General features: G+C 38.9%; 7 protein-coding genes and 2 pseudogenes across 7 annotated transcripts in view; 3 read left to right on the top strand and 6 right to left on the bottom strand.

The window, feature by feature from the left end:
• The window catches only part of LOC128541780 (E3 ubiquitin-protein ligase TRIM16-like), a 4,397-nt gene extending 3,536 nt beyond the window's left edge, over nt 1-861 (bottom strand). The window contains exon 1 of the mRNA XM_053512355.1: nt 230-861. Coding sequence (XP_053368330.1) covers nt 230-823 — 594 coding nt within the window. The 5' untranslated portion in view covers nt 824-861. The remainder of the gene's footprint in view (nt 1-229) is intronic.
• Nucleotides 862-13,065: 12,204 nt separating this feature from the next.
• Nucleotides 13,066-21,596, top strand: LOC128541795 (E3 ubiquitin/ISG15 ligase TRIM25-like). The gene is made up of 6 exons (XM_053512356.1): nt 13,066-13,687; nt 19,699-19,794; nt 20,000-20,233; nt 20,350-20,521; nt 20,742-20,795; nt 20,909-21,596. Exons 1-6 carry the CDS (start codon nt 13,091-13,093, stop codon nt 21,433-21,435), a joined length of 1,680 nt encoding a protein of 559 aa, XP_053368331.1. The 5' UTR covers nt 13,066-13,090; the 3' UTR covers nt 21,436-21,596.
• A 17,623-nt stretch (nt 21,597-39,219) lies between these two features.
• On the top strand, nt 39,220-40,079 carry LOC128541232 (uncharacterized; annotated as a pseudogene).
• A 9,920-nt stretch (nt 40,080-49,999) lies between these two features.
• Nucleotides 50,000-54,080, top strand: LOC128541772 (E3 ubiquitin/ISG15 ligase TRIM25-like). The gene is made up of 6 exons (XM_053512347.1): nt 50,000-50,635; nt 51,722-51,817; nt 51,987-52,220; nt 52,350-52,521; nt 52,735-52,791; nt 53,319-54,080. The coding sequence occupies exons 1-6, from the start codon at nt 50,033-50,035 to the stop codon at nt 53,849-53,851; spliced, it is 1,695 nt and encodes a 564-aa protein (XP_053368322.1). The 5' UTR covers nt 50,000-50,032; the 3' UTR covers nt 53,852-54,080.
• A 19,656-nt stretch (nt 54,081-73,736) lies between these two features.
• Nucleotides 73,737-74,930, bottom strand: LOC128541227 (tripartite motif-containing protein 16-like). Its single transcript, XM_053511561.1, has 3 exons — nt 74,912-74,930; nt 74,548-74,607; nt 73,737-74,278 (listed from the first exon to the last, which is right to left on the bottom strand). The coding sequence occupies exons 1-3, from the start codon at nt 74,928-74,930 to the stop codon at nt 73,737-73,739; spliced, it is 621 nt and encodes a 206-aa protein (XP_053367536.1).
• Nucleotides 74,931-79,930: 5,000 nt separating this feature from the next.
• LOC128541220 (uncharacterized) lies at nt 79,931-82,784 on the bottom strand. Its single transcript, XM_053511547.1, has 3 exons — nt 82,725-82,784; nt 80,921-81,046; nt 79,931-80,725 (listed from the first exon to the last, which is right to left on the bottom strand). The coding sequence occupies exons 1-3, from the start codon at nt 82,782-82,784 to the stop codon at nt 79,937-79,939; spliced, it is 975 nt and encodes a 324-aa protein (XP_053367522.1). The 3' UTR covers nt 79,931-79,936.
• Nucleotides 82,785-103,894: 21,110 nt separating this feature from the next.
• LOC128541740 (E3 ubiquitin-protein ligase TRIM16-like) lies at nt 103,895-110,717 on the bottom strand (annotated as a pseudogene).
• A 7,906-nt stretch (nt 110,718-118,623) lies between these two features.
• Nucleotides 118,624-125,043, bottom strand: LOC128541213 (tripartite motif-containing protein 16-like). Its single transcript, XM_053511535.1, has 6 exons — nt 124,450-125,043; nt 122,008-122,070; nt 121,611-121,838; nt 121,315-121,486; nt 121,035-121,094; nt 118,624-119,523 (listed from the first exon to the last, which is right to left on the bottom strand). Exons 1-6 carry the CDS (start codon nt 125,041-125,043, stop codon nt 118,955-118,957), a joined length of 1,686 nt encoding a protein of 561 aa, XP_053367510.1. The 3' UTR covers nt 118,624-118,954.
• Nucleotides 125,044-140,248: 15,205 nt separating this feature from the next.
• LOC128541748 (tripartite motif-containing protein 16-like) overlaps nt 140,249-144,179 on the bottom strand; it is a 12,069-nt gene continuing 8,138 nt past the window's right edge. The window contains exons 2-6 of the mRNA XM_053512314.1: nt 142,628-142,723; nt 142,255-142,488; nt 141,954-142,125; nt 141,674-141,733; nt 140,249-141,135 (exon numbers count right to left, since the gene is read on the bottom strand). Of these exons, the coding sequence (XP_053368289.1) occupies nt 140,603-141,135; nt 141,674-141,733; nt 141,954-142,125; nt 142,255-142,488; nt 142,628-142,723 (1,095 nt within the window). The 3' untranslated portion in view covers nt 140,249-140,602. The remainder of the gene's footprint in view (nt 141,136-141,673; nt 141,734-141,953; nt 142,126-142,254; nt 142,489-142,627; nt 142,724-144,179) is intronic.

Raw genomic sequence — 144,179 nt, 5'->3', positions numbered from 1 at the left:
GAATGAATCGTTCATGCACAACCCATCACTACTTTGCAACATCATTCCCATAGTCCTGTAGTGGTAAGATTTACCATTTATAAAATTAATGATAACTTTTCTTCTACCTGACATATCCAGAAACTCAAATGCACAGTTTGAAGTCTGAAGCCACCCTATTAACACACACTGGCAACGCTTCCATATAGTCTCATATATACTGTATATATTAACAATTTCTAGTTCTCACCTGTTTCTCAGCTCTTTCTGCTGAAACTGTTACAGCGTCATGGCCTTTATGTTTATCCAACATACACAAGGAGCAAATACAGGTTTGATCAGTACGGCAGTAGATCTTCAGCACTTCATCATGTTCAGAGCAGATCTTCTCTCGTAGTTTTAATGAAGCTTCTGTTAATTTATGTGTCTTAAATGCAGGAGACTCATAGTGAGGAGTAATATGAGTTTCACAGTAAGAAGCCAGACACATCAGACAGGACTTGACAGCTTTGTGTTTTCTCCCAGTGCAGAAATCACACTCCACATCTCCAGGTCCAGTGTAACAGTGAGCAGGAGAAGCAGCTTGGACTTCAGTCTTCCTCTTCAGTTTCTCCACCACTTCAGCCAGCATGTTGTTTCTGCGTAGAACAGGCCTTGGAGTGAAAGTGTCTCTGCACTGAGGACAGCTGTAGACACCCTTCTGATCCTCCTGATCCCAGCAGCCATTAATACACACCTTACAGAAACTGTGACCACAGGGGATAGCCACCGGATCCTTTAGGAGATCCAGACACACTGGACAGATGAACTGATCCTGATCTACTGAAATACTGGCCTCAGCCATTTTCCTGAAGTCACAGAGAGAGAGAGAGAGAGAAACCGTCTGAGTTTCGTTTTCCTAGACAATAACTTCCTTGTTCTGTGTGTTTAAGAGAGAGGGTGTGTGAGAGGAGGAGCTAAAATTGAGAGTGGTTATGAATGCCCCTGTTAACTGTTTCATCACACTTTAGTCCATGAATATGTGGAGATGTATTTTTTTCCTTTCTCTAAGCAGATGAAGTAATTATTTGGCCTTTTTAGGATTACATTTTAAACAGTTTATTTATTTATTTATTTATTTACTTTACTTTTATAGTTTTCTATTTTTTACTACTTTTGCTCGCTCAAAGTGGATGCTTCACTGTGGTGTGTATGTAAAACCCATAAAATAATCTAGAGAGCAAAAATTTCTGAAAAAATTTTAAGTGTGTCTATGCGACTGCCGTTCGTTTATAGAATCAATAAATGCTTTGGTCAAATGTATTTAATTTAAAAAAAGGGAGAAAAAAATACTTACAGTATAGTTTTTGAAACATTTTCAAATGCTTGATTCACATTCACATAATATTAACATTATTAAAAGCATCTAAAATATTATTCATTCAGTTAAGAATGTAAATAGTAATTAATAACTGTATTGGTATTATGACTATATTTATTGTCTGTCACTGTTTAACTGTAGTGAAGCACTTTGAGCTCCATATTCTGTCTGAATAGAGTTATTCTAATGATTGTAGGTAAATAGACAGAGACAGATTGAGTCAGTACTTTATCAGTACTGTGTTTAATGTGACGTATCACTCCAGAGTTCTCCAAAGTTTACTGTACTTCACTTTACTTAAGAATTTAAGATCTTTACATTAAATGTAATAACATTAATAACTTTAATACACATTACAGCACATACGTACACTTACAGTCACGGTACATGGAGCTTAGCTTCACCGTCCTCATTTAAAGCTCCACCCACTCACTCTGTTACACTACATATAAATACAGAAACTAAAAGTTCATCCAGAGTAAAGAAATCTGATCTCTCTCTCTCTCTCTCTCTCTCTCTCTCTCTCTCTCAGGAAAATGGTGGAGGTGAGTATTTCAGTAGATCAGGACCAGTTCATCTGTCCAGTCTGTCTGGATCTCCTGTGGTCCAGCACAGTTACAGTTACACTATCCTATCACAATACAGTGGAGGTGAGTGAACCCGGAGTGAAACAATTCTTCCTGAATGTCCTGTATGACTGTAGTGTTTATCAGCATTAAACCTCACAAGGCTTTTACCCTCACAGCATTAACAGCAAACACAAACATGTCTGTAACTTTTTATTTATAATAAATACCTTATGTTTCTACTAATCGATGGACTATTTAATAACTGGTACATATTCTCCAAAACTGAACAAGGTTACAGGATTTTCTCCAGGTTACTGACACTACATTTCTGAACTGACAAAATTTGTAAAATATTCAAGTGGAACAAATGAAACTGAAGTTCACTTTACAGTGTAACTGTATTAGACTAACAATTCTCTCTGACATTCTGATTCTTAAACATCATTTAATTACATACACTTTATGGAAAGGAAATTAATAGGTAAAGAGTAAAGGAACCTGCACGGACCCTGATCCCCACGATGACGTAGTGAACGAAGCCCCGCCCCATAAACACACCTTTGTGCTGTTCTAATAACCTGGTTGCAATGCTGTATAGTCCCAGCAGGTGGAGCAGTGACTGCTTTAGTCAGCTGCAGTTCTTGCCTTGTCAACATATTTTCCTGATTAAATCCAGCTGGTCATCTTGGAGATATATACAGTGTCAGTGTCTGAGTACCGTCACTAACTATGCTTTAATAGACCCACACCGGGCCACTGGAATTTACTGCATTGTCTACATACTTTTCATCATTTCATCAAGGATGTCATCTCGCTCTGTCACTCTCATACACTTTCAACATAATAATAATATAAGAAATTTAATAATGTCAGCAGAAAATGTATTTTTATGTAGTAGTTAATAATGCTGCACCAGCATGTTTTACATAAATACATAATTCAGCTAAGTATGGCTAATGAGTCATGAGTAATTAAGAGTGTTTTTTTTCTTTAACATAGTGTGTTACTGTGTATAGAGACGTATATTAACACTATGTAAAGTCACACCTGTGGACAAGGAGACGCACATTCACACTCGTGGCTGTCTTTTGTCTTGTAAATGTTGTATTCTTCATGTACATTGATGGGGTGAAAAGAAGGTTTTAGCCAATAGTTCCCTCATCTTTCCATGTGGTGAAATGGTTAAAGCATCTACACTGAAGGCAGGTGATCCCCGGGTCGTGTCTTGAGGATGACAGTTTATTTTTATTTATATATCACATTTATGTCATGTAGTACACCGCATGGTACAGAAACTATTCAATTATATTATATCACATAACACACAGTTTTTTGTGAGCTATTTGTGTCATAGAGGAGATCTCTCTCTCTCTCTCTCTCTCTCTCTCTCACACACACACACACACACAAACACACACACACACACACACATGGAAGGAAAGAGCAAGAGGCTGTAGATTTCTCGTTTAAACTATTACAGCTTCCCAGATTTGTTTAGTAATAAACCACTATTTCCTAATAAAAGCAGAAAGTCAGAGTAGTGAATTAATGCACTTTTCCCCAAACGTTTCTCATTTTTATGGTAAAACATGATAAAGATTTATAAACACTTGTCGTTAATTTTTAAAGAAACATTCACAAAATAATTCTGTATCCCTTTTAACGCAGTATATCGCTGCTTACTTTATGTATACAGACATTAAGTATCATAAAATAGTTTGTCTTCCTCTTTCATTTAATTTCCTGTTGGTTTCACCTTTCCTGAGTTATTCTAAAGGGGAATTATGCCATATCATTTGGACATGGGCAGCACCCAGATAGCAAGGTGACATGATTCAATGTTGAAAATTCATCAGAATCATCATTTTGGTTAAGGCTGATTATTCAATGCAAAATATTGTTGAATCAATGTTGATAATTCATTGCTTTTCTGTGTTGAAAAGAAAAACATTTAATCATTGTTGATTTTTGGTTTTGGAACCCATCCTCATTCAACAATGTAAAGCAAATTAAATTAACCAAGTGCATTTCTATAAAATGTGTATCCATGTGTGTATGTGTTTAAAACAGCTTCTGTGTTAAAACAATTGACTGCAAGAGCTTTGCCATGCTTCAAAAAAAAAAAAAAAAAAAATATATATATATATATATATAATATATATTATATTGTTATATGTTATATATATATATATATATATATATATATATATTATTGTTATTGAGGAAAAAAAATTGGTAAGTTTTGTGTTTCTTCCTACTACATCACCTACTAGCCATTTTTTCTTGCCACTATCGCTCTCGGCTTGCTCACCAGAGACTATTCGACCATTTTGATTCATGAACATTCAAATTCCATACAAACTTAAATAATTCTTTTGATTGTGTAAAGCTGCTTTGGGACAATGCCAATTGTTAAAAGCGCTATACAAATAAAATTTTATTGCATTATTTGCCATTCAAAAGTACTCAATTTTTGGCTCGCATTTAACATCTGAGGGTGTTGGAGGGTGTTTTTACACTGTCATCACGTCAGAATAATACACTCTACAGGCATGAGAATTATATTATTACATTATATATATTATATATTATAGTATAAGGTACACCTGTGCACTACTCATGATGTCAGATCAGCATCTTGATGTGGCACACCTGTGAGGTGGGATGGATTATCTCAACAAAGCAGAAGTGCTCACTATCACACATTATACAATAATGTTTGAGAGAAATGGTAATATTGTGTATCTGGAATGAATTTTAGATCTTTAAGTCCATCTTATGAAAAAATCGGAGCAGAAACAAAGGTGTTGCGTTTATATTTTTGTTGAGTGTATTTTATTTTTGATGTTGGTTTTCCCAAAGGTACATTGTGTTCAGGTGCTGAATATGTTTTTATTTAAATGAGTCTCCAATACAGATTTTGCCTCCAAACACAAGGTTTTGACAGACAAAACAAACAAGAAAAACAGGAACTGAGAGGATTGGAATAAGGTCAGAGACAGAGGGGTTTTAGAGAAAAAACGTGTCAGATTTTAGTGGTCATGGCTGTAATGGGTATATTACATGGCATTTTAGTGGTCATGTGTAATGGGTATATTATAAATGTTGAATGCAATCATTAGCAAAGCCACCAACTTTATGTGCCCTTTACTGTATGTTAGACTGTAGAACAGGTGCAAAAATTTTACGTTTAATTGGCATTCTGATTTATAATGCACATAATTGCTCGTTTGCACTTATTTATTCTTTTATTTATGCAGTTAATTCATATTTTACAAAATTATATGAGTGTTGTTTAAAAGAGCTTTAAAAAAGTTGTGTTTAGGTGATGAATATGTTTTTATTTGAACAATTTTCCTTTTTTTCTTCCACAGGGTCCTGGAGCTCCAAAACGGAATTCGCCTCCAAACACAAAAAACAAACACGGAGAACAGAAACTGAGAGGATTGGCATAAGGTCAGAGACAGAGGGGTTTTAGAGGGAAAAAAATAGTTTGACGGTAAGTTTTGTGTATTTTTCTTGCTGTCTAGATTAATAACATGCTTAGCTCATCATCACTGTTAATCGTAGTTTTACATTGCCAAATCAATAATTGGTATTAAACAACGACTTTATATTATGCAGTCCTATTACTTATGAATGGGACAAAGTGCCATGCCCAACATGGCGAATAAACCCCGCCTTCTAATTCAAAGAGACATTTGTTGATTAATAAAGCCATCGTGTCACTGCAGCAGCTGTTAGAGGCTCCGGTTCCTATAGAAACAAGCAGCGTTCGCTCATTCGCGGTCATGAATGCGAATGCACATTGGCTGCTCTAGCATCAAAAAGAGTATTTTTTTTGATGGTATGTGAACATAAGAAACAAGCTTTATGAAACTGTTGTTGTCAGATTGCATTGGTCTTTTCAAATATGAAATTTAATTGTAAGCTTACTGAACACTTTTACAGAATTTGATGTTTTCCCATTCAAAGAGATAGGAGCTGCACTTGCATGCTTATGAGGCATTTCAAAGATGGTGATCGAGTGAACTGACTTGTTTTAAGGGGACTTTGTATTAAAGGTGATCTAGGGCTGGGCAGTATGACGGTATACTGTATATCGTTACTGTGGAATATAATTTTATTTTGTCTATTCCATGAAATGTAAATAAGCAGTGCAGAACACAGAAAGTTTAGAGGAGCACACAGGCTCACTACAGAGGAAGCATTATGAATCATGCTTACTTGACTACAAAGGTTTAAATATCAATGTCGTAACAAATAGAAATACCTTATTGTGGATACACATACGGTTAAAAAACCTAACCTTTAAAGCTATACTGTAGTACTGTTAAAAGTTTTGGCCTGTTGTAAAAAAAAATCATGTAAAGTGAGGATCCTGACAAAAATAATGTCATAAATAGATTTTCTTTATCAATTAACTTCTATTAAGTGAATTAAATTTTTAATTAAAAATTTTAAAGTTTAATGGAATGGCTGTGTGAAAGATGCTGAAGCTGACGTGCCACTGGTCTTTTATGTTAATGTGCAATGATGTAGTTTCGACATCTATCGACTGAACAGCGTTTTGTTCGACTTGTTTTCATGTTATTGTTGTTCAGCAATGGCATGGACGTGATGTTTTGGGAAAAGAAGGATGGGATGGTGGTTGGTGCTCGAGGTGGTGACTAAAAGCGGTGACTGAGTAGATTGGACGTCACAGCAGCTCGTGAAAAGGCACAGCTACTTTATGCAGGCTGTGTGCATTTTACTGTGAATTGACTGTTTTGAAACTTATATGGTCGTTACTGTACATAGCCTCTAGCCCTCAGTTACCATGAAAAAAGTCATGAAATTTCAGTTTTGACCATATGGTACCTTAAACAAGGAAGTCATCTTTTTTAATTATTGTTTGTTCGGGGAGGAATTAAAGACCACAATGTCAGCATGATCTTGTGTTGTTTCCTTATCACTTCTTGTGTGCGTTTGGCAGTAGCTTGCACACCAGACAGAGTTGCTGGCGATTCTTCCTATTGTAAAGTCATGCAGTGTGTAACCTCCTGTCGCCAATTCATTGTGCAGTGTAAACTCAGCAGCAACTAAATGCTACCACAGATAGTGCAGTGTGAACACAATGGTGATCCGATGACTTTGAAAATCATGCAGTGTGAGTTTGGAGAGGAGAAGGTAAAAAGCAATACAAAACAAATAATGTACAGTTTATGTTGTCATTCCTTTGCTCTCAAACTAAATGCAATCTAATAATAGGCATTATTTAATAATTACATTAACAGTGCAGCATGCATCTAACTCTGGGTAAAAAGCTTATAATAAAATAACCAAAATAATGTTAAAATGTTAAGTATTGTTAAACTAAGGGAACAATTTAAGTATCTGTAAGTGCAGTTTATAAACTAAGGGGACAAATTGCAAAATCGTCGCCAAAAATTGATTTTTTAATTTAAATTTTTTTGTCCCACAGGGTTTTTTTTTTTTTTTTGCACATAATATAACAAACTACATTGTTACATTAAGTATATTTGTTTTCATAGCATTGAATATGTACATTGTAGGACAACATTGCAGATTGTAAAAATAAAAAAAATATATAAAAAAAGATCTATGTTGATTGTAGGAAATTTCAAAACATATGTTGTATATCTGTACATTGGTAAAAGTCACATTTCCAAAAATTTAGGACCCACCTTCTGTCATTCATAAACAACTACTACTCCAGGTTTTTAGAGCATTGTGGAGTTCTAACCTTTGGTTTGTTTTTCATTCTTTAGATGCCCTACAAAAACAACACGAGAAAGCTAAAAAAAGGAGGCCTCAGAGTTTGTCTTTGCTTTAACAGCTCAGAAATGGCTTCGTTATGCCCCAGAACGGCTGGGGGGAATTGCTCATAGTGGAAAACCATAAGTTCAGACTTATGTCTTATTATCTGTTTTGCTGAGTAAATACATTTCAACTGTACTAATAATGTTTCAGTTGAGGTGATTTAAATGTTTTCTATTTAAATGTGTTTTTGTCTTGGTTGTTTCTATTTGCATTTGACTGAATTTTGCTGAGGCAGGTTGCAATTTTTATATGCTGTTATGGTTTTCCAGTCTCTTCTCTTGGCAGTTAGATTCTGTTTTATAAATTCAGAATTAACAATCTCTTCTAATAGTCATTTTTTCATCCAGTTTAAATAATTTGTATGTAAGTTGTAGTGTATTTTATTATATAGTTGTTTTATTCTAATTGTGATGTTCTTTCCTACAGTATTTAAATGGTTATGGAGCATAAATAAATAAAAACGTTTACATGTAAACTGAAGGATGTTGAGTCAGACTCGAGTCATGAATTTGATGACTTTAGACTCGACTTGACAAAATATAAAAAGAGTTGCAACTCGACTTGGACTTTAACATAAATAACTTGGACTTTCACTTGGACTTGCGCCTATTGACTTGTAAAGACTTGCTACTTCCCATAAAAAGCCCAAAGATAAAAAAGTATGTTAACACGGACCGCTCTATCTCTGTTTATGTGTCTGTGCACGTGTGTGTGACAGAGCGCATGCGCACATTCAACACGACATCCAATCAAAGTACCGTAGATTCTTTTGATTCGACAGCGTCCAACACGTGACAACAACAACAAAAATTGTCTATATGCGCGGACCACTGAGCTTCTACAGAACGCAGTAAAGGCCAAAAAGGAAATTGTTAGCGTTTTTTAATCCTCTGACGAACTCTAGCCATCAGGATGTGTTTCCCTTGTTATCTTGGACATATTTAGAATGATGAACCTCGGCTGAGTCACTTGTAGGCTGTAAACATGTCAGTACATGCGTTGTATTGTTTATATTTAATCACTGGTAGACACTACCCATGATTTGCTGATTTCTTTCATATGCAGTTTGGGTTTATTCAAATAATGTGACCTAGTGAATTGACATCACACGGATAAAATGCTAATTATCTCGCATAATAATAATAATAATAATTATTATTATTATTATTATATTTATTATTATTATTATTATTATATATTTAATTATAATAATACTTATTATTATTAATATTATAAAATATAATATTTAATTATAATATAATAATAATAGTTATTATTATTAATTTATATATAATAATAATTATTATTACTATTATTATTAATGTCTTGAGACTGTATCTGACGGGTCTCTATTTTGGCATTATGGTTTTGCTGAAAAGGCATATTTGATATGAAATATCAGACAAAATACTGACATGTTTACAGCCTACGTTGTATTGTTTATATTTGTTTATATTTAATCACTGGTAGACACTACCCATGATTTGCTGATTTCTTTTATATGCAGTTTGGGTTTATTCAAATAATGTGACCTAGTGAATTGACATCACACGGATAAAATGCTAATTATCTCGCATAATAATAATAGTAATAATAATAATAATAATAATAATAATAATTATTATTATTATTATTATATTTATTATTATTATTATTATATATTTAATTATAATAATACTTATTATTATTATTATTATTATTATATAATATTTAATTATAATATAATAATAATAGTTATTATTATTATTATTATTAATTTATATATAATAATAATTATTATTACTATTATTATTAATGTCTTGAGACTGTATCTGACGGGTCTCTATTTTGGCATTATGGTTTTGCTGAAAAGGCATATTTGATATGAAATATCAGACAAAATACTGACATGTTTACAGCCTACAAGTGACTTAGTCAAGGTTCATCATTCTAAATATGTCCAAGATAACAAGGGAAACACATCCTGTTGGCTAGAGTTCGTCAGGGATTAAAAAACACTAACTGTCCTTTTTATTCTTTACCGCGCTCCATAGAATCTCAGTGGTCCGCGCATACCCTTTGCGGGCGAGCCTTTTCCTAAATGCGCGTTCCCTGTGGCCTTTTCACGGGGGTGGGGCTAAAAAAACGCATCCTGATGGGGGAACAAACTTCGACACAGCATGAGGTAGCCTACGTGAGTGTATCACACAAGGTAGGGAGCAAAGTTCTTTAATGTTATGTGAAGAAAACAACATTATTGTTTGTATGAAGTAGCCTACTTCATTGAGAATATGTGCTACCATTTTACATTGCTACTAGCATTTACTAACATTTGTATTTTTATGTATCTGAGCAATGTTCTTTCATAAAAAAAAGGTTTGTTTAATAAATACAGATCTTACAACCATACATAATCTGTATACATTTAATTTTTCTGCTAAAAAGACTTAAAAAGACTCGAAAGTCAAACCGTAGGACTTTGGACTTGACTCGAGACTTGTTGGCTTTGACTTGGGACTTGACTCGGGACTTGACTCGGGACTTGAGGGCAATGAATTGAGATTTACTTGTGACTTGCCAAACAATGACTTTGTCCCACCTCTGTGTTGAGTTACTGACTTTTTTAAAAAAAAAAAAAGCTTTTTAACCCTACATGGTCTCTAATTTAAAGAAATAAATCAAAACAGACATGATTTATTGTCACAGAAGCTTGCTGTACATAAAGCAAGACTAAACTAAAATTGCTTCAATGTTGATTCAATGTTAAATAAGTGATTTATTTTAAGTTGAAATAATATTGATTTTATGCCCATCTATTTTTCATCATTGAAATAACATTATTTCAAGGTGCCAACCTGATGAAAAATCAATGCTAAATTTCAACATTGATTCAATGACAAGTTGGTTGATGCTTTAATGTTGATTCAATGATGATTCACTGTTGTTCTGCTATCTGGGAACTTAGTGCACGACCAGCCTCTGTCAGTGCACTGATTAAAATTCTAACAGACCAACTTCAGCTGGACCTTGAGTTTAGTTTACAATATGAAGACCCTGATTTTGGTAATCAGTTTAACTTCCTTGATTGACATTTCTGAGTTGCCTCTTAAGGCAGTTGTTCACATCGTGCTTGTGGAATCAGATAGCCATGATCCCCCATGACTCCGTTCCACTGCTTTCGTTTTTCCCGCCTCATTCACCGGCTCGAGCTCACCTGTTCCTCATCTCATTCATCACTCCGCTCCATCCCAAACTACCGCTCCTCTCCACATTATTGTGGGTCTCGTGCCCAATTTTAAAGCCTTCTTTTCTGCCTTGACTTTTGGATCTCGCTCACGTTTCGGATTATTACTTTCTCGGATTTCTGGATATCGACCCTCGCTCTCGTTTCACGACCACGATTCAGGGTCACGGACTTTATTTGATCCGCGCGCGCTCACCACCACGATTATCCCCCGCGGACCAGATTTGCGTGCAGCGCGCGCCGGCTCTTTCACTTCCGCATTCCCTCCTCAAGTCTCGCGCCTCCGCATCTCCACACGGCACGCGCTTTCATTTACAGAACTTCATCCGCTGAGCTCCTCGAGCGCTGATGGAGGGCTGTGATTGGTTGAATGGTGAGGTCGCATCTGATTGGTTAAAGAGCACGAGCGACGTATTTTTGTGACTTTGGCACGTTGGAGACAACAACACACACACACACACAAGTCCGGGGACATTCACACACGTAAGTGGATTTTCACATGTACAGTCCATGATACACTCGTACATTTTACACAGTTGTACATCTGTGAATTGTGTTTTGTATTTGTGTAATGTATATTATGAATATATGCACATTGTGTATGTGAGTCACGTTTTTTGTGAATATAATATATATATATATATATATATATATATATATATAATTTTTTTTTTTTACGCATGTGAATTGGGATACGCATGTGTGCATCTTTTGTGTGAATTCTTTACGAGACTGATTTGCTTCCATACATTTGTGGTGTGTGTGTGTGTGTGTGTGTGTGTGTGTGTGTGTTATGCGTATGTGAGACGTGACTTGTTAGTGTGTGTTTGTGTGTGTGTCTGCATGCGTGCATATTTGTGATGTGTATGTGTGTGATATGAGTGTGAGAGTGTTAACATTTGTAGTGTGTGTAACATTTTAGTGTGTGTGTCCATGTCTGTGTGTCTGTGTGAGTGTTAACATTTGTAATGTGTGTGCATGCGTGTGTCTGTGTGTGTGTGTGTGTGTGAGAGATGTGTGTTAACATTTGGGATGTGTGTATAATAGGCCGCAGATGCTGGAAAATAGGCCTCACATTATGATGTCACTGAACGTGATGTCACTGAACGTGATGTCACTGAACGTGATGTCACTGAACGTGATGTCACTGAACGTGTCACAATATAAGGCCACACAGAAAGTTATTAATGAGTTTTTCGGCGTAAGTTTAAGGCATCGTCACGGCTGACCCGTTTGAGATATCAAAAATCCTGCTAGAATTTTTCATCCTCAATGTCTTTAGATCACAGCGCTGCCAGTTTCTCTGAACAAACTGTGAATCTGTGAAGAAAACAACATTTAGAAGACAAAAGATGGTCACGGGTGTGAATTCTGCTTGTATTGGGAAAGTGATGGTTTATTACTAAACAAATCTGGAAAATTGTAACAATTTAATCGAGAATGCCACATACTCTTACTCTTTTCTTCCGTGTGAGTTTTTGTGTCTTTGAGAGAGAGAGAGAGAGAGAGAGATGAACTTTACTCTGGATGAACTTACGGTTGCTGTATTTATACGTAGTGTAACAGAGTGAGTGGGTGGAGCTTTAAATGAGGACGGTGAAGCTAAGCTCCATGTACCGTGACTGTAAGTGTAAGTATGTGCTGTAATGTGTATTAAAGTTAATGTTATTAAATTCAATGTGAAGATCATTAAATCATCATTAGAATAACTCTATTCAGACAGAATATGGAGCTCAAAGTGCTTCACTACAGTTAAACAGTGACAGACAATAAATATAATTATAATACTAATACAGTTATTAATTACTATTTACATTCTTAACTGAATGATTAATATTGTAGCTGCTTTTACTAATGTTAATATTATGTGAATGTAAAATAAGAGTTTTAAAATTTTATAAAAACCATTACTTATATGGGATTTTTTGTTTAATTATGAAATATATTTGACCAAAGCATGTTGTGTACTATACAGTATTTTATGGGTTTCACTACACACACCATGGAAGCATCCACACTGAGTGAGGAAAAATAGTAAAAAATAGAAAAATGTATGAGTAAATAAATAAATATATAAAAATATCGAAACTCAGACTCTCTCTCTCTCTCTCTCTCTCTCTCTGTGACTTCAGGAAAATGGCTGAGGCCAGTATTTCAGTAGATCAGTTTTCAGTGGATCAGTTCATCTGTCCAGTGTGTCTGGATCTCCTTAAGGATCCGGTGACTCTTCCCTGTGGTCACAGTTTCTGTAAAGTGTGTATTAATGGTCACTGGGATCAGGAGGATCAGAAGGGCGTCTACAGCTGTCCTCAGTGCAGAGACACTTTCACTCCAAGGCCTGTTCTACGCAGAAACAACATGCTGGCTGAAGTGGTGGAGAAACTGAAGAAGAAGACTGAAGTCCAAGCTGCTTCTCCTGCTCACTGTTACACTGGACCTGGAGATGTGGAGTGTGATTCCTGCACCGAGAGAAAACACAAAGCTGTCAAGTCCTGTCTGATGTGTCTGGCTTCATTTTGTGAAACTCATTTGAAATCTCACCTGGAAGTTCCTGGTTTAAAAAAACACACAATAATTGAAGCAAAACTCCAGGAGAAGATCTGCTCTGAACATAACAAGCTGATTGAGATCTACTGCCGTACTGATCAAACCTGCATCTGTTATTTGTGTACGATGGATAATCACAAAGGATACGACACCGTCACAGCCACAGCAGAAAGAGCTGAGAAACAGGTGAGAATGAGAAAGATTTTCAGGATGAGGTTCTTAATTATAGTTTCTATTTATTAAAATAAATGTGATTTAATTCAGTAATTCAGTTTTAAAAGTGAAACTCATATTATATACATTGATTAAACACAGACTGATATATTTCAAGTTTTTATTCCTTTTCATTTTGATAATTATGGCTTACAGCTGATGAAAACCCAAAATTCTGTACCTTAGTAAATTAGAATATCACTTCAGATTAATTTAAAAAAAGAAAAGATTTTGAACACAGAAATGTTGGAGTACTGAAAAGTATGAACATGTACAGTACTCAGTACTTTGTCAGGGCTCCCTTTGCATGAATTCCTGCAGCAATGTGGCGTGGCATGAAGGTGATCAGTCTGTGGCACTGCTGAGGTGTTACTGTAACTGTATGGAAGCCCAGGTTGCTTTGAAAGCGGTGTTGGGTATCTGGTGTCTCACATTTTCTTTTTTACAGTATTCCATAGATTCTCTATGGGGTTTAGGTTGGGTGAGTTTGTGGCCCAATCAAACACAGGTATACCAACTGGGCATCTGATATGGATTTTACATTTTCTTATCTTTTCATTTTTTTTTTTTCTATCTGGCTAATCTCAGGACAAACTATTTCATCATAGAAGTGTGTAGACTGGTTTTATATTATTTTTAATAGTTTTACACAAACTATAAGAATCCACCATGTCTGTGATGTTCTATAGTGTATGTAGACAGTATTATGAATGAACTGTGGTTTACTCAGTGACTGAGTGATCCTGCACTTCCCTGTACTCAGACTTCCAGTGGTGAGACCTGAGGTAGTGTCCACCTCTCCTCCCCTCCCGTCTCGTACACTCAGTGAGAGATCTTCTTGGGCAGTAACCTGCCTCACAAATTAGACTCAGGGCACCAACCATACGGTGGCATGAAAAATGTAACCTGCATTGAAGGAACAGTAAACTGATCACACAAATGTCACCACCATTACAATTTATTTATTATTGTTTCACGTCTGCATTGTGCTGCTTCACCAACATGCTGTTCTGTGTGGCTGCCCATGGCACCGATATCTAAATCTGACTGTCAGCTTCTTATGGTTCCACATTTTGACCGAACTAACCACAAGCTTCACCTGTCACTCACATTTGAATATGTCACATGATATAAACATTCCTCTACATTCTGATAAGCGTATGTGTCACGGTCACCATCACTGCATGTGCTCTAGTGAATTATATGATTTAAACATGTCACACACACCCGTTCCGCGACTGGCACTAGGACCCGGAAGTAGTACGGTCGCGAAACAGGAAGCATAAAAGGAGACAAGATGGCGCTTCACACTCGCTCAGTCATTGAGTTTCGCCCATGTTGGTCCAGATTGTCCGTCTGCCAAATCGTGAGTACTCATTTTCTTGGGTTTGCTTTCTGATCCGAGTGTGTGTTTATAGGACGCGGGTTAAATTTGTGTTTTTCCCTTGCTCCCCTTGTGTGAGAGTCCTTAGATCAAATCGCATGGTTATCCAGCCTACTCGCTTACTTCCGCGTTTGGGTTTACCATCCACGCTACAAAGGGCTAACCGCTAGTGCTAAAATCTTCCGATCATCAGGTTAGTTCGTGACAGAATGACTGAGCCACAAGCGGCCTCCCGTCGTGGCGGCCGCAGCTTCCCCCTCCCCCCCTCCCCCCCACCCCTTCTCCAACCTCTGATGTTTTCCTTGCTTTACCGGTCAAATGGGATGGCACAGATGGGAGATGCAGTGTGTTTCTAACTGCCCTCGATTTTGTGTTTGAGTTTAATGCCACCAAATACTCCACTGATCGATTGTGCATTGCTCTCCTCATCTCACTGCTATCAGGGCAGGCAGCTGAGTGGGCCACGACAGTTCTTCGTTCCGATTCGGATACCACCCATTCATACAATGAGTTTACTCACCAGTTAAAGCTTACTTTTGAGCATCCTGCGGGCGAGGTGGAGACCGACACGAAGCTATACCATCTGCGGCAGGGTGGATTGTCCGTGAGTCGCTACATCGCGGATTTCCGTACTCTGGCAGTGCAAACCTCCTGGGGAGACACCACGTTCCGGACATCATAATACGAGGGACTGGCTCCTAGGATTATAGACGACCTAGCCGGACGAGAGCTCCCCGCCACACTGGAGGGATTGATTCAGCTCGCCCTCCGGATCGACCAGCGCCTATTCTCTCGCCCGAAGCCAGCCCCCAGAACCCTGCCGCCCACTGCACGACCACCGACCACCTTCACTTACACCACCCACGGAGATGTCGGATCTCCACCTCCTGCCGTGGTTGACACCGGAGCCGGGGAACCCATGCAAGTAGGACACGCCTCCCTAACCGTGGCTGAGCGTGAACGCCGTTTCCGGGAGGGGCTGTGCGCCTATTGTGGGTCGGCGGCGCACCACCGAGCAATCTGTCCCCTTCGTCCGGGAAACGCGCAGGCCCGGTGAGGAGGGACAAAGACTCACCGGACCCCCTCCAACTCTCCTCCACGACCACCGACACCATCCCTTGTCTCAAGGTTCAGGTAACCCTCCAATTTGGGCACAAACGGGTCAGGAGTACTGCGTTCATCGATTCTGGTGCCGCAGGTAACTTCATTGACTCTACCTATGCTAAAGAAATGGGGGTAAAGACCGAGGCATTATCCCAGCCCGTTCGGATTACCTCTGTAGACGGTCGCCCCCTCTCGTCCAGTCCCATCACCACTCAAACTCAACCTATCACCCTAATCATCGACCAGCACCAAGAGCAAGTCCAGTTTCACCTCACCTCCATCTCATCACCTCCTCTCATTCTCGGGCACCCTTGGCTACTACAACACGACCCCCTCATCTCCTGGACACAGAACCGGATCTTACAATGGGGGCCAACCTGCACCGAACTCTGCCTACTGGCACCAGCTGGGACATGTTCTAGGGAGTCCGAGGCCCCTGACGTCGACACCAACGCCATCCCCACCGCCTACCGGGACCTGGCTGAAGTGTTCTGTAAGAAGCGCGCCACACACCTACCTCCTCACTGCTCCTACGACCTCGCCATAGACCTTCAGCCGGGCGCCGTTCCCCTCCACGGCCATCTTTACTCCCTATCTTCCACAGAGACACAGGCGATGGAGGAGTATGTAGCCAATGCACTGCGCCAGGGTACCATCCGACCCTCCTCCTCGCCTGCTGCCGCGGGGTTCTTCTTTGTGAAGAAAAAAGGCGGGGAACATCGCCCCTGTGTCGACTATCGGGGGCTCAACAACATCACCATAAAGAATCGTTATCCATTGCCTCTTACCAACTCAGCCCTGGACGCCCTCTCTGGTGCCACCATTTTCACTAAGTTGGACCTTCGGAGCGCCTACAACTTGGTGTGCATCAGAGAGGGTGATGAGTGGAAGACGGCCTTTATCACCCCCAACGGACACTACGAGAGCCTGGTGATCCCTTTCGGCCTCTGCAACGCCCCCGCCGCCTTCCAACATTTTATCAACGATGTCCTCCGGGACATGCTGGGGCGGTGGGTGTTCGTCTACCTGGATGACATACTAATCTACTCACGCACAGTCGACGAGCACATCCAACACGTCAGGGCAGTTCTTAAGAGATTGCTCGCTCACTAGCTGTACTGTAAGTTGGAGAAGTGCGCTTTTCACAAGCGCTCCACCACGTTCCTGGGTTTCGTCATCTCGCCCCAGGGTGTGGCCATGGACCCGCAGAAACTTGAGGCTGTGCGTCATTGGCCCCTACCCAAGACCCTTAAGCAGCTTTAACGGTTTCTCGGGTTTGCGAACTTCTACCGTCGCTTTATCCGGGACTACAGTACAGTTGCAGCACCCCTAACTGCCCTGACCAGTCCATCTTCTCATCACTTCACATCACTACTCATCACTTGTTTTTTTGAACAATTTAATTTCCACCTTTCCTACCGCCCTGGGTCCAAGAACACCCAGGGCGGTAGGACAGTCGGCAGACGCCCTCTCCCGACAACATGAGGAAGACGTCCCCTGGGTGGATCCCGCGCCTGTCCTTCCAGCATCCAAAATCATCGCTCCGCTCCACTGGGATTTGGAAACGAGGAGTCCGCCAGGCACAGGCTGAAGAGACCACACCGGCAGGTGTGCCGCCTGGACGACTGTACGTGCCACACTCTAGTTCATTCAGCGCGCGTTCTGGTGGCCATCCATAAGAAAGGATGTCGGCGAATTCGTCCAGGCGTGCCGTGTGTGTGCCAGGGCAAAGGATGACAACCAGCCGACGCCGGGGGAACTCCAACCACTACCTGTCCCACGTCGCCCCTGGACACACATAGCCGTCAATTTCATCACGGGCCTGCCGGTCTCCGAGGGGAAGAACACCGTCATGACAATCGTGGATCGATTCTCCAAGGCCCTGCACCTGGTGGCTCTCGCCGGACTCCCATCAGCCAAAACAACAGCCGAGCTGATACTAAAACATGTAGTCCGTCTGCATGGGTTCCCGAAGGACATCGTCTCGGACAGGAGGCCCCAGTTCACTGCCCGGTTCTGGAAGGCTTTCTGCCGTCTGATCGATTCAACCTGCAGTCTATCTTCTGCATACCATCCTCAGACCAACGGTCAGACAGAGCGGACCAACCAACAACTGGAGCCGATCGCCAGTGCTCCTGGGCCCGCTACCTCATTTGGGCAGAGCTGTCTCACAACCTACATGTCTCGTCAGCTACCAACCTAAGTCCATTTGAGGTATGCCACGGTTTCCAACCTTCCATGTTCGAACACCAGGAACCGGAGGTTGATGTACCGTCGGCCCAACAGTTGGTCCGCCGGTGTTGACGGCTGTGGTGCCAAGCCAACCACGCCATCCAACAGGCCAACGCTTGCTACACCATTCAACATCGCCGTCGACACCCTCCGGGACGATTGTACAATGTAGGTGACAAGGTATGGTTATCAACAAAAAATCTTCATCTCCATACAGAGGCACGGAAACTTTCACCCCGATTCATCGGCCCATATCGCATCACCCTCCGGATTAATCCTATCACCTACCGGCTCCAGGTGCCTGCGGCGCTCCGAATCCATCCGGTCTTCCACACCTCACAACTGAAACCCTTCACCACTTCACCTATGATTCCACCCTCCCCCCCTGCTCCTCCTCCCCGAATCATTGACGGTGGCCCTGCCTACACCGTGCGCCAGATCCTCGATTCGCGACCGAGGGGCCAGGGCACCCAGTACCTGGTCGACTGGGAGGGCTACGGTCCGGAGGAGCGATCGTGGGTTCCGGCCCAGTTCATCCTTGACCCCAAGCTTATCAGGGATTACCATCGTCGGGTATCCTCCACCTCAGGACCGTCGGGAGTCGGTCCTGGACAGGGGGGTATTGTCACACACACACGTTCCGCGACTGGCACTAGGACCCGGAAGTAGTACGGTTGCAAAACAAGCATAAAAGGAGACAAGATGGTGCTTCACACTCGCTTAGTCATTGAGTTTCGCCCATGTTGGTCCAGATTGTCCGTCTGCCAAATCGTGAGTACTCATTTTCTTGGGTTTGCTTTCTGATCCGAGTGTGTGTTTATAGGACGCGGGTTAAATTTGTGTTTTTCCCTTGCTCCCCTTGTGTGAGAGTCCTTAGATCAAATTGCGTTGTTATTCTGCCTACTCGCTTATTTCCGCGTTTGGGTTTACCATCCACGCTACAAAGGGCTAACCGCTAGTGCTAAAATCTTCCGATCATCAGGTTAGTTCGTGACAAAACATCAATTTCAAATTTAAACAGAGAGAGAGAGAGAGAGAGAGAGAGAGAATGAACATAAACAAAGCAGATATAATGTGCTCCAGTCCACTCTTGTCATCATGCTGGATAAGGGTTTATGTCTTTTAGATCCAGTGAAGGGAAACTGTAACACTACAGCACACACATATATATATACACACACACACACACAAAACATGTATGTAATGAATTATCTTACTATGTAAGTACTTTATAAAAAGCTGAATGTAACTGTTCTGTCCTCAGAGTGAGTTAAAGGAGGAGCAGATGAAATCCCAGCAGAGAATCCAGGAGAAGCAGAAGAAGGTGCAGGAGCTGGAACAGGCTGTCAACACTATAAAGGTGAGCAGTGAGCAGAGACAGAGCTGCTCCTAGAAACATATACAACATGGACAACATGGAGTCATTTAGAGTCGCAGTAAGAGAGGGAATGATAGATGAGCTTTAAATCCTGTGTGTGTGTGTGTGTGTGTGTGTGTGTGTGTGTGTGTGTGTGTGCATGCATGTGCGTGTGTGTGTGTGTGTGTGTGTGTGTGTGTCCTAACAGCTGAGTGCACAGACAGCAGTGGAGGACAGTGAGACGATCTTTACTGAGCTGATCAGCCCTATGGAGAAAAAGCGCTCGGAGGTGACGGAGCTGATCAGAGCTCAGGAGAAGACTGAACTGAGTCGAGCTGAACGACTCCTGGAGCAACTGGAGCAGGAGATTGCTGATCTTCAGAGGAGACCCACTGAGCTGGATCAGCTTTCCCGCACACACGATCACATCCAGTTCCTCCAGGTAACACTCACTGTCTGATCTACACACACAGCTGTTCCTCACACACTCTCTAAAACACCTCAGTGAAAGTCCTCTGATGTCACAAGTGTGTTTTACATTTATTCTGCTTTCTGTAGGCTTTAGCTTCTGGACGTCAGTCTCCTGAAATTGGCAGACCAGATTTTCAGACATCCAGCATCAGTGTCCATCAACATCTCTCATTTGATGGAGTGAGGAATTCTCTCTCAGATCTGAAGAAGAGACTCGAGGAATTCTGTGAGGAGGAATTCAACAAAATCCCTCCACATGGTAAGAGGAGCTGTTCCTGCTGGAGAAACACAATGATGGACGTCTTTACTCGCTCTGTCAAGTCTTATTTCTTAGCAATGCTCCTGCTGACCTTCCTGCAGACAGTTTGAACTAAAATACTGATTTAAAATGAATAAACTGACAGTATCACTTTAAACTGTTTCCATGTTTTACAACCTGATGATGCTTTTTGTCTTCATTTCCATTTTCCTTTCCGCAGTAGTTCAGATCTTTTTACCACCAGAACCACAGAGGAGAGAAGATTTTCTAAAATGTAGGTCTCCTTCTCTTTCTTTCTTTCTCACTCACTCTTCACATGAATATACAGTATTCTGTGAATAAAACCCAGCATGTTCACATTATTTACATTATTCTCTTTTATTTTAGATTTCTGTTATCTGACTCTGGATCCCAAAACGACACATCGTAACCTCATTCTGTCTGAGAAGAACAGAGCGGTGAGATACAGTGAGAGAGAGCAGCAGTACTCTGATCATCCAGAGAGATTTGACTTCTGCTCTCAGGTGTTGTGTAAGGAGAGTGTGTGTGGACGCTGTTACTGGGAGGTGGAGTGGAGCAGTGAGAGTGTGTCCATATCAGTCTCATATAAAGACATCAGCAGGAAAGGACGGGGTGATGAGTCTGAGTTTGGAAGCAACAATCAGTCCTGGAATCTGTGGTCTTCTTCTACTCTCTCTTTTTATCACAACAACATTGAGACTGATCTCACAGCTCTATCATCCTCCAGAATAGGAGTGTATGTGGATCACAGTGCAGGAACTCTGTCCTTCTACAGCGTCTCTGACACGATGAAGCTCCTCCACAGAGTCCACACCACATTCACTCAGCCTCTGTACGCTGGGTTTGGGCTCGACCGGTCTGTCTCTACTGTGAGATTGTGTAATCCAGAATAAAGTGTGTAGTGTTTTGTGTAAAATTCCTGCACATTGTCACATTGTTGCTCAGTCATCTGTCTCACTAACACACAATCCAGCTGCACAAACAGCTCAGTAATTTAACACAGCAACAATTAAAGAGTAAATATTAACACTGAATATAGTTTAATAAAAATAAACAGATGTATTATTAAATGTATTAAATGTATTATTATATAGTTGTATCTGTGTGAAGAGCCGTGGTGAGATTCGGCACATCAGACGTCACTTTAGAATAACTTTATATTTACATTATTGAAAGTAGATGTTTAAAACTGACCACACACACACACACACAGTTGAAAAATATAATGGCAAAGACTTTTTTTTGGTAAATCTGTTAAAAAATCTAAAATAATATCAGATATACATTTTTGTAATGCAGTAAATTTTTAAATCTTCTAAATAAATATCTTCATACTGTATGTACAGTATGTAACACCTGTGTAACATTCCCGGCTGAACATAAGCCCTTTACTCTCTAACTGATGTATTTAAAAGGGTTTTAATATCCAAAACACTGTAAGAGCTGAATAAAAACAAATCAAACAACAAATTTGCCTGTTAATGGTATAAATCATAACTAATGTTAATTATAAACATATACAATAATTTATACATATTTACACAAAAAAATGAACAAGGCAGGTTGTGCACATTACATAATATAATTATTTCCAGTTTACTTATAATAATTGCATTTGTTGACCTTTTTTTGACAAAGTTTCTTTTTTATGATTAAGGTTCACATAATTTTGTCTTAACTTGACCGTACAAATTCCTAATCCGTTGTCTAATCACAAACCATTCATGTTAAGTCAACATTTCATACATACAGCAGGGGGCAGTAGCGAGACTCCAGCTGTCATGAACCGCTAAAGGAACAGAAGAGCGAGACGAATCAAACTACACCTGCGCAAAATTAACTGACTCTCCGTCCGCGTGCGTTACCGCCTGCAGTTCTGTCCGTTTAGACAGTTGGAGGTCAACACACGAAAAAGGGCAGATTTTTACTCAGATATTAGTTGTTTTCATACCAGTACATATTTTTATATGTGATATATATAATATTTAACTTTGTCTTGTTTCTGTAGTTTTAGAGAGTTCCAGTGATTTAGACATTATTTGGTGGAAAGTAGATAAGTATATATAGTAATAGTTATTATGTTATCTTAACTTATATCTGTGGTTCGAACAAAACAACATTGTAATAAGATGTTTGATAAAAGGGCTGGTGGTACATCAGTAATTATACAGATATCTTTATTTAAAAGCAGTGTTTGAGTCTCCATTGTTACAATATTCACTCTCTCACACACACACACACACACACCTAAATCCCGCTAAAATAAACTGAATTTCTGCAGTATTCACTTTAAATTGATCTGAAACTTGTGTATAATTACCAAGTTTTGAGGAACCATCAATTAAACATTAGACTGTTTTTACAGGGGTATCGTACACAAATAAGTGATAAAATAATGGAGTACAATATTAAAATGGTTTTGGAAATAAAATATATTTTTTGTATATAATGGGTGAATTTATATACTTGATGTGAACCTAGTTAAAATGTTAACATCTTTTTTTTTTTTTTTTTATCCTTTGCAGTTTTTTCTGGTCCTTAATAAAAGGTGTGCTTTACTCACAACAGGTACAATCTGCTACATCTACTAATGGAAATACTGTTTCTTACACGACCATTTCATTTGTTAGTTCTGAGTAGCTTGTTACTTTTTTTATTTTCTTTAGTTTCAATTGGCTGTAGCAATTGATAATGATTTTTTTTCCCCCAGATCCCATTAAAGTCTTAAATTTAAGAGTCTGAATGTGATGGACAAACATTCGTTTTTGTATGCTGTTCTGCAGAGCTGTCATATGTTATGTGTAAACCTCTTCAGTTTTTTTTGAGAACACTGTTTTTCTTGTGGTGTGTGTGTGTGCTTGTGTTACAGATATTAAATGCGGCAGTGTAAAGGTTGCGGTTTAAAGACATTAACTAGATGTCAGTTACTTAAAAATTATAGGTTAAAGCAAAAAGTACATTTAAGTCATGGAATGCACTTAGATCACATCGTTGTAGAGTCTATAACAGAGACTCGTCTCATCAAATGGAATCATTGGTTACATACAAATGTCAAGTTTGTGTTTCTCTGAACTTGGCAATGACGAGGAATATTTCAGTCACATAAATCTGCATCCTAAATCCCATGAAACCATCTCATGTATGTTCAAAAGTTGTACATTTAAGACCATAATTTATGGGACATTTAAATCGCATAAAAAATAAAAACCGCCCTGCTTCTTCTTGCAATGACTTTAAACTTGGAATAGTTGCAGTAAGAGACAGTCCTGAAATATCGAGGGTTCCAGATGAACATGAAGAAAGTCTAGAACTGGAAGAAATGTTTTCTATTTGTCACACAGAAGAAAGAGAAGGGAAGGCAATGAAGGAGAAATTAGCAGCAAATTTGGGCTGCCCAGAGATGAGCATTAAATAACTCAAGCACAAACCTGTAGATAAGTGGCAGCCGGCCTACAATGTTAAAAAACCCAGAAGGGCATACACTGTAAAAAATTTTTTTTTTTTTTTTTTTTTTTTTTACAGTTTTTGGGAATAAATTTTACAGTGTTTTCTCTGTTTTTTTAAATGACAGAAATTATGATTAAAACAACAACTATAAACTGTTAATTGAAATGTGAGACATGATTTTACAAAGAAATTCTGTATAAATGAAATACACTAAATATCTGTTTTTTAACCGATTTTAAATGACAATTTTTAAAAAAATACTGTAAAAATAATCTTTTTTTTTTTTTTTTTACTTGCTGGCCTCTTCTTTGAAACATGGAATTTCTGAAACCACTTAGCTTTTCACAGATGTTCAGAGTTAAGAACAGAGTGTTTTTTGTAGTCATCTTTTGTCTATGATGTGAACTTCTTCACGGAACTTGTAATTCCGTGGCCTCGCTCCTTCGCACACGGGGAGGCCGCCTAGCTAGTAAAACTATAACACTTATGCAAATAAATATCATACTATTCTGTGTTTAAAAAAACGATTTGCAGAGCAAACATTTTTCAGGCATCAGGACACCACTGCAAGTTGCACACAGGAAGATATCGCCATACACTCAAAAAAATAACTTGTTGAATGAACGTAATTAAATTATGGAAAGAATTTCCACCTGATTTAATGGCTTTCTTTTAGCATTAAGCAATTTTGTTGGCCCAACTTAATGTTCTTAGGTTCAGTCAAATTAATTTTATTAGGTTCATTTAACTTATTTACTACAGCTGCGTCCAACATAATTTAATACTGTTAACATAAATGAATAGCGTTGGTACAACACATTTTTCAGTTGTAAATTAAGTTGATCCAACTCAAGTAAATTTAAATTTCAAGCCCTGATCAACAGAATTCTGTAAAGGAAGGAAACATAAGACAAACGGGATAAAACGGAGATTTTTATTTTACACCAGCAGCAACTTACAAATGAAGTCTCAATTTGAAAAGATGTACAAAAAACATAAAACACCACAAATAAGTATTAATCATATAATTTTTTTTTTACCACCAACAGAAAGTTTTGTACATTATAACTGTTCGTTATGACTTTTAAATATGACCGTTAGAGACGGTTGGAAAAGAAACTCCTGAAGTCAGATGCAGACAGGACACTTTCACTCACAAATTGCTGTGAAAAAATACAGAAATAGATTCAATAAAAATTCATGATACTTAATTTATCAAATGAACAATATTTATACTTTCTTCCTCTCGCTTCACAACTCATGAGAACAGACCGAAACCAGAACCGAACCGCAGATTAAGCACGCGCATATAACCGTCGGTATTTTAAGTGTGATTAAAAATACAAGAAATAGCTTAAACCAAAATAACGTGACTAAACAGCAGGTGACATTTATGTTCAGTATTTGGTTTCTATTTAGAAAGATGGGAATTAATTCCTGCTTACCTTTTCCACACGCCCGCCAAACGTTTGTCTTCTCAACACGCTGTGTTCTCTTCTCGCGATATTTCCGGTTTTGCTATTTCCGGTTTCCATAGTGACAAGATCTCTTTGGTTTATCTCAACATGATTAAATCTAATTCATGTTAAGTTGTTGAATTTCATGTAAATACAACATAATTTATTCATGTTTATCTTGGAAACATGAAATTATTATGTACAAAACACATATTACATTTTAGTACATGTAACAGGTAGCCAGGTTCATTTTTTTGAGTGTATATGGAGAAGGCGGCAAGGTGCTGTGAGGATGCTCTAGCTGTGTTCCAGAAACGAGAGTTACAAGAAACACGTTTGCGAGGTAATTTCAAAAGTTTTGACTTAAATTATTTGACTTATTTATCCACACATTCTAAAATAGAACTCATTAACTGTACATTTTGATAAACTACCGAAGACAAGGTAGGTAATATCGATGAGGCGTTAAATTGGCTAGGTTGCAGCAGAGTTTTAGCGCCAATTTTTAACGTTACCTAAACGCTAACTGTTAATTTTTGAGTTGCTAACAATGTTAGCCTTGTGTTGTATTTTTGCGGCTATATTTGTGTGACCCTGGCTAACTTATGACCACCTGCTAGCAGCACCAACAAAATATACCTTGCAATCTTTCATTAAATACATTAACTTGGCCCAATACATACTGTAGTGTTAAAAGTGTTAAGTGAAAGATAATTGTTTCGTTTAAAATAAACGTTGACTCGGATTTTTCGGTAATAATAATAATAATAAAAAAAAGCACTCTCTAGCTTGAAAAGAAAAACATTTTTTGTTGTCAAATAGTAAGTCAGTAAATTAAGTGTAATTGATTTACAAAGCTGTTATAACATAAAATAAACTTGTCACTAAATAGTCACATTGTAGTACAGGTTAAATAAACTAACACCATTTTATTTCATAAGGATATTAACTATACAGCATATAATCAGGGAATTTTCTCAAAGATTACAGGGATGTAATTTTTCCTGATTAATCAGGAATTAGTGACTTTTTTGTTATAATTTCATGGCAAAGTAATTGGTGTATACAATGTTACTTACTTAATTTTTACCCAAGCATTCGCAAATTTCTGTCTCTTTCTCTCCCTCACTTGTTTGCAGGCATTGGAAGATTTCTGGAGCAAGGTGACAATACGATATTTTGAAGTGAGTCTGCAATATGTCAAGTGTTCTAAAAACTTTTACATGTCCTATATGTGGCATTGCTTTTAAAACAGTAAAAGGGTATGTAAATCACCAACAATTACACAAAAATGAAGCACACAGTGAATATGCATGCTGTATAGTTGGGTGCAAATCAAGATTCACAAAATACAATTCCTTTAAAAGTCATACTTTTCGCCACCATAGACGGTTAACTGTGTTGCAGTGTGAAGCAGTACAGGGTCCACTCAAATGTCAAAATCCACATTGCCAGAAAGAGTGCAATGATTTGAAAGAACTTTTAGATCACTTGAAATTGCATGTATCAAAGAAAGAAGAGGTTAAGTGCCCATTTAAAGGTTGTGTCAGCGTCTTCTCATTGAGGTCCTCCTTTACTTCTCACCTCTCTAGATATCATAAAAATGCTACATCTGTGCAGGTCTCATCTGTGCATTTGGTTCATTCTGTGCCCAGTCAGTTGCTGTTGCTAATAGTCCATCAGATGTAAGCACTGATGAGCATGAGGATATCCTGGGCCCATCTGATATGAAACGACTATACTGTATATGAAGAATTTAGCAATGTTTTATATGAAGTTACAGGCCAAATACCTTCCTCAACCATTCCAATGATTGTGGAACAAGTAGACAGTCTTACTGATGTGTGTCACCAGTACACAGTAAATGTACTTAAAGGTGCCCTGCAAGCAAATACCCAATTGAGTGAGTCAGAAATCAGTGAGGTTCTGACAGTTTTAAATGACAATAGCTTGCATGCATCATGTAGTCGTGTACTCTCTACTGACTATTTAAGAAGGCATTATTTTCAGAAAAACTTCTCTTATGTGCATCCTCAAACAATTAGTTTAGGCACTGATGAAAACCGAAAGGAACAGTTTGTTCAGTATATCCCAATAAGAGAAACTTTGCAGGCTTTGCTAAAAGATCCAATTGTGTGGCAAGAATGTACAAAGCCTGTAGTTGACACTTCACATGTATTTAATGATGTGAATAATGGTTCAGTGTACAAAAGTAATGCACTGTTTGCGGAGTCAGGTGTAAGTATAAAGCTCATACTATATCAAGATGCTTTCGAGATTGTTAACCCACTTGGTTCTGCGAAAAAAAAAATACAAGATACTTGGGGTTTACTTTACACTGGCCAACCTTGACCCATTTTATCGATCCTGCATTGAAAACCTACAGCTTGTGCTCCTGTGTAGAGAGGAACACTTTAAATATTTTGGACATGACAAAGTGTTCTCCACAATGCTGTCAGATATAAAGGAACTAGAGACAAATGGACTTGTTATCTCTGGGCATGTTGTTAAGGCAACAATTTTTTGCATTGCTGGCGATAATTTGGGATCCCACAATATTGGAGGTTTCACAGAGAATTTCAGTACTTCTGCTTACTTCTGTAGATATTGTCTGGTAACTAGAAGTGAGTTCCATGATTCTCAAGGAGCCCCACTCAGAACAGTGCAAAACTACAATGAGGCTGTACAAGAAATACAAAGTGGTGCCCTGACAGAAAGCAGAGGTGTAAAATTTGATTCAGTTTTTAACTCCCTCATCTACTTTCATGTCTGTCAGCCTGGCCTCCCACCTTGTATTGGTCATGATGTGTTTGAAGGAGTTGTGGCATATGACTTGTCCATATACATCAAATACTTTGTGAAGGTGAAGAAATTTTTCACCTACAGTCAGCTAAACCGAAGAATCAAGCAGTTTAGCTATCGTGGATCTGATGCAACTTCTACTCCTTCAGAGGTTGCAAAAAAAGGAGATAAAGTAGGTGGCAATGCAACAGAAAACTGGTCTCTCTTGAGGCTTCTTCCTATTATAATAGGTGAAAAGATAACAGACACTGATGACCCAATATGGCAACTAACTGTCCACTTGAAAGAAGTTGTGGAATTAATATGTGCCCCTAAAATCTCTGACTCTCAGATTGCTTTGCTCCGTGTTCTACTTGAGGAGTATTTAGAGACAAGAAGGGAGGTGTTTCCTGATCTAAAACTAAAACCGAAACACCATTACATTTTGCATTATCCTGCTTTGATACTGAAGTTTGGCCCTCTGATAAGACTGTGGACAATGCGATTTGAAAGCAAGCATTCTTACTTTAAAAGATGTGTGAGAAGAACACAAAACTTCAAAAATGTCTGCCAAACAATTGCGAATAACCACCAACTTCTCCAAACATATCTATACTCCAGTTCTGTCTTTGCTCCCACTTTGCAAGTGAAACAGTCCACGCCTTTCCACGCTGACTTGTATAATGAGGCAGTACGCAGTGCAGTAGAAGCAAGCTTTCCTGATCAGTGTGCTCTCATAGCATCTACTGAGGTACTGTGGAGAGGCACTCTTTACAAAAAGAGCTTTTTCCTTTGCACAAGTCCTTGCATGCCAACAGAGTTTGGACAAATTGAACTCATACTAATGATGGATAAAAATGTGTTCTTCCTTGTTACTCCTCATAGTTCATCTTACTTGGAGGTGTTGGGACTGTATGAAATTCACACAGCATGTGGGGACATGAAGTGCCTAAATGGAGAGCGGTTGGTGGATTATTATCCATTGCCTGTTTATCATTTGTGCGGAACTAGAGTCATTTCTCTTAAGCACAGCATAGTAGATGCTGAGTAGGAAAAAGTGACCGTGATTGTGACTGAGCACCAGTTAATATAATGATGATTGTACTTGACTGTGGACTTTAAAGTCATGTTTGAGGATATCTTATTATATCCTCAAACATGAAGGCTTATAAATTAGGTTTTGGTTAACTGTACGACATTGTGCCCCAAATATTTTACTGGTTTTGAGTTGTCAAAACAGAAACTCTCATCCACTAAGAAAGATGCAGACACATATACTAAAATATAATTCAGGCTAAAGGTTTGAAGATTTATTTGGCCATTTGAGAATGCTTAGCCTAACACTAAAGTATTGTATGTCTTGCCTCTTTTTTTTTTAGTAATGCGTGATGTAGACAGTGAGCTTGCTGACTTCATTGGATCTGTGCTGCCAAATTCAAGTTCAAAAGACCTGATGTTGGAGACTCTCCAGTCCTTAGGTGTGGAAACCCTGGAAGATCTAAAATATGTCCAGGAGACAGATCTTGTTAATGTCCTAAGGCCAATTGAAGCTAGAAAATTTATTGGACGTATTAATGCTTTATGTAAGTATATTTTATTGCAAGTATATTACAGTATATCCTCACAACATAAGAGATTAATTCTATTATTCTAGCTTTGCAAGCGATTGATAGCAAGGCTAATTCCTATTTTGTCTCTCCAGGTGAGAAGGATGCAGATAAGATTCCTGATCGACTTACCAGAGCTCAGCCGAATCTAACACTATGCAGAGAGCCTTCACCTACAAGTGTGTTTGATTTAAAACTTTTGGCTGATTTAAAAAAAATCTATCTTCTAATGATTAATTAAACAGATATACATTAAGTATATCTAAAGCATACATAAAGTATTATACTTTGATCATGTTTCAGGGCTTGAAGTTATTGCTTCAATTTAATGAACTCTTTTTTTAAATACATATTTTCTCTCTTTAGGTGAATACAGTGCAGATAATTCCAACTCTCCGCCATATACAAGTTCAAGTGAAATCTTAAACCCTCAAAGACCCTTTCCAGTGGACAACAACTGGCACTTCAATTTTGAGATACCCTGGAGTAAAATGCCATCAGAAATTACCAGAAAGCTAAAAAACAAGGAGCGACCAACAGGACGTGAAAGACGTGAATTGAGTCGGTTGATGGTAGCTGAGATCCTGACCATCTGCCCTTCACCAGGGAAGAAACATCTTAGTGAAATTGCCAGGAAGATTGTTTCAACATATCCTCAGTCATTCCGAGATATAATTGAAGATCAAGTTGTAGGTAGTGGTTATGACTCCCTCACCAAGCAGCTGCAGAGTAGAGTTGACAACATGAGAAGGGGAAAAAACTCTCTTTTCCTGAAAAGACAGGCATCCAGCACAAGTGAGGGAGAAGACCCACCTTCCAAGATAAGAGTGGATACGTATGGCTGTATAAACTGGCAACCAAAACGCCTGCCACTTAATGAAACGGAAGAGACTCAGAAATGTACACAAGAGGAATTAAAGAACATGCACAAAAACAAAAGCAAGAACACTAAAAGTATTGAAAAAAAAATGGTGGCAACTTTCTACACTCAGAGAAGCAACATCATAAGTGGAATGGAGACCCCTGTTCTGGTGAAAGACTGGCCATATCTGTTCGAGATGTGTGGCATAATGGTTCACTTCAAAGAGTTAACAGGTATGGATGTTGATAAAGAAGTCATTTCAAGTAAATGTAAACGAGTCATTTCATATCTCATCTCCCACGAGAAGAAGAGCAAAATTGAGGACATCTTATCAGGCATGGAAATTGCTAAAGCAAAGGATTTACATGCTGATATTGCTGGATGTGTGTTGCTACTTCTGAAATACTTTAATGAAGTACAGGCCAAGATGTTCCTCTTGGTTAATAAGACAAGTCTTCCATCTGAAGTTGATCAACTACCCAGAACACCTTGCATTGTTGTTTGTGGTATGATTTTTATTTTCTCTCACTTAACCAAAAGGCATTTTAATTTATATCAAGTATATTATTTCTGGAGCTTGCTGGGGATACTAGTAAACCCTTAAATATATTAAGCTAAAGGGTTAATAATAATAATAATAATAATAATAATAATTATTATTATTATTATTATTATTATTATATTTGACCCTGGTGGTAGTAATAGTAATTTAGTTCCACTCTACATCTTTGAAAAGTTAATTTAGAGGGTAGTCAAGCAGTAAGAAACAATTGCCATGTAATTACAATTATGTCATTCAAAACATGTATGTTTTGACATTTTTACAGCACAAATTTGTTTAAAGATGACTGATTTTTATTTTGATACTTTAAAGCTGTGAATGGTTACCAATAAGTTGATGCTTTATCATCAGTGTAATCAATGTCATTCATTAATTCAAGGCTTCTGAACAAATTTGGGCACTTTATATTATAAGTAGGTTGTTTATTAATGGGTATAGTATCAAATCACAACTTATTAGTGTCCATACATACCACATTAAAGTGTCACAAAGGTTTAGCACATATCTTTTATTGTATACATAAGTTTATTAAATGTAACAACTTCATTTTAATAGTAATTGTATTGTTTTATAAAACTTTGGTTAAGCCACACAAGTCACTTGGATTACACTTGTGCCATACTGAATGACATGCAAGCCCAATACTGTAATTATCACAATGTTGGTGTTCTTTTAACTAAATTGTTTTCTCTTATTATTTCTTGTGTGTACTGTAGGGGGTTCTCCTCTGACAGCCGAACGCTTTATGATTGCTGTGGACCAGATTGTTGTGAAAGATGATATCACAAATTGTGATGAGGCCCTTCAAATGATGTTTGTGATGTACTACTGCCTCAACATCAGCTATCCAGCGGAACTTGGTGCAACTCTGGAGTTCATGCATAGGTAAGACTTGAAAGTGTCACTAGAAAATTTAATATATGTTGTTGTTTTTTCTTTTAGCAAAAAAAGGTGTATACAGATGCAACCTATAGATTTATAAATCAGATAAATTAGTGTAGTACACTGTCTAGTGTAGTACACTGTCTAGATTACTGGAACTCTGTATTATTATTCAATGGATTACACTATTTAAAATAGTTTTTTAAATATAATTAAAAAAAAAGGCTTTATTATAAAAAAAATTATATAGCTTATCCACAGAATTGCTGATCATATTGTTTGTGGCATTATATTCAGTTTTTTTCTGTCTTTGTAGGTGCCTTTTCAAGATAAATCCAGATAAGGGGACCAAGGTGGAAAAGAAAGAGTCTAAAAAACAGCAGTCTGTTAATCCCAAGGTTCTTTCGTTGATTACCAACATTGCTAACTTTGAATGGAGAGAGTAGAAAGCTTTTTGTATTGCCAGCTTCTTCACTTGTGTTTCACACTTGTGTTCTTTTATTATATTCTTCATTGTTAAACTGTTCATTCTGAAGTTATTTCTTTGGTGGGTGAGTGAGGGGTGGAAAAATGATTGAACAGTGGACCCTGGATGGTATTTTAATATTTCAGTTAAATAATGTTTAGTTTAGTTAGTAATGTAGGCTTTGTGATGCATGTGTAGGAATAAAAAAACTAATTATTACTGTAATTAATACAGTAAAAACTAATTAATGGTTAAAATGATATGGTGTCATGATATTTGCAAAAACAAACAATAAAACCCAAACAAAAATTACGGTTTCGTGTTTTTATCTTTAATCTTTTTGCACTTTATCCTACATATCCCATAAGTAAGAATAATAAAAAATATATAATCTACATATTTACATATATAATAAAACATTTTTTGCACTTAGTTTTACAGTTATTTTCCTATAGAACAACAATAATTATCTGTTCCTAAGCATTTTAAAATGCTTTTTTTAAAGATAATTATTCTATTTTAACATTGTATTATTGTTTTCTGACAGTTATTTTATGTTAAAAGTAAAACATTTCATAGAATTATTAAAGAGATTAAATGTAGAATTACAGTAATTAACCATAATTGTAAAATAATAAATTAATGTATATTTACACTTTATCTAAATTTTTTTAATTACAGTTTTTTTTCTGTTTTTTAACAGACATTTTCTGGCGCCCCTGCTGCCAGAAAATTACCCTTTTTTTACAGTTGTTTTTTTTTTACAGTGTACAGTAAGTAAATGCCACTACACCTTCAGTTGATGTTGGAAATGTTATTGAGGGTGTTGAAGTGCTTCCCGACTTAGGAGACTTCGCTACTGCATGTGCGCTCTTAATGGGTGTAATATACGCAATGAACCTCAGTTACACTGTAAAAAATCTGACCTAGAGTTTACTTATTTAATAACTTACATATTTAAGTAAATTTTACTACTATAATAATGAGTAAGAAACATAGGATAAATTGTTTAAATGTAAGACAAAATATATATTTCATTGTAAATAAAATGAAATACTTTACTTTTACAGATAAATCTTCATCTGCACCTAAATACAGTTAAATTAAAAATCAAATCTACTCAATAATATTGGATTTCACTTCATTGAAACAATTTTAATATTTCTAAGTTACTTAAATGCTTGTGCTGGGTTACCATAAACACAACAGGAATAGCATTTAACATTTGTAACACTGACATTTATTTGCAGACATGATAAACATTCTCCAACATTTTTTTAAGTGCAGCATCAGAAGCTGGTAAAATGGACAGTAACTGTATACTTTGTGTATCAAAAAAGAATATACTGCCAAATATGTTACAATTACTGTTTCATCTGAAACATCAAGAGTTTTTATTTTGATATTAAAACTAGCAAACAGCATTATGAGATTATTACAAAGGTGGGCCATATTCATCATAAAGGAACATACAATATTCTGTTTCTAAACGTGTCCCCTTTAATTTAATAGTTAAAACTGAGCTCAATTTAAAACACAAAAGGTAAATCTTTAAGTTAATTACTCACCTCTAGAGCAACAGTTAACTGCTGCAGTTGGACAGTCAGTGTCAAGGTCAGCCAATCACTTGTTAAAGTGGGGGAGGGGAAGCTCACACTGAAACTCTGAAACATTGACTCGCCCGGCTGCCTTTTTTAAGAATATTATATACTATATAATGCACATTGTAATGAAATTCACACACCAAACTACCTACCATGCTAAGCCTGACTTTTAGCCAAATAAAAGGAGAGCAGACTGAGAGGACATTTTTGCTTTAGAACAGACTAAGAGGAAATAGCTTAATTGAATTTTAGTTGAGTTTAATGAGTAAAATTTACTCAATTTCTTTAGTTGTGACATGGTCAGAAAAAAATTATTAAAATTTCCCAATTTTTCCTCACTGATTTTAAACTGAAAAAAAAAAAAAAAAAGAACTTGAAATGGAATTAATAAATAATGAGCATTTGTTTAAATCAGCTTAATTTGACTCCAGAATGCAGTTAGTAAATTTTATTATGCAATGGTCACTAATATTAATTTAACAATTGTTAATTAGGCCCAGTCACACTGTTTACAGTGTACCCTCGGGAACTGTTAACATTATTTGAGGTACTGCAGAAGATCTTTGCCAGCTGGATTCTATCAGATTTTCAGCAGAGGTACACTGTAACAAATTGCTGTAGTTTTTACAGCTAAATTATACAGAAACTTACTGTTTTGCCATTTTACAATTTATTGCTGTAATTTGAAATGCATTATGGGTTATACTGGGTTTTACTAGTGTTAACTGTATATTTCACTGTTAGCTGTAATTAATTTACAGGTAGGAGGTGCTTTCACTGTATCTTAAATATTTTTACAAGAATTTACTGTGCTGTTGCATTATGGTATTGCGCGCGCTAATATGGTTTGAAATCTGGTGGACCGAGGAGAGAGTGAAGCATAGCGACAACAGCTGAAGATAAACGGCAATCGATTTTTTTTTTTGGCAAGTTCAATTAAATTTACTTCCATAAGTAGTAATTATTTCTTTTATTATAAAGTAATTCATATATATATAAGTTTTACCAGGATATTCCCTCAAAATGTTATGTTTAGCTATTTTGTAAAGGGATGTGTAGTTAACTTTATTTATCTGTTGCTTCAGGCGAGGAGGAGAAACGCAGTGCGCGCCATTTCAGAAAGCAGCCTAAATGAAAAGGTAAATCGTTATCGTCATGTTAATGTTTATATATGCTGCAGTTTGTTAGCTTTATTTGGCTTACTTTCTAGAGAATATTTATAGTTTGGCGAGCACGTTAATCGACATAATCGAAATTTTGCTACCGAAGTGAGTCTGAGACAAAATTAACGTTATATGAAGTGCTCAGTTGTCTTTGCTGAAAAAAAAAAAAAAACAACATTAATATTACCATCGCTGTAAGAGTTCTCTCAAAAAGTTTTTTTTTTTTTTGTCAGGCAAGCCGAAATATCATGGAGCTAAAAGGTAAAAACGTAATGTCATGCCGGTGTTGATGAATGCTGCTTTTGGTTACCAATTTATATTAGAATATTTTTGAAACAATTGCATATAAACAGACACAACTTATAGATTGAAATACTGGTTTATTGAGAACATGTAATGCCAGTATTTTTAAAAGGCGTGAGTCAAAACCAAACAAAATGTAAACAATTTTGCTTCAAACGATATAAGCAATGAATCCGTCGAAATGACAAGACAAAAAAAGGTCTTACATAAACTACTTGTATATAAAGCTTGAACCTAAATCTAAATGAGAAATGTATCACTGTAAATTCTGTCAATATGAGAGCAATACCATTGTAGGTTTTACTAGACACGTAAAAGTACACAGTAATGTTCCAAACCGCTCTTTTACCTGTGGAGTACCTGACTGTTCTCATGCTTTTACAAAATTTTCAGCGTTCAAGTCTCATCTATATAGAGACCATAAGGCTTATCAGAAGTCACGTAGAGGTTTCAGATTTGAGCAAACAGACACAACACTGATTTGTCAGATTGAGAATTGTAATTTCACATGTACAGTTCTGAGTGATCTAATTAGACATTTAAAAGGCCACATAGATGAGGGCAGAGAAATAAAATGCCCTTTTAAGGGTTGTGAAAGGACATTTACTGTAAAATCCACATTTGCATCTCATATCTCAAGAACACACAAAAACAGTCCACCTGAGCTTCTACATGAAGCAGTTTTTTCAAACCCATTACAACATGTGTGTCAACCTAGTACATCTCAAGATGAGACTGAGGGGCCTGAGCCAAGTGAGGTCTTTGAAAGTGTAGATGAAGATGTTTTTTTGAAGAATTTGTCACTCTTCTATTTGAAACTGCAGGCAAAGCTTCTTTTACCTTCATCTGTAACTCAGACCATCATAGAGGAAGTCCAAGGAATTCATGATCTGATACAGGCACACATCTCATCAAATCTAAAGGACAGATTGTCAGAACTTGGGCTGTCTAGTGATGCAATAATTGACATTATTGAAGACCTTAAAAAGAATGACATACTTAAAGCAGAAAATTCTATATTGCGTACAGATCAATGTCGCAAAACAGTCTTTAAAAACTCCTTCAACTATGTTGAACCAGTGCCTGTGTATTTAGGTACTAATGACTCAGGGAAAGAATGCTTTGCCCAGTATGTACCAATAAAGAAAACTCTTAATGCCCTTTTTGAATCAGAAGCATTCAGAAAGCAGTATGAACAATCTCATTGTCGACAACCAAACAAGGATGTGTTTGAGGACATTTGGGATGGATGTAATATTACCAATAATGCTTTATTTCAAAAAGACAAATCATCTGTGGCCTTGGTTCTCTATCAAGATGCTTTCGAGGTTGTAAATCCTTTAGGATCCGCCCGAAAAAAGCACAAGATTTTGGCAGTGTATTTGACACTTGGGGACATTTTACCCTATAACAGGTCCAGTATTGATCAGGTGCAGCTTGTTCTCCTCTGCAGGGAACAGGATTTGAAATATTTTGGTCAAGAAGTTGTTTTTAATCATTTGATTAAAGACCTAAAAGAGCTTGAAGAATGTGGCATTGCACTGAAGGATGGGAAAGTTATTAAAGGAACTCTATGTGCAATTGTAGGAGACAATCTCGGGTCACATAGTATTGGTGGCTTCCTGGAGAACTTCAGCAGGAGTACCTTTTTTTGTAGATTTTGTGACATAGACCGACAAACATTTGAATGTAGTCCATTGTCAACTGGTTCAAAAAGAACAAAGCTGTCATATCAGCAGCACATTGAAGACCTAAGAGAAAACAGCAGAGAATCTGTTGGTGCCTATTAAGAGTTCTCCCTTTGTTGGTTGGAAACAGGATAAAAAACCCAAGCGAAAGTGGTGTATGGAAGCTGATTTTGCTCCTAAGAGAAATAGTTGTGCATGTGTGTTCACCAGCTTATACTCCTGATCAGGTTGCTTATTTGGGTGTCCTCATTGAAGAATACATCCAGTTCAGAGTTGAATTATTTCCAGAGGTTCCCCTTAAACCAAAACACCACTATCTGTCTCACTATCCAGAGCTAATAGTCCAGTTTGGACCTCTGATCCGTCTTTGGTCTCTCAGATTTGAAAGTAAGCACACTTACTTTAAACAGTGTGCAAGAAAATTGCACAATTTCAAAAACCTGTGTGCTACTTTATCAGAGCGACATTAGCTCCTTCAAGCATACTTAAGTGCAGGAAGTCTTTTTCCACCTGTAGTTCAGGTGAGTAGAGGAGATGGATTTTATGCTGGTGACTACAATGACAGCATTCAGGCATCAACTGCAGCATTTAATTTTACTCATGACTCCACTTTAGCTGCAAATGAGGTCATTTACAAAGGCACAAAGTACAAAAAAAAACATGTATGTTGCAATAAAACAAGATGATGACGGTCTACACATGGGTGAAATTAAGCTGATTTTAATACACTGTAATGATTCTGTCTTCTTTGTTGTGAGGAGGCAGAAGGCCGTGGAGCTTGTTGATATGGGTGTCCACTTACTGACAGAGACAGATAAAGAGTCAAACTACATTTGTGTAAAGCAAGAGGATCTCCTTGATTATTATCCATTAGTGCAGTATAAGATGAATGACTTACCAGTGGTTATTTTTCATCACTCTTTTTCAGATTTGTAGAAACATGTCCATGTTAGGGGAGGATGTCCGAGGTGCTGTGTTGGCAGTTCTACCTGGGCTGCCAGAGGAGAAACTCCTGTCTCTCCTGAACAAGTTGGCAAGCATAGGAGTTGAGTCCAAGTCTGACCTTCAGTTCGTTAAAGAGAAAGATCTCCCTGATCACATTACACCAATACAGTGCCGTCGGCTCCTCAATGCGTGGAATGTAGACGGTATGTCATCATCTACCTGATTGCCTGAGAGTTTTTAGACAGTAATCATTTACTCACCCCCATGATGTTCCAAACATGTATGAGCTTCTTTCTTCTTTTTTGCTGTTAAAGGCAAAAGAAAATATTTTTAACAATGTTGGTAAAGAGACACTTGAGGGTAGTCATTGACTTCAATTGTAGAAAAAAAAACAATCGAAAGCAATGGCTACTTTCCACTGTCTAGTTACCATCATTCTTCAAAAGATATTTTTTGTTCAGCAGAAGAAAAAAGCTCATACATGTTTGGAATAACATGAGGGTGACTAAATGATGACAGCATTTTTATTTTTGTGTGAAGTGTCCTTTAAAGCAAATATACTAATGACATGCATTGTATGGTTATACAGTAGACATCACAATTATGAAAAAAAAAATCTTTGTGTTCGGCTGGAGTTGTATTTAAGACAACATAAAGGTTAATTAGAGAATAATTAAAACTTCAACTACTTCAACATTAATTGTGATTTGTACTGAGCTGTATCATGTTTCTTTCCTTTTCAGACCCAACAGGTTATGACAAAGTAAATCCACAAGAAGCCACAAGAATGCCCCATCCTACCACAACAGAGGACTCTCCATTATCAGATTCGAGTTCCTCATGCACACCAAGTGTCGCCAGCACAAACAGTTCCAGTAAAACTGTGGACTTAAGTGTATGGCCAGAAAACTTTGAAGTTCCCTGGAACAGGATGCCTACAGGTATTAAAACAGCCATTTCAGTTGAAAGACGCCCCACAGCTAAAGATCGCAGAGAAATGGTAAGAATTGTCATTGATGAGATGAGACTGACAGAGTTAAATCCATCAAAATCACAGTGCTTGACTGTTGCAAAAAAGATTGTTAGACAGCATCCACAAAGCTTTTGCTGATGTCCTGCAAGATGGCACAAAAATTGGTACTGGCTATGGATCACTTTTGACTCAACTAAAAACAAGAGTGGAGCATGTTAATCGTGGCTGCACATTATCAAGACGAAGAAAACTGAAAAAGACCTTAAATCCGTCATCTGAGGACATTGCCCCAGAACCTGCAGACCAATATGGTTGTGTGAGATGGCAGCCTGAGTGTCTTGTAAAAGAGACTGAGGAGAGTCTCAAAGAAAAACAACAAGAAATGAAAGACCTCTACAGTACTGAGGGACCAGCTGGGATTGAGAGAGGACATCTCAGTCAGCTAATGAAGGCAACATATTATCTTCAAAGGAAGTCCATCAATTCCTACCCACCTCCATCGATTGCTGACTTGAAAAGTGAATGGCCGTATCTTTTCATGCCCAAAGAGATGTACATGCATTTTAAGTCTCTTACAAATATAACCATTCTGGAGAAACTTGAGAAGTCTATGGAAGAAAGGGGAAAGATGATACTTCAGTGTTTCCGTCAAAAGCCAGGAGGGACAAATGAGATGCAGCGCATACTTATGAAGTATGATGACAGTGGAGCATCCTCTTTTATCCCATGTGTCATCCTTCTAATTCTGTCACACTTTAGGGAAAAACCTGAAGCACTCATTTTTCAGACAGATGTAAGTCATGCTCTGTGCTTTTTTTATTATAAAATTTGGTTATGGGGTTATAGTTTGTATGTAATTACTTTTTTCTCCAATTTTTTTGTTTTGTTTCTTAGGTGTCAGCAACAGTGGCGGACGTGGAAAAGAATTTTACACTTCCAGACTCTCCGAGACTGATCGTCTTAGGTAATGTACAATGAACCGAAATCTGTAAATTATTAAATAAACTTGGTCTGTTGTATTTTCAGTTTGTATTTTCTATACCATGTTGTCTGTATTTATTCATTTAGGTGAAATTCTCACTGCAACTCAGTGGATGCTGAGTATTGAGGGCCAAGTGGTCGTGAATCCACACCCCAACTTTGTGGCAGGATTTGCTGCTTTGTTTGCATCATACTACATCTTCAATCTGGTGTATCAGCATGAGGCATCCTGCACACTTGAGTTTATTCAGAGGTAAAAAAAATTATTACTTAACTATGCATGTGCATATTTTTATTACTTAAATATACATTTTTGAAGTTTCATTCGCCCAAAAATGAAATTTCAGTCATTAATCGCTCTCCCTCATGTCATTCATAAGCCAAAGAGATCTTTGTTTATCTTTGGAACACAAATAAATATTTTTTAAAGAAGTCCAAGATGATTAAGTCCCAGAAAGGTAGGGAAGACATCAGTGGTTCAATCATAATGTCATGAAGCGATGAGAATACTTTTTGCATGAAAATAAAACAAAAACAACAACTTTATTCAACATTTCGGCATTGAGTATCCCTTTAAAGAATACTTTTGTGCACCAAAAACACACACCAAAGACTAAAAGAAATTGTTGAATAAAGAAATTTGTATTTATTTTACTGTGCACAAATGTATTTTCATCACTTCATAAAATTAAGGGTAAACCACTGGTTTTGCATGTTTAACGATTTAGACCTGCCAACCTGTACGCATTTTGCGTTGCGGCTATGCATTTTGACTTCAAAGTACGCAGGTACGATTTGTCACTCCAAACAATGCAAAAACCTGGTGACGCATTTGTGCTTTTTTTTATTTAATATTGACAATTGGTGTAAATATATAATAGTTGCTCTATATTGAGGGGGGGGGGGGAAACTGTCTCGGATTAATAAAAAATATCTTGACTTGTGTTCCAAAGATGAACAAAAGTCTTACAGGTTTTGAACGACATGAGGGTGAGTTATTAATGACAATGAAATTAGATTTTTTTGGTGAATTAAACCTTTGACACTACTTCAAGAAATAGGCCATCCAAAAATTCAAATTCTGTCATGTACTCATCTTTAAGGTATTCTTAACCTGTAAAAAAAAAAATAATAATAAATTAAACAAAATACTGTATTGCTCCATTTTTTTTCCTTATTAATTCTTATTAATTTTTTTTTAAACATTCTTATTATATTCTTTTATTATAGTAAAAGAAATACATTCATTCAGGTTTTTTAAAAATTGACATTTTTCTCTTTTGGTGAATTATTCCTTTGTAATGCATTACTATAGTTCAGCAAATGCTTTTGAACTACTGAACTAGTTTTATTAAATTCTGCACATTCTTATGTTTGTCTGACTGATGTTTGTGCAGATGTTTTGTTGGAATTAACCCACACACCGGCAACAAGACAGGCACATCAAAGGTTGGAGCAAAAAAAAGTGAGAAGGTCTCCGAGAAGAGGAACAACACAGTCAATCCTCATGTGTGTTCTCTTCTCAGAAGGCTAATGGACTTTGAGTGGTTAAGCATGTAAGTTTACGAATGTATCAAAACTACACCTACAGGAGAAGCCATTTATAAAATGACACTTTATTTCAGACTTGTTCTTTGGTCATGTGAAAAAAAAAAAAAAAAAAACTGGTCAACTTACAAAAAATGTTAAAGGATGTTAAATGTTTCAAAAATGTCTAAATGTTTGTTAGGATATTCTAGGTTTAATGAATCAGCACGCACAGTCGGTAGCATTTGTGACAGATTTAAACATTATAATAATACTGTTAATAGAAATACTGTATGACTTGAGTTTTAACTGAAGTCAGATCTGTTGTTTGAGCTTAAAGGGATTGCCATCATTTACTCACCTTCAGTTGTTCCAAAATTCTGCACTATAAAGAACATACTGTAGAATTTACAAAAATTTACTGGCAAAAAAGTTGGCTATGTTACTTGTCTGGTTATAAACTTCATTAAAATATAATCTTTTGTATTTAACACAAGAAAGAAAATCAGATTTGGAACAACTTAAGGGAGAGTAAATAATGTCTTTTTTTATTTTTAGGCAAACTTTTATTTAACTATTGTTTTATGCTTTAATATTGAGTTAATTGTAGTTGTTTTGTAACAGCTGATTTTTTAAAATAGTTTTTTTGTAGTTAAAAAAGTAAAATGACTGTATGTTACAGTGCTGAAGTGTTGTCAGGTGACAGCTTTAATAAACAGTTTTCATAAAACAGCTTTGAATTTGAGTGATTATTTTTCAAAATCTTTGTTGTAATGCATTTACATCAGTATAATCGTAAAGTACAGTTACAGGTTACAGCACAGTACAGTTCACAGTTAAAATTGTTATTTACAGGAATTTCATAGTAAAAATGTTACAACTACATCTTGGCTTTTGTTGAATTCACAGGACTTTATTGGCAATTTTGTTGCCAGGTACTGTAATTTAGCATAATTACAAAAAAACCCTGTAATGTCTTTTTACAAGTTTAATTTTATAATCCTATAAAAAAAATACAAAAAAATACTGTTTTCTGGAAACATTAATTTATTGTAAATTGCTAAACAGTATTGTACTGTAATCCATTTTACAGCAATTAACGGGTATTTTACAGGATTTTATTGGCAACTTTTTTGCCAGTAAATTATTGTAAATTCTACAGTATGTTTTTTACAGTGTACAGATGCTTGAATACAAACTTTATGAGCAAACCAACATCGAGCACTTGAGTTTGTTGAGTTCCACATGAAGGTTTTTTTTTTTTTTTTTTGCACTTGTTTGGAAAATGTTTGGATGTTTTGTTTTGGATGCAATTTATTTAGGCTTTGCAAAAGCTTAAAAAACATGTTTGTATTTGATAGCCAAAATAGGGGTACATTATGTTAATTTTATGTTAATATAGTAAATTAAGGTTCTCATTAACAGTGAGAATCTTTTTTTTTTATATTTCTGTGGGTGACATGTTTTTTTTTTCTTATGTAAAACATGTCCAGAATACTGTTGAAAGAAGAGTTTAGGATAACCAACTTTAATGTTATATATATATATTTTTTGTTAACCACATATTTCCTCCCTCTTTAAATGTGTCAAAGTTGACAGTAAAGTTGAAATAAAGTTGTATATTGTGTACAGTATGTCTTTTGTATTGTTGGACCATAATATTCTCAATTTTTGTGCTGCATCTCAAACAGTTCCAACTGTTATTAAAATGCTTGTGACAGTAATGTTGTGAATAAAGGCCCTTACAAATGTTAGTTAAGTTTACTAAAGTCATTTGTGTGGAACTTATTAATGACAAATGAAATTTAATTTAACCTAAAAATTTAATTTAGTGAAAGCACATTATGGCATGTTACCAAAGTCATATTAATGATGGAATATACTGTAGGCCTGTTTAAGAATTTGATTTTATTTGATATCAGAACTAAAATTAGCCTATTTTATAATGTGACTAAATTCATTACTGCATTAAAATTGGCAATCACTTTTAATATTGAACAGGTGGCAAACAATTTGGCAGCGATACAGCGTGTTGTTGTGCTAAACTGAAGACAGCGCCATCCGCAGAGCCAGGTGGTTCATGTAAATTTTTTCTTTAGGCAAAACTTCAGCCCTTTTCATAATTTGCCTGAGGTAGCTATTTTTTTGCCTTCCAAGGCAGTAGATTATGGAGCTTCTTGACCTGCACTTGCCAGGCCAATGCGTCGCATTTACGCTCTACATTCCAATGTCCAGCTGCTTTTTTTTTTTTTTGTTTAAAATATGTTTCATTGATCATTAGCCATCATCCATGACTAGACAGACTTTTCTTTTCACATGTTTTATTTTATGCTGAAATTTTATTTAGTTAAATAAGAAAATAAACTTGGGAATTTCAAACAGGGCATCCATTAATTTTTCTAAATGATTGTAATGTTTTATACCCCTATCTCACCTATGCGGTTTGACTCACGGTGAGATTTGTTGGGCACTGTGAGCTGCCGCGATTGCCCGCCGACATTTGGCGAAGTTCTGCAAGGTCATTCCATAAGTGCTCTATACAACCTCAACAACTGACATGCTTCACATTGTTTTTGAAGCTGGTGAAGAGTGTTGTCAGCTGTTTGTCAATCAACTACGATTGTACACCCAGTTCGTTTCACCGCCACTACAGGTTACATGAAAATATTAGAGACAGTTTGGTAATTTAATTTATGTCTATTATGGCATGCTATTGATATAACTTAATCTATGTCGAAATAAATGTTATTGGAAGAATTTTGTGCAATGTTTAATTTGCATAAAAAACTGCTGTCTTTCTTAATGTGGTCATGCACAATAAGTGATGGACGACTTGCAAAAAAAAATAATAATAATAAACGAGAACTGTTACATGCACAACCTCTGAAAGGTAAGCCTTTCTCTGAAAAACTTTTTATTTGGGGTAAAGTTGCTGATGTGCCTAACTTTTTTCAGCAGAGCATCTGTTTCACTGAAAAATCCTTAACTTTTCATGAATATGTACGTAAGATCTATTGACACCTTTCAGATGTCAACCCCCACCCCACAAGCCCCACACAAACACACCAAAAAACATAGACAGCAGACCAAACATCTTCAGCATGTCCCTTCCCCAAACAGAGCAGCAATGAGCATTTACTTACATCTGAACAGTGTTGTTTACATAAATCAATGATCATGATAAATTATTTGTTTAAACAATTTATTCATTTAAATTTATTCATACACATGTACCTGTTTTACATGGAAATTTACAGGCTTGTCACTAAAGGATTTACCCTGACAAAGAGCCGTATAAGAACAGTGTCAGCTGGCACACCTAAAATAGATGCAGGATTATTTTTATAGTCTAAATAAAAATGCTTTTCTAAACATGGGCTATTGTTGTTTACTTAGTATATTTCTTCTATATTTGGGCTCGGGATGTTGACCATCGTGATCCTCCTCTTTAATTTTAACTGTACGTATAAAGTTTTTCAGAACGCACCGGCAGAATTAGGCTAATGTGTTGGGGAAAAACAGCCAGAAGACTGAGACCATTTTAATAATTTATTGATAAATTAGCGATGCCTTTGGTTTCGGCTGTGATGAAGGTAATCATGTCATTTTATCATCTCCACAGCAGTGGCCGCGCCTGTAATTCACGTTTCATACGACTTTCATAATCTGAAATTTCTTTTCCATTAGTTTATATAAAAGCAGGCATTTCACTTTCTATAAGTATATATTTTTCATGTCTGTGAGGTGAGTATACACAGAATTTCGGGGTCCTTTTTCTGATGCGCTCAAATTCACTTTAACCAGAATAGGGCACCCTGTTTACTTTCATTATTTAACAAAATCTTAAGGTTTTGTCGTCATTGTGAGTGCATTTAAATAAAAGTAGAGTCTTATAAAGGCTATGTAGCTTATATAGTCTTATTGTAGAATTTTTGCACATTCTTGTATGGATATTGCAGTATAACTTGCTACAATCCGGACATTGAATGTTCCAGTTCCAATCTTTGTTTCAAAATTCTGAACTCCTCACCAAGATTACTAAGAAAAATTGGGGGTTAGTCAGAGGTTGGGTGTTATAGATCTCACACTGATGGAATTTACTACCATCAAAATGAGTTACTGTCTGCTGAAGAGTTAAGATTATTAGTGCAGCTATATATTGATGATTTGGGACTTGCCAGACGTCTAGGGACATCTCGCAAAATTCAAGGCAAGTCATTATTGTCACTTCAACCATATACAGTTCAGTACACAGGACCTCCAGGACCAGGTGCTACATGGGGTTAGGGTACAACAGAAATTAACAAGATTAATTAACTGAACTAACTATCTAACTAAGAAACTAATTAACTGGCTAGCCAAGACATGACAGGTTGACATGGCAACATAAATTAATAACATAAATTAACAAATAACTAACTAGCTAACTTAGAGACCTAATTAGCTGACAAAATAGATTAACATTGACATTTTAACTGAAGACAGAACTATCTATGTTTTTCATACAAATGAGACAACAAAAAGTGCACGTGCAAATGTGCAAACAAGAGTGACAAAGTGACAATGCAACAAAATGACATTTCAATACATTTCATGAGCTGTGTATTGGACCCTAGCTATTCTACACCTTAAATATCGATCTGCATTACATTTAATTCAGTTAGCTGTGCTTTGTAAAGTAACAGACATCAAGTGTAATTAAACAACAAAACAAATTAAACAAATATTAAAGTTTCATATAAAACAACTCAATTGGCTTTCCTTTTTTAAATTAGTTTAATGTCCAAATAAATGAGCAAAATAACTAGAAACAAAAACGTTGCAGGCCTGATTCGGTGCTCGGGGTCGGTGAGACCAAACACTCAACGGTCGTTTCAGTCCAAATAGCAACAAACCAAAAGTAACGGGACGGGACCTTGTTCCCTGTTAGAGATTATTCACCGAATCCTGCTTGTCCTGTGGTTTTTGTACACACGCCGAGTAGCAGCTGTTGATCACATCCACGAATATACCCTGTATCTCCAGATTATCAACACTCTACCGAAACACGTGTATCTGGGTTAAACTAACTCACTCAGTCTGTTCACGGTACTAAACTCCCCTCACTGTGTTAACGAGCCGGTATCCAGAAAATACCAAACTCAAGGAAACTCTATCCGAACTTCTCAGTCTCTCACAAAAGTCTGCATTTTATTAGATTATCTTGCCGACAGTCTAACACTTGCATGTAAACTCTTGTAGTCACAACATAAACGTGTTCAACTTGTAACTCCGTCATTAACACGCTTCTCCTCTCAGTTTCTTCTCTCTGTCTTTTTTCAGCTATTCTTCTGCTCCGAGCTTCAGGATTGAACAACAAATAAATAAATAATAAAATCCTGCTTAATATTATACAATTTCTAGAAAATGACTTCTCAAAATGTAACAACTCTATAAAAGAAACAAAGGTACAAATATACACCTTGTAGATTTTTAAACATGTAACAGTTGAATGAACTTGGCATTTTTAAAAGTACAATAGACAATAACAGTTTTTTTTTACCACGTACTTGTAAATCACTATGTAACAATGTAAATCACTTATTTATTAATAACAACTTATTAATGTTTTACATATTTATACAGATCCAAATATTTATACCTGGGCTACAAATAGACATTTCATGCACTTTAGTACCATGTATATCTGTTTAGAATAAACATTTCAGAATTATTTTGAAGCTGTGAATTGATGAGTTAATATCTGTAATGTTGTCTCCACTTCACACAGCACATCAATAAGCACAATGTCTTGTGGAATGATGGTACAGTACGTGTTGTTGAAGCTGACCATGTAAGGAAAGTGAAACTTAGTGCACGACCAGCCTCTGTCAGTGCACTGATTAAAATTCTAACAGACCAACTTCAGCTGGACCTTGAGTTTAGTTTACAATATGAAGACCCTGATTTTGGTAATCAGTTTAACTTCCTTGATTGACATTTCTGAGTTGCCTCTTAAGGCAGTTGTTCACATCGTGCTTGTGGAATCAGATAGCCATGATCCCCCGTGACTCCGTTCCACTGCTTCCGTTTTTCCCGCCTCATTCACCGGCTCGAGCTCACCTGTTCCTCATCTCATTCATCACTCCGCTCCATCCCAAACTACCGCTCCTCTCCACATTATTGTGGGTCTCGTGCCCAATTTTACAGCCTCCTTTTCCGCCTTGATTTATTAAGTCTCGGTCACGTTTCGGATTATTACTTTCTCGGATTTCTGGATATCGACCCTCGCTCTCGTTTCACGACCACGATTCAGGGTCACGGACTTTATTTGATCCGCGCGCGCACACCACCACGATTATCCCCCGCGGACCAGATTTGCGTGCAGCGCGCGCCGGCTCTTTCACTTCCGCATTCCCTCCTCAAGTCTCGCGCCTCCGCATCTCCACACGGCACGCGCTTTCATTTACAGAACTTCATCCGCTGAGCTCCTCGAGCGCTGATGGAGGGCTGTGATTGGTTGAATGGTGAGGTCGCATCTGATTGGTTAAAGAGCACGAGCGACGTATTTTTGTGACTTTGGCACGTTGGAGACAACAACACACACACACACACACACAAGTCCGGGGACATTCACACACGTAAGTGGATTTTCACATGTACAGTCCATGATACACTCGTACATTTTACACAGTTGTACATCTGTGAATTGTGTTTTGTATTTGTGTAATGTATATTATGAATATATGCACATTGTGTATGTGAGTCACGTTTTTTGTGAATATAATATAATATATATATATATATATATATATATATATAATTTTTTTTTTTTACGCATGTGAATTGGGATACGCATGTGTGCATCTTTTGTGTGAATTCTTTACGAGACTGATTTGCTTCCATACATTTGTGGTGTGTGTGTGTGTGTGTGTGTGTGTGTGTGTGTGTGTTATGCGTATGTGAGACGTGACTTGTTAGTGTGTGTTTGTGTGTGTGTCTGCATGCGTGCATATTTGTGATGTGTATGTGTGTGATATGAGTGTGAGAGTGTTAACATTTGTAGTGTGTGTAACATTTTAGTGTGTGTGTGTGTGTCCATGTCTGTGTGTCTGTGTGAGTGTTAACATTTGTAATGTGTGTGCATGCGTGTGTCTGTGTGTGTGTGTGTGTGAGAGATGTGTGTTAACATTTGGGATGTGTGTATAATAGGCCGCAGATGCTGGAAAATAGGCCTCACATTATGATGTCACTGAACGTGATGTCACTGAACATGATGTCACTGAACGTGATGTCACTGAACGTGATGTCACTGAACGTGTCACAATATAAGGCCACACAGAAAGTTATTAATGAGTTTTTCGGCGTAAGTTTAAGGCATCGTCACGGCTGACCCGTTTGAGATATCAAAAATCCTGCTAGAATTTTTCATCCTCAATGTCTTTAGATCACAGCGCTGCCAGTTTCTCTGAACAAACTGTGAATCTGTGAAGAAAACAACATTTAGAAGACAAAAGATGGTCACGGGTGTGAATTCTGCTTGTATTGGGAAAGTGATGGTTTATTACTAAACAAATCTGGAAAATTGTAACAGTTTAATCGAGAATGCCACATACTCTTACTCTTTTCTTCCGTGTGAGTTTTTGTGTCTTTGAGAGAGAGAGAGAGAGAAAGAATGAACTTTACTCTGGATGAACTTACGGTTGCTGTATTTATACGTAGTGTAACAGAGTGAGTGGGTGGAGCTTTAAATGAGGACGGTGAAGCTAAGCTCCATGTACCGTGACTGTAAGTGTAAGTATGTGCTGTAATGTGTATTAAAGTTAATGTTATTAAATTCAATGTGAAGATTGTTAAATCATCATTAGAATAACTCTATTTAGACAGAATATGGAGCTCAAAGTGCTTCACTAAAGTTAAACAGTGACAGACAATAAATATAATTATAATACCAGTACAGTTATTAATTACTATTTACATTCTTAACTGAATGAATAATATTGTAGCTGCTTTTACTAATGTTAATATTATGTGAATGTAAAATAAGAGTTTTAAAATTTTATAAAAACCATTACTTATATGGGATTTTTTGTTTAATTATGAAATATATTTGACCAAAGCATGTTGTGTACTATACAGTATTTTATGAGTTTCACTACACACACCATGGAAGCATCCACACTGAGTGAGGAAAAATAATAAAATGTATGAGTAAAACTCAGACTCTCTCTCTCTCTCTCTCTCTCTCTGTGACTTCAGGAAAATGGCTGAGGCCAGTATTTCAGTAGATCAGTTTTCAGTGGATCAGTTCATCTGTCCAGTGTGTCTGGATCTCCTGAAGGATCCGGTGACTCTCCCCTGTGGTCACAGTTTCTGTAAGGTGTGTATTAATGGTCACTGGGATCAGGAGGATCAGAAGGGCGTCTACAGCTGTCCTCAGTGCAGAGACACTTTCACTCCAAGGCCTGTTCTACGCAGAAACAACATGCTGGCTGAAGTGTTGGAGAAACTGAAGAAGAAGACTGAAGTCCAAGCTGCTTCTCCTGCTCACTGTTACACTGGACCTGGAGATGTGGAGTGTGATTTCTGCACCGAGAGAAAACACAAAGCCGTCAAGTCCTGTCTGATGTGTCGGGCTTCATTTTGTGAAACTCATTTGAAATCTCACCTGGAAGTTTCTGGTTTAAAAAAACACACAGTAATTGAAGCTTCAGCAAAACTCCAGGAGAAAATCTGCTCTGAACATAACAAGCTGATTGAGATCTACTGCCGTACTGATCAAACCTGCATCTGTTATTTGTGTACGATGGATAATCACAAAGGACACGACACCGTCACAGCCACAGCAGAAAGAGCTGAGAAACAGGTGAGAATGAGAAAGATTTCCAGGATGAGGTTCTTAATTATAGTTTCTATCTATTAAAATAAATGTGATTTAATTCAGTAATTCAGTTTTAAAAGTGAAACTCATATTATATACATTGATTAAACACAGACTGATATATTTCAAGTTTTTGTTCCTTTTCATTTTGATAATTATGGCTTACAGCTGATGAAAACCCAAAATTCTGTACCTTAGTAAATTAGAATATCACTTCAGATGTATTTAAAAAAAGAAAAGATTTTGAACACAGAAATGTTGGAGTACTGAAAAGTATGAACATGTACAGTACTTAGTACTTGGTCAGGGCTCCCTTTGCATGAATTCCTGCAGCAATGTGGTGTGGCATGAAGGTGATCAGTCTGTGGCACTGCTGAGGTGTTACTGTAACTGTATGGAAGCCCAGGTTGCTTTGAAAGCGGTGTTGGGTATCTGGTGTCTCACATTTTCTTTTTTACAGTATTCCATAGATTCTCTATGGGGTTTAGGTTGGGTAAGTTTGTGGCCCAATCAAACACAGGTATACCAACTGGGCATCTGATATGGATTTTACATTTTCTTATCTTTTCATTTTTTAAACTGGCTCATCTCAGGACAAACCATTTCATCATAGGAGTGTGTAGACTGGTTTTATATTATTTTTACTAATTTTACACAAACTATAAGAATCCACCATGTCTGTGATGTTCTATAGTGTATGTAGACAGTATTATGAATGAACTGTGGTTTACTCAGTGACTGAGTGATCCTGCACTTCCCTGTACTCAGACTTCCAGTGGTGAGACCTGAGGTAGTGTCCACTGAGAGAGAGAGAGAATAAACATAAACATAAACAAAGCAGATATAATGTGCTCCAGTCCACTCTTGTCATCATGCTGGATAAGGGTTTGTGTCTCTTAGATCCAGTGAATGGAAACTGTAACACTAAAACTAAAACGCGCGCGCGCGCGCACACACACACACACACGCAAAACTTTCATGGCTATGAGAAATATGAAAGTTTGTATGTAATGAATTATCTTACTATGTAAGTACTTATTAAAAAGCTGAATGTAACTGTTCTGTCCTCAGAGTGATTTAAAGGAGGAGCAGATGAAATCCCAGCAGAGAATCCAGGAGAAGCAGAAGATGGTGCAGGAGCTGAAACAGGCTGTGAACACTATAAAGGTGAGCAGTGAGCAGAGACAGAGCTGCTCCTAGAAACACACACAACATGGACAACATGGAGTAATTTAGAGTCACAGTAAGAGAGGGAATGATAGATGAGCTTTAAATCCTGTGTGTGTGTGTGTGTGTGTGTGTGTGTGTGTGTGTGTGTGTGTGTGCGTCCTAACAGCTGAGTGCACAGACAGCAGTGGAGGACAGTGAGAGGATCTTTACTGAGCTGATCAGCTCCATGGAGAAAAAGCGCTCGGAGGTGACGGAGCTGATCAGAGCTCAGGAGAAGACTGAACTGAGTCGAGCTGAACGACTCCTGGAGCAACTGGAGCAGGAGATTGCTGATCTTCAGAGGAGACTCACTGAGCTGGAGCAGCGTTCACACACACACGATCACATCCAGTTCCTCCAGGTAACACTCACTGTCTGATCTACACACACAGCTGTTCCTCACACACTCTCTAAAACACCTCCTGTTAATGGAACAGTGAATGTCCTCTGATGTCACAAGTGTGTTTTACATTTAATCTGCTTTCTGTAGGCTTTAGCTTCTGGATGTCAGTCTCCACTATTGGACAGACCAGACTTTCAGACATCCAGTATCATCTTTTATCAACATCCCTCATTTGATGGAGTGAGGAATTCTCTCTCAGGTCTGAAGAAGAGACTCGAGGAATTCTGTGAGGAGGAATTCAACAAAATCCCTCCACATGGTAAGAGGAGCTGTTCCTGCTGGAGAAACACAATGATGGACGTCTTTACTCGCTCTGTGAAGTCTTATTTCTTAGCAATGATCCTGCTGACCTTCCTGCAGACAGTTTGAACTAAAATACTGATGAATAAACTGACTGTATCACTTTAAACTGTTTCCATCTTTTACAACCTGATGATGCTTTTTGTCTTCATTTCCATTTTTCTCTCCACAGCTGCAGCAGTTCAGATCTTTTCACCACCAGAACCACAGAGAGAAGAGTTTCTGAAATGTACACACACACACACACACACACACACACAGGTTTATTAGGTCTATAGAGTACAATTTTCTTTAAAAGCAGCTTAGAAAATATTAAATACAGACAAGTGATTTGCAGGAATGTTGTGTGATTTAAAATGTAAATTAAAGTTTATTTGTGTGTGTGTGTGTGTGTGTGTGTGTGTGTGTGTGTGTGTGTGTGTGTGTGTGTGTGTGTGTGAGAGAGAGAGAGAGAGAAAGACAGTGAGAAAGAGTAACAGTATAAATAAAAATAAATAAAATATATAATGAATAATAACAATAATAATAATAATAATAATAATAAAGTACTATATCTTCCATTAACAGAATAGAAAACACTAAATACTCAATATTTTTATTTCTTTAGATTAAAATCTGAATAAACATTGAGACATTTCCCCCTCAGATATCAGCGCACACAGACAGCTGTCTCACTCTTCACATGAATATACAGTATTCTGTGAATTAAACCCAACATGTTCACATTGTTCAGTTTGTTTTTCTCTTTTATTTTAGATTTCTGTTATCTGACTCTGGATCCCAACACGACACATCGTAACCTCATTCTGTCTGAGAAGAACAGAGCGGTGAGATACAGTGAGAGAGAGCAGCAGTACTCTGATCATCCAGAGAGATTTAATTACTACAGGCAGGTGTTGTGTAAGGAGAGTGTGTGTGGACGCTGTTACTGGGAGGTGGAGTGGAGCGGTGTTGGTGTGTCCATATCAGTCTCATATAAAGACATCAGCAGGAAAGGACGGGGTGATGAGTCTATGTTCGGGTGCAACGATCGGTCCTGGAGTCTGCGGTGTTTATCTTCTTCTTCTCTCTATTTCTATCACAACAACATTAAGACTGATCTCAGAGCTCCATCATCCTCCAGAATAGGAGTGTATGTGGATCACAGTGCAGGAACTCTGTCCTTCTACAGCGTCTCTGACACGATGAAGCTCCTCCACAGAGTCCACACCACATTCACTCAGCCTCTGTACGCTGGGTTTAGGGTCTTCTGGTCTGGCTCTACTATGAGATTGTGTGATCCAGAATAAAGTGTGTAGTGTTTTGTGTAAAATTCCTGCACATTGTCACATTGTTGCTCAGTCATCTGTCTCACTAACACACAATCCAGCTGCACAAACAGCTCAGTAATTTAACACAGTGACAATTAAAGAGTAAATATTAACACTGAATATAGTTTAATAAAAATAAACAGATGTATTATTAAATGTATTAAATGTATTATTATAAAGTTGTATCTGTGTGAAGAGCCGTGGTGAGATTCGGCACATCGGACGTCACTTTAGAATAACTTTATATTTACATTATTGAAAGTAGATGTTTAGAACTGACCACACACACACACACACACACACACACACACACACACACACACACACAGCTAAAAAATATTATGGCAAAGACTTTTTTTTTGTAAATCTGTTAAAAAATCTGTAAAAAAAATATACAGTGGTGTGAAAAACTATTTGCCCCCTTCCTGACTTCTTATTCTTTTGCATGTTTGTCACACTTAAATGTTTCTTCTCATCAAAAACCGTTAACTATTAGTCAAAGATAACATAATTGAACACAAAATGCAGTTTTTAAATGAAGGTTTACGTTATTAAGGGAGAAAAACAAAAACAAATCTACATGGCCCTGTGTGAAAAAGTGATTGCCCCCCTCGTTAAAAAATAACTTAACTGTGGTTTATCACACCTGAGTTCAATTTCTGTAGTCACCCCCAGGCCTGATTACTGCCACACCTGTTTCAATCAAGAAATCACTTAAATAGGAGCTACCTGACACAGAGAAGTAGACCAAAAGCACCTCAAAAGCTAGACATCATGCCAAGATCCAAAGAAATTCAGAAAAAAAATGAGAACAAAAGTAATTGAGATCTATCAGTCTGGTAAAGGTTATAAAGCCATTTCTAAAGCTTTGGGACTCCAGCGAACCACAGTGAGAGCCATTATCCACAAATGGCAAAAACATGGAACAGTGGTAAACCTTCCCAGGAGTGGCCGGCCGACCAAAATTACCCCAAGAGCGCAGAGACAACTCATCCGAGAGGCCACAAAAGACCCCAGGACAACATCTAAAGAACTGCAGGCCTCACTTGCCTCAATTAAGGTCAGTGTTCACGACTCCACCATAAGAAAGAGACTGGGCAAAAACGGCCTGCATGGCAGATTTCCAAGGCGTAAACCACTTTTAAGCAAAAAGAACATTAAGGCTCGACTCAATTATGCTTAAAAACATCTCAATGATTGCCAAGACTTTTGGGAAAATACCTTGTGGACCGACGAGACAAAAGTTGAACTTCTTGGAAGGTGCGTGTCCCGTTACATCTGGTGTAAAAGTAACACAGCATTTCAGAAAAAGAACATCATACCAACAGTAAAATATGCTGGTGGTAGTGTGATGGTCTGGGGTTGTTTTGCTGCTTCAGGACCTGGAAGGCTTGCTGTGATAGATGGAACCATGAATTCTACTGTCTACCAAAAAATCCTGAAGGAGAATGTCCGGCCATCTGTTCGTCAACTCAAGCTGAAGCGATCTTGGGTGCTGCAGCAGGACAATGACCCAAAACACACCAGCAAATCCACCTCTGAATGGCTGAAGAAAAACAAAATGAAGACTTTGGAGTGGCCTAGTCAAAGTCCTGACCTGAATCCTATTGAGATGTTGTGGCATGACCTTAAAAAGGCGGTTCATGCTAGAAAACCCTCAAATAAAGCTGAATTACAACAATTCTGCAAAGATGAGTGGGCCAAAATTCCTCCAGAGCGCTGTAAAAAACTCGTTGCAAGTTATCGCAAACGCTTGATTGCAAGTATTGCTGCTAAGGGTGGCCCAACCAGTTATTAGGTTCAGGGGCAATTACTTTTTCACACAGGGCCATGTAGGTTTAGCTTTTTTTTCTCCCTAAATAATAAAAACCATCATTTAAAAACTGCATTTTGTTTTTACTTGTGTTATCTTTGACTAGTTAAATGTGTTTGATGGTCAGAAACATTTTGTGTGACGAACATGCAAAAGAATAAGAAATCAGGAAGGGGGCAAATAGTTTTTCACACCACTGAATATATCAGAAGTAAACTTTTGTAATGCAGTGAAAAAAAAAATATCTTCATACTGTATGTATGTAACATCTGTGTAACATTCCCGGTTAAACATAAGGACTTTACTCTCTAACTGACGTTTTTTTAAAAAACCCTTTTTTAAACTGATGTTTAAAAAAGGGTTTTTATATCCAAAACACTGTAAGACTGAATAAAAACAAAACAAAACAAACAAGACATTTGTGTGTTAATGGTATGAATCATAACCAATGTTAATAATAAACATAAACAACTAGTCATAAACATAAACTAAAAATGTTTCCCAATGTGTCCCTGAATGAAGGGAGGCTCAAAATCTAAAGTACCAGTCAGTATCTGGTGGCCACCAGCTGCTTGAAGTACTGCAGTGCATCTCCTCCTCATGGACTGCCTATTGCGGACAGTCTGAGCACTGATGGAGGGATTGTGTGTTCCTGGTGTGACTCGGGCAGTTGTTGTGGCCATCCTGTACCTGTCACGCAGGTGTGATATTCGGATGTACCGAGCAGGTGTTGTTACACGTGGTCTTCCAGCCGTCCGAGAATGATCAGCCGTCCTTCCTGTCTCCCTGTAGCGCCGTCTTAGGCGTCTCACAGTGCGGACATGGTGATTTATCCCCCTAGCCACATCAGCAATCCTCATGCCTCCCTGCAGCATGCCTAATGCACGTTCACGCAGATGAGCAGGGACCCTGGGCGTCTTTCTTTGGGTGTTTTTCACAGTCGGTAGACAAGTCTCTTTAGTGTCCTGCGTTTTTAGAACTGTGACCTTAAATGCCTACTTTCTGTAAGCTGTTAAGGTCTTAACGACCATTCCACAGGTGCATGTTAATTAACTGATTATGGTTAATTGAACATGCATGGAAAACATTGTTTAAAACCTTTACAATGAAGATCTGTAAAGTTATTTGGATTTTTATAACATTATTGTTGAAATACACAGTCCCAAAAAAGGGACGTTTCTTTTTTTTGCTAAGTATATAAAACTTTAAGGGGTTGAATAGAGAACCTACTGTTTTACTTATGTAGCTAAAACACTAAATTAAACCAGGTAACATGATGATCGAAGTTTTAATATTTATATTTAACTGTAGACGAGGTTGCGCTTTCAGAGAACTGAACTGTAGAACTGAACAGAGAACTGTAGATGGAAGGGTTTTCAAGTCACATGGACGTAGGTCTCCAAATAAGCAGCAGGTAAAAATAGACCTTTTTTTTTTTTCATGTGACCGATTTCGTGAAATCGCGTAAAACCAAATAAAACTATGGCAAAAATATATAAGCAGTGAAAAATCCAGTAGTATCCTGTAGGTGATCCCTGTCCTGATAACAGGCAGTAACCCTCTGGAACTGTTTAGTTCTGTTAGTATTGTTTTTAAGTGTGAATGTTTATGGGGATTTAATCTGTCTCTGCTGCCACATCTATTCACCGTAGTGATAAGTGATTAATGTCCGATCAGATCTTTGATGGGGGAACGTTATGCTGATTAAATGACTAAAGAAATTTATCGATTTGTTATGCCAATTTTTGACTATCAGCGAAAAAAAAACATCAGTGAAAACATCAAAAATATAACAAAAACAAACCCAAGCAGAAGGTGAATTTTAAGCTTTACTTTGCAGCAAAATATTATCTACCAGTGTATTAAATGGAAATAGATAAATACACTGTAATGTAAAATACTGTACATAGCCCGCACTTGTATTCCGTACCTAAAACGACCGGTATAGATAAATTACAAATGTTACCGTGTCTTTAAGGATTTTTAAGGATGTCATGAAAAATATTGCAAAAAGTTGTTTTATTAATTTATTAAAAATAGCATAAGCATCATGGGTTGTGTATTGAGTGATTTATTAATCGTTTTTTCCCCTCTTTTTTACCACATCATCTATTTATGAAACTATGTTGACGTAAGTTATGTTATATATATTAAATATAGTAACCGGCTGCTTGGACACTGCAGTTAACTGAAGCAGTCAATGCTCCATCTGGCGGGATTATACAGCATTGTGACCATCTTTTTAAAAAGCGCATGGGGGCGTTCATGGGGCACACATTATACATTATATTATATTGCCTAAAGTAATAATTATGTATAATTATTGTGTAAAGGTTGTGCTGCAGCTAATAATGCCAATGACCTCATACTGTATTTGTCTGAAAGTGGGACAGTGCTCTGCCCATTAATCCATGCTACTACTACAGTACCAAGCAAATTGGAAGTTTGTTTAATAATATATTAGTAAATATTGTAATGGGTTCGACCCTAAGTGCACGGGCGACACCATGAAACATGGACACAAGGCGAGGTCTTATGGGTAAAAGGGTCATCTATTTAGAAAAATAGGGAAGGAAAGGGTTAAAGGCAGGAGGATGGAAAGAATGGGAAGGGAAGGTGATGATGCACTTGCTGGTCTGGTTGGCAGTGCCCCGCTGGCATGCGGGCACAGGCTGGTGAGCGCTGGTGGCAGGCAGAGTGGCGGCTTTCGAGCACGCAGAGGAAGCGCTCCTGCACGCTCCCCGTGACGGCGACCTCTGCCGCTGAACGCGAGCCTAGACCGGCCCCTCCCAGCTCTCTCTGGGTTCAGCCACAGGTGGGAGTCTCTCCTGGACGTCTGTCGGCTTTTTTTGTAGTAACATTAAATCAACATATCAAATTGTTGCCAGTGTTGGGGATTATATACTAACATTAAAAACGTGTCATTAAGTGTTACCAGTATGTCAGGAAAATGTGCTAATGGCCCGTTTCATACGAGGGAATATAGTTTTAGCGATATTACATACTTGCACATTAACAAGTACAGAAAGTTTTAAGTGTAACAATAAATACACTACAAACAGCACTTACTCCAAACTGGCTTGTTATATGTTTAGGTTACTTTCCTATAATTTTTTCCATCATTAACCAACGGTACTTAAATATAATTAATTTCATGTTATTCGGCACAGCCGACTTAGCGTAGAAACTCCGGCTTTTTTGAAAATAACCATGTTAGTTAGCTAATGCTACTGTAGGTAATGTAGGTGTTTTTAGCTAGCAAACACGAATGCAAAACTCAATCTTGTTCCTGACATAAATCATAAATATGCTCATGGAAGAGATACATTTAACATAGAAATTACATGTGTTTTCTTTCTTACCTGGTTTAAAAGAATTGGCCACCAGCAGAACGTGATTCAGTCCGCAGTAATGCTACATCATGAGGTCATGTGACACAGAAAACTTTTGGTTTGAAGTGGAAATGTCCTTTGAGTGAACTGATTACATTTAAGTTTAACCAGGGGCTGCGATGTTTGCTTTTAAGCAAAGTAAAAATATCAGTTTTGTATAGGACCTCAAAAATTTCTAATAGATCAATGTAGAAACATATTTTGTATCAGTGACACAGCAGTTTAACCTTTAACAGGAAGGCATCTGCTCAGCATTTTATACGTGGATAGACAGTTTATGTATATTAGAAAATTAATTCCCACTCTTCTTCGGTGGTAACTTAACCCAACTCCGTGCCTTCCTGTAATGAGAGCTGTCAATCAAGGTACAAGGATGTCCCTGTGGGTGTGATTACGATGAAAGTGACCAATCATAAGAGAGTCAGTGCCCTCCTTGGTTTCCGCCCCCAAATTGTCAAAAGTCATCTAGACTCGAGCGAGCAGAAATCAGCTGAGCGAGGAGAAATCCACTGCGCGAGCAAAACAGCGCTCCGCGAGCAGAAGCCCGCTGCGCGCGAGCAGGATTCCACTGCGCGAGCAGAGTTAACCTATGAGAGTATGCCAGGCGCTCGCGCGCAGCTGCCTGTACACCTCCCGGTTGTTGAATTTGTGCGCGAGTACTTTTATCATGCCACCTGAAGGTTCATTTTTGCGCGTGTGAAATAACATAATGTGCTCGTGAGCATGTCTTACGCGCTCGTGACTTTTGACATAAATCTGACGCCATACACAAACAGCTCAGTAATTTAACACAGCGACAATTAAAGCGTAAATATTAACACCGAATATAGTTTAATAAAAATAAACAGATGTATTATTAAATGTATTAAATGTATTATTATAAAGTTGTATCTGTGTGAAGAGCCGTGGTGAGATTCGGCACATCAGACGTCACTTTAGAATAACTTTATATTTACATTATTGAAAGTAGATGTTTAAAACTGACCACACACACACACACACAGCTGAAAAATATTATGGCAAAGATTTTTTTTTTTTGTTATTCTGTTAAAAAAGTTTGAAAAAATATCTGTATTGCATTTTTGTAATGCAGTGATTTTTTAAACTTCTTAATAAATATCTTTATACTGTATGTATGTAACACCGTGTAAACAGAGTTCACTTCACTACTTTTAAAGATCAGCTGTTATAAATTCCAATATTAATGTCATTAAATATCATACAGTCAGTACAGCAGTAAAAGTCTATGAGATGAGAAAGTTATTAGTGTTTCGAGTAGCTGCTTGAAAGAAAATATTGAAATACAAATACTCAGAATTAAACTTTAATACGTAATTAAGACACTTTTATAGTGGTTAGTTCATTTCAAGTCACTGTGAGGAGAATGTGATTTATATCAACTTGATAAAATGTATTACATTTTACTAAGAGACAATCAGTGTCTGTAAAGACAAAATATGGAAATGGAAATGGATTTTAATAATAAAACACTACCACAATAACATCTGATGACGTTCACACCCAGAAAGCATTTTATGTCTCTTACTTTTTACACATTTTTATGAAAATGTTAGATGGTCAAAAACATTTCCATTAATCCAATACAGTATGTCTAATTAATCAAATAACATAAAAAAAAACTGTTTAATTATAAACAAAAAAATGGTTGGATGTTTTAACTTTAGGTGATTAAACAACATTCAAATAGACAGGATGGAATCAATTAATCAACAAGATTATCACTGGTATTGTGTTTATTATGAGGCACATTAGCAGTCTATGAGCAGTGTGTTCATTTATAAATCATAGAGGACAAATACTCTCTCCTTCACATACATGCACAGTTTTCTCTTTGCTCATTAATACCTTTTTTGAAAAAAAACATAAGTTAAAAATGAAAAAAAAGTCCTCTTCTCAGAAAAGAATGTGCTCTCCTAGGAGTACTTTGAGAAAGAAAAAGTAAACAATTAATCTCACAGAAGAGACGATCCAATTTCGTATAAAATATACAAATGTGTTACGATAAGAAATTAGTGTTTTGCTTAAAAATTTTATTTTTAAAATGCATTTTAAATTGTATCCAAAACATTTGAGAATGAGGCACGTACTGTATACAGATCAGTTTAAAAAACTTATATAGTTACGTATTTTAATTAAATATTTGAAGCTGGACATTAAAACAGTAAATCCTTTGGTTCACCCTTATAAAACCCAGGTTTTTTTTTTTCATTTACCTTTTTTATTTTATTAAGAAGAGAGCAGAGAACACTACTTACCAAAGACTTCTTTACCAGATGTTGTGGATCTTCATTCAGATGGATGCACGGCCCCCTGAGAATGCATTCTCGCTTCTCATTGTTGTCATTCTGAAAATACAGACACAATCATACATTTTATGGCAATCAAACAGAATAAAATTAGTAGCAGCATTAACTTGTGCTAGTTATTATTATTGACCACCATCATAATAACTAGCACAAGTTAATGCTGCTACTAATTTTATTCTGTTTGATTGACATTCTTTTTACTTGGCTCTGGTAGATCAGGGGAGACGTGTTGGTCATCATCAGCATGTATTATGATGTGGGATGTGGTGCGCTGCTGGATCCACCCTCACTGTCCCTGACCTGTTATAGGCAGAATCTGTTCATTTGAAGCATTTCACAGCATTTACCTCTAAAGCTTTTTCTTATTTTCGCGTAACCTTTTCTTCTTTCTGCTTTTCATTCATGGAAATTATTATTAATTTGCTCAGAAAATTCGCTGCATCGAGAAAGGATCAATATCTAAAAATTTAAAGATGCCCACGTGTGTGGACAAAGAATACAAGAGTGTATAATCTTTAATAAAGTTAATCTAATACAATATTGTTTCCAATGCTGAAGCAAACATGATTTAGTTTTAGTCTATTCATTGAATACAACGCGACAGCGCGCTCCGAGGTGAAGCGCACCCACAGTTACTGTAATCCCCCATCTCACCTTTACAACAGGTGTGAAGTCATCAAACCGGTTTCGCTGCTGGGGGAATTCACAGAATTGGGGGTTTTAAAACAAATTAACAAGACCGAGCAGACTTCAGACAGGGGGTTTGGTTGGTTAGAAGTGGCGCTGACGGGGGGCGGGAGGGAGTCTTGCCCGCGGAGCAATTCAGCGTAGAACCACCACTGCCTATTTTCCACCACATCACGTACTTCCCTGATCTCCATCTCCGCGCTTTGCTTTTATAATGTGGAGCAAGCCCGAGATCATATTAACGTAGCAATTATCATTCAAAGTTATTCATATCAGTGTATAGTAAGTGTGATTTGAAAAGTGCTATAACTCCACCTGCTACAGTTTCAGCCCAGTGGAACAATCTGACTACATGTGAAGTGCCATGAAAAAGTATTTGCCCCTTCCTATTTTTTTTCTTTGCATATTTGTCACACTTGTATAGGTGGAATTTTACCTAAACACTTTAGGTGAGAACGTATAGGTTAATATGTATAGGTGAGAACAGCTGATTCACACTTGGGGAGAGTGAATAATTTGCATTTGAATGTTGTCTGGCATTGTAAGCACACGCAGTGACACTAAAAGAACAATAGGATTAATAGGAATAGGAGGCACTAAAGAGGAGGATTTTAATTTAGACTATAAAAAAATTAACCTGCGTCTATTTTTAGGCGTGCCAGCTGCCACTTTTTAGTCTTATAATGCCCACATGACATGCTGGTACAGAGCTGGACATAGCTCATCCATGCCAATGATCCCGGGTTTGCACCCTGCGCTATAAAATACGAGTACGACGGCCATCCGCGGACAGCAGCTCCTGCCTCCGTCCGCTCGCGCTTGCTCTTCTTTGAAGTCTCTGGGGCGCGTTCCATTTGCCCCGTTTGCATGCCGCACTTCCGCGTTGTGTGCGCGCCTCTCATTCACACTGCGTAGTAAAATCCACTGGAAAAATCCGCGGATGAACCCGGGATCATTAGCAAGGAGAGCTCTTCACTATTCGTGCTTAATTCCGCAGCCCCGCTTCTTCGCATATCTGAAGGAGAGGCCGCCTAACTAGTGAGCGAAGAGCGATATTGATTTGGGCGCACGCCGTGACAGGCTGAAAAAAAACTATTGTCCTCAAAAATTTAACAGATGAGGACTCTGATTAATGTGCAAAAACTATATAATAAAACTATATAAGACTACATGCCTTTATAAGACTCAACTTTTATTTAAGCGCACTCACAATAACGAAAAAACGTGATTTTATAAATGTTTGAAAGCAAATAAGCTGCGCTGTTCTGTATTGTTTTTGGTGAACTTGAGCGCGTCAGAAAATGAACGCAAACGTTTTTTTAAATGGTCAGAGTCAGTCTGCTTGCTGTTTTCCCGACGCGTTCATAATCATTAGTCTACTTCTGCCGGTGCGCTCTGGAAAACTCCATGCATGCGGCTGAGCGCTGATTAAAACTATGGAGTAAATTAAAGAGGAGAATCACGATGCCGAATTAAAGTCCTGAGCCCAAACCTCATTTACATTAAATTAACAAATACTATAAGTAAAAAAAAACAATAGCCCACGTTTAGAAACCGTTTATAAATTCTTTCCGACATGAGTTGGCCCGGTGTTATGCGCAGAGCGCCGGGAGATTTCCTGAAGCTCCGAAATCACTGGGGCATTTTTTCTAAATAGATGCTATCGTTAATAACTGATGGAGGTTTTGGGCTGTATACACACGCATTTTTGAGGGGTTTAAAACGAATTAGTCCGAGCAGACCTACGTGAAAGGTGAGAAGTGAGTAACTGCGCGTGCTGTCGCGGTGTATATACTGTACAACACGCGTTTATCAACATTTTGAAAAAACGCTGCCTTTTGTAAAGTGAAAGTACTTTACAAAAGACAAACTGCTTTATTTCAGTCATGAATTCACAATCACATCACATTCCCGCTATTATTTTCAGCCGTGGTTAAATAATGTATGAAATAATTATTAAATGCTGGACACAAACAGCAAATATGATGATTATTATAAAAAGCCCGAAGAAGTTTGTGGTCTTAAAATAATATTCACTTAATAATATAATATATATAGTTCATTCATGTCTTCTGATGATGTCGACACATTTTTTACGTTTTAAATAAGATATGTTGGCATATTCACGAATCAGGACATTCGCATAGTTAAGACTATCAGATAGCCTACTATCAGGAAATTAAATTAATTTCAACACCATGTACACCGAGACATTGCCATGTCTTTCACTGTTTTGTCCCTGTTAAAACATTACAAAAAATATATAAGAAACTTATTAAGAATTTTAAAGCACGAATTTGGGCATCTCATTTCATCATTATGAAAATAATATGAAGCACATATACACACATTTATCATGAAAGATCTGTTGTAAAGCAAAATAAAATTAATGTTTGCTTCAGCATTGGGAACAATATTGTTTTAGACTAAGTAATTATACACAATTCTTCGTTGTACAGTACTTGGTCCGGCGTTTAAATAAAGTCCTTCCATGCGCCATCTAGCGGATATTCAGTGAAGCACAACACATTTATTTAAATTCCCGAATGTTGCTTACGGCAAGTCGCGGCGCGGCGCGCGCCAAATTGAGGCATCCCGCGGGAAAACACGCGCAGTCTTAATGGCCACATCTGTATGTATTATTTTTCCAGAATTTTTTCCCCCTAATTCTTTTCTTAATTTTTGTCCCAAGTGCATGTGGAAGTGTAAAGAGTGAACTGGGTAAATTCCTCACAGGGGCTCTTCAGTTTATAGTAGCAGATAACCTTGGAGCGCATGGGATAGCAGTCTTTATTGCAATTTTTTTCTGTATAATATTTCTGTAAATTTTCTCATGTGAAGCTGGCCAAGCAGACAACAGCTGCATCTTGTGGTGTTAAAAATATAATGTGTGTTCACAAAGCGTCTTCTGTGTTACCTCTGGTTATCCACCAGATATTTTGCATGATTTTTTGGAGCGAATTGTGCCAATTGAGCTTGCACAGTGCGTTGCAGTTCTTGTCTGAAAATCTAGAGTTAACGCTTCATTATAGCTTAGATAATGTAGCTCCAGCTACAAATGATTAGAGATAAGAAACTCGCTCCTTGGTATAATGACCACACACGCGCTCTAAAACAAACGGCTTGGAAATAAGAATGCAAATGGTGTCAAACTAAATTGTTAGCATAGCATCCTGAACTATAGAAAAGCTCTTAGTGCTGCTAGATCAATGTATTTCTGTACTCTTTTACAAAATAACGAAAATAATCCTAGATTTTTATTTAATACCATAGCTAAATTAACTAAAAACAAGACCACTGCAGAAATCTCCACAACAACAACATGCAGTAGTGAGGATTTCATTTCACTTTTTCAATAACAAAATCATAAATATTAGGCAAACAATTCAGGCTTTGAAACCAGACAATTTAAGTGATACAGATGATAAATTAATCACATCACATCAGAACCTAGAATACTTTACTACCCTTAAAGCGAGAGAACTAATTTCACTTATCTCCTCTACAAAATCGTCAACCTGTGAATTAGATCCGATACCGACACATTTTCTCAAGCAGATAGTTCCAGCAATAACAGAACCCCTGTTAAAAGTAATTAACTGTTCACTCAGCAGTGGGTATGTTCCTAAATCCCTTAAATTAGCAGTTATTAAACCACTAATCAAGAAACCTGACCCTGACCCCTGTCAGCTTTCCAATAGCAGGCTGATATCAAACCTCCCCTTTATCTCAAAAAATTCTGGAAAAGATAGTATCAAAGCAGCTATGTTCATATCTACATAGAAATAGCATAAACAGACTGTATCAGTCAGGATTTAGGCCTCATCACAGCACAGAGACAGCACTCATTAAAGTAGTAAATGACCTAGTGAACTCTGATCAGGGTTGCGTCACTATACTTGTGTTACTCGACCTTAGTGCAGCTTTTGACACTATCGATTGTAGTATTCCCCTTTACAGATTAGAAAATGTGGTAGGAATTAAGGGAACGGCCCTCTTATGGCTCAGATCCTATTTGACTAATCGTTATCAGTTTGTAGATTTAGATGGTGACCATTCCTCATGTTCTCAAGTTGAGTTTGGTGTTCCACAGGGTTCTGTTTTAGGCCCACTGCTTTTTTTCCCTCTTTACATGCCCCTCTGGGCAAGATAATTCATAAACATGGTATTAGTTTTCATTGTTATGCTGATGACACACAAGTATACGTTTCAGCAAAACCAGATGAGAAAAAACAGTTTACTAAAGTTGAGCAATGTGTGCAAGACATAAGAGATTGGATGTTAATTACTTTCCTTCTGCTTAATCCTAATAAGACAGAAGTTCTAGTCATAGGACCACAAGCAGCAAGAAGTAAGATTTCTGATCACACTGTGATTTTAAATGGCCTTTCTGTTTCAAGTGCAACAGTAAAAGACCTCAGTGTGTTATAGATTCCAGCCTTTCATTTGAAGCACATGTAGATTATATTACCAGGATAGCATTCTTTCACTTAAGAAATATAAGATAAGAAATATATTGTCACCAAATGATGCAGAAAAACTGGTTCATGCTTTTATCACATCTAGGTTGGATTATTGTAACGCCTTACTATCTGGTTGTTCAACAAGGTGCTTAAACAAGCTTCAATTAGTCCAGACTGCAGCAGAGAGTCCTCACTCGAACCAGAAGAAATTAACACATCTTATCCACATTGCATTGGCTTTCTGTGCATCGATTTTATATATTTTTTTTTCGAATACTACTCTTGACGTATAAAGCAGTAAATGGTCTCGCATCGCAGTGTCTGAGTGAACTGATAGTGTCTTACAATCCGCCACGCCTACTTCGATCAAAGGATGCAGGCTGCTTGTCTGTACCACGTATTATTAAAACTACAGCAGGGTGCAGAGCTTTTTCTTACAAAGACCCAAAGTTATGGAATAGTTTTCCAATTAATGTTCGGGACTCAGACACAGTCTCAGTGGTTAAGTCTAGGCTTGAACCCTATTTATTTAGCCAAGCATTTTTTAAACAGATTAGCCTTAGGTAAAGGAGCAGATCTGGGGAACTCATGGACGTAGAGTATTATGGTGAACTGGTATGTTTAGATGCTGTATTCCCCTCTTTTATTGATCACTCAGGTTTGTTGATGGTGAGGTGATTGGTTGCTTTACATCTCAGTTCCCTTCATGTCTGTGTTTCCTTCTGGCTCTTTCTTTTTAGTTATGCTGTCATAGTTAGTCCTGCCGGAGTCTCTGCTTGCACTCTGCACTAAATATACATTCACCTTGTCTCTAACCTCAGTGACAAAGACATTGTCAAGGTTGTTTTTTAGACCTCAAATGCCAGTTCCGTGAGCCATGTTCCTGAGGTCAGTCCTGTTGCCCCTTCTCATTCTTCTGACTCCCATGAGGTTGACAATGAGAACTTTTCTACTTCAGCTTCAGACTGACATTTTGTCATCTTCTGACTCAACATTAGCAAGGTCAACCTTATGGACATCACCATTCGGTTTGCTTTAGTTCCCTTACGATGTGCAATTACAACTGGATTAGGGCATCAGAATTCAGGTCCAGTGGCAAATTTCTGATTCCAGACCCCAAAACTTAAGTCAGGTATTTTAAATACTTTGGCAGAGAAAATTATTAATTTCAAGGCAAAAAATTTAAAATGTAAGCTCGCCAATTACAGGAGAACATTGAGAGGACTGGGGTGCCCTGAAGTGACTGTAAACGCTCCTTAAGCACAAACCAGAAGGAAAGCATAGCCCTGCTTAAGGGGAAAAAAAACATAAAAGGCAGAAGTGAACTACTACCCAATATTTCCTGAAGGTGAAATAACAGAAAGCCAGGAAAAGATGAGGGTGGAACTCTTTGCTGAATTCCAAAAGAAATTGTGAGGAAGTTGACAGACATGACTTTTGCATACAGAAGGCATTAGGTTGTCCATGATTCCTCTTTTGTTGCTGACTTCAAAAGTTAGATGGCTGGCTCTTTTCCAAGTGCGTGAGGTCAGTCATTGGATGTTTTCTTTTTTGTATGAAATGAGAGCTGTCCAGCATATGTCTATGTCTGAATTGGCTATAAAGAAGACCTCTCTACCTATACCTTTAGATAAATGCTAAATTTTTTTGCATCGTTGTGCCCTACCTTTACAGTCCAAGTTCCTGTATCAACTTGATTGGTTATTTGATGATCTGCTAAAAGTGTTTAGCAAAAAGGGTGGAGGATTCAGGATGCAATGGTGCCAATGTCTCAGGTTGTATGTTTTTAATTTTATTGATTTGCTCATTTTTTTAAATTGAATTTTAATGTAACTAACACTTTAAAAAAATTAGTGGCAGTAGTGCATAAAACATTAAAGATGTGTGTTGTAGAGTGTTATGTCAATTTTATGAATATCAACAACATTAATAAAATGTATGATTGTGTCTGTATTCTCAGAATGACAACATTGAGACTAAGCGAGAATGCATTCTCAAGGGGCCGTGCATCCATCTGAATGAAGATCCACAACATCTGGTAAAGGAGTATTTGGTGAGTAGTGTTCTTTGCTTTCTTCTTAATAAAATAAAAAAGGTTAAAAAAACCTGGGTTTTAAGAGGGTGAACGAAAGGATTTACTGTTTAAATGTCTAGCTTCAAATATTTTATTTAAATAAGTAACTAGTTTCTTAAACTGATCTGTATACAGTACGTTCCTCATTCTCAAATATTTTGATTAAAATTGAAAAGAAGTTTTAAAAATCATAACACATTTGTATATTTTGTACAAAATTAGACCGTCTCATGTGTGACATTTATTGTGTTTAGGCTACTTTTTCTTCCCGAAAGTCCTCCGAGGGAGGGGAGCACCGAGACGGACATTAAGAAGAACATGTTGGGCGTTTATGTCAAAAGGCATGTATCTGCAGATGCGACAGAAGACCCAGAAGATGTAGTCATTGTGCTGGTAGTGTGGAGGTACTTTCTGGAGTGGGTAATGTAGCATTGGCTATGGTGATGCCTGTTGGCCTAATATACCCTTTGAATCCTGCATATCCACAAGAGCTCCGTTACACGGTGGTGAGTGTGGCTTTGAGTAATATGGCTGCTACCATTTCTCTCTGCTCAAAGGCCTAATGAAATCCATTAAAATCATTAAATTGCACTGACATCCAACAAAAGTCAAGACTGTTTGGAGTACAATGGCCACTAATGCAAAAATAGTGGTTAAAATGTCGGAAATTAAAAATTCCCTGAATTTTATGTCAAGTGAAATAGGTGAAGTGGTGGAACAACAAAGAAAATTGACAGGCCTCATGGAGGAGATCAGGCAACTAAAAACTATTATTCAACAGAAGGATGAACGTATTGAGTTCCTGGAACAAAGGGTGGATGACTTGGAACAGTATTCCAGAGTAGATGACCTTGTAGTCACCGGCCTAGACACTAGGCATCAAAGTTATGCCAGGGCTATAGGCCCATCTGGTGACCAACGAGGTGAGGATGCACTATCTGAGGAACTTGAAACACTGGAGCAACAAGTGGTGCGCTTCATAAAGAGTAAAAACATTCCTCTGGACAGTCAGCAAATTTCAGCATGTCACATTCTTCCAAGTAAGGATAAAAAAACTAAACCTAAAATCATTAAGTTTGCGAGTAGAAAGCACAAGGTGGAAATCCTGAAGAAAGCTAAGAAACTTAAAGGTACTGGAGTGTATTTAAATGAGCACTTGACAAAGAAAAATGCAGAAATTGCTTGGACCAGTCGTACCCTAAAAAAGAGAAAATAAAATTTAATCAATCTGGACCAGGAATGGAAAAGTTTTTTTTTTAAGTTTTGACAAATGGACCTTCGGAAAAAACCAAGGTGATTATGGTGAGAAAAATGAAGGACCTGGATCTGTACAAATGACAATAGTGAGTGCATCGTTTGTTCTTTTTGATTGATCATTGGATCTCCTAAAGGAATTTATGACTTTTTCATTTAAGACTGAAGCCTTTGTAAGTGTTGATTATATAGAACGAGACACATATGATTTTGAAAATGATGTGGATCCAGAGATTAATTTATTTAATCATATTAGGGACTCTTGTCAGTATTACACTGAGGATCAACTTGATGAGGTACAAATAGAACAAGCATTTTCTTTTATACATTTCAATTGTAGAAGTCTATCAAAACACTTTTCTGAAATCAAACATTTTTAGAGACAATTAACGGAAGATTTAAGTTTATTGCTTTAACTGAAACATGGATAAAGGAAGACAAGGAGGTTGATCTGAAATTAAAGGGCTATGATTTATATGTCACTAACAGAGTCAATAGGATTGGAGGGGGAGTGGCCCTCTATATCAATAATGAGTTGAAATGTAGACCAGTTAAATGCATGACAACAGCTATTGATTTAATGGAAAGTGTAGCTGTAGAAATAGAATTAGAACGAAACAGAAATATTGTTGTTGCATGTGTATATAGAAAACCAGGATCAAAAGTGGAAATCTTTATAGATAAATTAGAAGAAATGATTTATAGTTTAAATAACAAAAGAAATCTGGTTATTGGTGGAGATTATAATATTGACCTTTTAAAGGTAGATTCACATATTCAAAACTCAGATTTTTTAGAGATATTATATAAAAATGGGTTGTATCCATTAAAAATGAAGCCTTGTAGATTAACTACAACTAGTGCAACTTTAATAGATAATATCTTTACAAATGTTTTAAAGAATCACATTACTAGCGGGTTGGTAATAAATGATATAAGTGATCATCTGCCTATGTTTGCAATATTTGACTAAGTTGCCTAAAAAAACTGTATACCATCAAATATATAAAAGGAAAAGGAGTTCTGATCATTTTAGTTTAGGAATTAATTATTAAAACAAGAGTGGACAGAGGTGTGTATATAGATGATGTAAACAATGCTTATAATTATTTTCTTGAATGTTATCTTACTTTGTATAATAAGCATTGTCATGAGATTCCATGTACAACCAAACAAAGGCAAAATAGTAAACTTTGGATAACAAAAATGCCTCTAAAAAGAAAAATAGACTTTATAAGGAGTTTATTAAATCAAGAACAGAGAATGCAAAAAAAATGCTATAAGAAATATAAAAATAAGTTGACTGATATATTGAACAAGCAAAAAAGGATTATTATAATAAAATGTTGTCTGAAAATAAAAATAATATAAAGGCTACATGGATTATTTTTTGAACAATGTAATTGGAAATAAGACTGGACTAACGGAACTACCTAAATATTTTGAAAAGGAAAATAGGGTGATTGAAAATAAAGATGAAATGGTCTATGAATTAAATCATTTTTTTGTAAATGTAGGACCTAGTTCAGCAAACGAAATACCAATACCTAGTGATCAGCTAGGGGGAGTCTGGAAAAGGGAAAATAGGATTGTGCAGTCAATGTATCTAGGTGAGGTGATTGAAAATGAAATATTATCAGTAGTTTATAAGTTGAAAAACAAGACCTCAATAGATAGTGATGGTATTGATATGAAAATAAAAAAAAAACACTATATAAAAACATTATATAATTAATTATTCTTTTACAGAAGGAGTTTTCCCAGATAGTATAAAAATTGCTAAGGTAATGCCGTTTTTTAAAACTGGAGACAAACATTTTTAACAATTATAGACCAGTATCTCTCCTATCTCAATTTTCTAAAGTGTTTGAAAAACATTTTGTTAATAAGTTAGATAACTTTATTGAAAAACATGAATTATTACATGAAAACCAGTATGGATTTAGGTCAAATAGGTCTACAAGTTTGGCTATCATGAAAATTATTGAAGACATTACAAATGCAATAGATAGCAATAAATACACAATTGGAGTGTTTATTGATTTAAAGAAGCCATTTGACACTATAGATCATCAAATTCTCATTTCTAAATTATATACTTATGGAATTAGAGGAGTTGTACTGAAATGGGTAACTAGCTATTTACAACAACGACAACAATATGTTAAGTTTGATGGTTATAAGTCAGAATGTATGAATATTGAATGTGGACTTCCACAAGGCTCATTTTACAGAAAAGAGACGAAAAATGGTACGAACAAACCTGAAACAAACGTGTTTGTCTGTTGCTGGAGTAAAAGCATGGAATTCTCTGAGGAAAGATTTAAAAAGTTGCAAAAAAATTTTGGTATTTAAAAGGGGTTATAAAAAGAAACAACTTGAATTATATTAAACTGAAGTTTGATTCAATTTGTATGTGACCATTGTAAGATGGTTAAATAAATATTAGACATGTTGGAGTTTGGGTGATGGTGGAGGGAATAATGTTAATGTCATTTATTGATTATGTTAATAAATGTTGGGTGATGGTGGAGGGAACAAATGCTAATGCCATCTACTGTTTATGTTAATAAAGGGGGCAGATAAATATAAGAAAATTATTCTTCCATCTGCTCCTTTCTGATCATGGATATGTAAAGGAAAACTTAAATGAGTTGTATGTGTCTTGTACAAATAATGCATTTTCATGAAAGAAATAAAAATAAATGATGAAAAAAAATGATGAGGTGCTGCAGAAAATCATTCTGGATCTTGACTCTTAAAAAACTCTCTAACAAAGAACAATCATTGAAGACCAAACTCTTCTCTTTATGAGAAGAGGCCTTTATATATTTATTTTTTTTATGTTTTATTAAAAGAGGTATTAATGAGCAAAGAGACAACTCCATATGAGAGTATTTGTCCTCTATGATTTATAAATGAACACACTGCTCATACACTGCTAATGTGCCATATATAAAACACAACCCCAGTGATAATCTTGTTGATTAATTGATTCCATCCTGTATTTCTATTTGAATGTTGTTTAATTACCTAAACTTAAACATCCAACTATTTTTAAATGTTATTTAATTAGACATACTGTATTGGCTTTATGGAAATGTTTTTAACCCTCCAACATTTTCATATAAATGTGTAAAAAGTAAGAGACATAAAATGCTTTCTGGGTGTGAACATCATCAAATGTTATTGTGGTAGTGTTTTATTATTAAAAATGCATGTCCATTAAATTTTTTTAATGATTTAGTTAATATTTTGACTTTACAGTCTCTGCATCTCTTAGTGAATTTAAATAAATTTTATCAAGTTAATATGAATCACTTTTCTCCTCACAGCGACTTGAAATTAACTAACATCACTATAAAAGTGTCTTAAACACGTATTAAAGTTTCATTCTAAGTTTTATTTTTAATATTTTCTTTCAAGCAGCTACTCGAAACTCATAACTATCTCATAAGTGACCTCCATCATAGACTTTTACTGCTGTACTGACTGTATGATATTTAATGACATTAATGTTGGAATTTATAACAGCTGATCTTTGTGAGAACTAAACCACAGATATTGATTTATTACTGAATTCATATTTTTTATTTTTCTTTACTTTTATTTTCTAACTACATTCATGACACAAACATTACTCATAATACAAGTCTGTGTTTACACAGGTGTTACATGCATACAGGATAAAGATATTTAAAAATTATAATTTTTATTATTAGTATTATTAAATTCTTTAAAAATTTACTGCATTACAAACATTTTTAACAGATTTAAAATTGTGTGTTAGTGAGACAGATGACGGAACAACAATGTGACAATGTGCAGGAATTTTACACAAAACACTGAAGACTTTATTCTGGATCACACAATCTCACAGATGTAGAACCACACAAAGCAGACAACTCAAACCCAGCGTACAGAGGCTGAGTGAATGTGGTGTGGACTCTGTGAAGGAGCTTCATCGTGTCAGAGACGCTGTAGAAGGACAGAGTTCCTGCACTGTGATCTACATACACTCCTATTCTGGAGGATGATGGAGCTCTGAGTTCAGTCGCAATGTTGTTGTGATAGAAATAGAGAGAAGAAGAAAAGGAAGAACACCACAGACTCCAGGACTGATTGTTGCGTCCAAACAAAGACTCATCACCCCATCCTTTCCTGCTGATGTCTTTATATGAGACCGATATGTACACACCCTCACCGCTCCACTCCACCTCCCAGTAACAGCGTCCACACACACTCTCCTTACACAACACCTGCCAATAGAAGTCAAATCTCTCTGGATGATCAGAGTACTGCTGCTCTCTCTCACTGTATCTCACCGCTCTGTTCTTCTCAGACAGAATGAAGTTACGATGTGCCGTGTTGGGATCCAGAGTCAGATAACAGAAATCTAAAATAAAAGAGAAAAACAAACTGAACAATGTGAACCTGTTGGGTTTAATTCACAGAATACTGTATATTCATGTGAAGAGTGAGACAGCTGTCTGTGTGCGCTGATATCTGAGGGAGAAATGTCTCAATGTTCATTCAGATTTTAATCTAACGAAATAAAAAAAAACTTATTCATCCAAATTTGTCAGTATTTTTCTATTCTGCTTATGGAAGATAAAGTACTTTATTATTAATATTATTATTCATTTTATGTGTGTGTGTGTGTACATTTCAGAAGCTCTTCTCTGCTCTGTGGCTCTGGTGTTGAAAAGATCTGAACTGCAGCAGCTGTGGAGAGAAAAATGGAAATGAAGACAAAAAGCATCATCAGGTTGTAAAAGATGGAAACAGTTTAAAGTGATACAGTCAGTTTATTCATTTTAAATCAGTATTTTAGTTCAAACTGTCTGCAGGAAGGTCAGCAGGAGCATTGCTAAGAAATAAGACTTCACAGAGCGAGTAAAGACGTCCATCATTGTGTTTCTCCAGCAAGAACAGCTCCTCTTACCATGTGGAGGGACTTTTGTTTGATTTTGCTGACTTCCAGAAGCTAAACCCTACAAAAGGAGATTAGATGTAAAACATACAGTACTTGTGATGTCAGTGGACATTCACTGTCCTTTAACAAGAGTGTGTGAGGAACAGCTGTGTGTGTAGATCAGACAGTGAGTGTTACCTGGAGGAACTGGATGTGATCGTGTGTGTGTGAAAGCTGCTCCAGCTCAGTAAGTCTCCTCTGAAGATCAGCAATCTCCTGCTCCAGTTGCTCCAGGAGTCGTTCAGCTCGACTCAGTTCAGTCTTCTCCTGACCTCTGATCAGCTCCGTCACCTCTGAGCACTTTTTCTCCATGGAGCTGATCAGCTCAGTAAAGATCCTCTCACTGTCCTCCACTGCTGTCTGTGCACTCAGCTGTTAGGACACACACACACACACACACACACACACACACAGGATTTAAAGCTCATCTATCATTCCCTCTCTTACTGTGACTCTAAAAGTCTCCATGTTGTGTGTGTTTCTAGGAGCAGCTCTGTCTCTGCTCACCTTTATACACTGCGTTCCAAATTATTACACAAATTACTTTCTCTGATTTTCATAATTAGTCAATGCAAATGACAGTCAGTATAATTTTCTAGTCTTCAACTATTAGGGAATAATTTGAATTTAACTGAACAAACCTAATAATATTTATTTAAAAAAATAAAAAACTGAAAATGCACTCTTCCAAATTATGCACAACAGAGTTAAAACATTTTATAGGTTGTAAAGGACTGAAAATGGGCTTTTGTTGAATTTGCAGCATTAGGAAGTCGTTTACTGAAATCAAAAACTATTTCTAACAAAAACATCCTAACAGGGCATGTTACATCTTAACATAGAACCCCTTCTTTGATATCATCTTCACAATTTCTTCACAGTTTCAGCTTAAAGTTCTTTGCAGGATGTCAGAATAGGCTTAATCCAATGAATTTGTCTAATAGAAACCTTCCTCATTCTGCCTTTATCTGCACAAACCTGTCTGTGCTCACAAATGTCTTCACAGTACGATGAGTTTTTGTGAAATATCCAATGTTTTCATATCTTGTCAAAGGCATTGCATTATTTGACACTTTTCAGCAGCAGAGAGATCCTTTTTCTTTCCCATATTGCTTGAAACCTGTGGCCTGCTTAATAATGTGGAACAACCTTCTTTAGTGCTTTTCCTTTAATTGGGCTCATCTGGCAAACTAATTATCGCAGCTGTCTGAGATTCATTTCAGTGATCCAAAGAGCCCTGAGACACAATACCATCCATTCGTTTAATTTAAAAACTAAACATTTAATGTTTGACACTTACATCCAATTTGGATAATAATTTGGAGCACAGTATAGTGTTCACAGCCTGTTTTAGCTCCTGCACCTTCTTCTGCTTCTCCTGGATTCTCTGCTGGGATTTCATCTGCTTCTCCTTTAACTCACTCTGAGGACAGAACAGTTACATTCAGCTTTTTATAAAGTACTTACATAGTAAGATAATTCATTACATACAAACTTTCATATTTCTCATAGCCATGAAAGTTTTGCATGTGTGTGTGTGCTTTAGTGTTACAGTAGTGTTTAGTAGAGGAATGTTTATATCATGTGACATATTCAGATGTGAGTGACAGGTGAAGCTTGTGGTTAGTTCGGTCAAAATGTGGAACCATAAGAAGCTGACAGTCAGATTTAGATATCGGTGCCATGGGCAGCCACACAGAACAGCATGTTGGTGAAGCAGCACAATGCAGACGTGAAACAATAATAAATAAATTGTAATGGTGGTGACATTTGTGTGATCAGTTTACTGTTCCTTCAATGCAGGTTACATTTTTCATGCCACCGTATGGTTGGTGCCCTGATTCCAGTTTGTGAGGCAGGTTACTGCCCAAGAAGATCTCTCACTGAGTGTACGAGACGGGGAGGGGAGGAGAGGTGGACACTACCTCAGGTCTCACCACTGGAAGTCTGAGTACAGGGAAGTGCAGGATCACTCAGTCACTGAGTAAACCACAGTTCATTCATAATACTGTCTACATACACTATAGAACATCACAGACATGGTGGATTCTTATAGTTTGTGTAAAGTTAGTAAAAAAATCTAAAACCAGTCTACATACTTCTATGATGAAATGGTTTGTCCTGAGATTAGCCAGATGAAATCCATGTCAGATGCCCAGTTTATAAATGTATGTATGTAATAACGTTTTTCATGTCGCTGTAAAAAAAGGTTACGGTGAGTATAACACCTATGTGGGTTAACATGTCGTGCTGTGCTGCTAGCTTACATTAAACTGGTTAACACAGAACAGATGATTTTACAGTTTTACATGCTAATGTCGATAATACAGTACGATAATGATATACATTATATATATAGTTGCGGTGTCTGTAAAAATAGATTATTCTGTTATTTTGGCTCTTTTGTGATACAGTATATTAAGTCTCTCTCTCTCTCATATAATTATAGTTGGGGTGTCTGCACATTTAAGATATTTGTGGAAGACATTTGCGTAAAATAAGTAATAGAACACCAATATGTTTTTTGGAATGTTTGTCTCTTTGTTTGTGCACACATAATGTAAAAACTACTGAACTCATTTTAATTGGGTTTCAATGATGGAGCTTTAGGTAACATATGGGCTTTATTTCATCGCAATCGGCCCACAGGAACAGAAGATATGATAATTTGACATTTCAGTGGAAAACACCCTTATCGTTAAAAAAAGGTTGTTGTTTTTTTATTCAAGCTTTGTGACATGGTGCATTATCCTGCTGGAAGTAGCCATCAGAGGATGGGTACATGGTGGTCATAAAGGGATGGACATGGTCAGAAACAATGCTTAGGTAGCACGTGGCATTTAAACGATGCCCAATTGGCACTAAGGGGCCTAAAGTGTGCCAAGAAAACATCCCCCACACCATTACACCACCACCACCAGCCTGCACAGTGGTAACAAGGCATGATGGATCCCTGTTCTCATTCTGTTTACACCAAATTCTGACTCTACCATTTGAATGTCTCAACAGTCGGCCCATTCTCCTCTGACCTCTAGCATCAACAAGGCATTTTCGCCCACAGGACTGCCGCATACTGGATGTTTTTCCCTTTTCACACCATTCTTTGTAAACCCTAGAAATGGTTGTGCATGAAAATCCCAGTAACTGAGCAGATTGTGAAATACTCAGACCGGCTCGTCTGGCACCAACAACCATGCCACGCTCAAAATTGCCTAAATCACCTTTCTTTCCCATTCTGACATTCAGTTGGAGTTCAGGAGATTGTCTTGACCAGGACCACACCCCTAAATGCATTAAAGCAACTGCCATGTGATTGGTTAATTAGATAATTGCATTAATGAGAAATTGAACAGGTGTTTCTAATAATCCTTTAGGTAAGTGTATTTCAAGTGTTAATTTCTTTTACTTTTGATTAGGGCTCACAGCTAATGAAAACCAAAAATTCAGTATCTACACTCTTAACCCGAATTAGTTGACTTTACTAGAAATTTGCGTGGAAACCCGTTGCACTGATCAAGATTAGTTTTTACAAATCTAAAACTAAACGGGTTAAGCTTTATAAACATTAAAATGTTAGTGGGTGCAGTAGACAAATCAGGTTTGCATTAGTAGTCTTTACTAAAAACCATTAGTTAACACTTTTTTTGGTGTACAATTTACATAAAAAAATCTTATTGAATATTAATTCTAAGTATTGATGTTATATTACATAATGCCCTATAATTAAGAAATAATAGTTAAAGAAATAAACTTACCACATTCCAATGTTTTTATTGCTTATAAAAACAGGCAGTACAGTGTATTCATCCATGTATGAACTTGTCATACAAAAGACAAGTAACATTTTTTGACATGCAATTCTTGTTTGCTAGTCAACAACTGTACAAATTGCTTATAGTAACATGAACACATAGTATTCAACAATATGCCATATCCCTCTGAATGACTGAACATGCATTAAAACTAGATAGCCTTTGGCAAGTCTTTAATGCTTTCCATCACAACTTCTCCCTCGATGACAATCTTAAATGAGGCTGGATTGAGATGCAGAGAGGATGGAGATACAGGACCTTCATGCTCAGCAAGGAGGATTCCAAGGTCTTGGAACACATGATCATCAGCAGAGTCCTGACAGAACACATTCAAGACATTAGTCATTAAATAGCTATTAATTATGTTAAACAAATAGTCTGACACATGCAAACTAATGTATGAATTGGTTATGACTGCTTTTTCAACTCTTCATTAAAAGGGTTAGTAAAAATCACACATTATTCCAATTTTCAATAAGTTAACAGCTATATAAAAAATCACTAATGCAAAACTTAAAGTAGCAAAAAATACACACGCTAGCATTAACCACATGGAAAGCACATTGGGTTAGCCCTTTTTTCAGAAAGATATCTGCAGATAATACTCTTTATAAACTCACCGATTCACGATGTTTTCAAAAATTAACCGTTGGCTCGTCAACCCTTCTCTTGAGGCAGCTGCAGCTCTCTGCTCAAGCGACCTGCTTCAAAAAGCCCCTCCCCCTTTTCAAAAACGTAACATACTGAGTGATGTCTTCTTAACTTGATCAGTGTAGTCAATTATTTGTCTAAATAGTGCAAACAACTAATACTTTTTAGCAGGGACAACTTTTTTTGAAAAAACAATAAAGAATACGTAATGACTGCTTACATTTTTTGGTTTAGACAAAATCCGGGTTAAGAGTGTAAGAAAATTTAAATATTGTGAAAAAGTTCAATATTGGAGACTCATGGTGTCACACTCTAATCAGATAATTAACTTAAAACACTTACAAAGGTTTCCTGAGCCTTTAAATGGTCTCTCAGTCAGGTTTAGTAGGCTGGCTGAACCAATGAATGAAAGGAAAAAATGTGATACATTTACATTTACATTTAGGCATTTGGCAGACGCTCTTATCCAGAGCGACTTACAAAAAGTGCTTTAATGTTTACAACATTGGATACATACTTACACTGGGTTAACTAGGTTAATAACTAAGTACCATTAGTCCAACACAACTGAGTTTTTTTTTTTTTTTTTTTTTTTTTTTTTTCCGGGGGGAGGGGGTTAGTCCAAGTACTGGAGAAACAGATGCGTCTTGAGTCGTCGTTTAAAGATAGTCAAAGTCTCTGATGTACGGACATCTAGAGGAAGTTCATTCCACCATCTAGGTGCCAGAACAGAAAAGAGCCTGGATGAATGCCGCCCTCGATCCCTGAGAGATGGTGGGATGAGGCGAGCAGTGCTGGAGGATCGGAGGCAACGTGGTGCAGTGCGTGGTGTAATTAGCGCAGAGAGGTAAGTGGGTGCTGGGCCATTTTTGGCTTTGTAGGCAAGCATCAGTGTTTTGAATTTGATGCGGGCAGCTACAGGAAGCCAGTGCAGGGAGCGGAGGAGTGGGGTGGTGTGGGAGAACTTGGGAAGGTTAAAAACGAGTCGTGCTGCTGCATTCTGGATCAGTTGCAGAGGACGAATCGTGGACAGAGGCAGGCCTGCCAGGAGTGAGTTGCAGTAGTCCAGTCTTGAAATAACAAGGGACTGAACAAGCACCTGAGTAGCCTGTGAAGAAAGAAATGGGCGAATTCTTCTGATATTGTAAAGAAGAAATCGACAAGAGCGAGTAAGGTTAGCGATGTGTGGGGAAAATGACAGATGATTGTCCACGGTTACCCCAAGATTGCGGGCGGTGGTTGAGGGAGTGATTTGGTTGTTGTCCATGGATATCACAAGGTCTTGACCTGGAGATGAGTCACAAGGGATAAACAACAGTTCGGTTTTACTGAGATTGAGCTTCAGCTGATGAGCAGCCATCCAAAATGAGATGTCTGCCAGACATGCTGAGATCCGGGTGGAAACCTGAGTGTCAGAGGGAGGAAAGGAGAGGACAAGTTGGGTGTCATCTGCATAACAGTGGTATGAGAATCCATGCGATGATATGACCTTACCAAGAGACCGGGTATAGAGGGAGAACAGAAGAGGACCAAGTACTGAGCCCTGCGGGACACCAGTAGAGAGTCTACGTGGGGCAGATGTAGATCCCCTCCATGTTACCTCATATGACCTATCTTTAAGGTAAGAAGCAAACCATTGCCACGCTGTTCCACAAATTCCAAGGCTTGTAAGAATAGATAATAGAATCTTGTGGTTCACGGTGTCAAATGCAGCTGACAGGTCGAGGAGGATGAGGACAGATGAAAGTTTAGCAGATCTAGCAGCATGGAGCTTCTCAGTGACTGACAGAAGGGCAGTCTCTGTGGAATGTGCCACTTTGAATCCAGATTGGTTTGGGTCATTAAGGTTGTTCTGTGAGAGATAAAGAGACATTTGATTATAAACCGTTCTTTCAAGAATTTTGGAAATAAAAGAGAGCAGTGATACCGGGCGATAGTTGTTAACTTCTGATGGGTCCAGGCAGGGTTTCTTGAGGATGGGAATAACCCTCGCCTTCTTAAAAGCGGCAGGAACATGACCAGATGATATGGATTGGTTGATGATGGCTGTGGTGAAGGGAAGGAGGTCTCGTGAGATGGCCTGGAGCATTGTGGAAGGGATTGGGTCTAATGAACAGGTGGTGGGGTTAGATGACGAGATGATCTGTTGAATCTCGTCAGATGACAAGTTGGAAAATTCTGCTAAAGGAGGGAAGGAAAGGTCCTGAGGTTCTGCCGTAGGAGTTTGGTTGAGAGCGAAGGACTGGCAGATTGCTACAATCTTCCCATCGTAGAATGTGGCAAAATCGTCAGCAGTCAGAGAGGAAGGGGCAGGAGGAGTCGGTGGGTTGAGTAGTGAGGAGAAGATGTGATTTCTATCTACTGATAGAAAAAGGTGCACAAGCAACAGGAATAATTTCATTTGGAAATCGAGGTCCCAGAATCTGGAGGAAGAGAGGAGAGGGACAGAATCCAAGTTGCTTGAGGTCCAGTAAAAACTTTGCACAGTCAGTGGTGGTTTGGGGAGCGATGTCATCTGCTGGTGTCGGACCACTGTGTTTTATCAGGTCCAAGGTCAGCATAGCGCCTACCAGGAAGTTTTAGAGCACTTCATGCTTCCCTCTGCTGACCAACTTTATGGAGATGCTGATTTCATTTTCCAGCAGGACTTGGCACACTGCCAAAAGTATTAATACAGTACCTGGTTTAAGGACCATGGTATACCTGTGTTTGATTGGCCCGCAAACTCACCCGACCTAAACCCCATAGAGAATCTATGGACAACTTTAAAAATAAAGATGTGAGACACCAGACTCAACAACGCAGAATAACGAAAAAATGCTTTCAGAGCAACCTGGGCTTCCATACAGTAAAACCTCAGCAGTGCCACAGACTGATCAACTTCATGCCACGCCTCATTGCTGCAGTAATTAATGCAAAGCGAGCCCTGACCAAGTACTAAGTACTGCACATGTTCAGACTTTTCAGTGCTCCAACATTTCTGTGTTCAAAATATTTTCTTTTTTTAAAAATTGATTTTAAGTACCATTTTTATTTCCTAAGGTACAGAAGTTTTGGTATTCATTAGGTGTAAGCCGCAATCATCAAAATTGAAAGAAACAAACACTTGAAATATCTTACTCTGTGTGTAATCAATCAATATAATATGAGTCGCCCTTTAAAACTGAATTACTGAAATAAATTACCTTTTTGCTGATATTCTAATTTACTGAGATGCAACGGTGTATGTGTGTATAAGTGTATTCAGGTATATCAAAAACATTATCTAGCCAAAAACCACATTTGGCTAATTAAATAGTAATAGTAATATAAATTTTGTAAGTAACTAGCACAACACTGTGCACATGTTACTAGATAGAAACTATAATCAAGAACCTCATCCTGGAAATCTTTCTCATTCTCACCTGTTTCTCAGCTCTTTCTGCTGCGGCTGTGACGGTGTCGTGTCCTTTGGGATTATCCATCGTACACAAATAACAGATGCAGGTTTGATCAGTACGGCAGTAGATCTCAATCAGCTTGTTCTGTTCAGAGCAGATCTTCTTTTGGAGTTTTGCTGAAGCTTGAATTAATGTGCGTTTTTCCAAAACAGGAAGTTCTAGATGAGGTTTCAGAAGAGTTTCACAAAATGAGACCAGACATATTAGACAGGACTTGCGGCTTTGTGACTATACTTATTGTCTGTCACTGTTTAACTGTAGTGAAGCACTTTGAGCTCCATATTCTGTCTGAATAGAGTTATTCTAATGATTGTAGGTAAATAGACAGAGACAGATTGAGTCAGTACTTTATCAGTACTGTGTTTAATGTGACATATCACTCCAGAGTTCTTCAAAGTTTACTGTACCTTACTTAAGAATTTAGGATTTTCACTTCAAACTGAATTTAATAACATTTACTTTAATACACATTGCAGCACATACTTACACTTACAGTCACGGTACATGGAGCTTAGCTTCACCCACTCACTCTGTTACACTACGTATACAGTAGATGCATTAAACTTACATCGGAAACTGATTAATAACTTTCTGTGTGGCCTTATATTGTGACACATTCAGTGACATTATGTTCAGTGACATCATGTTCAGTGACATCATAGTGTGAGGCCTATTTTCCAGCATCTGACACACATACATGCACACACATTACAAATGTTAACACTCACACAGACATGGACACACACACTAATATGTTACACACATGACAAATGTTAAAACACATCTCTTAAACACTACAAATGTTAACACTCTCAGACTTATATCACAAATATGCACACATGCAGACACACACACACACACACACACACTAACAAGTCATGTCTTACATACGCATAACACACACATACTAACACACACACCACATATGTATGGAAGCAAATCAGTCTCGTAAATAATTCACACAAAAGACAAGATGCACATGTGCGTATCCCAATTCACATGTGTAATATATATATATATATATATATATATATATATTTATATATATATCCACAAAAAAAGCTACTCACATGCACAATATATGCATAAATTTATAATATACTTTTCACAAATACAAAACACAATTCACAGATGTACAACTGTGTAAAATGTACGAGTGTATCATGGACTGTACATGTGAAAATCCACTTACGTGTGTGAATGTCCCTGGACTTGTGTGTGTGTGTTGTTGTCTCCAACGTGCCAAAGTCACAAAAATATGCTCGCTCGTGCTCTTTAACCAATCAGATGCGACCTCACCATTTAACCAATCACAGCCCTCCAGCAGCGCTCGAGGAGCTCAGCTTTACACACCTGCTGCACAATCTGAGTTAATTACAACGGAAATGAAGTTTTACTGACTCAAACCAAGAACAGGATTCACGTCGAAGTTATTACTTTATTTTATAATGTTTCATTAATGAACTTCGCCGAAAATAACACAGTTAACCAGTTTATCATCTTTATAAACACTTCACCCTCATTACATGTTTGTCCATCAAGACGGTCAGAGTTTTTAATTTGTTGAATAGATGTTTCTCTGGGTCACAGTGTATTCTGATATATCTGAATGCCACCAGATTTGCTTTCATTTCAAATTTCATTTTGAGATTTGATGCTTTTAGTCTCTGGTCCACTGTCGCGGTCCGACCAGGCGAGGTAGATCCAGGCGCAGAGCGCATTCTGTGAATGAAAGCTCACACAGACAAGCTTGAAAAACCTTAAAATACCACAGACCTTCGTTGCACATAGTATAAACTATGTGGGTGGCCTAGGCTGAACCATCCACTGCATATGTATTGTAATATTCTGTTTAGTGCAACCTCAGAAGAAGTTGTCTTCATTGAAACGCAGAAAGTCATTAATTAAGCACAACTATGCCCTTGTAAGGATATTGCAGTATTGCTGCAATCTGGACACTAAATGTTCCAGTTCTAACAATGATTTAGTCTTTGTTTTAAATTTCTCAAATTCTCACCAAGATTACTAAAGAAAATTCAGAGGTTGGGTGTTATCGATCTCACACTGATGGAATTTACTACCATTAAAATGAGGTAGTGTCTGCTGAAGAGTTAAGATTATTGGTGCAGCTATATATTGATGATTTTGAAATTGCCAATCCTGTAGGGACATCTTGCAAAATCCTAGTCAAGTCAAGCCTAGCCAAGTAGGCTTTTATTGTCACTTCAATGATATACAGTTCAGTACACAGTGAAAGAAACAACGTTCCTTCAGGACCAAGGTGCTACATACAACATAAATTAACAAGATTAATTAACAGATCTAACTAGCTAACTAAAAAACTAATTAGCTGGCTAGCTGAAACAAGATAAATCGACATTTAAACTGAACAGAGAACTATGTTTTCATACAAAAAAGAGACAACAAAGTGCCCATGCAAATGTGGAAACAAGAGTGACAAAGTAACAATGCGACAAAATGACATTTCAGTACATTTCATGGGCTGTGTATTGGACCCTAGCTAATCGACACCTTAAATATCCTTCAGAAGGTTTGGCTCTTGGGCTTGGTGAATGGATCCAGAAGCAGGTGCGGAAGCTTTGGTCGGAACGGTTCGGAAGATCCCAGGGTTAAACCCCCCAACCACCAAGTTGCCACTGTTGGGCCCTTGAGCAAGGCCCTTAACCCTCAACTGCTCAGATGTATAATGAGATAAAAATGTAAGTCGCTCTGGATAAGAGCGTCTGCCAAATGCCTAAATGTAAATGTAATCCAGTTTCTATCAATATTTTTTCCATTATAATTACACCTCGTTATCTGACTCCTCCCTGCACTTATCTGACTCCTTCCTTTACTTGAAACTTTTTCCCATTATAATAATTGTTTTTTAATTATCTTTACGCGTTTCGTATCTTTTATATCAAAAATATAGGGGTGGCGCTTATTTTCCTAATTTTTCTTTGGTTTGTTCTTCATTCCTCAAGAGACCAGCCATGGGTAAGCACCTCCATTGCACTATTTTACTTATTTGTCTTAATTTACCCAATTTAATGTTTTTATACATTTTATTCTATTTTATAGCTAACTGCGACTTCTCCATTGATGACTTCATCCCTTTGGATGACTCGGAAAGCCAGGGCAGTCTAGATCGTGTTCCTTTTGAGGACTACAACCCGATTAACCCCTTATGAATCAGGCCTCCGTGAGTCCTACCCGAGCTGATTCTGAGTTGTCTGAATCTCTGATGCAGTATCTACGAGATAAAGGACTTACTTATTTTTAAAAAGGTGATTCCAAACCTGGTCCTTCTAAAAGACGGTGTCTGGATTTTGAGTCCTCATTGTTTCTTTTAGCCAGTGAGGCCGGAGTCTAGCACGCCAGCTCCATCTATCAGAAAGCCTGGATGTAATGTAAGTGTGGGTACTCAAACTGATTTTAAAGTGTCTGTTAGTACACAGATTAAAGAGACTGCCACCATTGGTACTTATTGGTAGATTTTCCTCAGGCCCATTATAATGCATTAAAAATTAGTTGTGGTCAACCGATGAATGAACAGGGGAGGAGACTGGGTATTTTCTCCCCCCTCATGAACTGTATAAAAGGAGCATGATTTTCACTGTGAAGTCAGTCTAAACTTGGTACTGCTTGGTACTGATCCAAAGCATTGCTAAGCTGGCTCATCTGGGTTCTTATTGCTGCAATACAATTACATTTACATTTAGGCATTTGGCAGACGCTCTTATCCAAAGCGACTTACATTTTTTTTTATCTCATTACACATCTGAGCAGTTGAGGGTTAAGGGCCGCGCTCAAGGGCCCAACAGTGGCAACTTGGTGGTTGTGGGGTTTGAACCTGGGATTTTCAGAACCGTAGTCCAATAAAAGCCTGACTTACTTCATCTAGCAATGCATGGCATCTGAAATCTTCTTTAATTCTCTTTGTAGGTAGTTTGTTAAATGTTTGATATGTTAAACTAAAAGCAACATCAACAGGTGGAAGAATTATCTTCCACATTTATTGGTGACCCCGACTGCGATTACTGTCTCTGGGGACCTGGGTCTATTGCGGGCTGACAGACCATCAACTTTGGCCAACATAGAAAAGGTAAGCAGAAAACCTGTTTTGTCAAATTTCTGCATTAGAATTTCATGGTCTATGAAGTGTTGCTAGGAACAAGGAGATAAGAGATATCTGAAATTCTTACAGGTGGTAGTTGTGTTCTGGGCCCAGTTGTGTGATAAACTGTCTATCAGTATTGAAGTGGTTTGGAGTACCCAAACTTTTAAAACTTGTTAAAGCGCTTGTATTGTGTGTACTGCTGGAATGTACATTTTCTGTTAACCGTATATGTGTTATATGTGTGTGTTAAAACCTAGCAGTGGCGGCTACTGATCTGTCAAATAGGGGAAGCTCATTTTCGGCCTACATCATAAAATTGTCTATTTATTTAAAAGTAAATTCTGCCCTACGTTCCTTTTCAAGAAAATGGTCTGTGACCCTGTCGTACCAACTAGGCGTCTTTTCCAGTGACTTAACCAGTGTCCTCTCAATGGCCAGCAAAGCTAGGCTGCTTAAATGGCCTTGGCTCATTGTGTTTTAGGTGTAGGACTTGAGCCGCTTTAAACAGGAGAAGCTCCTTTCTACACCTGCAGATGTAGCTTCACATGTTACCATTAATGAGAACAGTTTGTAAAGCTGAGGCATTGCACTGTCCAACTCCATGTCTTTAAGAAACACCAAGTAATCACACAGCTTTTCCCTGTTACCCTGCAAGTCCTGATCTAAATACAGGACTTGAAGTTCTGACCTCAGTCTCCCTGAATCAAAGTGATGGCCATAACTTTTCAGGACACTTTGGAAGGCCTCCTCTGGAAATACTTGTCTCATGTCATTAAATTTCTCTGGATTGGCTAATTCTAAGAAGAGCATGCTTTCCAAATTTGAAAACGTCGAGGAATCTGCTCCAAGATGTTATCAAGGATGGCCATGTAAAGATTTCTGTATCGCTCTTGGGGATCCTGTAATTGGGTCAGACGGCGCTTTCTCATGGGCTCATCTCGTGGGTCTGATGTGAGATCTGCTGTTTTGGCATAAACGGCTTGGAAAGCCCCCTCTGATCTCTCTTTTTTTTTTTTTACAAATGCAAGAAGAGATTCAATTCTTTTCTTGCAGTAAAGAACATCCATCACCCTCTGCTGGACAATATCAAAGACTACATCAGTCTCAGAGAAGATTTGTTCATATGTCTACAACATGAACACAAACTCAAAATCCTCCAGTTTCCTCACAAAGCCTTTGGCACAATCCAGTGTATCATTATCCATTGTTGTATCTGCAATGATGTTTGCCACAGTGCTCACTATCCGTGATGTGAAATTCTATCGAGTAGGAGCATTTCTGGGCAACCTTGAACAGCCTGCAGACTCCAGAAAAGATGTCCTCTTTGTGGATTTTGAAAAAAATGTGGCAAATCCAGAATTCTGAAAAAAAATTCTGCCAGAATTAAAAAAAAATTCTGCACTCAGGCAAGCATTTAGCCCCCTGTGACAGCACCAGATTCAGTCTGTGTGCATAGCAATGCACAAACATTGCACTAGGGGCTATTGCTTTCACTTTGGCCTGCAGACCATTGAGATCTGAAGCCATGACAGCAGCCCCATCATAGGTCTGTGCCACAAGCTTATCCTTAAAATTGTAGCCCAGCATATTCTCATTTAATATTTAAAAAATGGACTTGATATAAGTATTAAAGTGGTTTGGAGTACCCAAACTTGTAAAACTTGTCAAAGCGATTGTATTGTGTGTACTGCTGGAATGTACATTTTCTGTTAACCGTGTATGTGTTATATGTGTGTGTTAAAACCTAGGTATAGAGCATAGCAATATCCAATAAAGCGCTCCTGAATTTTACCTGCACTATCCACATAGCGAACAATGACAGAGATTTGGGCACGGCAGGATATATCAGTTGTTTCATCCACCTGCCATCCAAAAATGGGAGCATCCTGAATTTCATCTCTGATCTGATCAGAAATGGTGGCTGCAAGAGCAGAGATCAAGTCATTTTGAATAGTATGGGACATACCAGAAAACACAGTTGAGGATTTGAATTGTGGACAGAACAGAGTCATATTTAGCTAATGTTTCTGTGAACTCCCTGTAATTCCCTTAGTTGGATGATTCACTACTCTCATCATGTCCCCTAAATGACAGCTCCTGCCGGCCTAGCAAGGATGTCACATCAATAAGGCAGTTTAGGAAGGCCCTGTTTTGTTTGACTGTTTCATTATGTTTAGCCACTTGAATGCGAGCACCTTCATTTATTGCATGCTCAACCCTGATCCTTCCCATGCAACTTAATCTTGCACATGCACTCACATGTTCATTGCTCTTTTCATGTCTTTTATATGCCCTGTCAAAGTTAGACAGATCTTCAAACCCCACCTTTGACCAAACAACACACAACGAGATGGTTTCATTAAGACGCATGGCCAGCAGTACATTTTATTTGTCACAGCACTTCCAGTCAGCCAGCTAACTTTGTCATACCAGGAGAGCTGAAAAGACCTGTTATTTTCCCTATCTTTTGCACTAAATCAATCTTAGGTGTTGATCTGCCTGCTGTTTGATTCTAAGTTTTTCCTTGTAAGGAACACTTTCAAATGGCTTCGCCAAAATCAGGTTGACAATATTAGCACTGTCTGCCATCGTGTGCAGTTTTACCCATGACGCTAGCCTAGCCTACTATATGAATGAATGAATAAATGAACGATCTAAAAAAAATATTAAACTCTGTAAAAGTTAAACAAGGAATGTGGTGTATAATTGTGTGAAATGTATAATGAAATTCAAGCAATTTCGCAAAGCAAATATAAAGAAAAAGGTTGCAGCAGTTTTTATTTCGACTGAACTTGAGAAATCCGCGATGGGACTGAGCGCAAATAGCTTCAGCGGTTCCTTATAGTACAAAATCGCTGTCTGTCAAAAGGAGATGCAATCTTTCGACAGACCCTCTAATCATCACGTAGAAGCTCGGAGTCCAGGCCAGCCCACTCATCCACCCACAACTCGCTCCTCATACACCACCAGAGACACTGAGCGTCCGTGGGCGGGACATAATCGCAGCGTTTATCCGATGACCGTCTAGTTTCAAAGCATTGAAAAAAAACGTTCAAAGCAGCCGCATTGAAGTCAATGGACGCTGGGTTTCAACGGGGAAATGCACTGTGACGCTACGGGAATGTATGAGAAGAAAATCAAGTCAGCCGACCTGCTATATCTAACTGATTCTGAACAAACTCGTCTTTGAGATGAACGTTTTCTAACGCATTTTTTGTCAATAAAATGTTAATACAATAGTACATAATTTGACCATTAATTTTGTGACATTATAGGGGAAGCTGAGCTTCCCTCGCAGTCTTAAAGAACTCGCCACTGGTATAGAGTCTGTGTGCATGAAGTGAAATAAATATATATATATATATATATATAAACAAATAAGTGATAAAAGAAATGCAATTATGGATAAAGCAATAATAACTCTATATAGGCGGATGTGACACACCCGCAATAGATCATAAGGGAAAAGATAAAACGTATGACATTTGGCTGTAGAGAGATAAACTGGGATGAACCGATAAGTAAAGAGGGACCATTAACTAAATATGAACATATATTTAGAATCAAGTAATTACATTAGCACGAAATATAAAGATGGTTGCTGAATAATCCAGGAAAGGATTTACTTTCTGGAATAAAGGATAGTAAGGGAGAATGGACGCTTGGGCACTCACTAATACTCGACTTGATAAGTGTAAGCAATAATACACACACTGTAGTACTTACATCATATTTTAGAATGAGGACATGTCCTTCATTATCGGATTAGTGCCCAAAGAAATTTGTTTAAAGGTAATAAACAGTACTTTAGAATTAAAAGAAATAGGCGGATCCCCCAGTCTTACTCCAATTATTTTACTATTACGCACATACCCGAGTTGGGACGTGTTGCGCCTAGACGTTAGACCGAATGGATGAACAGTAAGAAGGTACAGATTAATAGAAGCAGAAGCATGACAATTGCTAAAAGCACTATACAAATAAAATTGAATTGAATTGAATTGAATATTAGAGGGTGGAGTATTGAAAACCACTAAGAGTCCTTGCAACACTCCTATATTTCCAGTCAGGAAGCCCAACTCAGACAAATGGAGACTTGTACATGATCTACGAGCCATAAATCAAATAGTAGAGGCAGAGTTGCCTATAGTGCCAGATCCTCACACTCTGTTGTCCAATATACCAAAAGACACGCAGTGGTATACAGTCATAGACTTATGCTCAGCTTTCTTTAGCATTCCACTGCATCCAGCATCACAACACTTGTTTGCCTTCACCTACGAGGGACAACAATCCATGTATAATTGCTTACCTCAGGGCTACTGCGAAAGCCCATCAATATTTAATCGAGTGCTCCGCAAGATCTGGCTGCGTTAAACATTAGGAGCACCCTGATTCAATATTGTGATGATCTTCTAATTTGCAGCCCAACCAGAGAACAATGTGAAGCAGACTTACTCCGGGTGCTGACCGTATAAGCTAAAAATGGCCACAAAGTAAGTAAAGAGAAACTACAGTTCTGCAGACAAGAGTTAGATTACCTAGGCAGAGTACTAAAAGGAACATCCAAGCACATATCTCCAGAGCACATAGAAACAATACTAAAAGCCCCCAAACCGCGTTCTATAAAAGAGATGTTATCATTCTTAGGCATGGTAGGCTTAAGTAGAGACTGGATTTGTGATTTTGCATTAAAAACAGCACCCCTGAGGGCAGTTGGACAGACCAAAAATAGTGCACTACTAGAGTGGACGCCCGAAGCACTTGAAGCCTAAACAGTTAAAAAGAGAACTCTGCACAGCACCAGTGTTGGCTAGTCCAGAGTATAATAAACTGTTTCACCTGTATGGCTCAGAGCGTGGCAGCTTTGCCACAGGGGTTCTGACTCAACAGCAAGGGCCCAGTAAATAACCAATAGCCTACTACAGTACAACACTTGATAATATTGAAAAAGGCATGCCTCCCTGCTATAAAGGAGTGGCAGCAGCAGCATTTGCTTATCAAAAAGCAGCTAAAATTACTATGGGACATCCAGTTACTCTGTACACCACCCACTCACTACACGCATTACTGACCAGCCCATCGTTTGTAATTACAAATGCTAAAAGGACAGGATATGACATAATGCTCTCTGTACCTGAGTTAACCATACGGAGGTGTCAGACAGTTATGCAGATCGCATAATGACTCTAGCAGAAGGAGAACCAGATAACTGTCATTTAGTCTCAGCAGAACACTTAAAGACATGCCAAGACCTGGAGAATCAACCTCTGTCACATTCAAAATGTATATTCTTTGTGGATGGATCATGTTTTAGAGATGGAGACAGCAATAAAGCAGCCTATGCTATAGTGACACCGACCCCAGATGGAGAGACGATTAGAATTGCGCAAGCGGAACATGTGCTGCAACCCTGTTCTGTCTCCTAGCTCTGACTGGCGCTTGTAAACTAGCGAAAGGAAAAGCATGTACTATATATACTGACTCAGCTTACCCATATGGGCACAAAGAGTATATAAAAGAGCAGATGGAACATCAGTGGTACATGGAGAAGCAATAGCAGAACTACTAAGACAAATTAAATTACCGTTAAAGATAGCCAAAGTCAAATGTGCAGCACACAAAAAAGATGGTACATGCATTAGTAATGGAAATGAAGCAGCTGATGATGCGGCCAAGTAAGCGACAGTGGGACGATTAAACATGATGCCTGAATCAGCTGCACAGGTAGAACCTAATCCACAGGTAGAACCTAATCCACAGGCAGAACCTAACCCACAAGCAGAACCCAGTCTCCAGGCAGACCCTGAGCTCTGGCTCTAGCTCAGGCTTCTCAGTCGCCAGCCAAGCTAGACCAAATGTAAACCCGGATGCGGAAGAAAGAATAATATTTAGGCCTGAAGACTATGCACCGCCCCCACCAGACTTAAGTCACCTAGCAGACATGCAAGCGACAGCCTCAGGTGAAAGGATTTGAAAATGGGTCACCAGGGGAGCAAAGAAAGATAACGACACAAATATTTGGCGAAGTATGGATGGGCGATTGGTGGCACCACAGAGCTTCCTTTCAACTCTGATAAGACAGACTCATGGTAATGACCATGTAGCAAAAGGAAAGGTAATAAGAAGAATCCAAAAAGAATGGTCGTCACCCTACTTAGCCCATTGGTTCATCGAACGCTGTCTCAATTTTGTGATATATGTCCTAGATTTAACAATAGGAAGCACTTCACCTCATCCATAGCCAGATGGACTGTTTAGACATATAATGTGTGATTTTGTAGACATGGGTGAGCCTAGGATACAAGGAAAACGATACATCCTAGTTGTTGTCGATAGATTCAGCAGATGGGTAGAAGCTGTAGCAATGGCTAAAAAATATGCAATGGCTGTAGCAAAATTCCTGTGTAGAGAAGTCATACCAAGATTGGGATCCCTGATACCCTTAGCTCAGATAACGGGAAGCATTTTGCAAACAAGTTATACAACAAGTAAACCAGTGGTTAAACATTAAGCACAGATTCCGATGTGTATACCATCCCCAATCCCAAGGGATGGTGGAAAGGGCGAATGGAGTACTTAAAATGAAACTAGCTAAGTATGGGGCAGACAAGAACATGAATTGGCTAGAAGCCTTACCGCTGGCTTTAATGTGCATGAGATTGCAAACTAACCAAAACACGCATTTAACACCACATGAAATGCTTACTGGCAGACCAATGTTGACGTCCTTTGTTCAAGAACCCTATAAAGGTCCGTCTCTTGAGCAACTACAAAGTGAACTTGATCATAATGTGAAACACTTATCTGAAATACACAAAGTTATTTTCCAACAGGTTAAGGGAGCGACAGTTCTTGACGACAACAGGTAAAGACCAGCTAACAACGCCGAGGAAGAAGCAGACGACAGAACAGAACTGTCAGTCAGTACTGGTGACTGGGTATTCATTTGAGTGTTCAGAAGCAGGTGGAACCAAGCTAGGAGAGAAGGGCCATACAAAGTAGTATTGGCAAGGAAAGTACAAGGAAAGTACAAGGAAAAGACGTGTGGTATCATCTGAACAACTGCTGCAAAGCACCAAACCCAGACCAGGTAAGAGACAGATTTCCCCAAGAGGTCCCTAAGGAATCTCCAAGAGCAGGACCATCGGGACTATAAGCAGAGAGACCCAGACGAGAAGCACCAGACCTGTACGAACGTACTGCAGGATTGCCATGGACCGAACCAGAAGAACAAGGACCAGAAGAACAAGGACCAGAAGAACAATAACAATAAGAACAAGGTTATTGGCCAGAGTGCCCCCAAGATAACATAGGAGAATGGGAAGCAGAATGCATTGAAGAAGAGGCTGCTGCAGAACAAGCCGGACCAGCCCAAAGAACAAGAACTCGAGGCAAACAATGACACAAAAAAAATAAATAAATACACGCCAAGACATATATTGTGTAGATTATTAGGCCATAGTCCTACGTGTCGACTTTGTGATCCAAATGGAGAAACCACTTTGTTACCACCCCCAAAATAATCTTAAATTTATGCCTATAATCATAATAACTATTCTACTGCCAGATCTATCTGATGGCAAAGCCACTTTGAGTAATGAAACCAGCCCAGGCTGGGACCCTAAGGAAAGACAAATGCGTTGTGCATTAGCCTCAATAACTAGGGCAAAAAGAACGGCTAGAATGTCTATGGTGAATAGATCAGGAGACTGGACAGCAATGTTCCAAATAAAGATGGGCAAGACAGAAACTTCATATAATCAAGTGCACATTCACATAGAACTAGATGCAAAAAACAAATTAAATCAGATGTCTAGGACAGATGGAGTAATTGAAGCAAAACCATTGCCTAATAACTGGTGTGCGTTCAATAAATCAGCGAAATGGGAAGATACGAGGAGCATGTTTAGTGATGACAGATTGGCAGGGATGCTATGCAAGAGCAGACAAGCAGATCAGAATCTTAGATGAAGAATCAACGTCATATGTAACAATCATTCTACAAATGACAAAGACGCCACCCGAGAACCTAACGTAAACTAATATAACGTGGAAAAATGACATGTTCTTCCAATGGCTGAAATTCACAGAAGACTCACTGACCTCAAGAGAATGCATTGTGTGTCATGATAGAAGTAATAAACCCCTACATGTGATTCCCACTTAGGGCACCAAGGAGTGTACAGACAACCCAACATACAGTACATTAGAGTTACAGTAGTTACCCAATTGGAATGGTTATTACCATTGCGCTCACCGCTGTGTAAAAACGTCAGAGGCCAAAATAGATCAGTTGCATTTCAAAGTCATTCATAAAATGGCCGCCAGGTGGCTTATTTTCGCTTGTTGAACTAAATACAATAGTGACTGCTATATAGCGTATCTCTGTATTGTCTGTATCTCTATTTATTGTTATTTAAGTTCTGGATTATTTTGGGTACTTTAAACACATTGTTGGGTTGCTGATGTTGGGTCATATGAAATGTAGTTTACAAATGAACACCTGGTTGGGTTATTTTGACCCAACAACTGGTTTATTCATTATTCTCTCGTTTCTCCAAATGGCAGCCTGCAAAATGTTCTAAATATTACTGTTATTGTGTCACAGGTGTAGTTTTAAGAGTTGTTTAGGTAGGAATGCGTGTGTATACAGCTCAAAACCCCCATCAGTTATTAAAGATAGCATCTTTTTAGAAAAAATGCCTCAGCGATTTCGGAGCTTCAGGAAATCTCCCTGCGCTCTGTGCCAACTCATGCTGGAAAGAATTTATAAACGTTTTTTAAACGTGGGCTATTGTTTTTTACTTATAATATTTGTTGATTTAATTTAAATGAGGTTTGGGCTCCGGGCTTTGATTCGGCATTGTAATCCTTCTCTTTAATTTACTCCTTAGTCTAAATCAGCGCTTATGCATAAAGGTATCCAGAGCGCACCGGCAGAAGTAGACTAATGATTATGAACGCGTCGGGAAAACAGCAAGCAGACTGACTCTGACCATTTTAAAAAACGTTTGCGGTCATTTTCTGATGCGCTCAAGTTCACCAAAAACAATACAGAACAGCGCACCTTACAACATTTGTGTGCATATTCCTTCCTTTTCATCCTCACTCCTTTAACACTTTCCTTTTCATTTTTTCCCGTAAGTCCTCGCCTCGAGTCCGTGCTTCATGGTGCCACCCGTGCACTTAGGGTTGAACCCATTACACGGACCAAATGTAGTCAACAATATTAAAAAAAAGTAAATGAATAAAGTTTTATGCTTGTTTTAATGTTATTTTGAAGTGAATTAAACAGTAATGGGGGGAAACAAGGGGAATGTTTAATGTCATGTGGGCATTATAAGATTTGTATTGGAAAATTCTAACTAAAAAGTGGCAGCTGGCACGCCTACAAATAGACGCAGGTCAATTTTTTATAGTCTAAATAAAAACCCTCCTCTTTAATTTCCTGAAGTCAACCGCACACATTTTCCAGAGCGCGGAGGAATTTTGTTGTGCTAAATAATATTTGTGCAGTGTAATCAGAGCCTCCTATTCCTATTAATCCTGGGTTGTTGTTCTTTTAGTGTCACTGTGTGTTCTTTACAATGCCAGACAACATTCAAATGCAAATTATTTACCCTCCCCAGGTGTGAATCAGTTGTTCTCACCTATACGTTCAGAGAAATTGAAATGTACCTCTCCCCACTTTAAAACCTCTTGAATCTGAGGCTCTTCTAAAGACTTTCAGTGATTAAGGCCTCTTTTTTTGTGTAATTTGTGTAAATTTAATCTTCTGGATTCTAGATTCTCTAAAGTTGACATTGTTCCCGTTTTTAATCCATGGAATGAAAGAAATTGAAATTTTTCTTATGAAAGCATAAATTGCATTGTTTTTAATCAGTCTATACACAATAATATTCTTTGGTATTTTTATTTAAAAAAAACGGGTATGGGGCTATCTTGGCTTATTAATCCTCGTCCTACTAATCCTTATTAACCATATCATCATTAGCAGTCCCTCCCCCAAACAGTGCAGCTATTTACTTTCTAGAACAGTGGCAGCTGGAACACCTAAAACAGATGCAGGATTATTTTTTATAATCTAAATAAAAATGCTTTTTTAAACGTAAGCTATTATTATTTACTTGCGATATTTGTTAATTTAATTTAAATGGGGTTTGGTCTCCGGAATGTTGAGCATCGTGATCCTCTTCTTTACTTTCCTAGATAGAATCAGTGCTTAATCGCACGCATAAAGTTTTGTTAATTTGTTTAATGTTCAATAGTAAATAATGACCTCTGTTGCGCTGTACCACCGCTGGGAAAACCTTATGAAATACAAGTTAAAGACAATTATGATAATCTGTCACTTCGTGCGCCTGTGATAGGCGTGCGCCCATGATAGGCGTGCGCCCAAATCTACTATCGCTACTCGCTCACTCCGTAGGCTCCCTGAATAGGCGGCAAGGGGACGGAGCCGCCTATTCGGCCGGCTGGCGAGAATTAACGTTAATATGATCTCGGGCTTGCTCCGCATTATAAAAGCAAGGCACGGAGTTTAGTCCGAGGTCCGGGAAGTATGTGATGTGTTGAAGAATAGGAGAGTGGCATGTCGTGGGGTGATGTGACGCGCCCCAGGGACTTTAAACAAAGACACTAGAATTCCAGCCTTTGATCTCCGCGCTGTCCTGCACAAAAAGGAGCTGCTCGAGCTTCCGTGGCATCTTCACTCCCGCACTCTGCCCGCCTTCGCAGCCCCGCTGCCGAAGAGGAAAAGGACATTTGTGTTCAGTTTTTGCGTCAGGGAGGACTTGTGCCGGCCATCGACAGCGGGAGAAGCGACCGTCACGAGGGACCGTGCAGGAGCTCCGTTTTGACACTCTGCCCACCGCCACTTATCATCAGCTGTGTGCCCGCATGCCAGTGTGGCACTGCCTCGGGAACTGCACATGCACAAACTCTATCCCATTCTTTCTATTCTTTCTCCTTCACCCTTTTCCTTCCCTAATTTACCTAAATAAAATACCCTGTCCCCATAAGACCTTGTCTCGTGAGACCTCGCCTCCAATATCTGCTGACGCAGTAGAATGTCCTGACAATGTTATAATTTTATGGTCATTTATTTCAGTTAATAAATCTACTACAAATTTAAAGAACACAAGAAATTAGATGATACAAAACCCTACATGCGTCTTTTCTATTTACACGTGATAAAATCTAAAGGCTCATTGTGTTAACGTTTATTTCGTTTAAATTTTATCCTAATAAGATTTAATTTAATTTGAATTCTACATTTGTACTGTAATTTTAGTACTGTGATTATGAATTTGTTTAACTACAATGTTTTACTTGATTTTATCCGCTACTACATGCAGCTCTAAAGGAGCGCATCTCATTAATCCTGCAGAGAATGAACTAAGGCATGAGGCGTGAGTCTATAGTTATATAGCGCCACTCAGCGATAAAAACCAGTAAACACACAAAGCCAAACGCCGGCGCCGAGCGCCGCGATGGTAGAACCAACATTCCGATTAGGTAACCACTGTATGCCCTATCAGCTGTCTTTTACACTAAGCTGCAGTACATTATGGCCCAGAATGGATGCAGAATACAAGCAAATGTACATATCGCCCTGTGACCACATTAGACACTATAATTAATTCTTCACTCAGCATTGGTTATGTTCCAAAATCTTTTAAATTAGCAGTTATCAAACCAATAATTAAGAAACCTGACCTCGACCCCTGTCAGCTGTCCAGTTACAGACCAATATCAAACCTCCCCTTTATCTCTAAGATCCTGGAAAAGATAGTAGCGGAGCAGCTATGCTCATATATACATAGGAATGGCATACATGAACTGTATCAGTCAGGATTTAGGCCTCATCACAGTACAGAGACAGCGCTCGTTAAAGTAGTAAATGACATTCTATTGGCCTCTGATCAGGGTTGTGTAACTATGCTTGTATTACTTGACCTCAGTGCAGCTTTTGACACTGTTGATCACGCTATTCTTCTTCACAGATTAGAAAATGTAGTGGGAATTAAGGGTACAGCCCTCTCCTGGCTCAGATCCTATCTGACCCATCGTTATCAGTATGTAGACTTAAATGGTGATTATTCTGCATGTTCTCTAGTGGAGTTTGGCGTTCCGCAGGGTTCAGTTTTAGGTCCACTGCTTTTTTCCCTTTACATGCTTCCTCTGGGCAACATAATCCGTAAGCATGGTATTAGTTTTCATTGTTATGCTGATGATACACAGTTATATGTCTCAGCAAAACCTGATGAGAAAAAACAGCTTACTAAAATTGAGCAATGTGTGCAGGACATAAGAAATTGGATGCTAACTAACTTCCTTCTGCTAAATCCGGATAAGACAGAAGTTCTAGTCATAGGACCGCATACAGCTAGGAGTAAAATTTTAGATCATACCGTAACTTTAGATGGCCTTTCTGTTCCATCAAATGCAACAGTGAAAGACCTTGGTGTGATTATTGATTCCAGCCTTTCATTTGAAGCACATGTAGATAATATTACCAGGATAGCATTCTTTCACCTCAGAAATATTGCCAGAATAAGAAATTTATTGTCGCTAAACGACGCAGAAAAACTAGTTCATGCTTTTATCACCTCTAGGTTGGACTATTGTAATGCCTTACTGTCTGGTTGTTCAGCTAGATGCATAAATAAGCTTCAGCTAGTCCAGAATGCAGCAGCGAGAGTCCTCACCAGAACCAGAAGATATGAGCACATCACCCCTATCTTATCTTCACTCCACTGGCTCCCTGTGAAATTTCGCATTGATTTTAAAATACTACTCTTGACATATAAAGCATTAAATGGTCTCGCGCCGCAGTACCTGAGCGAACTGCTAGTGTCTTACGATCCGCCACGCCTACTTCGATCAAAGGATGCAGGCTGCTTGTCAGTACCGCGTATTATGAAAAATACAGCTGGGGGCAGAGCTTTTTCTTACAAAGCCCCAAAGTTATGGAATAGTCTTCCAAATAGTGTTCGGGACTCAGACACAGTCTCAGTGTTTAAGTCCAGGCTAAAAACCTATTTATTTAGCCGAGCATTTTTATAAATAGATTTGCCATAGGTAAAGGAGCAGATCTGGGGGACTCATGGACGTAGAGTATTATGGTGAACTGGTATGTTTGGATGCTGTCTTCCTCACTCTCGTTGATCATTTAGGTTTGCTGACGGTGAGGGGATTGTTTGCTTTACATGTCAGGAAGCCCTCATGTTTGTGTTTCCTTCTGGCTCTCCCTTTTAGTTATGCTGTCATAGTTAGTCCTGCCGGAGTCTCTGCTTGCACGCTACAGTTAATATACATTCACATTATACATTGTGTGACTGTGACCATACCTAACTGCCATCTCTCCTCTTCTTCTCTTTCCCCCCCTCTTTCTTTTTCCTCTCTCCTCCTGTCCCCCCCTTTCACTCTTTCTCTCTCTCTCTGTCGAGCTACACATGTCGTTCCTGAGCTGCCAGTGATCCAGACTCCCTCTGCCCTCCGGACCTGTCTGACCCATCCTGGTGCCCCGCTTCTGGCTGAAGATCTCGTCACATGGATGCCCCGTGTGTCTCTCTGGGATGCGTCTGGTGTCTGGGAATGATTCTCTCTACCTAGAAAATGGTTCTGGCCTTGACTGGTGTTGGCAACTGTTTCTCTGGGGACTTGACAGTTCGATAGTTCATGACTGGAACTTCTTACAAGTCTACCTGGGTCTTCAATAACTACCTGGACTCCATATTAACATCAATTAACATCAGCTATTATAGCTGAACTGCCTCCCACCCTACACACTGTATAAATGCAGATCATTTACTGCTTTTTGTTTCACCCAAATGAGGATGGGTTCCCTGTTGAGTCTGGTTCCTCTCAAGGTTTCTTCCTCTTACCATCTCAGGGAGTTTTTCCTTGCCACTGTCGCCCTCGGCTTGCTCACCAGGGACAAACTGACCATTTTGATTCATACAAATTCACATTTCATACAAACCTAAATAATTCTTTTGACTATGTAAAGCTGCTTTGCGGCAATGAAAATTGCTAAAAGCGCTATACAAATAAAATTGAATTGAATTGAATTAGACATCGTCCAGCAATAAATAACACCAGTTCAACAAACCTACCTCCTATGCATCTGTTCGAATGGAACAGAAGAAATAGAAGATCTATCCTCAAGGTGCAACGAAACACAACGAGCAGCAGGTTTCTTTATAGAAATGCGACAGTAAAACCGACAACATGTCATGCAGTGAAATGGTAAAAATACGGCAACCCAACTTGAGTGTAGGTACCACACCCTTGGCAGACATATTCTGGTACTGCGATGGAACCACTGTCAGACAAATGTTACCAAAGAATTGGGGAGGATGTTGTGCTGCCGTACTACTAGGAGGAGACTTAGTTGTGGTAGGCTTGCGAAATGAGAACGACCACCGAGACACATGCGACACGAAGTTCACAGAGAAAATTGGTAAAGAAGAATTAAGGGTATGGGATGAATTTGACAGAGACGGAGGAGTATAAGTAAGATGGCATGGCATCCCAATAGGTCATAAATAGGGTAGCAGGAGGATTTATTTCTTTCTACCATGGGGACAAATCGCTAAAAACGCAAGATGGATAAATCTGTTATGGTACAGATGGAGCCACGCCAAATAGCCGCGACCGTGTGAATGGCGTGAGAATGGCGTACAGCTGCCCTATGCATGCCATAGTCACCCGTCCTTTTCCTTCGAGAAAGGCATGTCAAGATTTCACAGTAAACACGCCCATTCAAGCCCTATTTATGTATTTACCTGGTTTACAAGGACACGTTAACACAAGCCAGCAATTTAGCTGCGCTGAGTTGCAATCACGTGATTTTATTAACCCACCCCTACCGAACCGCCCCCGTCTCTTTTAAATTACATATTCCCAGCCATATGCGTGTCCCAGCCATATGCACGTATTGTCTTTCATGTTTCCCTTTTCAGGCCAGTGATACGGGGGCCCCTGGACGAAGGTGTCGCAGAGCCTTCGATCCCCGGGGTTGTGGAAATTGCGGGCGCCCCTGCATTCAGAGTCCAAAAACTACTGGACTCCCGGAGGAGAAGAGGCTACCTTCAATACTTAGTGGATTGGGAGGGTTAGCGCAGGTGGGTCCCAGCCCGAGACATACTGAGGCAAGAGCTCATTTCAGATTTCCATTCAGCACGGCCAGATTGCCCAGCACCATGACCTCCAGGCTGACCTGCCCGCCGGCAATCCCATCGGGCCGGTGGGTCCCGACTCCCTCCGGTAATGCAGAGAGAGCGCCCACACTTCCCTCTGGAAGCCGGTCCTGGGGAGGGGGGCTGGGGGTACTCTCACATCTGAGGCACCTCAGCCCTGGGGAATAAGATCTGGCTCACCGGATTACTGAGCCATTGCTTTGTCTCCCACTAGTGTGTCTACATGTGTAATTGTTTCCCATTAATTTCTTCTAACACCAAATTGAGTTTACCTGTGAAGCTGAAAGAATAGTGTGATAAGTATAGTGAATGCACATTATGTTAAATCTTATTTGATAAGATTGCTAAAAAAAGGTTTGTCTGCTTAGTGTGATATACATTGGATACATGTCATGTTGATGTGATTCTGAAAATTTTTGTTGACTGCTTATTTGTGCTTACTTAAGGAAAGTAAGTGTCTTTAAAAAGTGCTTCCTGTTAACCGGCATACCTTCATCATGACATCATCGTATGCCTCAGTAGGCTGCGCACATGTGCTGTGCTTCATTCGTGTTAAATATAGCGTCGAGGAAGCCATCAATGCTGCGCATGTCTTTAATTAATTTTCGTAATTAAATCTTCTGTTCAGTCTGTTCAGGAGTGTTACAGTAGCAGCTCAGAATTTGTCTCGAGGTTGAAGACAATTCTTGTTTGTTTTCGTTTTGTTTAGGGGGGCGCCCGTCAGCAGACCCAGCCTGGCGAAGTAACCAGCGCGTGTATTTTTTTTCTTTCTTTTTGTTCTATTTTTTGTGGACTTGTAAACCTCAATAAATTCATTATAGTTCACCCTGCATCTGCGTTCGCTCCCACAGTATGCAAGACGTGACAAGCAGTACATCAAAGCTACTCATAATCATATACATCTCTGTTTACACGGGTGTTAAATCTGTTTTATCAGCTGCATCAAGAACATTGCCCTACTTTATAATTGTGGTAATTAAAGTAAAATTATTTTTCCCATGTATTTAACAAATAAAAATGAAAGAAACGTCTACAAAATCTGTTACATGGACATTTCCCACCATAGCCACCAGAGGGCTCTATAAATCACTTCTCCACTCATTTCCTGTTTATTCTTATAAAATGTATATGGACCATTCAGTAATTGTGAACTTTTCCAGTGTGCTAGTAAATTTCTTCGGTTTTAAGATGTTTATTCTGGATAGATCTCGTGTTTATGATTTAACCTCTCCTCTCTGATTTTAATGAGACTTCTGATCTATGATGCTTTAACCCTGCACTGTCTAGTGTTAGATAAAGTCTTCTGTTAAATTTACTACAGATAGCCCTCTCCTGCCTTTCAGGAGATTCATTGTTAACAATGGTGAAATGGTGTGGGTTTGCCCCTGGTTCTCCAGGATTCTCCTACTTCTCAAATACACATCTTTGAAGTGAGTCATTAGGGCTTCATAAAAAAAATTCTTATTACAAACATTAATCTACCAACTTCATTTTCTTATAATATGATGAATCATGACAATCAAAAATTAGATGAACACAAACGTCATCACAAGAGGGACATTTTTATTATTGTGTGTTTTTGATTTATTTATAAATTCATTTTTAATGGGAAAAAAAATTATATTCCAAACTTTTAGATGGACAATATTCTGTATCTGGCAGCCAATCATCATCCAGAATGAACATATGGTTTATTAGTTATTTATAACTATTGTTTATAAATAGCAAACAGTCTGAACTTTATAAACCCCCACAGTATTTGGTCTTACAAAATAATAATAAGGATTTATTTGTGTTTGGTCACACTTAAACATTTACCTTTTTAACTGATTAAGAGTTTCAATAATGTAAATGTGAAGTAACTTTAAAGTGAAGCCCATGCTAAGCTCTAAGGTTAAATTGAATCATATTAGGGTTTTGTTCAAATGTTTACATTTTGATGGGCCAGATCTCAACACAGCTCTTTACCCAGGAATTTCACACAAAAAACACTATATACTTTATTCTGGATCACACAATCTCACAGTAGAGACGGACCACCAGTAGAACGCAAACCCAGCATACAGAGGCTGAGTGAATGTGGTGTGGACTCTGTGGAGGAGCTTCATCGTGTCAGAGACGCTGTAGAAGGACAGAGTTCCTGCACTGTGATCCACATACACTCCTATTCTGGAGGATGATGGAGCTCTGAGATCAGTCTTAATGTTGTTGTGATAGAAAGAGACAAAAGAAGAAGAACACCACAGACTCCAGGATTGGTTGTTGCTCCCAAAGGCACACTCATTACCCTCTCCTTTCCTGCTGATGTCTTTATATGAGACTGATATGGACACACCAGCACCGCTCCACTCCACCTCCCAGTAACAGCATCCACACACACTCTCCTTACTCAACACCTGCCACGAGGAGTCAAATCTCTCTGGATGATCAGAGTACTGCTGCTTGCTAATGCTGTATCTTACTGCTCTGTTCTTCTCAGACAGAATGAGGTTATGATGTGTCGTGTTGGGATCCAGAGTCAGATAACAGAAATCTAAAATAAAAGAGAAAAACAAACTGAACAATGTGAACATGTTGGGTTTAATTAATTAAGTTTCTTCCTTTTATTTTAAATGAATTTTAAATATTTAAAAATATTATTTTTATGAACCTGGAGCAATTAATGTGTGTGTGTGTGTGTGTGCGTGTGTGTGTGTGTGTGTACATTTCAGAAACTCTTCTCTGCTCTGTGGTTCTGGTGGTGAAAAGATCTGAACTGCTGCAGCTGTGGAGAGAAAAATTAAAATAAAATTTAAAAATCATCATCAGGTTATGAAACAGTTTAAAGTAATACAGTAAGGTTATGCTTAATTTTTTTTAACCCTTGTTTGTGGTGTTTGGGTCTGCGGGACTCATTTTCATTTTATATCCGAAGTACATAATATTTTCTTTTTCAAACTCAGAAAGATTGTTCTTGGCTCATTGTCAATGAAAAGCATAGAACAGAACACATTCTCAATGGCCACACCCTGTACACCCCCTCTACACCTTTCTATTACATACACAATGTTCGTGTCCATTGGAAATTGTATGTACTGTAGGTCCTGTGTTTCTTCACTCTGTCCACCCCTGTCTGGGTCTGCTGTAAGTACAGTATGTGTGCATGTCTGTGTGAGTTTTGTGTTTTGGCCTTGTCGTGGCCAGGCATGATAAATATAGGTTTGTCAGTGTGGTTCCTTATAACAACTGATCAAGATGGCTAAAGTATTTTCTGCTCAGTGGGTATTGCAATTGATTTTGTAAAAGAAATAAGCTTTTGATTAAGAAGAAGTTTCAGATTTTAAGGAACACATTTCAAGTGGCTTTAAGGAAGAGGATGAGACTGAGCATCAGCTGCTGTAATTTCAAAATGAAGAGGAGACGTAGGACCATCACATCAGCAACCAGCTCCAGGATCAAAACAAGATTGTCAGCAGCTAGCAAGTAAAGAAATATGAATAAGCATTTCACTGCATATCATGCTGTGTATGACTGTGTATGTGACATAAAATTTTAATTTGAAGTTGGTTCAGGAACAGCACCATGCAGGACAGACAAGCTCCTCAGAGGGTGGTGCTGGACCAAGGCCAAGAAGATTGTAAGGGACCTCAGCCTCCCTAACAATGGACTGTTCTCTCTATTGCGGTCAGAAAAGTGATTTTGCTCCCTGATGTCCAATACAAAGAGACTGATTAGAAGCTTTTTCCTGCAGACTATATGGGCATGTGATGCACACCAAAACCAACCACACTGAACATTTGAACATTTGCACATCACACAACGACATATGTGTTGCACATTCTGGTTCTGTTTACATATAAATGTTCACAGTTACGCATGTGCAGGACATCAAGTCTTCTTTTGAGCTTTTCATCAAGGAGTCCATCCAGAAAGTTAATCTGAATTACACTTATTCAGAAGGAAGGCGTGTTTTTGGAGCAAGGTGAAAGGAGATGGACTAAACCGATTTACCTGATTTCTTTGGGGTTCTTATACTTGTTGGAGTTTTCAGCTCCAAATGGAAGTTTATATAATATCTTTGAGATGCATCTCTGATCGACAATGACAGAGAACTTTTCATGCAACGATATCTCTTGAAAACTTCCATATAATTTTCAGGATTATCTGCTTTGATTACGACGGCAAAGAGACAAACTAGCTGCCATTAGGACAATATGGGACATGTAGGAGCACTGCCTTCCCCATTTTAAAACCCCAGGGTTAATGTCACCATTGTTGAGCAGCTGATGCCATTTAGGAGCTGCTGCCACTTTAGGCAGTATATACCATCTAAACCTGCAAAATATGGTATAAAGTGTTATACTTTGAAAAGGCAATTTGTTCAGTGGAGCTGATGTTTTGTCTAGACTGACATGGTTCAGCTTGTGTTGTGTAAACTGACCTGAATATGTAAAATTTCTAATAAAGTTAAAATAAATAAAAATTAATTATTACGAAAAAACATGCCTAATTTTTACATTTGTTAAATTATTTCCAGTCATATTGATTATATATATATATATATATATATATATATATATATATATATATATAATCACACAAGGGTTAAATCTGTATTTTAGTTTAAAGTGTCTTCAGGAAGGTCAGCAAACAGTTTTAACGAAAATACGGATTTATTTTATTGCTAAGAAATGAAACATCCATCATTGTGTTTCTCCAGGAGGAACAGCTCCTCTTACCATGTGGAGGCATTTTGTTGAATTCCTCTTCACAGAATTACTCGAGTCTCTTCTTCAGATCTGAGAGAGAATTCCTCACTCCATCAAATGAGAGATGTTGATGGACACTGATGCTGGAGGTCTGAAAATCTGGTCTCTTAATTGGAGGAGACTGACGTCCAGAAGCTAAAGCCTACAGAAAGCAGATTAAATGTAAAACACACTTGTGACATCAGAGGACATTCACTGTTCCATTAACAGGAGGTGTTTTAGAGAGTGTGTGAGGAACAGCTGTGTGTGTAGATCAGACAGTGAGTGTTACCTGGAGGAACTGGATGTGATCGTGTGTGTGTGAAAGCTGCTCCAGCTCAGTGAGTCTCCTCTGAAGATCAGCAATCTCCTGCTCCAGTTGCTCCAGGAGTCGTTCAGCTCGACTCAGTTCAGTCTTCTCCTGAGCTCTGATCAGCTCCGTCACCTCTGAGCGCTTTTTCTCCATGGAGCTGATCAGCTCAGTAAAGATCCTCTCACTGTCCTCCACTGCTGTCTGTGCACTCAGCTGTTACACACACACACACACACACACACACACACACACACACACACACAGAATTTAAAGCTCATCTATCATTCCCTCTCTTACTGCGACTCTAAATGACTCCATGTTGTCCATGTTGTGTGTGTTTCTAGGAGCAGCTCTGTCTCTGCTCACTGCTCACCTTTATAGTGTTCACAGCCTGTTTCAGCTCCTGCACCTTCTTCTGCTTCTCCTGGATTCTCTGATGGGATTTTATCTGCTTCTCCTTTAACTGATTCTGGAGATAAATAATTTACTTACATAAAATTATAAATATGGGTAAATAAAATCCTACAAGGCCTTAAAATAAATGAATGAATAAGGACATACTTAAGAGACTTTGATTGGATGATTCTTGAAGTGATTAATATGTTTCAGATCTCAAAATATTTTTGCCAAAATTCTAATTAAACAAATTTTTCATTTATTATATTAAATTGATTCAATATATGCTGGCAAATGACTTTCATTAATCCTTGTGTATTATATATTTTGGTAATACTTTTAACACCGCCGTAAAGGTTAATGCAAAGTTGGACCTCCCTTTATTTTCTTATAACAAAACTGGCTTAAAGAGCCGCAATGGTTATAAAGTAAGAATGATTTATCAACACTCTTAAAATAGGAACTCTACACACTAGTAGGTTCAGTCAGTTAAATTTTGATTCAGGAACAAAATGCATTTTTGAAATGTAATGTTAAAAGACCATGAGGTAAGTAATGTATCTGTACTTAAGTCTCATCAGAGTCAGATTAGGTCCTGTGTTAACTATGCATCTGGGAATAGAAAATCGCTCCTGGGTGGCCAAAATTTCTCAGAATAATGCCGTTTGTTTTCTATTTTCAGGTGCAGGAATAAGAACTATTTATTCATCAAAATTCCTGAAAAAGGAAACTTTTTGTTTGTTTGTGTTTGTTACCATGTGTGTTGTTTAACTGGTCCAATAAACATGGTATGCTGTCTCCACAGGTGACTGATACTGTAAGTTTTTTTTTTTTTTTTTTTTTGGAACAGTCGAGATGCCGCTTTGAAACAGTAACACAGCCGACAGTGTTGGAAATTATAAATGAAACTTGCAGCACAACAGAATGTGCAGATTCATACATTTCCCCATTGCATTGGATTTGCGCATGCGCTCCCAGTAGAAAATGAGAACAAATAGTTCATGAAAGACCCATCATTAGCACACACTCACACTCACACTACTTCCTGTGGAAGAGATATGATGGGCTCATACATGGTTTTATGGTCTTTTTCGTTCATTTTATGACTATAAAACAATAAAATGTCTTTTTTTAAATTAAATGGTTTTTGTGATGCAAAAAAATTACACATTTTTAAAATAATTATAATTTTTTTTTTTTTTTTTTTTTTTTACGTGACATATCCGAAAACCCAACCAGTATGTTTTGCTTTATGTCTCCCTCTTTCAACAAACACTGCCATTACACCCATATATGGTGCTTTTTCTTTAAAATCAGTCATTAATTATTGTTGTGCTTCTGGCACAGATCCGTGCCGCTGGAGTTCTAAGTTTAAACAGGTGTGTTTTGAGCAGTCTAATTAGGATTACGTTATGCTGCTGAGTCATGCATCTATAAGTTTTGTCTGTGTGCATAAAGCATTCAAACAACTGCCGTTGATTTTATCATTTCACTTTTTCACCGTTTAAAACTTAAAAAACCGTTAAAAACTACAAAAAAAAAAACCACTATAATGTGCAGCCTATTCGCTTTGTTTTTTGGATTTTATTTACCTTTTGTGAGTTTTGAAATGTGCTGGAGAAGACTCTACGAAGTGGTTTGCCATATATACATATATGGCAAGTTTATTGTTATTTCACTAGATTATTGAAATTAGCATTCATCATTGTTGCAGATGCAGGAGACTTTTATTTTGAAATTTGTACCAGAAAAAGTTGCACAATGATGAATGGTCATGCGTTCCCAATACTAGTGTTATTTTTTTCATTTTTTTCTTTAAATATCTATAATTTTGTATTTTTTTGTTATTGGTTTTGCTTTTTCTTTAGAATGAAATTGTCAATCCTATATAAATTGGTCAGAAGGCACAGTTCATGTAAGTCACATGGTATGTAAGTGCCAGGGTAGAACTGATGTAATTCCCGGGCGCCCTCTCTTGCTCGCGGTATGTCATTGTAACGAGAGGTTACGTTTTTATCAGCTCCCCAAAGGAAACAAAAAGTGTTAAAATACGGTTAATCACTTAGTGTAAATGGATTTTCTGCGCCAAATGTGTTCGTTTGTGAGCATTTCTTTATTCAGAGATTAGGAATCAAAATGACTTATGCTGTAAAAGTGTGCTTAATTGAAGCATGAATTCACGCACTGGCTGCGGTTCCTTGCGTGGAGTGCACATTTATGTTTGTTATATTTTGACACAGTTATATTTATAGTAAATGTATAGGAGTAAGTCCTATTTTCAGAATTTTGATAAAAACTTACTCCTACTCCTAAAATTAAGACGAAAATTGCATCAATCTCAGAATTTTTCACCACTCAGGATCGATTTTCATTTCTCAGACGTATAGTAGCCACAGGCTCCGATCTGACTATGATGAGAACTAAGTACTCGTGGTCTCTTAACATTACATTTCAAAAACGCATTTTTACTCTTGACTCAAAATTCAAATCCTGTAACTGACTAAACCTACTAAATATAAATGAGAATTATCATTAGGATGAGGATTTCACCTGTTTCTCAGCTCTTCCTGTTGCAACTGCTACAGCGTCATGGCCTTTATGTTCATCCAACATGCACAAGGAGCAAATGCAAATCTGATCAGTACGGCAGTAGATTTCAATCAGCTTTTTATGTTCAGAGCAGATCTTCTCTTGGAGTTTTGCTGAAGCTTCAATTAATGTGTGTTTTTTCCAGGAAGAAACTTCATAATGAGGTTTCAAATGAGTTTCACAAAATGAAGCTAAACACATCAGACAGGACTTGATGGCTTTGTGTTTTCTCCCAGTGCAGAAATCACACTCCACATCTCCAGGTTCAGTGTAACAGTGAGCAGGAGAAGCAGCTTGGACTTCAGTCGTCTTCTTCAGTTTCTCCACCACTTCAGCCAGCATGTTGTTTCTGCGTAGAACAGGCCTTGGAGTGAAAGTGTCTCTGCACTGAGGACAGCTGTAGACGCCCTTCTGATCCTCCTGATCCCAGTGACCATTAATACACACCTTACAGAAACTGTGACCACAGGGAAGAGTCACCGGATCCTTCAGGAGATCCAGACACACTGGACAGATGAACTGATCCACTGAAAACTGATCTACTGAAATACTGGCCTCAGCCATTTTCCTGAAGTCAGACACTGAGAGCGCGAGAGAGAGCGAGAGAGATCAGTTTGGATTTCTTTTTAAATAAGGAGTTCCTTCCTGGTTGTGTGTGTGTGTGTTTGTGAGAGAGAGAGCGAGAGAGAGAGGAGGAGGAGCACAAATGAAAGAAGCTATAAATCCTCTGTTAACCATTTTATTTTTTTACCTCAAGTAGCTGTTTAATTTTATGGAATACACAATACATTTATTGATGCAAACATTATTTAAAAAATGTTATATGTAATATTTAAGTACAGTGATACCAAAACACCAAATCTTCTGCAAGTAAGATTGTGTCTTTGAGAAAATATCTACAGTATAAAGGAAGAAGTGACGATCCATCTCATCCTCTGTACATTTTTTATTAGGAACATAAGGGTTTAAGACTTCAATTAATTTGAGACACATACTTTATTGGAGTTTAATGAATGTTTAACAAAGCATGATTACCAAAGTACAAAGAAACTTTATAACAGTCATAAATGTTTATAAATAAATATTTTAATGATAGCATTGCCACATTTATACACATTTTAGAAACATGAAATACAAGCAAATGTGGAGTAATCTTTTCTGAACATACATACTTTCACAGTATGTAAATGATTTATTGTAATTGTTTAAATTATTTTATACTTCTGTATAACATTGCAAACAATTTTCTAAAACCCTTTTCTGGACAATTTTTATTTGACAAACTTTTTAGAGGACTAGATAGTGTGAAATCAGGAGATGTAAAGTCAGGATTCAACAGGAAGTGATTTTATTACATTGTTTATTACCTGCACAGATGCAGCCTGTGTAATCTAGTCTAAAGGTGAGATATTAAATAATCGTACTGATACCGGTCTTCTTCTTCCATACATGAACCCAATGGCAAGAAAAGAGTAAACAATAGAAGACAATGTTCTCACTGGTAAGTGCATAAGCAGCCTTATTTCCTCTCCTGCTTTTCTTCTTATATGGGGCTGGTATGGCCGCACCTCTATCAGTTTCCCACCTCCCAGTAATGCGTCCACACACACACTCTTTACTCAACACCTGACACTAGTTAATGCAAATCTCTCTATAATAATAATCAGGATAATCACTGTACCTCTTATAGTGTATTATGTTGGGATCCAGAGTTAAATAGAAAATAGAAATCTGAAATAAAAGAGAAAAATAAAACTAAAGAATGATTAGTGTGTTGGGTTTAACTGGCAGAATATACTGTAATTATGTGTAGACGGATAAGAGAGAATTTATTGTGAGCTACTGTAATTATTGAACAAAAGGTTTTTTGTGTGTGTCTGAGTGTGTCTTTTCTTGTCCTCCATGTTGCAGTGTTCATAAACACATGACTCATACACTGCTCATGTGCTTCATATTAAACACAACCCCGATGTTAAAGCTGGCTTTCAGTGTTATTATTAGAGGTAATTTTAAATGGGATTAGTGTTCCTGTAGACAGATTTGTTACTTACACATCATTTAAATGGATTTCTTCTTGATCTGATTATTTAAAAAAACAGTAATTTCTCATTACATTTATTTACCTTTAAACATTACTACACAAATGGTATTTTTTACTTGGATATTAGTTGATTTTATCATACTGGATCTATGGATTTTTTTTGTTTATTTAAATGCATTTAATGTTTATTTAAAAGACACTTTTCCCTCCAGATTGGGTCTTTGCACCAAGCTCCAATCTAGTGCTAGTAGCCAATCTGAGGCTAAACTTTGCCAGACTGTCGCCCAACACTGCTCCACCTCGGGGTCGCCTCTTCTCATTTTCCCAGGATGAAAGAAATGTCATGGACCAATAAATTTCTGAGGCATTAGTCGCTGGCATCATCAGACCATCTTCATCACCCGCTGGGGCAGGGTTTTTCTTTGTGGCCAAAAAACATGGTACCCTTTGTCCATGCATTGACTATAGGGGGCCAAATTACATCACCATAAAGAATCGGTACCTGCTGCCCCTAATGTCTACAGCCTTTAACCTCCTGCAGGGTACCCAATTCCTTACAAAATTGAACCTTCACAGCGCCTATCACCTGGTAAGAATTAGAGAGGGGGATGAGTGGAAGACTGCCTTTAACACCCCATCGGGGCATTATGAGTATCTGGTCATGCCATTTGGGTTGGCCAACGGCCGGGCCGTGTTCCAAGCCCTAGTCAATGACGTCCTCAGGGATTTCATAAACGTCTGTGCCTTTGTATATCTAGATAATATTCTCATCTTCTCACATTCCTTAGAGGAACACAAGATGCACGTCTGTCAAGTACTCCAGAGGCTGCTTGAAAAACCAGCTGTTCGTCAAGGCTGAAAAATGTGAGTTCCACAGCTCTTTCCTGGGCTTCATTGTCGCCCTGTCTAGAATACAAATGAATCCCGCCAAGCTGACGGCAGTCAAACTCGCTTTGGAAGAGTGGAGGCACTGGCTAGAGGGCAGTGAAGTCCCATTCCTGGCTTGGATGAATAATAGGAATCTGGAATATCTCCGGACAGCCAAACGCCTAAACTCTCATCAAGCGAGATGGTCCCTGTTCATCTCACGTTTTAACTTCTCCCAGTCCTACCGTCCGGGATCTAAGAACACAAAGCCGGATGCTCTCTCTCATCAGATCTCTCCAGTCAATGACCAGGCACCTAAAGCCACCATCTTGCCCCCTCATTGCCTTGTGGGTGCAGCACTACTAGAAGTTGAATCGCAAGACTTCTTGGTCAAGAACGCGCTTCATTAACGGCCTGGTCCCTCACAGACACCAGAAGGCAAACTCTTCGTTCCAGAGGCAGAATGGCCCCACATTCTGGAATGGGGACATAGCTCGAAACTAGCCTGCCAACTCGGTGCGGCACACACACTGGCTCTGGTTCAACAACGGTTTTAATGGCCCACCATGAGAGAGGACACTTGCCACTTTGTAAAAGCTTGTGACTCTTGCGCCAGAAGCAAGACCAGCAACAAACCCCCCGCTGGCTTCCTAAGACCTCTCCCGATTCCTCGCAGGCCCTGGTCCCACATCGCCCTTGATTTCGTCACAAGCCTGATGGTAACACCTGCATACTCACAGTGGTGGCCTGCTTTTCTAAGGCAGTCTACTTCATTCCACTACTTGGACTCCCTACAGCAAAGGAGACGGCCGAGCTCTTAATCATGCACGTTTTCCGGCTTCATGGACTCCCCACTGACATCACATCGGATCAGAGTTCCCAGTTCGGTTCTGGGTTACCTTTTGTAAGTTAATTGGCGCTACCTCCAGCTTATTTTCTGGCTATCACCCACAGACAAACGGCCAGGCGAAGCGAGCCAACCAGGACCTAGAAATGACCATTCGGACCCACGTCAGGAATCCGCATAGCACTTGATCGCACAACTCACGCTTCTCACTACTATAGAGGATATCTTGTGTGCTCCCACTTCCGGGTTCGCAGAGGATTTTCTGACGTCTTCACCCAGTCCCCTCGCTACGTCACAAGGTATTTCCCGAATTCCCCCCCCCCCCCTGCGCGTGTCGAATCCATTTCCAACACCCTGAAGGAAACCAAGTTAGACCAGAAAGTCACTGTTTATCACTTTCAGAGATTTTTAGGGTGCATGGCAGCTGCGTCCACGGTGATACCTTTGGGCCTTCTGCACATGAGATTGTTTCAGTTGTGGCTAAAAGCAAGGGGGTTTTACTCAGGGCCAATCCCTGGAGGCAAATAAGGATTAAGCGCCTCTAGGAATCAGGGCTCATTTGACCAAGAGGATTGCCTCATCTATTGCGCTGGCAAGAGGTGTTCCCCTGCAGCAAGTGTGTGATGCGGCAGGTTGGTCCTCTCTGCACACATTTGTGAGATTCTATATTCTGGATGTTTATGCTACTCCGGGCTCACGGGTCCTCGAGTCAGCCTTCCAGAGCTAGCTCTGAGACCTCCTTGGCCTTTGTGCGCACACGCTACACAACCTTGGGGGTCCAGACACTTGCAGTCCAGCGGCGCTGGTGTTCTCATTCCCATAGGGTTTTCACGCAGCATTGAGTGGAGCTTTTGAAAGGGAATGTCTCGGGTTGTCATGCCGCAGTGCTTGCATGACTGGACGTCCTTTCAGACAAAATTGATCTAAGGAATGTTTTCGGTTTACTCCTATTTATAACCTGCAGGTGCATTTCATCAGATGACGTCACCTGACTGAGGTTATATACAGTGGTGTGAAAAACTATTTGCCCCCTTCCTGATTTCTTATTCTTTTGCATGCTTGTCACACTTAAATGTTTCTGCTCATCAAAAACAGTTAACTATTAGTCAAAGATAACATAATTTAAAACAAAATGCAGTTTTTAAATTATGGTTTTTATTATTTAGGGGGAAAAAAAATCCAAACCTACATGGCCCTGTGTGAAAAAGTAATTGCCCCCCTTGTTAAAAAATAACTTAACTGTGGTTTATCACACCTGAGTATAATTTCTGTAGTCACCCCCAGGCCTGATTACTGCCACACCTGTTTCAATCAAGAAATCACCTAAATAGGAGCTACCTGACACAGAGAAGTAGACCAAAAGCACCTCAAAAACTAGACATCATGCCAAGATCCAAAGAAATTCAGGAACAAATGAGAACAAAAGTAATTGAGATCTATCAGTCTGGTAAAGGTTATAAAGCCATTTCTAAAGCTTTGGGACTCCAGCGAACATTAGTGAGAGCCATTATCCACAAATGGCAAAAACATGGAACAGTGGTGAACCTTCCCAGGAGTAGCCGGCCGACCAAAATTACCCCAAGACCGCAGAGACAACTCATCCGAGAGGCCACAAAAGACCCCAGGACAACATCTAAAGAACTGCAGGCGTCACTTGCCTTAATTAAGGTCAGTGTTCACGACTCCACCATAAGAAAGAGACTGGGCAAAAACGGCCTGCATGGCAGATTTCCAAGGCAAAAACCACTTTTAAGCAAAACGAACATTAAGGCTCGTCTCAATTTTGCTAAAAAAACATCCCAATGATTGCCAAGACTTTTAGGAAAATACCTTGTGGACCGACGAGACAAAAGTTGAACTTTTTGGAAGGTGCGTGTCCCGTTACATCTGGTGTAAAAGTAACACAGCATTTCAGAAAAAGAACATCATACCAACAGTAAAATATGGTGGTGGTAGTGTGATGGTCTGGGGTTGTTTTGCTGTTTCAGGACCTGGAAGGCTTGCTGTGATAGATGGAACCATGAATTCTACTGTCTACCAAAAAATCCTGAAGGAGAATGTCCGGCCATCTGTTTGTCAACTCAAGCTGAAGCGATCTTGGGTGCTGCAGCAGGACAATGACCCAAAACACACCAGCAAATCCACCTCTGAATGGCTGAAGAAAAACAAAATAAAGACTGTGAGTGGCTTAGTCAAAGTCCTGACCTGAATCCTATTGAGATGTTGTGGCATGACCTTAAAAAGGCGGTTCATGCTAGAAAACCCTCAAATAAAGCTGAATTACAACAATTCTGCAAAGATAAGTGGGCCCAAATTCCTCCTGAGCGCTGTAAAAGACTTGTTGCAAGTTATCGCAAACGCTTGATTGCAGTTATTGCTGCTAAGGGTGGCCCAACCAGTTATTAGGTTTAGGGGGCAATTACTTTTTCACACAGGGCCATGTAGGTTTGGATTTTTTTTCTCCCTAAATAATAAAAACCATCATTTAAAAACTGCATTTTGTGTTTACTTGTGTTATCTTTGACTTATAGTTAAATGTGTTTGATGATCAGAAACATTTTGTGTAACAAATATGCGAAAGAATAAGAAATCAGGAAGGGGGCAAATAGTTTTTTACACCACTGTATGCCAAGATTTGGCGTGTTTGATACATGGGCCAGGGGTAGCTCAGTGGTTAAGGCATTGGACGACGGTTCAGAAGTCGGTCCCAGGTTCAAACCCCACAACCACCAGGTTGCCACTGTTGGGCCCTTGAGCAAGGCCCTTAACCCTCAATTGCTCAGATGTGTAATGACATAAAAATGTAAGTCGCTCTGGATAAGAGCGTCTGCCAAATGCCTAAATGTAATGTAAATGATACACGCCATGCTTCACAACTGGCACCACAGAAAGATGTTCCCATAGCGTTTTCACGCAGCATCTCATTCCCGCTTTTTCAGGGAACAGGGTTACAGCAAAATAACCCGAGATGTTTTCACACTAGTGATTTTCTGTCAAAGATTAATGAAGACAAGAGATTGTCTAAAAATACAAAGAAAAATGAGGAGGTGATATGCTTCTGTCAGTTTAGAAGTAAGTGTGTAAAGACATTCATGCTACCTTCCAGTAAAGAATTTTAGAGATGGAGTAATGAACAGTGTGGAGTCATTATTTATTTGTTTGTTTGTTTGTTTGTTTGTACGTTATTTTTTAATATTTTTTTTTACTATGAAATCAAGTCTGCTAAAAAACAAAATCCACTTATAAGTAGTTTCCTGAGATGCAAAGTAATGAATTACATTTACTTGCATTGCTGTAATTGAGTAGGTTTTTTGTGTACTTCTACTAAAGTCGGTTTAAAATCTGTAATTTTACTTTTACTTAAGTATGTTCTGTTTAAAATATTGTACTTTGCTACAATTAAAATCATATTTGCTACTGGGGAAGGAAAAAACTGCACCCCGGAAACCACTGCACTGATTGATTGATGGAGAAGAGACAAACGCGCTAAATTCACAAGAGCGATAGAGACGGACAAAACAGATGCCAGTGATGCAGACACAGCTGAAAGCAAAATGCCATCAAATTATTTTGAAGCAAACCCCTAGCCATTGTAACGGCCACTACTATGTTGGATACCACATTATGTATGTATGTTGCCCTTTTAAGAGTTGCCACCCCTCCTCTAGTGTGTGCACTGTGGAGGTGTGTGCATGAGAAGGAGAGAACAGAGTAGGAGCTCAGGTGTCCTGCTCACTCCCGAAATGATCTATTCTTTTACCCTTTTCTTTACTTTTACTTTATTGTGTTATAATTTTGTGATGCTAAAAGAGGCTGATTAAGGTTTTGTGCTAAACGTTATTCTTAGCGCTGAGCTCTTTTTTCCCTCGGCTATCCGGCACAAAGCATCACACCATATTAAAGTTACCATTTTGATTTCAAGCACAAGAAAGGCAACAGCTTTACTATGCAAAGGTGTTCCTTCAAATAAAAACAACTAGTTTGAGATTTATATTCTCCTGTTGTTTATTTAACTACACTAGAATACCCCATCCCACTCTCGCTGTTAAAAAAAGTAACCAGGTAACTACTTTTTACTGCTACTTGAGTAGATTTTTATAATAGTAACTTTACTTGTACTCCTGAAGTAATAGAACTTGTACTTGGGTATGAAAATTTATTACTCTTTCCACCTCTGGTCGCTTCTTCTTCAAAACTTCATTTGAAAATCCAGGCGTAGTTATAAAACTAAAGTAAATGCATATATTAAACTTTAATTATAATAATGCATTTAATTTCTTTATTCACTTATTTTCAATAAAACAGCTAGAAAGTGAAAAGGTTTGAGATTTTCTATTTTTATAAATATATTATATTTTATGTAAAACATTATAAATGGTTTCATTTCAACAAAACACTATTAAAGAAAATGCAAAAAAAAAAAAAAAAAAAACATAAAATCAGTTTCCTTCCACCAAAGTTAATTTGTAGGAAATAGATATTTACAACAATCATATTCAAGACACTGGTGTCATTTCACAGACATTAAGTAGCAGAAATATAGGGTGAATTGAGTTTGAGGGAAAATAATATCAAGTCATATTCCACTACACCAGAATGCTGAGCAATTATGACCTCTGTATTATAAGTTTCTATCTCTCTTTTTGGTAAAAAAATCACTTCATTACTACATGAAACTTTACTCTGATGTGGTTTAAATTAATTTAATTATGCAAATATTAATATAAATATCAATAATTGGCAGCCAATTATGACAAAACATTATAACTACCAACAGATTCCTTCTTACAGAATAATAATGCTCTATCTGAGTTTGGTTGAACTTAAATATCTTCTTTTTAATTGTCTGAGAGTTTTAATAATGTAAAGAAACCCTAAAGTGAAGCCCATGCTGAGCTCTAAAGAAACAAAAAAAAAACTTACTTTAGGGTTTTGCGAGCTGTAATGTTCATACTCTGATGTGCCATATCTCTCCACGGTTCTTCACCCAGATACAAATTTATAATACTGTAGATGAGAAACTTTTTCCACAGTTTTTCTTTATTGTTTCTCCTATGTTTGCTCTGTAATTGGAACCATGTTAAATTACTCAGCTGGATTTATGCAGCTGGATTGTGTGCTGGGGAGATGACTGAGCAACAATCTCACAGTAGAGTCAGACCGCCAGTAAAACCCAAACCCAGCGTACAGGGGCTGAGTGAATGTGGTGTGGACTCTGTGGAGGAGCTTCATCGTGTCAGAGACGCTGTAGAAGGACAGAGTTCCTGCACTGTGATCCACATACACTCCTATTCTGGAGGATGATGGAGCTCTGAGATCAGTCTTAATGTTGTTGTGATAGAAAGAGAGGGAAGAAGAAGAAGAACACCACAGACTCCAGGACTGGCTGTTGTTTCCAAACCAACACTCCTTACCCCGTCTTTTCCTGCTGATGTCTTTATATGAGACTGATATGTACACACCAGCACCACTCCACTCCACCTCCCAGTAACAGCGTCCACACACACTCTCCTTACACAACACCTGCCACAAATAATCAAATCTCTCTGGATGATCAGAGTACTGCTGCTTTCTTCCACTGTATCTCACCGCTCTGTTCTTCTCAGACAGAATAAGGTGACGATGTGCCGTGTTGGGATCCAGAGTCAGATAACAGAAATCTAAAATAAAAGAGAAAAACAAACTGAACAATGTGAATATGTTTCGGTTAATTCACAGAATACTATATGTGAGACAGAGAAAAGTGAGACAGTGAGACAGCTGTCTGTGTACACTGATATCTGAGGGAGAAATGTCTCAACATTCGATAAAGAGAAGGTGACCAGCCAGTTAATTAATTAATTTATGAAATTTTGTCTTAAAATATGCTATTTTATTTATATTTTAGATTTAAATGAAACCCATGTAATTGCTTAATGTTTTATATCTCATATTTTTGTATTGATTTTGAAGCAAATAATGCATAGATACATCTCTGGATGCACTAGGACACATTTTTTCTGAAGTCCTTGGGTGTTTTAGGTCTCACAACATCAGACACCCTCTTTCAGGTGACCCAGCCCCGACTGATGTCCCAGCAGCACTGACCCACTTTGCAAACCTCTTGATCCAAATCCACCTTGAGGCTCTTTCTGAACTTTCTATGATGGAATTGAAGGCTCCCCTCTTCACAGCTCCTGTGATGACAAGCCTGGCAAAAATCTTGTACAGGGAGCAAGTTGGAAAACCTCTGCACCCAATTTCGTTGGGCTCACAACAAGCCTTCCAGCTCCTCTTCTGGCAGTCTTCTATGAGATCCTGCTACTTGTACCGCTTGCATTCATTTGCCTCTTCCATGCGGTCCTATAATGGGACTGTCAGTTCAAACAAAATAACTTGCTTTGAAGATGTGGATATCAGCACCACATCTGGGCTCAACAAGGTCAATAAAGTATGGAACCTTGAGCTGCCTGCCCAGGTCAACCCTGATGCCGATGATAGCAGGCTGGATGATTTTTGAATCAGAATGAGGTCCCTACATAGTATATGATTGAATACTCCTACTTAGGGATCAAGATGCCCTCCACCTGCCTCCACTGTTCTGCGATGATCCCTCTTCACCCAATCCAGAGGATTTAAAGGAGTTTGGGCAGTGTGTGTACACCTTATATAGTACTCGACTGAGACCTGGAGCAGAACTCACTCTGGCTGCTTTTACCACTTCTTGAAATTCTTGCCAGTTGGATTCTGAAGTGCTGAACTCCACTAGTAGTGTTGGTACCTCCAAAAAGGGCTGTCTGTGGCCCTAGCTCTTGCTCTCTGTCTGGATTGCTCAAAGTGTTGTGCAGGAAGTGATCTACCTCTTTATTGGGGAAATCCAAACATCTGCTGTGCTTCTCCCCCAACAGCCTTTTTGTGAAGCCAAAGTCATTAGCTACGAATGAGGTTCACTTCCTGGCTCTTTTAACTCTATGTCTCCTATGCCATACTGCTCTGCAAAGCTTCATGAGCTTTTTCCTAGTAAGCTGCCAAAGCTCAATAGGAAAGCTTCTCCTCCTCAGCTGCTCTCCTGAACTGCTTTTACAGAATCCACAACTCATATTGATGGATCATAACTATTAAACAATTACTCTGTGTGTGTGTGTGTGTGTGTGTGTGTGTGTGTGTGTGTACTGTATGTGTTTACATGTCAGAAACTCTTCTCTGCTCTGTGGTTCTGGCAGTAAAAAGATCTGAACTGCTGCAGCTGTGGAGAGAAAAATGGAAATGAAGACAAAAAGCATCATCAGGTTGTAAAAGATGGAAACAGTTTAAAGTGATACAGTCAGTTTATTCATTTTAAATCAGTATTTTAGTTCAAACTGTCTGCAGGAAGGTCAGCAGGAGCATTGCTAAGAAATAAGACTTGACAGAGCGAGTAAAGACGTCCATCATTGTGTTTCTCCAGCAGGAACAGCTCCTCTTACCATGTGGAGGGATTTTGTTGAATTCCTCCTCACAGAATTCCTCGAGTCTCTTCTTCAGATCTGAGAGAGAATTCCTCACTCCATCAAATGAGAGATGTTGATGGACACTGATGCTGGATGTCTGAAACTCTGGTCCTTCAAGTTTGGGAGACTGATGTCCAGAAGCTAAAAGCTACAGAAAGTATATTACATTTAAACCACTTGTGACATTGACAGTTCCCTTAACAAGGGGAAGTTATAGAGAGTGTGTGAGGAACAGCTGTGTGTGTAGATCAGACAGTAAGTGTTACCTGGAGGAACTGGATGTGATCGTGTGTGTATGAAAGCTGCTCCAGCTCAGTGAGTCTCCTCTGAAGATCAGCAATCTCCTGCTCCAGTTGCTCCAGGAGTCGTTCAGCTCGACTCAGTTCAGTCTTCTCCTGAGCTCTGATCAGCTCCGTCACCTCCGAGCGCTTTTTCTCCATGGAGCTGATCAGCTCAGTAAAGATCCTCTCACTGTCCTCCACTGCTGTCTGTGCACTCAGCTGTTAGGACACACACACACACACACACACACACACACACACACACACACACACACACACAGGATTTAAAGCTCATCTATCATTCCCTCTCTTACTGCGACTCTAAATGACTCCATGTTGTCCATGTTGTGTGTGTTTCTGTGCAGCTCTGTCTCTGCTCACTGCTCACCTTTATAGTGTTCACAGCCTGTTTCAGCTCCTGCACCTTCTTCTGCTTCTCCTGGATTCTCTGCTGGAATTAAAAAAAAAGCATAAATCAATTTCTTTAATGAAATTATACATTACAACTGGATAAAAGTTATCTGCCTAGAGCAGTGCCCTCAACTTCACAAAAGAACTGTGGAAAAAGAAAAAAATAACATAAATGTGCATGATCACTTAAATGCTAGATGAAGTTGCAATGCCAGTAGAAATCAGAGCTGTGTTTAATAGTGAAAGCAAGAGCATTTCCCCACACACAATCTCATGAGACCACACAGGTCTGGGACTAATCAGAAAAACAGGCTCTAGTTTTCTAGGGAGCATAAAATTTAGTTTTTGTAATAATGGATTGACCCTTTTACTGAGCAGTTATTCAGGTTTGTCACAGCTGACACTGTCTGTAATAATAAATTAAGAGATATATATCTATGAGGTTTTTTTTAAAGCATTAATGCAATCTGGCAGTTTGCAACATATACCCCTAAGGAGTGGGACAAATGGGGAAAGTTAAAATTCCATCTATAGAGGTTATGGAAAACATCAGAGTTAAGAGTAGGGCAAAATATTCCTTCAATTATTTATTTTCATTGTACTATTATCTCCTCTTATTTACTCTCCAGGTTAACTTTCTTGAAGTCATTTTCATCAGATTTATACAGCTTTATTATACAGTAGGGGCACACTGAAACAGTTGTGATTGCAGCAGTCTGATTAGGATAACTTCATGCAGCCAAGGCTCGCAAGTTTTGTCTATGTGCATAAAGCCTTCACCTAACTGGCGCTGATTTTAACATTTTCATTTTCCCCAGTATAAAATTACAAAACAAATGTCAAAACTACAACACCCATTATAATGTGCAGCCTACTTTGTGACTCTCAGTGTATATATCTTATACAAACTTAATAGGTATGAGTCCAGAGGTGGCGCTACCATTAGGCAAATGTATGCGAAAGAAAATGCCTAGAGCCCCGAACTGCCAGGGGCCCCTGACTTTAGCCTAACTACATATTTTTAGCCAGTACTTATGTTTAACATTTAAAAATAATTAAAATCCAGTTGCTGAAATAGCATTAGAATGCCATTACGCCACGCGAGTTGCTTCGAAGCGTTTTTTTATTTTTTTTTATTTTGGGGGATTTTTCCCCGATTTTCTCCCCGATTTTAGTCGTATCCATTTCCTCCCCGTCACTAGGTTGCTCCCACATTAAGCTTCTACTACACACACAACATGGACTATCGCGTGTTTCCTTCGACCCACGTGACGCCACCGACCGCATCTTTTCGAACTGCTTGCTCAGAGATGCCCCTGATTGTCTGTAAAGCCGTCATTAATGTGGGAGCCAGAAGTACCTCTCATCCCTCCCCTGTGAGAGAGCTCGGCCAATCAGCTCTCTCTAGGCCTCCGGCTGTGAGAGGTAACCGCATCACATAGGGATCGAACTTGCGATCTCCGGATGATAGGGCAAGCACTTTACCACTGCGCCACTCGGAGGCCGCCCTTTGAAGCGTTTTTAATGGGTTGAGTCTTCCACCCATTTGAGATAGCCAGTGACTGGAACTCTATGGAGAAGTCATATGCCGAGTGAGAACCTTGGTGGAGCTTTAGTAGCTTACATCCACCCTTTCTGCCATGGCATGAATGGTTAAACACTCTCTTCATCTCCTTGGAGAATCCTCAAAGTTGGAACAACAATGATGATGGACATACCAGAGTGCGGTGCTCCACTCCCAGGCCCATCCTCAGAAAAGTGTGATTGCATACGCCACCTTGGAGCATTCTGTGATGAAGGTGGAGATCTGCTGCTTAAGGAATCAATGAGCGATTCGTGTCTGAATAGCCTTCATAGGAGGGGGGACAGGTAGGCATGGTTCTCAATGCATGTAGAGAGAGAGGAAAGAGTTGGAGCTGTCGGAGCCGGATCATGACATCAGCAAGGGCTCATTGGGTGGTAAGCAGCTTTTGCTGACTCCCTAGAACTGATCTCATGTGAGCACACTCTGCTGGATTCATTTCCCAGCTGCATTATTATAGTCAAAAGAGGAAGCGCTATGAAACAAAACGCGAGAGAATTGTGGCAAGAAAGGCATCTTATAATCCTGTACTGAGGCATCATGCAGCACATGCTTAAGTGCTTGAGTAATCAGGATGGAATGTGAGAACGGTGTGCAGATGGGGTGGGAATGAGGGCATAGGAAAGGACACATGACAGGCTAGAGAAAACATGAGCATGTAGGAAAAGTGCCCGTGTGGGAAAAAACAGGCAAACATTAAAAACATTATTTAACTCATATTCTCTTAACATTACATTTTAAAAATGTATTCTTACCTCTGAATCAAAATATTTATATGGTAACTGACTAAACCCACTAAATCTTAATAATATAAATATAATTAGAACAAGTTCTCACCAGTTTCTCTGCTCTTCCTGCTGCAACTAATACGATATCATGACCTTTATGTTTATCCAAAATGCACAAGGTGCAGATGCAGGTTTGATCAGTACGGCAGTAGATCTCAATCAGCTTGTTATGTTCAGTGCAGATCTTTTCTTGGAGTTTTGCTGAGGCATGAATTAATGTGTGTTTCTTTAAAGCAGGAAATTCTAGATGAGGTTTCAGATGAACTTCACAGTAAGAAGCCAAACACACCAGACAGGACTTGATGGCTTTGCATTTCCTCCCGGTGCAGAAATCACACTCCACATCTCCAGGTCCAGCGTAACAGTGAGCAGGAGAAGCAGCTTGGACTTCAGTCGTCTTCTTCAGTTTCTCCACCACTTCAGCCAGCATGTTGTTTCTGCGTAGAACAGGCCTTGGAGTGAAAGTGTCTCTGCACTGAGGACAGCTGTAGACGTCCTTCTGATCCTCCTGATCCCAGCAGCCATTAATACACACCTTACAGAAACTGTGACCACAGGGGAGAGTCACCGGATCCTTCAGGAGATCCAGACACACTGGACAGATGAACTGATCCTCATCAACTGAAATACTGGACCCAGCCATTTTCCTGATTTTCCTGAACTCTACACTATAAGAGAGTGAGTGTGAGAGCGAGAGAGCGAGAGAGAGAGCGAGAGAGAGATTAGAGAGATTAGATTTCTCTGAAATGAGAAGTTACTTCCTAGTTCAGTGTGTATATGAGTGAGAGAGGAGGAGCACAAAGGCAAATAGTATATGAATCCACTCTTAACCATTTTATCATTTTAACTCGAGTATCTCTGTAATTTAATAAAAAAAAATACAACATTAATATTTATCAGTATTTATCAATTCATCAAAATGTATTAACATTTGTTGATACACTGGAACATTATTTTAAAATTGTCATTTGTAATATTTCAGTACAGTAATACCAGAACACCAAATCTTCAGCAAGTGTGGATTTCAGAAAATATCTATAACGGCAGTAGACATCTCCCTTTACATCATCTCTACAATTTTTATTATTAACTTAAGGGTTTAAAATTTTAATCAAGTGCTAACACGTTCTTAAGAGTTCCTTAGAGATTAATGGGAGTTTGAGATGATTACTTAAGTACAAAGATCTTTGTAACAGTCAAAGTTTTATAAAGACCAATTTTAACACATTTATACACATTCAGTAACATGAATGATGAAATATTTCATGCTACTGAATGTGTATAAATGTTCATAAATATATGTGTATAAATATTTAAATGGAATATAAAAATGATTTATATCATAATTTGTAAGAGTTTGAATGATTTTATATGTCTGTACAACAGTGTAAACAATTATCTGAAATTATCTGCATAATTTTTTATAAACCTTTCTAGACAATTGACCAGAGGACTGGATAGTCAAGAATCAGGAGATGTAGAGCCTGGGTTCAAAAGGAAGTCTTAGGTTATTGCACACACCGATGCAGCCTGGATAATCTAATTCAAAGGTGAGTTGTAAAACAATCGTATTTATACCACTTTTATGGTGAGATGCCCATACATAAACCCAAGGCCAAGAAAAGGGAAAACACTCGGCATGAAAAAGCATAAACAATGTGTAAGGGTTGCCCACTTGAGGGCACTGTGTTTAGTTTGTAGTTTTTGTTGGTAGACTCAGTTTCCCAGGAGGCACCTCGGTCAGGTGATGTGGGTGCTCACCTGAACGAGGTAGCCAATTACTCTCGTTATAAATGGCTGGTTGTTCTGGAAAACTGGGTCAAAAAAGAAAGTGACAAATATTTAAATCAGATTAAATATGATGACGATATAGAAATGCTTGAAAATAAAGTAAGGCAGGGTATAATAACAGCAGCGCTAGAATCTGTCCCAAAAAGTCGAGGTAAAGTAAAAAGAAAGGAAGTGCCATGGTGGAATGAGGAATGTAAAAAAGCAGTCCAAAACAGAAATAAAGCATTTAAAATAATGAAAAGATCACACAATTTCACGCATATGATACAGTATAAATGTGCACAAGCAATAGTAAGGAAAACAGTAAGGCAAGCAAAAAGAGTATGTTGGAGGAATTACTGCAGTTCAATTGGGGACACTACACAAATAGGAGAAGTGTGGACAATGATTAAAAAGATGGGTGGAGAAAGGAGAGATTAGAGCTACCCGGTGTTGAGCAATGAGAATGAAGTTGCAGTCACAAATAAAGAAAAGGCTAAAATGTTGGTAAATACGTTTGCCCAAGTTCACAGCTCAAATAATTTATCTGAAGAAGGGAAGAGGGGTAGAGAGAAAACTAGCACTGAAAATCTGGAGGCACTGAAGGCAATGGAAAGTGATGAAGGTGAACAAAGTGTTCCATTTAGTATAGATGAGGTAAACAAAGCACTGGCAAAAATTGGGAAGACTGCACCAGGGAAAGATGAAGTTTGTTATATAATGATAAAGCATTTGAGTGAGGAGGGGAAGAAGAAGTTACTGTTATTATACAATAAAATATGGGAAGAAGGAAGATTACCAAAAAATTGGAAAGAAGCCATTATTATACCAATAAGAAAACCTGGGAAGGAGCCTAGTAAATCATCAAGCTATAGACCCATTGCCCTGACCTCTCATGTCTGTAAGGTAATGGAAAGAATGATAAATGAGAGACTAATGTATGTAATGGAAAAACAAGGTATGGTGACTGAAAATCAAAGTGGATTTAGGAGAGGGAGGGGTACTATGGATGCAGTGTTATGCTTGGAAGATGAGATACGGAAAGCTCAAATAAATAAAGAGACAGTTGTAGCTGTATTTTTCGATGTGGAAAAAGCATATGACATGCTATGGAGAGAGGGGTTGATGATTAAATTATATAAAATTGGAATTAAAGGAAGAATTTTTAAATGGATTAGGGATTTTCTGAAAGGCAGAACAATACAGGTTAGGATAGGAGAAGTAATGTCTAGCAAACATGTGGCAGAGAATGGAACCCCCCAAGGGAGTGTAATAAGTCCCACGTTATTTTCAATTATGATAAATGACATATATGAAAATGTACAAGGGGACATGGGGAGATCTTTGTTTGCGGATGATGGGGCAATATGGAAAAGAGGAAGAAATGTGGAGTATATAGTTAAAAAAATGCAAGAAGGTATCCAGCAGGTTGAGAGGTGGGAAATAAAATGGGGCTTTAAATTCTCTGTTGAAAAAACTAAAGTAAGAAGAAAATTCATGAGGGGATTAATTTAAAATTATATGGAAATAGTCTGGAGAAGGTTAATAAATTTTGCTTTCTGGGAGTACATTTTGATCCAAGGCTAACCTGGGCGGAACATATAAGGAAGGTGGAGGATAAATGCCAAAAAGTAATAAACCCAATGAGGTGTTTAACAGGACTGGAGTGGGGTGCAGACTATCAATCACTGAAATATATATATGTAAGTTTAATAAGATCAAGAATTGACTATGGAAGCGTGGTGTACGGATCAGCAGCCAAATGTGTACTTACAAGGCTTGATAAAATACAGGCTAGAGCTTTGAGATTATGCTTAGGTGCAGTAAAAACATCTCCAGTATGTGCGCTTCAGGTGGAAGCGGGAGAAATGCCTTTAAACATTCGACGTAAGCAACTGCTGGTAAATTATTGGATTAATTTAAAGGGACATAGAGACAATCACCCCACTAAGAAAGTATTAGGAACTTGTTGAGAAAAGGAAAAAAAAACAAAAGAATAGTTTTGGGTGGGTAGGAGATGAGTCAGTTAGAGATTTGGGGGTGAGTGAAGAAGAATTCTGTCCAACTGTGATATGGCCTGACTATCCAGTGTGGAAAATGGAAACCATGAAAATTTTAAATTGCGTCAAATCAAGTCAATAAATAATAATATAGACCTAGTAGATGAATTTTATAGATATGTGGAACACAAGTATAGAGACCATATTCAGATTTACACAGACGGATCAAAAGAACCTGAAACTGGAAGGACTGGATCTGCAATTGTTATAAGTAACCAGGGAAATGAAGAAAGCAAACGAACATCGAATAATCTGAGTGTGTATACAGTTGAACTGTATGCTATCAAGATGGCATTAGAATGGATTGGAAAGGAGGAAAAAATAAGCAAATACTTAATTGGAAGTGATTCATTGTCTGCACTGATCAGTCTCAGATCAGGGGTATCCAATAGCCGTCAGGAATTGGTATATACAACATTGATAACGTATATGAGAATAAAAGAAAAAGGTAAAGAGATTCAGCTTATTTGGACGCCAGCCCACATAGGTATATTGGGAAACAAGAGGGTGGATAAATTAGCCAAGCAAGCAATTAAAAAAGATAGAATTGAAGTAAATATAAAAATGTCAAAGGCGGAAGGGATGGGCATAGTTTGGAAAGAAGCTGTGAGAGAATGGCAACAGCAGTGGGATAGAGAAATTAAAGGGAGACATTTATATGGCATTCAAAATAAAGTTGGTACTGAGAGGAACTGGGGAGGGACTAGAAGAGAGGAAACAATAATGACAAGATTAAGAATTGGACACAGCAACCTGAATAGTACACTATACATTATAGGGAAGCATCCCACGGGTTTTTGTGAGGTTTGCCAGACTTTTGAAACATGTAAATAGAACATGTACTTCTAAATTGCAGAAGATATGAAGAACAAAGGAGGAAAATGATGGAAGAACTAAGAAAAGGTGGATTGGTTGGGACAGAGATAAAAGAGGTATTGAAAAGTGGGATGATTGGGCGAGGAAAGAAAAATATTTGTAACTTCTTAGTTGCAACTGGTTTGATGGATAGAATATAAGCGATGAAAGAAATAATCTGGAAATAGAGTGAAGAAACATCACAGGAAAAGTAACCAGAAGGTGGCGGTAGTGCAACACGTACGGATGCAAGCGCCGTAAAACTCCAAAAGAAGAAGAAGAAACTGGGTCAAGCATTTTTGGTTTAACCACTGTCATTTGTGTGGGCATTTTGTTTTGTTTTGTTTTGTTCTTTGTTTAGTTTATATTTTGATTTAAGTTGTGTTGACTTGGGCTCTCAGTTTGGCAATGTTTTCTGTAGGTGTTCTGTGTGTCTGTGGAGATGATTCAGTCCTGTGCTAGGTGTATGTAAGTACTGTGGTTTTGTCCTCCTGTGTTCTTGTGTGTTTAGCTAGAGTCAGGTAAGTAGCTAGGTGTGTGTTTAGCTAGAGTCAGGTAAGTAGCTAGGTGTGTGTTTAGCTAGAGTCAGGTAAGTAGCTAGGTGTGTGTTTAGCTAGAGTCAGGTAAGTAGCTAGGTGTGTGTTTGGCTAGGAGTGTGTTTAGCTAAAATCTATGTTGAGCTAACTAGCATGCTTCTAGCCATAGCTCCTTTGTGTCTCTAGCTATTCAGTGTTTCCTGCCTCCCTAGTGTCCCAGTGCCCCTAGCCTTGGAGTGCCGCCCCGCCTAGCCTTGGAGTGCCGCCCCGCCTAGCCTTGGAGTGCCGCCCCGCCTAGCCTTGGAGTGCCGCCCCGCCTAGCCTTGGAGTGCCGCCCCGCCTAGCCTTGGAGTGCCGCCCCGCCTAGCCTTGGAGTGCCGCCCCGCCTAGCCTTGGAGTGCCGCCCCGCCTAGCCTTGGAGTGCCGCCCCGCCTAGCCTTGGAGTGCCGCCCCGCCTAGCCTTGGAGTGCCGCCCCGCCTAGCCTTGGAGTGCCGCCCCGCCTAGCCTTGGAGTGCCGCCCCGCCTAGCCTTGGAGTGCCGCCTAGCCACTGGATATCCTCCGTTTTTGTGTTTCTGTGCCCCAATTCCCTAGTGTGTGTTGAGCTATTAGGTAAGTGTAGCTTAGTGCATGTTGGGGCTAAAGACATGCTTAGCTAGGTGAATGTGTAGCTAACTGCCATGGTTAAGTATAGCTTAACCATGTTTAGCTAAAAGCCATGCCTAGCTAATTGCCATGTCTTTAGCCCTAGTCCCGTCTCTCTCTTTGTCTCTGGTCTCTTTTCTCTCTAGTCTCTACATGTCCCCCCTAGTCTCTACGTTTGTCTTGTTGTGTCCAGTTTCAGCTCCACGCATAGTTTGTGTGCGCTTTCCTGTGTTTCGTCCTCCTGCCTGTGTTTCGCCACAGGATGTGTGGTATTCGTCCTTCTGCCTGTTACGTCACAGGATGTGTGTTTGTCCTTTTGCCTGTGCTACGCCACAGGACGTGTGGTATTTGTCCTTCAGCCTGTGTCCTGCCAGAGAGCCCTTGTTAGCACAAAGTTATTAAGTATTGTTTGAGTTTGATTGTTCCTTTTGTTTGTTGAGTCTTTACTTATACTTTTATGTTTACTGTCATTAAAAGACTCTTTTTTTTTTTTTTTTTTTTTTTTTGGTTACACAACCTCTATGCCTGCTCTCTACGCCCACGGCGTTCAACACCAGCCATTACACCCCGATCGTGACATAGTAAAGCACTTTAAGCTCCATATTCTGTCTGAATAGAGTTATTCTAATGATTGTAGGTAAATAGACAGACAGATTGAGTCAGTACTTTATCAGTAATGTGTTTAATGTGACATATCACTCCAGAGTTCTTCAAAGTTTACTGTACTTCACTTTACTTAAGAATTTAGGATCTTCACATTAAATGTAATAACATTAATAACTTTAATACACAGTACAGCACATACTTACACTTACAGTCACGGTACATGGAGCTTAGCTTCACCGTCCTCATTTAAAGCTCCACCCACTCACTCTGTTACACTACGTATAAATACAGATACTGAAAGTTCATTCAGAGTAAAGAAAACTGATCTCTCTCTCTCTCTCTCTCTCTCTCTCTCAGGAAAATGGTGGAGGTGAGTATTTCAGTAGATCAGGACCAGTTCATCTGTCCAGTCTGTCTGGATCTCCTGTGGTCCAGCACAGTTACAGTTACACTATCCTATCACAATACAGTGGAGGTGAGTAAACCTGGAGTGGAACAATTCTTCCTGAATGTCCTGTATGACTGTAGTGTTTATCAGCATTAAACCTCACAAGGCTTTTACCCTCACACACTGAAAAAAATAACTAAGATGTTGTATATGTAGCATTATTAAATCTGTGTAATCAACAATCAAGTTTGTACGTTTACATAAATGTATCAAAGTTAGAAATTAATCTGCATTTGTTAAGAACACAAGACAATGTGCATTTTTTTTTCTTAATTTTTTTTCACGTAATCCCTGACAATAGTTTTAAGTGGACACACACAACAAGCAATAATCTCGTTCATTTTACTCTGTTTAAATAAAACTGCCTTCCCATGGAAAAAGCATGAAAAACCCCGTATCAAATTAAAAGTGTACCCAAGCCTCATTGTGGTAGGAAACAACTCTTTGGGGCATTCTGTTCACCTCGTGTGCAAAAAGTTTTAACAAGCAAAAGACGACCTGTGGATTCAGGACCAAGTGCACTTTGAAGGAATTGTGGATGTTCAGGAGTGTATGCACATAATAAAAAGTGTTCTTACTTCAAGTTTTGTGCTGGATGAAATTGCATTTCAAAGTACAAAATTACACAACTGGTATTTTAATTATAATATTGTGGCGTGGGCGGAGCGGCAGTTGACGACCATCATGCATTGCGGGGGGGGGGTTTCAATTGTGTTCACCCTGTTGGGGAAGGGTGTTTGGGTTAGTGGCTTCGGCCATGTTGTGTGTGTTAAGTGTGTGTGACCTGTTGAATGGGTTCCGGTTCATGTTTAGGTTGAATTAGATATGGTTCTTATGTTGCTCATGCTGTACGGTAACTGTATTGTGTTGTTGGCAATAAAGTACTCCCAGCCATTGCATTGGGTAGCAACAAAGCTCACTCGTCTCTCCAGATCTTTCTAGCATAAAACGCTACAACATATAAGAAATGCCTAGTTGCTAACTAAATAATGTGAGTATATGTAACTTTAAAATGAGACTAGGACATTTAATAAAACAAAGTAGGCCCCACTCCAAGTAATATGGAAACTTAAAAAAAATAAATTTCAATTAAAAATACATATTTGAAACTCTTAAAGTTAAGTAGAGCATGGAGACAAAAGAATGACTAGGGAAATTATTAAATTAAGTAGGGTTTACTTGCGGAATTAAATAGACTTAACTGGCAAAATTAAGTAGATTTTACTAGGAAAAAATATTTTTTACATAAAGAAATGTAAGTAGTAAATACAAAAAATAGTCTTGCTTGAACTACATAATAATCTGATGTAAAAAGTTACCTTAATCTTAAGTATATCAGGCTGGATATTTTTATCATTGCAGTATTAACAGCATACACAAACATGTCTGTAACCTTTTATACATAAAAAAAAACTGTATGTTTCTTCTAAAAGATGGACAATTTAATAACTGTTGCATATTCTCCAAAACTGCAGGACTTTCTCTAGGTTACTGCCACTACATTTCTGAACTTATTGAAGAAAAAATATTTTTTTTTCTTGAAGAAAAACAATTTCTTTAAGGACTGTGAAGTGGTTGAAGCAGCCCCACTGAACGCAAAAGATCCCCGGCTGGAGTCTTGAGGGTACAACGTATTTTAATTCAAACATAGCGCTTATGTCATGTAGTAATACATTTCCACAGCATATTAGTCTGTGGTGTAGTGGTTAGAGGAACTGTTTGTAACCAGGTGGATCAGGTTTGTGTCTCAGCGCTGCGCCTAATATTTATACTTAGTCCACATATGTTTTTTAGCATTCCTTTTTCTTACACCATGTTTTTCACAGCGTCTATCAATTTCTTTCACTGCAGTTATTAACCCTGTAACATACAGAGTTTATATTCATAAAAAAGATAGGATTTTATTCTTGTCTTTTTGACTTAGCTAAATAAAACTCCATGCCTGTAACTATCCTAATAAATTGCATGCATAATTTACTTAATTGGCTTAAAAAGTATTTCAGCTACTGATAAAAAAAAAAAAAACGGTGGAAAAATAATTTTATAATTATATATTTTATAATGCTAATGGCGGAGCAGCATTTTTTATATTTTTAGTCATTTTTTTATATTGTTAGTCACGACCCTTGCTCCTTGTATTCTTACATTTGTTTTAAATTTGTCAAAACACTGCCACGCCCACACTGATTCCAAACTTTACTTCAGAACTGTTAGTATCATGTCGCATGTTGATGTGTGTGTTAATGTGTTTTTGAGAACAAAGCGCCATCTAATGGTGGCACCCTGCAAATGAATAAATGGAGATTTAATGGGCGGAGTTTACTCTCAAATCCAGACACGACTTTCTGGGAATAGGAGAAGGAGAGGCTCGTGGTAAGTGTCTGATTAGTCCACGTCGTGCGCCTGGGAACTAAAGGGCATTCAGCTGGAAGAGGCTGTTTTAAGTGGCTTCCACTGTAGTTTCAGGGTTTAAATACACTCAAAAAAGTCAACTAGACACTTGCTTGATGTGCAAAATACTAATATGTCTGATTAAAAGGAATTTAACGAATTTCCTTCTGTAAAATTATTAATTCTTGTTATTTGTAACAGAATTTTGAAAAGAAATAATTGAATTAGATCAACACTATTTGCATGAATGAGATTGAGGCGCTTCATATCGACAACTCTCTCTGCTGAGTTACTGCGCATGCTTAGCACCGCGGTGGAAAGTTAGGGAACATTCGGGTTCAAACGGATGGAAGTGGAGTTAAAAAATAAAATATATAAAAAATAATAAAACATAATCCTGCATTTATTTTTAATTGTGCCAGCTGCCACTGTTCTTATACGGCTCTTTAAATCATTCAGTAACAAGCTTGTAACTTTCCATGTAATACGTATGAATTCTGTATGAATAAATTATAGCAAGACAGGGCAGCGTCCCCTCAAGTAAATGTCTTGCCCCCTCAAATCTAAATTTTTAAATGTTGAGAAATCACGTGTTAATATACTCACAAAATTAATATATTACAAGTTGATAAAATTATCTGCGTTAGCAGAAAAATCCGCAGAAAAAGGGACAATACACAATACCGTATAAGATTTGTGTATTCATTTACAGGCTGCAACGCACGCACACACACACACACACACACACACTCCTTTCCTAAGCCCTCAGTAAACATCCAATCCAAATGGGTATAGAGAGATGAGAGCTGTTCATTTACTATAAAAATAACAAAAAAAATAATAAAATATATAAAAAACATAATATGATCTGTTTTATAGCCCATCTGCTTTAGCTTAGTTTTTTTTTTTATTATTCATAAGACAACCTTTCAGTTCTGTAAATAGTGTGTTAAGTCTTACTTTAGGTTAAACGTTTTTGAGAATTAGACCATCCAGCTACCGAAACTCCGTCTATACTCGCCTCACAGACGTAAAAAAATACTTATAGAAATGTCTGGAACTTATGGAAAAAAAACATTTTAGATTATGTAATTCATATGGAAAGTAAATTATATGCCCACAAGAGGGCAAGAGGACAAGAAGGATTACCAAACCAAAGAAATCCCTAATTTATCAATGAATTATTAAAATGGTCAAGGTGAATCTCCTTGCTGTTTTTTCCCCAACTAATTTTTTTAACTTTATGCGTGCAGCTGATCACTGATTAGACTACGTAGGAAGTTAAAGAGGGGGATCACAATATGTCACTGCATGCGCCTGTGATGGGCGTGCACCCAAATCTACTATCACTCCTCGTTCACTCCGTAGACTTCCTAGATAGGCGGCATGTATGTAAAGGGACGGAGTCGCCTATTCGGGCCGGCTGGCAATAATTAACGTCAGGATCTCGGGCTTGCTCCGCATTATAAAGGCAAGGCGCAGAGTTGAGTCTGGGAAGTACATGATGCGGTGGAGAATAGGAGAGTGGCATGCAAGTGGGGCGATGTGACGCGCCCCAGGGACTTTAAACAGGACACTGGAATTCTGCCCTTTGATCCTCGCCCTCCCACGGTGCCTTAACTCCGTGCAGGCACACTGCCTTTGCGTGCTCCATCCACTTTGCCCACCGCCACCTTTCGCCAGCTGTGTGTCCGCATGCCAGCATGGCACAGCCCCCTGACCTGCACGTACATTTTATCCCTTCCCCTTTCTTTCCGTCCTCCTAAAAAATGACCTTTTTTTCCGCAAGACCTCGCCTCGTGTTCGTGTCTCATGGTGCCGCCCGTGCAAATAGGCTTGAACCCATCAAATCCCGAGCCCAAACCTTATCTAAATTAAATTAACAAATATTATAAGTAAACAACAATAGTCCACGTTTAAAAAATGTTTAGAAATTCTTTCCGAGGCTGTGTTGGGCCGGTGTTACGCTCAGAGCGCCGAGAGATGTACTAAAGCTCAAATCTCCGTGTGACGGTGGTCGGCGCTGGCGTTGTGAACCCCGGAGTCTTTTTGCGGGGGAAGGAGGGCGCAGCCCTCTTCCTGAGGCGGACCGGCCTCCACAGAGTTCGATGTTTCGCTGGCGTTGACTGATAGGGAGCGAGACGGTCCCGGTGGAGCATGACCACTCGCGACCGCCCTGTCAACCGCACCCGGTAGACTACATCGGAGAGCTGGGCAAGTACCGTGCAGGGGCCCACCCAGTGAGACATAGGCTTAGGCGAGAGCCCCCTTTTCCTTCCGGGGGAATACACCCAAACCTGCTCCCCAGTAGCAAAGTCTCGCCCCCGGCTGTGGGTATCATACATGCGGCGCTGCTTAACTCCGGTGTTCGCCAAGTGTCTACGCGCCAACTCGTGGACACGGAACAGTTTGTCTTTTAGCAAACAAAAATAATCCAACCCCGGCTTCGTGGGTAAATCCAATTGTGGAGGGGGCCCGAACACAAGGTCCACGGGCGTGCGCAACTCGCGACCGAACATTAACGCCGCTGGCGTCAGCTGTGAGTTTTAAACGCTCCACGAGGCCATCACTTTGCGGATGAAGGGGCGTGGTGCGGGTCTTTTTCACCCCGAGGCGCTCGCACACCGCCGCAAACACCTCCGCCTCGAAGTTACGCCCCTGATCGCTGTGCAACTGCTCCGGGGCGTTGAATCGGCTGAACACCTCATCCACCAGCACTCAAGCCGTGGTGGAAGCGCTCTGGTCAGGAACAACAAACGCCTCCAGCCACTTGGAGAAGTAGTCCATGGCCACCAGCACATACTGATTCCCACTCCGGAGGACTGCGCAGAAAGACTGTTCTGATTCACGGGGTTCGAAGAGTGTTCGACGTCGCAACCACTCGCGCGCTCTTCCACCCGCTCGCAGTACCAACAACGCTCGTTGCTGCACGGCCGCCGGGATAAAGCTTCGGCGTTAGCATGCAGTTTTCCCGCTTGGTGCTAAACGGTAAAATCGTAGTCCTGCAACCGCTCGAGCCAGCGCGCTAACTGTCCCTCAGGCTCTTTAAATCTAAGCAGCCACACTAGCGAAGCGTGAACGGTCCGCAGCAAAAAGGATTGCCCATATAAATACGGCTTAAAATGTTGAAGAGCCGCGACGACCGCTAGCAGCTCGCGCCACGTGACGCAGTAGTTCCTTACCAGTCCAGACAACGCGCGGCTAAAGTAGGTGATAGCACGCTCTTTGCCCTCGGAAACCTGAGACAGTACAGCCCCCAGCCCTACATCGCTTGCGTCCGTGTCAAGGATGAACATATGAGATGCGTCAGGATATTTGAAAACGGGCGACGTGACCAGAGCTTTCCATAACTGAGTGAACGCACGCACGTGCACCCTGTCCCAGCGAAACGGCTGGTTCTTTCTCGTGAGCCCGTGCAGCGGGATGGCGATCGTGGAAAAATCTTTCACGAACCGGCGATAGTACGAGGCTAACCCAAGAAAGGTGCGTAGCTGCGACACATTTAACGGTTCAGGCAAATTCTGTACCGCAGCAATTTTGGCTGGATCGGTGGCAATCCCTCGAACGCTAATCACGTGTCCCAGAAATACGGTCTCTTGCCGCAACAGCTGGCACTTTTTGGAATTGAGCCGCAAATTCGCCCGCCGGATAGCTAGGAATCCCTCCCATAGGTTAGCTAGCGCGACCTCAAACTCCTTGCCGTGCACCAATAAATCGTCTAAGTAGACAACACAACGGTTGCGAGGAATATCTGCCAACACTTTCTCCATCAACTGTTCAAACGTCGCTGGAGCGTTCCAGAGGCCGAACGGCATGCGGCAAAATTGCCATAGCCCTTGCTTGACGCCCGAGTCGGCCATCTCACGCAGCTTCTGCTCGGCGATAGCTCGTTTAGCTAATGGTAGGCGTCTCAATTGTAGCCGAACAGGAGCTGCGTTATCCGTATCGATCGTGTGCTGCACCAAGTTGGTATGAGTGCACTCGCGCTCATCTACCACACACTGCATTATCCTCGTTCGGTCGGCTACCGGATGTTTACATGGCACGTCTACCGGAAGTTCCGCCCCCCTGGTGCGTGCTACTAACCCGTCCGGCTGCGCTTGGGCACTAGCAACCTGGCTAACCCGAAGTTACCATGCAGAGTTCCGTCCGCGAGATTCAGTACTGCACCCCACCTTTCCAAAATGTCTAACCCCAAAATACAATCATCCTCGATGTCTGCCACAAAGAATGGATGAGAAAAAATGATTGTACCTACTTGTATTCCCACTGTGCGACAGGCCCGTATCTTCAGATAACTCCCTGACACGGTGCGAATGTTCAAGGCAGCATACAACCGCGCTCGCCTCGCTCCAATAATCCCCAGCGCAGCAGCGGAACTGTAGAGCTGGTGTCTCCGAGCGCCCGTAGTGAAACGTTGTCCAGGCCAGAGTTGGTCCCTTTACTTTAGCCGATTTAAATTTACCCTCTCCTACAGGCCTGGGTCTAAAAACACAAAGCCGGACTTCCTTTCTTGCCTGTTTAAGACCCCCCGAGAGGGAGGACTCTTTTGACACCATCCTGCCCAATATTTTGTCACTGGCCTTCCCGAGTCAAGGGGCAACACCGTCATTCTCACAGTGGTGGACCGCTTTTTCAAAGCAGCCCACTTCATCCCTCTTCCCAAGCTCCCCTCCACCAAAGAGACTGCTCAGGAGGTGGTTGACCAAGTATTCCGGATTCATGGTCTTCTGGTTGACGTGGTCTCCGATAGGGGCCCACAGTTCGTCTCTCGATTTTGGAAGGAATTTTGCAGACAGATCGGGGCATCAACGAGTCTGTCATCTGGATTCCTTCCCCAGACCAATGGACAGTCTGAGCGGGCTAACCAGGATTTAGAACATGCTCTCCGCTGTGTCAACAGCTGTCCTGGGTAAAATATGCCCATAATACTGTACTGGTTTCTGCCACAGGTATGTGATATGTCGCCATTTCAGTGTTATCTTGGCTATCAACCTCATCTAATCCCTTCACAGGAACCCGAAGCAGCGGTTCCGTCTGCCTTGACTTTTGTTCAACGTTGCCGGCGCACCTGGAGGCCTTGCCCCGAGATAGTAGATGGACCAAAGCCACGGTCGATCGCCACCAGACTCCTGTCCCTAACTATGTTTGTGGTCAAAGAGTATGGCTTTCTACCAAGGACTTGCCTCTCAGGGTGGCCTCACGCAGGTTGGCTCCCAAGTTTATTGGCCCGTACCGGATCTTAAAAGTCTTGAAGCCAGTGGCGATTCGGCTCAAGCTTCCTTTCACGCTTGGTCGGGTACACCCAGTGTTTCATGTTTCTAGGGTTAAACCTGTGCTTTCCTCCCCTCTTGTTCCTTCTGCTCCAGCCCCCTTCCCCCCATCTAGTGGATGGCTCCCCAGTATACACTGTAAGAAGTTTGCTGGACGTCCGTTGCAGAGGTCGGGGTTTTCAGTACTTAGTGGACTGGGAGGGCTATGGTCCAGAGGAGAGAAGTTGGATTCCAGCCCAGAATGTTCTGGATCAGGCGCTGGTCGAGGACCTCCATCATCGACAAGGTGAGCCCCCTCCTGGGGGCGAATAGTGGCACCCATGGGGTGGGGGGATTACTGTCAAACCCCTGGTCTAATCAGATTTACATTTTTTTCTCCCCATGTATCCCGTGTTGTTTACATGTCTATTCAAGCACATGGCATTTGTTTCGATTTTTCACCATGTGCCCGTCTTATCACTGTGTATCTCACGCCTGTGACATCACTACGATCCCTCCCACTTCCTCTTTATTATTCTATCAAGATGATTTTATTCACCTCTTCCCCTCATTTTCGTTGCAATCATTCGCCATATTTATTCCCTTTTGTCTGTTGTCAGATCATTGTTCCATGTCACCAGCCACCTGCCTATTTCATGTCCTGTCTAGGTCCTGTATATGTAGTTCCTATTTTGGCTCCTATTTTGGCTCCAGGCCAGTATGATACGTTTTTTTTTTCACTTTTTCCACCTCTCTCTGTGTATTTGCCTTTTTTGCGTCCAGACTGGGTCCTGTTTTTTCTTAGTTTGCGCTGCTCTGCAGTTTCCCGTACCAAGGCTGGCTTGCTCTCGATCTTCTTTGCGGTCGTGCAGTTCAGCGGACTTCAGCCCTATTGCTGAAGGAACTACAGTCACGTCTCCCAGTCAAGGCCTTTTTCCTCTTCGGAGTGTTTTTTTTTTTTGGGGGGGGGGGGTATGTTGGCGCTCCTGGGTTTTGCTTAGGAGAACAGTTCAGTGTTTGTTTCTGTTATTTTTTCTGCCTAAATCAAGGCATCTCAACAAATAAAACGTTGAAGGAGACCTGCATTTGTGTCCGTTCTGATTCCCTGACACTAAACCACAGATATCGATTTATTAGTGAATTTTTTTATTTTTCATTAATTTCCTAGGGACATTCATGACACATAAACATTATTCATAATAATACAAGTCTGTGTTTACACAGGTGTTACATACATGCAATATAAAAATATTTATTTAAAATATTTATTAAAAAATTCACTGCATTACAAAAATTTACTTCTGATATCTTTTCACAGATTTTTTAAAAGATTTACAAAAAAAAGTCTTTGCCATAATATTTATAATAAGTGTTTGGTCAGTTTTAAACATCTAATTTCTCATTGTCAGAGTTTCAATAATGCAAACAAAAAGTTATTCCAAAGTGAAGTCTAATGTGCCGAATGTCACCTCGACTCTTCACACAGATACAACTTTATAATAATACATTTAATAATACATCTGTTTGTTTTTATTTAAACTATGTTCATTGTTAATATTTACTCTTTAATTATTGCTATGTTAAATACTGAGCTGTTTGTGCAACAATGTGCGGGAATTTTACACAAAACACTACACACTTTATTCTGGATCACACAATCTCACAGATGTAGAAACAAACAAAGAAGAAAACCTAAACCCAGCGTACAGAGGCTGAGTGAATGTGGTGTGGACTCTGTGGAGGAGCTTCATCGTGTCAGAGACGCTGTAGAAGGACAGAGTTCCTGCACTGTGATCCACATACACTCCTATTCTGGAGGATGATGGATCTCCAAGCTCAGTCTCAATGTTGTTGTGATAGAAAGAGAGAGAAGAAGAAGAACTCCACAGACTCCAGGACTGATTGTTGAATCCAAACCCACATTCATTACCATGTCCTTTCCTGCTGATGTCCTTATATGAGACTGATATGGATACACCACCGCTCCACTCCACCTCCCAGTAACAGCGTCCACACACACTCTCCTTACACAACACCTGAGGCCAGGAGTCAAATCTCTCTGGATGATCAGAGTACTGCTGCTCTCTTATACTGTCTCTCACCGCTCTGTTCTTCTCAGACAGAATAAGTTCACGATGTACCGTGTTGGGATCCAGAGTCAGATAACAGAAATCTAAAATAAAAGAGAAAAACAAACTGAACAATGTAAACATGTTGGGTTTAAGTTACAAAATATTCATGTGAGGAGTGAGACAGCAGTCTGTGTGCACTGATATTGAAATGTCTCAATGTTAATTCATATATTTATCTAAAAAAAAATATTTCCTTCAGCTTTTCAGTTATTTAGTATTTTTTTAAACTTCTTTTGCAGGACATACTTATTGAAATGAACCAAATTATTATCCTTTTTATCATTATTATCAGTGTGTGTGTGTGTGTGTGTGTGTGTGTGTGTGTGTGTGTGCATATGTGTGTGTGAGTGTGGTTGTGTGTGGCATATACATTTTGGGAAATCTCTACTCTCTCACACACACAAAACACACACTTTTACTTGTTTATACACTTGTTAAATTCACAGTTTAATCCAAATGAAATTCCTGATAAACATTTAGTCTGCATTATTTTTTTCCAAGCCACTTTCAAAGAGAACGGTATACTCTATAAACGTAATTAATATGTGTGTGTGTGTGTGTGTTTGTGTGTGTGGGTACATTTTAAAAAGTCTTCTCTGCTCTTTGTCTCTGATAGTGAAAAGATCTGAACTGCTGCAGCTGTGGAGAGAAAAATGGAAATGAAAACAAAAAGCATCATCAGGTTGTAAAAGATGGAAACAGTTTAAAGTGATACAGTCAGTTTATTCATTTTAAATCAGTATTTTAGTTCAAACTGTCTGCAGAAAGGTCAGCAGGAGCATTGCTAAGAAATAAGACTTCACAGAGCTAGTAAAGACGGCCATCATTGTGTTTCTCCAGCAGGAACAGCTCCTCTTACCATGTGGAGGGATTTTGTTGAATTCCTCCTCACAGAATTCCTCGAGTCTCTTCTTCAGATCTGAGAGAGAATTTCTCACTCCATCAAATGAGAGATGTTGATGGACACTAATGCTGGATGTCTGAAAGTTTGGTCTCTGCCTTAGAGGAGACAGACATTCAGAAGCTAAAGCCTATAGAAAGCAGATTAAATGTAAAACACACTTGTGACATCAGAGGACATTCACTGTTCCATTAACAGGAGGTGTTTTAGAGAGTGTGTGAGGAACAGCTGTGTGTGTAGATCAGACAGTGAGTGTTACCTGGAGGAACTGGATGTGATCGTGTGTGTGTGAAAGCTGCTCCAGCTCAGTGAGTCTCCTCTGAAGATCAGCAATCTCCTGCTCCAGTTGCTCCAGGAGTCGTTCAGCTCGACTCAGTTCAGTCTTCTCCTGAGCTCTGATCAGCTCCGTCACCTCCGAGCGCTTTTTCTCCATGGAGCTGATCAGCTCAGTAAAGATCATCTCACTGTCCTCCACTGCTGTCTGTGCACTTAGCTGTTAGGACACACATACACACACACACAGGATTGAAAGCTCATCTATCATTTCCTCTCTTACTGCGACTCTAAATGACTCCATGTTGTCCATGTTATGTGTGTTTCTAGGAGCAGCTCTGTCTCTGCTCACTGCTCACCTTTATAGTGTTCACAGCCTGTTTCAGCTCCTGCACCTTCTTCTGCTTCTCCTGGATTATCTGCTGGGATTTCATCTGCTTCTCCTTTAACTCACTCTGAGGACAGAACAGTTACATTCAGCTTTTTATAAATTTCTCTCTCTCTCTCTCTCTCTCTCTCTCTGTGTTTGAATTTGAAATTGATGTTTAAATCATATAATTCACTAGAGCACATGCCTATCAGAATGTAGAGGAATGTTTATATCATGTGACATATTCAAATGTGAGTGACAGGTGAAGCTTGTGGTTAGTTCGGTCAAAATGTGGAACCATAAGAAGCTGACAGTCAGATTTAGATATCGGTGCCATGGGCAGCCACACAGAACAGCATGTTGGTGAAGCAGCACAATGCAGACGTGAAACAATAATAAATAAATTGTAATGGTGGTGACATTTGTGTGATCAGTTTACTGTTCCTTCAATGCAGGTTACATTTTTCATGCCACCGTATGGTTGGTGCCCTGATTCTAGTTTGTGAGGCAGGTTACTGCCCAAGAAGATCTCTCACTGAGTGTACGAGACGGGGAGGGGAGGAGAGGTGGACACTACCTCAGGTCTCACCACTGGAAGTCTGAGTACAGGGAAGTGCAGGATCACTCAGTCACTGAGTAAACCACAGTTCATTCATAATACTGTGTACATACACCATAGAACATCACAGACATGGTGTTTTTTTATAGTTTGTGTAAAATATAAAAAAATAATATAAAACCAATCTACACACCCCTGTGTTAAATTGATTTGTCCTAAAATTGGCCAGATCAAAAAGATTTTTTTTTTTTAAACGTCAAAGCCATAAGTCGCCCCAATTTATAAATGTATATATGTAATTAATTGTTTCGAGCCACTGTAAAAGGAGTTAAGGTGAGGAGGGGAATTTGTGTGTATATTAATAATAGTTGGTGTACAGGAGCCACTCTGACAGTGACTCTAGCTAGTTACTGTTCTCCTGATCTCGAGGTTTTGACTTTTAAATGCAGGCCCTGTTTACCTTTCCAGGGAGTTTAATGTGGTCATGCTAACTGCTGTGTATATCCCACTGGATCCTAATGCTAACATGTCATTTACATTTTAGCTCAGTGCAATGCAAATATCCCGATGCTGTAATTTCTTTCACCTGGAAACTTTAACCATGTGGATTTGAAAGCAGTGCTTCCTAAATTCAACCAACATGTAAAATGGAAGCTAACACACTGGACAAGTTTTACTCAAACATAAAGTTGGGCTAAATCATTATCACACCTGGGCCAGTCTGACCACTTGGCCCTGCTCTTAATCCCTGCATATACCCCCTTGAGGAGAACTGCTCCTGCCACCATCAAAACTGTTAAAATCTGGCCTGACTGAGCCTCTCAGCAGCTGCAGGACTGTTTTAGCAGACTGGATTGGAAGATTTTTAAAAACCAGGACCTAGAGGTGTTCACTGACACTGTGCTGTGTTATATAAAAAAATAGCATGGACTGTGTCGAGGTGCAGAAACAATTATGGGTCTTTTCCAATCAGAAACCCTGG

Source organism: Clarias gariepinus, chromosome 2, assembly GCF_024256425.1.
Source record: "Clarias gariepinus isolate MV-2021 ecotype Netherlands chromosome 2, CGAR_prim_01v2, whole genome shotgun sequence".
Classification (NCBI taxonomy): domain Eukaryota; kingdom Metazoa; phylum Chordata; class Actinopteri; order Siluriformes; family Clariidae; genus Clarias; species Clarias gariepinus.
Note: the sequence above shows the minus strand (reverse complement) of the source record. Positions and strands in the feature narration are given on the sequence as shown.

What these genes read in the sequence shown, in the direction of transcription:
- LOC128541795 (XM_053512356.1), top strand. Translation starts at nt 13,091, where the DNA reads ATGGCTGAGGCCAGTATTTCAGTAGATCAGTTTTCAGTGGATCAGTTC. An exon ending in CAACAAAATCCCTCCACATG is followed by an intron (nt 20,522 to 20,741) that starts GTAAGAGGAGCT and finishes TCCTTTCCGCAG; the next exon opens with TAGTTCAGATCTTTTTACCA. An exon ending in GAGAGAAGATTTTCTAAAAT is followed by an intron (nt 20,796 to 20,908) that starts GTAGGTCTCCTT and finishes CTTTTATTTTAG; the next exon opens with ATTTCTGTTATCTGACTCTG.
- LOC128541772 (XM_053512347.1), top strand. Translation starts at nt 50,033, where the DNA reads ATGGCTGAGGCCAGTATTTCAGTAGATCAGTTTTCAGTGGATCAGTTC. An exon ending in CAGAAAGAGCTGAGAAACAG is followed by an intron (nt 50,636 to 51,721) that starts GTGAGAATGAGA and finishes TTCTGTCCTCAG; the next exon opens with AGTGATTTAAAGGAGGAGCA. An exon ending in AGGCTGTGAACACTATAAAG is followed by an intron (nt 51,818 to 51,986) that starts GTGAGCAGTGAG and finishes GCGTCCTAACAG; the next exon opens with CTGAGTGCACAGACAGCAGT.
- LOC128541227 (XM_053511561.1), bottom strand. An exon ending in CAGAGAAGAGCTTCTGAAAT is followed by an intron (nt 74,279 to 74,547) that starts GTACACACACAC and finishes CTTTTATTTTAG; the next exon opens with ATTTCTGTTATCTGACTCTG.
- LOC128541220 (XM_053511547.1), bottom strand. Translation starts at nt 82,784, where the DNA reads ATGGATAATCCCAAAGGACACGACACCGTCACAGCCGCAGCAGAAAGA. An exon ending in CAGAAAGAGCTGAGAAACAG is followed by an intron (nt 81,047 to 82,724) that starts GTGAGAATGAGA and finishes GTCCTCATCCTC; the next exon opens with CTCGACCTGTCAGCTGCATT. An exon ending in TTAAAGATAGGTCATATGAG is followed by an intron (nt 80,726 to 80,920) that starts GTAACATGGAGG and finishes TCTGACACTCAG; the next exon opens with GTTTCCACCCGGATCTCAGC.
- LOC128541213 (XM_053511535.1), bottom strand. Translation starts at nt 125,043, where the DNA reads ATGGCTGGGTCCAGTATTTCAGTTGATGAGGATCAGTTCATCTGTCCA. An exon ending in AGGCTGTGAACACTATAAAG is followed by an intron (nt 121,839 to 122,007) that starts GTGAGCAGTGAG and finishes GTGTCCTAACAG; the next exon opens with CTGAGTGCACAGACAGCAGT. An exon ending in CACACGATCACATCCAGTTC is followed by an intron (nt 121,487 to 121,610) that starts CTCCAGGTAACA and finishes TACTTTCTGTAG; the next exon opens with CTTTTAGCTTCTGGACATCA.